The sequence below is a fragment of the Anopheles coluzzii genome, chromosome 3 (genome assembly GCF_943734685.1).
Source record: "Anopheles coluzzii chromosome 3, AcolN3, whole genome shotgun sequence".
Classification (NCBI taxonomy): Eukaryota; Metazoa; Arthropoda; class Insecta; order Diptera; family Culicidae; genus Anopheles; species Anopheles coluzzii.
Window position 1 is genome coordinate 86,837,911 of NC_064671.1, and position 136,338 is coordinate 86,974,248.

General features: G+C 45.3%; 21 protein-coding genes across 29 annotated transcripts; 11 read left to right on the top strand and 10 right to left on the bottom strand.

Moving 5' to 3' along the window:
- The first annotated feature begins 1,480 nt into the window (after positions 1 to 1,480).
- LOC120955479 (chymotrypsin-like elastase family member 2A) lies at positions 1,481 to 3,277 on the top strand. The gene is made up of 2 exons (XM_040376378.2): positions 1,481 to 2,583; positions 2,644 to 3,277. Exons 1-2 carry the CDS (start codon positions 1,903 to 1,905, stop codon positions 3,211 to 3,213), a joined length of 1,251 nt encoding a protein of 416 aa, XP_040232312.2. The 5' UTR covers positions 1,481 to 1,902; the 3' UTR covers positions 3,214 to 3,277.
- Positions 3,278 to 3,560: 283 nt separating this feature from the next.
- LOC120955476 (collagen alpha-1(I) chain-like) lies at positions 3,561 to 6,886 on the bottom strand. 2 transcript variants are annotated; one of them, XM_049609156.1, is made up of 6 exons: positions 6,723 to 6,886; positions 6,398 to 6,507; positions 5,280 to 6,210; positions 4,749 to 5,096; positions 4,301 to 4,635; positions 3,561 to 4,225 (listed from the first exon to the last, which is right to left on the bottom strand). In XM_049609156.1, exons 2-6 carry the CDS (start codon positions 6,476 to 6,478, stop codon positions 3,668 to 3,670), a joined length of 2,253 nt encoding a protein of 750 aa, XP_049465113.1. In that variant the 5' UTR covers positions 6,479 to 6,507; positions 6,723 to 6,886; the 3' UTR covers positions 3,561 to 3,667. The 2 variants fall into 2 exon arrangements, with proteins under 2 accessions (XP_049465113.1, XP_040232307.2); XM_040376373.2 differs by having other exon boundaries at positions 4,749 to 6,210.
- Positions 6,887 to 9,798: 2,912 nt separating this feature from the next.
- LOC120959252 (phenoloxidase-activating factor 2-like) lies at positions 9,799 to 17,221 on the bottom strand. Of its 5 annotated transcripts, none has more exons than XM_049609168.1 (5): positions 16,947 to 17,221; positions 16,710 to 16,836; positions 11,016 to 11,322; positions 10,465 to 10,799; positions 9,799 to 10,405 (listed from the first exon to the last, which is right to left on the bottom strand). In XM_049609168.1, exons 2-5 carry the CDS (start codon positions 16,785 to 16,787, stop codon positions 9,842 to 9,844), a joined length of 1,284 nt encoding a protein of 427 aa, XP_049465125.1. In that variant the 5' UTR covers positions 16,788 to 16,836; positions 16,947 to 17,221; the 3' UTR covers positions 9,799 to 9,841. The 5 variants fall into 5 exon arrangements, with proteins under 5 accessions (XP_049465125.1, XP_049465123.1, XP_049465121.1 ...); XM_049609166.1 differs by lacking the exon at positions 11,016 to 11,322 and adding an exon at positions 16,319 to 16,625 and having other exon boundaries at positions 16,947 to 17,205; XM_049609164.1 differs by lacking the exons at positions 10,465 to 10,799; positions 11,016 to 11,322 and adding exons at positions 15,778 to 16,112; positions 16,319 to 16,625 and having other exon boundaries at positions 16,947 to 17,111.
- Positions 17,222 to 19,449: 2,228 nt separating this feature from the next.
- Positions 19,450 to 22,104, top strand: LOC120958301 (uncharacterized). Its single transcript, XM_040381000.2, has 3 exons — positions 19,450 to 19,985; positions 20,068 to 20,615; positions 20,704 to 22,104. The coding sequence occupies exons 1-3, from the start codon at positions 19,802 to 19,804 to the stop codon at positions 21,385 to 21,387; spliced, it is 1,416 nt and encodes a 471-aa protein (XP_040236934.2). The 5' UTR covers positions 19,450 to 19,801; the 3' UTR covers positions 21,388 to 22,104.
- On the bottom strand, positions 21,414 to 26,943 carry LOC120958300 (equilibrative nucleoside transporter 4). Its single transcript, XM_040380999.2, has 6 exons — positions 25,539 to 26,943; positions 25,138 to 25,292; positions 24,856 to 25,059; positions 23,864 to 24,078; positions 23,681 to 23,787; positions 21,414 to 23,319 (listed from the first exon to the last, which is right to left on the bottom strand). Exons 1-6 carry the CDS (start codon positions 25,766 to 25,768, stop codon positions 22,176 to 22,178), a joined length of 2,055 nt encoding a protein of 684 aa, XP_040236933.2. The 5' UTR covers positions 25,769 to 26,943; the 3' UTR covers positions 21,414 to 22,175.
- Positions 26,944 to 27,761: 818 nt separating this feature from the next.
- Positions 27,762 to 31,126, top strand: LOC120954677 (WW domain-binding protein 2). The gene is made up of 4 exons (XM_040374810.2): positions 27,762 to 28,293; positions 28,493 to 29,262; positions 30,815 to 30,900; positions 31,002 to 31,126. The coding sequence occupies exons 1-4, from the start codon at positions 28,238 to 28,240 to the stop codon at positions 31,044 to 31,046; spliced, it is 957 nt and encodes a 318-aa protein (XP_040230744.2). The 5' UTR covers positions 27,762 to 28,237; the 3' UTR covers positions 31,047 to 31,126.
- Positions 31,127 to 31,648: 522 nt separating this feature from the next.
- On the bottom strand, positions 31,649 to 37,957 carry LOC120954675 (probable peroxisomal acyl-coenzyme A oxidase 1). Its single transcript, XM_040374808.2, has 10 exons — positions 37,779 to 37,957; positions 37,095 to 37,641; positions 34,176 to 34,335; positions 33,806 to 34,098; positions 33,309 to 33,714; positions 32,883 to 33,236; positions 32,650 to 32,805; positions 32,321 to 32,579; positions 32,052 to 32,252; positions 31,649 to 31,983 (listed from the first exon to the last, which is right to left on the bottom strand). Exons 2-10 carry the CDS (start codon positions 37,222 to 37,224, stop codon positions 31,924 to 31,926), a joined length of 2,019 nt encoding a protein of 672 aa, XP_040230742.2. The 5' UTR covers positions 37,225 to 37,641; positions 37,779 to 37,957; the 3' UTR covers positions 31,649 to 31,923.
- Positions 37,958 to 38,614: 657 nt separating this feature from the next.
- LOC120954676 (probable peroxisomal acyl-coenzyme A oxidase 1) lies at positions 38,615 to 47,122 on the bottom strand. The gene is made up of 9 exons (XM_040374809.2): positions 46,717 to 47,122; positions 46,115 to 46,277; positions 45,750 to 46,042; positions 40,161 to 40,566; positions 39,738 to 40,091; positions 39,506 to 39,661; positions 39,168 to 39,426; positions 38,895 to 39,095; positions 38,615 to 38,823 (listed from the first exon to the last, which is right to left on the bottom strand). Exons 1-9 carry the CDS (start codon positions 46,838 to 46,840, stop codon positions 38,764 to 38,766), a joined length of 2,016 nt encoding a protein of 671 aa, XP_040230743.2. The 5' UTR covers positions 46,841 to 47,122; the 3' UTR covers positions 38,615 to 38,763.
- LOC125907380 (uncharacterized protein K02A2.6-like) lies at positions 40,633 to 45,743 on the bottom strand. The gene has a single exon (XM_049609137.1). The coding sequence runs from the start codon at positions 45,209 to 45,211 to the stop codon at positions 40,811 to 40,813; it is 4,401 nt and encodes a 1,466-aa protein (XP_049465094.1). The 5' UTR covers positions 45,212 to 45,743; the 3' UTR covers positions 40,633 to 40,810.
- Positions 47,123 to 49,164: 2,042 nt separating the features above from the next.
- On the top strand, positions 49,165 to 49,993 carry LOC120955094 (anaphase-promoting complex subunit 10). Its single transcript, XM_040375609.2, has 2 exons — positions 49,165 to 49,463; positions 49,543 to 49,993. Exons 1-2 carry the CDS (start codon positions 49,355 to 49,357, stop codon positions 49,989 to 49,991), a joined length of 558 nt encoding a protein of 185 aa, XP_040231543.1. The 5' UTR covers positions 49,165 to 49,354; the 3' UTR covers positions 49,992 to 49,993.
- Positions 49,994 to 50,047: 54 nt separating this feature from the next.
- On the bottom strand, positions 50,048 to 52,225 carry LOC120955093 (probable transaldolase). Its single transcript, XM_040375607.2, has 3 exons — positions 51,902 to 52,225; positions 51,051 to 51,174; positions 50,048 to 50,965 (listed from the first exon to the last, which is right to left on the bottom strand). The coding sequence occupies exons 1-3, from the start codon at positions 52,002 to 52,004 to the stop codon at positions 50,191 to 50,193; spliced, it is 1,002 nt and encodes a 333-aa protein (XP_040231541.2). The 5' UTR covers positions 52,005 to 52,225; the 3' UTR covers positions 50,048 to 50,190.
- A 1,398-nt stretch (positions 52,226 to 53,623) lies between these two features.
- LOC120955090 (coiled-coil domain-containing protein 22 homolog) lies at positions 53,624 to 56,821 on the top strand. Of its 4 annotated transcripts, none has more exons than XM_040375604.2 (6): positions 53,624 to 54,201; positions 54,428 to 54,533; positions 54,600 to 54,771; positions 54,848 to 55,154; positions 55,225 to 55,754; positions 55,849 to 56,821. In XM_040375604.2, exons 2-6 carry the CDS (start codon positions 54,484 to 54,486, stop codon positions 56,431 to 56,433), a joined length of 1,644 nt encoding a protein of 547 aa, XP_040231538.2. In that variant the 5' UTR covers positions 53,624 to 54,201; positions 54,428 to 54,483; the 3' UTR covers positions 56,434 to 56,821. The 4 variants fall into 4 exon arrangements, with proteins under 4 accessions (XP_040231538.2, XP_040231539.2, XP_049465118.1 ...); XM_040375605.2 differs by having other exon boundaries at positions 53,624 to 54,163; positions 54,243 to 54,533; XM_049609161.1 differs by having other exon boundaries at positions 53,624 to 54,159; positions 54,243 to 54,533.
- LOC120955095 (60S ribosomal protein L39) lies at positions 56,654 to 57,334 on the bottom strand. The gene is made up of 3 exons (XM_040375610.2): positions 57,235 to 57,334; positions 57,033 to 57,136; positions 56,654 to 56,912 (listed from the first exon to the last, which is right to left on the bottom strand). The coding sequence occupies exons 1-3, from the start codon at positions 57,235 to 57,237 to the stop codon at positions 56,864 to 56,866; spliced, it is 156 nt and encodes a 51-aa protein (XP_040231544.1). The 5' UTR covers positions 57,238 to 57,334; the 3' UTR covers positions 56,654 to 56,863.
- A 77-nt stretch (positions 57,335 to 57,411) lies between these two features.
- Positions 57,412 to 59,008, top strand: LOC120955092 (uncharacterized). Its single transcript, XM_040375606.2, has 2 exons — positions 57,412 to 58,609; positions 58,672 to 59,008. Exons 1-2 carry the CDS (start codon positions 57,512 to 57,514, stop codon positions 58,942 to 58,944), a joined length of 1,371 nt encoding a protein of 456 aa, XP_040231540.2. The 5' UTR covers positions 57,412 to 57,511; the 3' UTR covers positions 58,945 to 59,008.
- A 1,199-nt stretch (positions 59,009 to 60,207) lies between these two features.
- LOC120958559 (eukaryotic translation initiation factor 2D) lies at positions 60,208 to 62,314 on the top strand. Its single transcript, XM_040381448.2, has 2 exons — positions 60,208 to 60,997; positions 61,064 to 62,314. Exons 1-2 carry the CDS (start codon positions 60,314 to 60,316, stop codon positions 62,159 to 62,161), a joined length of 1,782 nt encoding a protein of 593 aa, XP_040237382.2. The 5' UTR covers positions 60,208 to 60,313; the 3' UTR covers positions 62,162 to 62,314.
- A 103-nt stretch (positions 62,315 to 62,417) lies between these two features.
- Positions 62,418 to 63,253, top strand: LOC120959137 (uncharacterized). The gene has a single exon (XM_040382317.2). The coding sequence runs from the start codon at positions 62,487 to 62,489 to the stop codon at positions 63,141 to 63,143; it is 657 nt and encodes a 218-aa protein (XP_040238251.2). The 5' UTR covers positions 62,418 to 62,486; the 3' UTR covers positions 63,144 to 63,253.
- Positions 63,254 to 63,928: 675 nt separating this feature from the next.
- LOC120956653 (ornithine decarboxylase 1-like) lies at positions 63,929 to 68,880 on the bottom strand. Its single transcript, XM_040378313.2, has 5 exons — positions 68,516 to 68,880; positions 65,897 to 66,050; positions 65,221 to 65,818; positions 64,342 to 65,100; positions 63,929 to 64,262 (listed from the first exon to the last, which is right to left on the bottom strand). The coding sequence occupies exons 3-5, from the start codon at positions 65,658 to 65,660 to the stop codon at positions 64,166 to 64,168; spliced, it is 1,296 nt and encodes a 431-aa protein (XP_040234247.1). The 5' UTR covers positions 65,661 to 65,818; positions 65,897 to 66,050; positions 68,516 to 68,880; the 3' UTR covers positions 63,929 to 64,165.
- Positions 68,881 to 74,656: 5,776 nt separating this feature from the next.
- On the top strand, positions 74,657 to 76,561 carry LOC120958185 (ornithine decarboxylase 1-like). Its single transcript, XM_040380811.2, has 2 exons — positions 74,657 to 76,066; positions 76,139 to 76,561. The coding sequence occupies exons 1-2, from the start codon at positions 74,862 to 74,864 to the stop codon at positions 76,269 to 76,271; spliced, it is 1,338 nt and encodes a 445-aa protein (XP_040236745.2). The 5' UTR covers positions 74,657 to 74,861; the 3' UTR covers positions 76,272 to 76,561.
- Positions 76,562 to 85,794: 9,233 nt separating this feature from the next.
- LOC120957554 (ornithine decarboxylase 1-like) lies at positions 85,795 to 87,485 on the top strand. Its single transcript, XM_040379818.2, has 2 exons — positions 85,795 to 87,292; positions 87,361 to 87,485. The coding sequence occupies exons 1-2, from the start codon at positions 86,061 to 86,063 to the stop codon at positions 87,446 to 87,448; spliced, it is 1,320 nt and encodes a 439-aa protein (XP_040235752.2). The 5' UTR covers positions 85,795 to 86,060; the 3' UTR covers positions 87,449 to 87,485.
- A 48-nt stretch (positions 87,486 to 87,533) lies between these two features.
- On the bottom strand, positions 87,534 to 88,838 carry LOC120957556 (ornithine decarboxylase 2-like). The gene has a single exon (XM_040379821.2). The coding sequence runs from the start codon at positions 88,792 to 88,794 to the stop codon at positions 87,580 to 87,582; it is 1,215 nt and encodes a 404-aa protein (XP_040235755.2). The 5' UTR covers positions 88,795 to 88,838; the 3' UTR covers positions 87,534 to 87,579.
- A 338-nt stretch (positions 88,839 to 89,176) lies between these two features.
- On the top strand, positions 89,177 to 90,632 carry LOC120957555 (ornithine decarboxylase 2-like). The gene has a single exon (XM_040379820.2). It carries the CDS (start codon positions 89,244 to 89,246, stop codon positions 90,459 to 90,461), a length of 1,218 nt encoding a protein of 405 aa, XP_040235754.2. The 5' UTR covers positions 89,177 to 89,243; the 3' UTR covers positions 90,462 to 90,632.
- Positions 90,633 to 136,338: the final 45,706 nt, after the last annotated feature.

Below are 136,338 nucleotides of genomic sequence, written 5' to 3' on the forward strand. Positions count from 1 at the left end.
GCCTGTAGGTCCTCTCGGTGGGATTCCCCACTGATCGTGCAGTGTTTGTTTTTTTATAAACTGGTATAAACTCCCAGAGATACGTTTGTTTTCCACGAAAGTGTCAAAAGCCATACAGTGGCTCACTAAATTGATGGTACATAGAATATGTTCGTAGTTCTCGTAGCCAGTTCTCATGTTCGACTTAAATTGTTGATACACATCAATGGAAAATCTTTACATTGATTCACATCCATTCTAGGGAGAAGTTCTGAGCAAAGAATTGGCTTTGGAGTTGGAACGCTATCTTACTTTGTCTCAGTTATATTTAAGACAAATCATACAAAGTCACCTTATTTCGAAGTCAAACAATTGACTTATGGTAATGTGGATGAATATGCCACTTTGGAGTCTATAATTTAATTTGAATGATCGAAAAGGGCCTTTGGTCTCCTCAGGCTATCATTAAATAATGAAAAATGACTATCTTAACATGTTGTCGCTCTATGGCCCGCGGCTTACATGGATGTATCACTTTTCCATTGCCCCATTGCTTTATCTCTCTGGATGATTTTGGCGACTCATCACTCACGGTCGACTCCAACTCCGGATGACTCCAACTCCAGATGACTCCAACTCTGGATGACTTCCGAACTCAGCTTTATCACTCCGGTCGATTCCGACTCCGTATGATTCCAACTCCGGATGACTAAAACTCCGTATGATTCCAACTCCGGATGATTCCAACTCCAGATGACTCCAACTCTAGATGACTCCAACTCTGGATGACTAAAACTCTGGATGACTCCAACTCTGGATGACTTCCGGACTCAGCTCTATCACTTCGGTCGATTCTGACACCTTATGAATCCAACTCTGGATGACTAAAACTCCGTATGATTCCATCTCCGGATGACTCCAACTCCGGATGACTCCAACTCCGGATGACTTAAATTCCGGATGACTTTAATTCCGGATGACTCCAACTCCGGATGACTCCAAATCTGGATAACTTCTGGACTCAGCTTTATCACTCCGGTCGAGTCTGACACCGTATAACTCTAACTCTGGATGACTAAAACTCCGTATAATTCCAACTCCGGATGACTCCAACTCTAGATAAATCCAACTCTAGATGACTCCTACTCTGGATGACTTCAAATTCGAATGACTCCAACTCCGGATGACTTCGTCTCCGGACGACTTTGATTCTGGACGACTCTGACACCGGGCGGGACTAGTGATTGCGAATTTACCGGAGTCGGAACCGCTTCTAATTGTACACATATTTTCAATTGAGTGAATCAATAAATCAATTATCAAATGAACTCACATCACGAAAGTCGCAAAAAAGTAGAAAGCTGTTCAGACAAATAACAGTTTACGGACAGTACAAAATTATCTTAGATTGCAAATCCTATGCAAGCTGTAACATCATTTTCGAAAGCCACTGTATGCATACAGATCTACAAATATACAGCTATCATTTGCATTTTCTTTCTAGTGTGAATCCACGGCTGTTGTACATGTTTCAATGTCTTCCCAATCACTTGCACGTAATCGTCCGTTTGATAAGTATTGACCTTTTCTCGCTGACGGGGTTGGGAATTCCCCCACGCTATCGGCTGCCGCGCTCACAGTGCACACTGGAATATTGCTGCTGTCAATCTACCACTAACCGCGATTAACTTTCAGCCAATCAAGGCAAGGCGGCTGTGTGTGGCGTGCGATCAAAGTCGGCCTGGCACCGCTTGCACACTTGGTTGCGCTTTCCCAAAACTGCCAATGTGACCACAGTGTGTGAGTGCGGCTGTTGCGTACCAAAGCGGGCAGCAGCAAGTATGGCGTACTGAGGAGCAATTCAACGCCGCGGTACTACACGTTCCTGGACATTCGTATCGGTTAGGTTTCCCTCTTTTCTTGATGGCTTTTTCACTCCGAATTGGCATCCGCACCACTGACAGCAAACGATGCTTAGTGTTGTTGGTGCTGGTGGTGCTGCTGACTGTGCTGGCCTGCCTACCACCCTCGGTAGAGGGGAACTTCCCCGTTGGGAAGTTTCGACGCTGCAACAACAATAAGGGCATTTGCGTGTCGCGCGAACAGTGCCTGAACGGGCAGATCAACACAGTGGGCCATACGCAGATCGAGCCACGCCTGCTGAACGACGACGATATTGATGAGTGCGATGTGTACGGTATGCAGTGCTGCAACCTACCGAGCACCAACGTGCCGGCCGACAGTGACGAGGAGGAACAGGAGGAGGACGAAAAGGAGAAGAAGGGAGGCACGGTGACGACCACCACGACAGAAGAGCCGGACGATCCGGACTGGAGTCGACAGTGCGGCCAGCGGACGGACGTCACGGAGCGGGCCGACCAGGACGGTGAGACGAATCGGTTCGAGTTCCCGTGGAGTGTGGCGTTGTTTAGCAAGGCGCAATTTTTTGGCAAAGTGCGCAAAGAGTTCCTGTGCGGTGGGACGCTGATCGACGACTACCTGGTGCTGACGGCGGCCCGGTGCGTTAATCAGAAGGATCGCAACACGCTCGTGGTGCAGCTGGGCCGCTGGAACTTGGATGCCGGGAAGGAGTCACGCATGCAGGTAAGAATGATGATCATGATTCGTTAACGTTCACTTTTTAATGGATGTATTTTGTCGTAGGAAATAGCCGTAGAGGAGCTTATCATCCATCGGGGCTACGTGCTGTCAAGCCATCTGCACAACGTCGCACTGCTCGTACTAGCCAACGGTGCTCAGCTTGGCCGGGCGGCCAATCGGGTCTGCCTGCCCGACCATAGCGTACAGTTCGGGCCGGACACCCTGTGCTACGTTGTTGGCTGGAGCAACTCACCGTCACCGAACACGGCCAACCGACAGCTGAAGCTCCGGTCAATGGTTGCGCCCGTGCAGGAATGTACGGCCACGATCAGGCGTTCCACGGGCGCGTGGGATTTTCGGCTGCTCAGCGAGAACATCTGCACCACCTACCTGGACGATACGGTGCCGTGTGAGCGGGCACCCGGGTCGGGGTTCGTGTGCGAATCGCCCACCCTACCCGGGCAGTACTTTCTGGTGGGCATCGCGTCGTACGCAGTGCGCCAGTGCCACAAGTACCGGGCGCACGATGTGTTTGTGCATGTGCCCGATTACATTGAGTGGGTTGACGGCCATGTGGTGAATCAGAGCCGGCAGACGAGCTTCTATCGGCCCGATCCGATCAGCTTCGATTAGACGTAGGGCCATGCAGGCGAGGATTTAGCGAATAAATGATTCTTAAGGTGCATAATCTTCGTAATGCGTGCTGATTTCTGTAATTTTGGAAGTCCTAGCTCACTATGTGCTAAAATTCTTATTGAGGGTCACTGATAGTCCTTAAGCGTGGTCCTGTGGTACAGTCGTCAACTCGAACAACTCAATAACATGCCCGTTAGGGGTGCAAGCCTAGAATGGACCGTCCTCCCCCTTTAGCAAGGATTGACTATCCTGCTGCATGAAGAATAAGTTTCTAAGCCCATAGAGGTTTAAGAGAGACCTCTAGACTGACCACGAAACACTGCCCACAAACAATAAGACAAGCGTTATTATTCTAGTTAATTTATTGTCTCATCCATATTTCCCATCCCAAAAGCCCATTCCCGATCACGTTCGCTGCCGATCGAGGAACGGGATTTTGCGAGCAGCGCGTCTAAGTGTAGAGGTAGAAGCTGTCAGTAATATTACGCTGCCGCAGATGATCGTCGATCCATCCGCGGAACATTGGCACGTTCACGTACACCCCGGGGATGCCATCCTCGCCACACCCAATGCCCCACGCCACCATACCGGCCTGGTAGTAGTGGTTGACCGAGCCCGGAATTGGGCAGATCAGTGGCGACCCACCGTCGCCCTTGCACGTATCGCGGCCCTTCTCACCGCCGGCGCAGATGAAGCTCGAGTGCAGCTTGAACCGCCGGCCGAGGCGCGTCGTACGCAGCGCCTTCTGGCACTCTTCGTTCGGCATAATGGGCAGCTCGATCTTCTTCAGTATCACCTGGTACGTGCCCTGCTTGCCGAACACATCCTTGCCCCAGCCGCTGGCGAAGCAGCGCGACATGTCGAAGTTGTGGTTCGCCGGCGGCAGACAGATCGTGTTGACCGTCTCCATCAGATCGGCCGGTTTGTCCAGGAACAGCAGGGCAACGTCGTTAAACAGACCACCCTTGTAGAACTCGGCGTGCGAAACGATCTCCACCACGTTACGATCCTGCGCGAAAGAGAAGATCCCTCGTTAGTGAACGGCTGTGAAAGGTGTCCCCCCTTCTGATCGCTCGTAACGTACCTGATAGTCAAACATTTCATTCTTGGTCTGCGTGTCCCACTCGCCCAGTCGCACCTTCACCTCCTCGATCTTTCGGTTCTGCACGCAGTGAGCCGCCGTCAGGACGACCGACGGGTGAATGAGGGAACCGCCACACTGGTACACGTTGATCACTTGGTCCAGCGCTTTCTCCTCCTTCAGGATGGCCACCATCCACGGGAACTCACCGTACTCCGATTCGCCGTCGTTGTCGCCGGTAATGCGGAAGCCCACACCGTCCACATTGCGCAGGCCACACTTTTGCGGCACGCTGACCGTCTTGTCCAGCGGGTTCTGGGTACCGGTTCCGACTTTATCTGTATCAATGGGATGCGTGATTAGTGCTGCTGGAAGGGTGGATTTCCCGTCATTGGTTAATGATTTGCAAGCAAGCAGAGGTTAGTAAGGGGTTAGGGCACAAAAAAGCTACCTGTTTGGGTACCCTTCACACCACCACCTTGGTTATATCCACCACCAGTGCCGGGCTGTTTAGCACCGCCCGGGCCCCCATGATGTTGTCCAGCTCCGCCCGGTTGCTTTCCTGGTGTCGGAGTCGCCTCTTTGCCGGGAGCAGTAAGCCCAATGACATTAGGCTGTCCACCCTGTGTTCCCGGTTGCACTTGAACGGTACCGGCTGGACTGGTAGCACCAGCTCCTCCAGGTGCAGGTTGACCGACTGCTGGACTACCTCCGGCACCACCAGTTCCTCCAGGAATTTGTTGTCCAGGTTTTGGAGCACCTCCAGCACCAGTTCCAGGACCGCCTGCACCACCCGCACCTTGTTGTCCAGGCTTTGGAGTTGGAACGCCTCCTACACCCGATCCAAGACCTCCCACACCTCCAGCGCCTGTTCCAGGACCGCCTGCACCTCCCGCACCTTGTTGTCCAGGCTTTGGAGTTGGAGCGCCTCCTGAACCTGTTCCAGAACCTCCAACACCTCCAGCACCTGCGCCTCCAGCACCTTGTTGTCCAGGCTTTGGAGTTGGAGCGCCTCCTGCACTTCCTACACCACCTCCAAGTCCTCCAGCACCGCCAGGCTTTTGAGTGGATGCACCACTTGCACCAGTTCCAGTGGGTCCAGCTCCTCCAGCACCACCAGGCTTTTGTGTTGGAACGCTTCCAACCCCTGTTCCAGCACCTCCGATACCTCCCGTTCCTTGCTGTCCAGCTCCAGTTCCACTAACTGGTGTGCCAGTGCCTCCTTGCTGCGGTTTACCGGTACCCGGTTGCCCAGCGGTGGGACCAGATCCTAAATCCGAAACAGGGGGACCACCACCCTGCACTTGCGGTACCTGTTCACGATCCTTCACCTGATTCGCGGAAGTACCTCCGAGACCACCTGGAATCAGATCTGCACCGGCCAACACCGTCTGCTCGTCGCTTTCGGAGCCAGACGACGAGCAGGAGCTGTCACCCCGACAGCCTCCATGGCCCTGTCCGTGTCCATGTCCATGGCCCTGACCCTGTCCATGAGGTTTACCAGAACCACCACCAGTGCTACCACCACCCAATCCACCGGCAGGACCACCGGCACCCGCAGGCTTATTACCGGTGCCCAAGTTTCCTGGTCCGCTGGGTGTTGTCGGCACCTGGCCCGTTCCCTGGCCGGGTGGAACGGATCCCGCTCCTCCGGGGCCTGGGTTAGGGACGGTAACAGGAACCGAATCGGGTCCCCCTGGAACCGGCACCGGTACGGGGCTGGGCCCAGGTATGGATGGTGGCGGTGGCACCACATCGTCCTCTTCGCCCTCCGGATATGGGCAGCACTTGAGCAGATAGTCCTCGCACTCATTGTCCGGGTTGAAGCGAATGTCGATGATATTGGCACCGTCCGTGTTCAGCTCGCCGTTCGGGCAAAGGTGAAGCTTCACGCACTCACCGCCAGTACATTTCTAAAAGGAAGAAAGCAGAATGCAATCAAGCGTCTTTAGAACCGGTCGTACATGTACGACGAATGGGGAGATAAGAGAGTTTGTGTCTGTGTGTGTGTTTGTGCGCGCGCGCAAAACGGTGTTGAATCTCGCGGATTCTTTTTTAGGATGTTTATGACTAGCTAGCGAAAGCTGTTGTGCCACTTACGATAACCTCCTCATCTTCGGATCGCACCAGAACCAGGCACACACCGACCAGCAGTAGTAGTAGCCCCTGTCGCCACAGCATCGTGTGATCGAGGCGCGATCAAACGCGATCTAACGGGAATGTACGGGAAGGTGAGAAGAAAACAAAATCACTCTAATTAGAACGTGTTCAGCACGCTAAAAACATCACTGCTAAAAGGAATGGATCACTCGATCGTACGTGTGCGTTGCCTACTACGCCGTCTAATTAATGCGTTTGAATCACATTACATTAGCACGTTTCGCTTTACTTTCACGATTTTTGGGGGATTCACCTTCCTCCTTACCTTGCGAAACCGTACGGTCTTAACGAATCTAATGCGCAAACTTCTCCACCTGCAATTCGCTACAATGTGATTGGGTATTTGTAACAAGTGCTGGCGGTACGCACTTTAGCCTGGACTGAAACTTTCCCCAACCGCTTCCCAGTGCGGTTCGGCTCGAACTGATTCTACCGAGCGCTGGACCATTGCCTCGAAACCGCGACGCAATCGGTTGGCATGAACATCCCAAAAGGTCTACCCCCCTGAAGCCAAAGCAAACCGATCGCGGGTTTGCCCCACCACCCAATCGCGGGACCAGTTCGCGACAATCGGAACCCGAGCGTTGAATCTCTGTGTGTGAGAGTGTGTGTGTGAGCATACAATTTGCTCCCTTCGGATGGCTTGTTTCGCTTGAGGCATGGGGTTCCGAATGCATCATGTGTATAAGTCGCAACTGAAAACAAAACAAGACAACATAAAACGGATAAAAAAAGCTGGAATCTGGATGTAAGGCTTTACGCATACAAAGGTGCGTTCTGATTGATGATATCGTGAAACAAAGAACTGCGATCTGCGTGTCATAACGTTTTTGGCGGTCCGGTAGCATCAAACGAGCATCGATCCGGGTGGAGGAAACTCAATACTCTTTCCTCGAAGGAGCGTAATTCGGTAGAACAGTAGAATTGGGTCTGGAGCTGAGACCTTAATCGAGTTAGGCCTGCTCTAATCTTTGCGTTCTGGCTAGGGGTGGCACTGTGAGCAGATTTCATTGTTTGTTTTCCTTACCACCGACCTTCGCTGATGAACCCAATCAAGAGGTGGAGTGTGTGTGTGTGTGTATGTGTGTTATTTAACATTTCGTGACCGCTTAAACGTTGATAATGTACAACCCAGCTGCTGCGTCCCGGTAAGGTGGAACGATGCTTCAGGGAGTAGCAATGCCACTCTCGTATCTCATCGCACAAGCAACACTCCCTTTGGCCGTTGAGTGAAATCGTGTACCGAGATAGGGCTTGCGGGAAGTTGGCTGGGAAAACCTGGAATAATTATGTTCCAACACAATCCAACCGGAAAGATGCTCCGTACTTTCCCAGCAAAATCGAAATCGAACCCGGGCTAAAATTGGGTTTTCTGTGTTTATGGAGCGGGATTTCATGTTTGAACGCTATTTCCTGGATTTGTTTGCTGGACAAGGATTATTAAGTTGCCCAGCAACATTAGTCAGAGTAGCTGTATGTAATAGATCACATAGATCATGCTTCTTTCACCGTGATCTTGCTTTACTCTGTGCTAGACAAGCTGACTGTTGCTAACATTCGGTATTGGTTAATTGAAGGCTCATCTGAAGGGATCTTATTATGTTGTGGAAACTTCAGCGCTAAAGCCAGAATACTCCCAATTCTTTAAAACTATGAAAATGACTTCAAACTTCTTGATTATTTAATTCATTAATGATCTATCTTCGGCGTCGCATTCGTTGCTTCTATATCCTGAAGACGTGAACGTTTATTACGGAATAAATACATGTAAATAGTGTAAAAGATTGAAGAATGTAGCAAAATTCGCCAAATGTTTTCAGTAATTTGTTTAGTCTGCATAAACGCATTCTAGAATGCTTAACTACCATTCGTGACCTTGGCACCACCCTACTTGATCATAAACTAAATTGCAACGATCACTACTTAGCTGTGATGGACAAGGCCAATCGAACGTTAGGTTTTATTACATTGTCAGACTTTACAGGGTTTCTCTAGGAACCTCAACACTGTAAGCCAGCGTAAGTTTACTAGATTAGCTCTCCGTAACTTACCGTGGTTGGGCCAGTTACCTCAAGCACTGCTTCCTGCTGGGTCGCTGGCATTTAGACGATAAGTTTCACAGGCAACAATTATTGCTAAAATGTAACGAAAATTACGCTCCTTATCTACTCAAAAATTCGAATATATAAAAACCCCTAAAAGATCCCTTCGTGCATGTCACACATTCCGGCTTACCATCTCCAGCAATGTTTATGCCATGCCCCTATAACCGCTATGCGCAAAGTGTTTAATATAAATTTAGCTCCTATCACGACTATCACTTCAACACTTCAATATTTAAAGAAAAAATCCTATTATCAGGTACGACTAAACAATGTGGCGAACTAAATCTAATTTAAAGTGTCAGATATAAGATTTCAATGCCCAGTTAGACATAAGTTCGTTGAATAAATATCAATAATAACGATACTCACTCACTTTCAGGTCTCATTTGATTGTACGTATGTAATGATCTTCCCTAGGGCGGATGTTAGTAGCCCTTACAGTCTGAATTCTCGCAGACACCATCGTTATTAGTGCGCCGAAATTCCACCAATCTTTACAGGTCGGCATCTATATCATCGTAAAGATAACGTAAAGATGAAGACGATGAAGATAAATTGCTCACCTGAAAGAGGTCTTTTACAGTGATATACTTCATCAGCAAGAAACTACTTCTAAATAAGAGATCTGGTGGCAGAAGAGTTTCATTAGCTTTATATGGTCGCAACTTCAACGTTCACGAGGAAACTTGCAATCACAGCGGAGAACGGCGAAAACGGGTGTGTTAAAGTTGATAAACTATAAACCAATGCTCCACATTTTGATAGGCACTTGATGAGTTTATATATGAAACAATTAAAATGCCCTTCCATTCGAGCACGAAACAGACCTTCATGTGGGATATCCCACTGCACCACCGACAAACTGGTTTCTCTTTTTAGACTCACAACGCACTATCTCTCTCCGTTTCTCTGGAAAGCTAGAGAAAACAGGACCGCTTCAAAATGCGGTCCAGTTGGGGCTGATACGAATGATCGCAAAACTCCTCATTCATCGCCGTACGGTTGAAAATTTGTAAGCTCTAGCTTAGCCCCTCTCTCTGCGATCGTACGTTCCTAGCCACACAGTGTTTAGGTGTTTATGTGTCTGTCAAATGAGTCGATTTTGATTAGTTTGCTTCTAAAAGCCACCAAATTTATTCCATATCTATGCTGAGCTTAAGCTTACATCAATATGAGTGCAAATAATATTCTTTGGAAGTATTTTCTTTTTATTCCTGATAATACTCCTATGCTAGGGCCGGATGCTTGGTACTATGCAACCGGACTCTAGCGATCGTACTTATTCCTGACCGTACTGGTAGTAATCAATAGCGAGATTGCGTTTCCTCAGTTGCTCATCGATCCATTCACGGAACAGTGCAACATTCACGTACACCCCGGGTACACCTTCTATGCCACAGTTAATGCCCCACGCCACTATACCGGCCTGATAGTAGCCGTTTGCCACGCCAGGAATGGGGCAGACGAGCGGAGATCCACCGTCACCCTTGCAGGTATCGCGGCCCTTTTCACCACCTGCGCAGAGGAAACTCTCGTGCAGCTTAAACCGCCTTCCGAGGCGCGTCATACGCAACGCCCGCTGACACGCGCCCCGTGGCATCAGGGGCAGCTCGACCTTCTTCAGAATTGCCTGAAACATGCCCTCGTTACCAAACACATCCTTGCCCCAGCCGGATGCGACGCAGCGCACCGGATCGAAGGTGTAGTCCGCCGGCGGCAGGCAGATCGTGTTGACCGTCTCCATCAGTTCGACCGGTTTGTCCAGGAACAGCAATGCCACGTTGTTCAGTGCGGCTGGTGCGAAAAATTCCTCATGGAAAGCGATCTCCACCACCCTACGATCCTGTGGATGAAACGTTAAATTAATGCATTTCTATGACACTTACTTTGTCATAGTCCTACCTGATGCGGGAATGGTTCCTTCCAGCTGCGGGTGTCCCACTCGCCAAGCCGCACTTTGAGCGCGGTGATCGTAATGTTCTGTACGCAGTGTGCCGCCGTAAGGATGACGGACGGATGGATGAGCGATCCACCGCACATGTAGGTGTTTATCATTTGGTCCAGTGCCTTTTGCTCCTCAAGGATGGCCGCCATCCACGGGAACTCACCGTACTCCGATTCACCGTCACTGTCGTCGGTGATGCGAAACTGGACACCGTTCGAATTGCGCACACCGCATGTTTGGGAGCCAGTAGCTGTACCGACCGGGGGCCGGTTCGTTGCAGCTTTGAGATTTGCTGGAAACATTGCAAAACAATATTTAACTGTTTCTTCGCAGATTTGGCGGGTCGGATTTTGGAATCGACTACAGACTAGATTCCAAAATTGGTTTCAGAATCGATTCCGGAAGTGGAATTGGAATTGGCATCGCAATCATATACGGAATCAAAAACCGATGGTACTGATTCTGCACATCCACCACTACACCCTCTAAGATTGGAAGGTTCTCTTACCCGATTTTACGTTGTTTGCCCCACTGGATGACCACAGGTTAGCTCTTTGCGCTGCAACGCTCGGCACTTGCTCAGCAGCCACATTCAGCGCTTCTCCAGCACCGTTGCCTGTTGCTGGCGCCTTTAGCAGATCGCCCAACTCATCCCGCGATTCATCGTCCTCATCCTTTGGGTAAGGGCAGCACGTTTCCAAATAGCTACATTCGTCCTCGGGATTCAACCGTAGACTGATGACGTATGCACCATGGTCTTCAAGCTCGCCGGATTTACACTTTGTCACTGGCACGCACTCTCCACCGTCACATGGCTGTTGGAGATTAAATGAAGGCACGTTTTATTCGTGAAGCAATATTGCAAAAGAACACGATCGAATACGAGGGGTCACTTAGCGCTTGCACCACTTACCTTAGCTTTTTCACTCTCACCATGCGCCAGTAGTAGACAGGAAGCTAGCGTTAGCCCTATACGCCACCAAAGCATCATTATCAGACCGGTTGAGTTCTGTCGCTGGAATAGAGACAGCAATTTTTACAAAAAAAAAACAACAACAACATTTCTATTTCGTTTGAAGCGTAAGCACCTACTAGGCCATCAAACGGAATAGAGCCTCGTAAGTCTGTATAGGAGACAGCAGTACCGCGTAGGTCGTTACACCAAAAAGAAGAAGAAAGCTATGTAGTCCCATGGAATACTACCTGCTAGAGCCATAAAACCGGTAAGGCCGGTCTCGTAGTACAGTCGTCAACTCGTATGACTTAACAACATGCTCGTCATGGGTTCAATCCCCAAATAGACCGCGCCGCCATACGTAGGACTGACTATCCTGCTATGGGGGGGGGGGGGGAATCAATTAGTCACTGAAAGCCAAGCTCACAAGTGGGTACAAGCAGGCCTTGACCGTCATCGGTTGTTGAGCCAAAGAAGAAGAAGAAGAAGAGCCATAAAACTCCCGATTTTTTTTAAATCCACTTTTAAATTTAAAATTCAAATTTTTAAAATCATGGAAAATACCGCTATTACCGAGACCATTCTTGCCTAGAGCGTATCTTACCAGCGTGTTGTGGTGTTAAGTTTTGCTGACACTACACCGTAAGTCGCATTCGTTAAACGAGTTACCATCAAAGCCTGGGGAGCGCTCAAGCGGGGCACTCATCTCAGGATATAAAAGTAAGGTACGTGATGGGTGACGTCCTCTTTGATAAGCTCAATCGCCTATATTTAGAAGTACGAGTGAATAAATAAAATGTTACACGACTAGCATAACACCAGGAAGCGTACGTTAAACGAAACTTCGGCTTCGACTTCGAAGGAAAAGGTCACAATCTTTCCGAGAATCTTCAAGGAAGTGATTGCGTTCTACAAAACGAGTTTTTCGCATTGAAATGTAACGCCGTCGAGCGGATTTAGATTCTGGAATTTCCAAGTAAATGCTGAATGTCTGTGGCTAGATTGATAACCACACAGTAGATAAGTGTGTATCGATGGGCTCGACCAAAACAAGCCCACACATGCAAACGAAATTCTTAAACTAATGTAAAAGCTTCTATTCTCTCAGAAACTTCCTATAAATAAGACTGAATGATCCGTTGTTCAGTAAGGAAATGTCTTATTATTATTATTAATATAATTGAGTTTTAAATATCAACAAGGAGTAGGAAAAATAATCAATCTCGGACGGACTATTAGTTGATTTAATAGTTGGAGATTAGTAAAACAAGTTTTGGCATAAAATATGGGCTTTTATTTAGAAGCTCTGTTGTATATCAAAAATTTGGATTTTTATCGTCCTATTTTTAGTTGGAGTTTCATTTAGAGCAGGTTTCGCTTGCCGCACGAAGGTCAAACACTGATTCCTCGCGCTCGCAGCGTAACGTACGAGTAGAGTAGGTAGCGTAACGTATCCAAAGCACAACGATTGATGTCGTTCAATCTAAGCTAATTTGCTAACTTACCAAACACGGCTCCAAAACATAAAACACGCTCCGAATCAATTACACTAGGATGCTTACGGGGCCAAATTTTCTTTCATTTATAACACGTCTAAACCTTTAAACGAGGTAGATACTAAAGAAAACTCTAGAAAACAAGAACCGCTTCAAAGCACGGTCCTGTTGGAACTGATTCGATCGATCGTCAAACTGCCGTACGGTTGTAAATTAGTAAACTCAAATTCAGCTCCTCTTCGCGAACGTGCGTGATCAACCAGTTGGTGTGTTTTGCTATTCACAGGGTTTACCTAGTCACTTTCATGCTACTCACCGCACGGGTTGTCATTTATCGCACATTGTAATATCCACATGATAAACGATGCATGCTGGAGCACTGTTACACTTAGTCCAGCTTGTGGCTTGTGGAAAATCATGCGATAGAGCTGAATAATTATTGGGATGCAAATTCAACAACTATATTGTAAATACGGTTGGCCAACCCTGTATCATACAGTCTTTTGCCGGTTTTCAAGATAAAACCAATAAGTTTTTTAACGTTTGCCGAAACATTTGGAATTCTAATCGGATCAAGGATTCGTATTAGCAGGTGGTAAACCAGTTTGAAGATCGCTTGGAAGCTTGATATGTGTCTGCTAAACGGAAATGTTACATTTACCCCTTCGAAAGCATGGTCGATCATTCAGTCTTGATTGTACCTCTGCTTCAAGATGTTAGTGCACATTTACGTGCTTTTAAGCGGAAGAGTTTATTTTAAAAACACAAAAATGTAAGAAATATTATCATATAAATTACCTCAAAAAAGGTGTTTCATAATGATGCGAAATTTCAGTATTTTATAGTTTCATCACTAATTTTAAGTATCACTATAGTTTTCATGCGAAATGTGGCATGAAATAACGCAAGTTTAACTAATAGTGATGATCAATAGGGACAGTATTTTAACAGTGTGCAAATCTGCAAATGTGACTTTTTTATGTGGCTAGGCCAGTGTTTTAATGTTCGAGCATCGTTGACTTACCCTTGATGTAATGCTGACGTAAACGGCTGGCAATTACTATTACTGTAAAGTAAGATGCTGTTGGTTGTGTACGTCCAAGCAAAGCTAAAATTGAGTTTTCTCAATATTGATCTATACATCTGTCATGTAGATGTCTCGCAATAGCTACTAAACACACTCAATCATGGTTGCTGAACATAAGTTCAAACGTGACACAGGGGAGCACAGCGTGCTCAATGGCTGGATCAGGTGAAGCAAGACCTGTTGGAGATCAGAAGTTTAGATACATGGGAAGCTGCAGGCAGGGTCCAAGCATCCTGGAGAATACCATGTTGATCGGTCCATGTCATGACGACGTGCTCCGTGTCGTGAACAGGCCAACAAGGGCGAGAGAGAAAAACCTATCCCAAAAACATTTGATTGAGAATTATGCGTTAGTTCGTTTGAAGCAGAGCTAATCAAAGATATTCTATTGACAAAAAATATGCACATTGATCATGATTTCAAATATTGATCAGATCGTTAACATCTGAACAAATCATAATAAAATTGCAAAAAAAAAATGAATTGATCGTAATTTGATCCTTAGATTTTGAGTTTCATCTCAGCAAATCCCACTGTGGCATAGAGTGTCTCCCTAACCTACTTTGGTCCTTACCTTAGGCCACTTTGCACCATCGCTTCACCTCGTTCCATGATCGCAGTGACGATCAATCACTGATATCCAACAGTTCGCTTTGAAGAGTTTTTAGTTTCGCCTACGACGGCAAAGGACCTTCTTTAAATGCGATCAAAAACGCCTGTGCCGTAGGTGGGTCACACATTAATGAGCATTGATGTTTAAAGGATTCGAAGATTATCTACGATCATGTCTTGTCAGCATTTCTCATTTCGATTTCAATAAAACTCATTTTTTTCTCATAATAAAATTACATCAATATGAGAGCAATTTGTACTAGTTGAAAGCATTTTTATATTAATTTCTGATAGTACTAGCCAATGTTAGCCGAATGCCTGGTGTAAGCAGCTATGAGATTGTTAAGTCAGTTCAGCAATAGATGTCAAACATTCAAGTAATATATAATATAACAGAGAAGAATAGCAGCGAAAACCTTACCACCAACTGTCTAGAATGTTAACGAACATATTCAATGAAAAAGGGAAATTAACTACCCTAACGATCGTACTTATTCCTGTCCGCACTGGTAGTAATCAATAGCAAGATTACGTTTCCGCAGTTGTTCGTCGATCCATTCACGGAACAGTGCCACATTCACGTACACACCGGGTATACCTTCTTTGCCACAGTCAATGCCCCACGCCACTATACCGGCCTGATAGTAGCCGTTTGCCACGCCAGGGATCGGACAGACGAGCGGTGACCCACCGTCGCCTTTACACGTGTCGCGGCCCTTTTCACCCCCGGCGCAGACGAAACTTTCGTGCAGCTTAAACTGCCGTCCGAGGTGCGTCGTACGTAACGCCCGCTGACAAGCGCCCCGTGGCACCAGAGGCAGCTCGACCTTCTTCATAATCACCTGCAACATTCCCTCGTTACCAAACACATCCTTGCCCCAGCCGGATGCGACGCAGCGCACCGGATCGAAGATGTAGTCCGCCGGCGGCAGGCAGATCGTGTTGACCGTCTCCATCAAATCGACCGGTTTGTCCAGGAACAGCAATGCCACGTTGTTCAGTGCGGCTGGTGCAAAAAAATTCTCATGGAAAGCGATCTCCACCACGTTACGATCCTGCGAATGAAACCAATCAAAACCAATGCAATGAGGCTATAACGCACTAGTTTTCATATCCTTACCTGATGCGGAAATGGCTCGTTCCTGTTCTGGGTGTCCCAATCGCCAAGCCGCACTTTGAGCGAGGCGGCCGTACTGTTCTGCACGCAGTGTGCCGCCGTAAGGATGACGGACGGATGGATGAGCGATCCTCCACAGTTGTACATGTTCAGCATTTTGCCCAGTGCCTCCCGCGCCTCAAGGATGGCCGCCATCCACGGGAACTCACCGTACTCCGATTCACCGTCATTGTTGTCGGTGATGCGAAACTGGACACCGTTCGAATTGCGCACACCGCATGTTTGGGAGCCAGTAGCTGTACCGACCGGGGGCCGGTTCGTTGCAGCTTTGAGATTTGCTGGCAAATTGAAAAACCATATTTAACTGTTTACTAAATTTTAATAGTTACTTTGTTTGGCGATAAAAGTGGAAAGACCGTTCTGGACAGATAGAGCAATGTATTATAGGGAAAAGTTAAGTTTTGATCGGATTGTGGAGTCTTACGTCTGTTATTATATTCTTCCACGTTCACCACTACAACACTAAGATTGGAAGGTCTATTACCCGATTTTACGTTGTTTGCCCCACCGGATGGCAACAGGTTAGTTCTTTGCGATGCAACGCTCGGCACTTTCTCGGCAGCCACATTGAACGCTTGTCCAGCACCGTTGCCTGTTGCTGGTGCCATTAGCAGTTCGCCCAACTCATCCCGCGATTCATCGTCCTCATCCTTTGGGTAAGGGCAGCACGTTTCCAAATAGCTACATTCGTCCTCGGGATTCAACCGTAGACTGATGACGTATGCGCCATGGTCTTCAAGCTCGCCGGATTTACACTTTGTCACTGGTACGCACTCTCCACCGTCACATGGCTGTGAGAGATTGAATAAAGGTACGTTTTATTCGTGAAGCAACACTGTAAAACGCTTAGGACTTGCACCACATTAGGACAGCACCTTAGCTTCTTCAGTCTCAGCATGCGCCAGTAGTAAGCAGGAAGCTAGCGTTAGCCCTATACGCCACCAAAGCATCATTGACAGACCGGATGAGTTATGTCGCCGCAATGGAGATCACCACACGAATCTAAAAAAAACTCTATCAATCACAGTCTAATTTACACAATGCCTTTTGGTGGGGGATTTCCCAGCCCGATACAAAACCCCCATCAAACCGGCTTCACTGATTAGCATTACCTTACGTGTGAGCTAACTTCCAAAACTTTAACAAGCTAGGTAGGTGGCTGTGGAGCCGATTTTTCTACTGCGAGAGCAATGGCAGTGCCACGGGCTGGTGCTGGAGAAAATTGAGAACCACTCCGCGATGCGGTCCAGTCGAAACTGATTCGAGCGTTTGGCAAACTCTTTGCTCGGAGTCACCCGGTTTTGTTTCGAGAAATTTTTCGAGAACTAAAACTAGCTTCTCAAAGCTGCTGTACTGTACCATTCTAGATTCATCTTTTCACTCGTTTGTGTGTCGCCATACTAGATGAGTAAGTTTTTTTTTTGTAAATTTTATGTTATAAAAGCCACCCCACTAAAACACGTTTGGAGGAATGTGTGCGTACGTTATGCTTCCCAACTTGATTGGTCGACCTTGCTGCAAACCGTCGTTGAATGAACTCCTAATCTTTCTTTTAGGGGCGAGCAAGGAAGGAGGAAAGATACAAAAATATGCTGATGCTTGTTTTATTTCTCTATCAGTTTTAAGTCTTTTGAAGCGGTGGTTCGGTCGTCCAGCTGAGATGGAAGTTTTGTAAGGGCGATCGTCAGTGGTACGAAAGAGTAATTCGATTAGTTGGGCTGGGTCTGAGGTCCCATACTATGTTGCCTGTTACATCAACCGATTAAAAAACCTAAAGTTTAAAAAAAATACCACTTTTAACGATCCAAATCTTTGATGGTACGCTTCCTGCAAGCAAGCGTTTGTCAACAAATTTAGAATTCGTTTTGAAGAAACAGAAAACCAGAATAAAGGAATACTATCTTTCTTGAAGGAAGCGATCGAGCCGTCGATCCAGGGATGTTATATATCGGCGGCTTTTTTATAAACCTACAGAAGATCAGCTGCTGTGCTCTATCATAACGAGTAGGAATATACATCCCTAGAAATCTTCAAAATACAGGGTTTCCCAGGAGTTCTCATAGCGTGTAACACTTTAGTGACTCTTTCTTCAATTGAAAATAAACTTAATGTAATGGGAATTGGACTCCATAGCACCCTTCCAACGAATTTCCGAGGAGCCTGTCCAAAAAGGATGTTCCTCCAATGTCCATCAAATTAAGTTCACTTCCCATAAGATAGAATCAAAGAAGGGTTCCACAACTATGCGAAACCCCGGAAAACTCTGTATTGCAAAAGCTGTCTGAAAGCCTTAAGTAAGATTCTAGCAGTTGGGACTTTAGATTCCGTTATGTAGTAAGGTGATTTACTAGTCTGTTAGGCTCACAAGGCCATCAAATTGTTATCTACCCAAAACAGGTTATTCTCGATACGGAGGTGTGTTCTGCAAAAAGATGCTACATTCTGTTGTAAGACCGGTCATCATGGACATCATGGACTAGCATTATGCAAATTGAAGTAACGCTAGCACCATGCTCATCCCGGATCCATCCTTAAACTACGTTACACTCTTGCGTGTCTCATGAGATACTGTTGTTGGGTGTGGTCAGGGTACAAAATATGGACTCAACGCTGTTTGAGGTTCCGGAACCGGAATGGCTACAGTTTGACCCTTTTGTGGCTAGTATCGAGATCGAAAAACATCCATTACAAAAATGGCGAACTCATGTGAACCTCGAGCGATGAAGTGATTGTATGTCACACACAGTCTAAGATTCTTTTGTAACGTTATTCTTTTTCTTCTTTTTGGTGTTACACACACATTATAATACATTCGAGAATTGTAAGGTACCACGCAGTTCCCGGATGGTTAGTCCTTGCTATGAAGGACGGGAGTCCTGCTTGCTATCATCTAAATGGCGATTTAATCTCAGGGAGTTTTCAGAACCAATTCCAATTTCAATTCCGGAACTGATTCCAAATCCGAAGCCGAATTGGATTCTGGAACTGATTCCTATTCCGGAACTGATTCCTATTCTGGAACTGATTCCAATTCCAGAACTGATTCCAATTCCAGAACTGATTCCAATTCCGGAACTGATCAGCACCGGGATTCAGAACTTGGAGCTGATTTTGATCCTGGAACTGCTTCCGATTCCAAAGCCGATGCTGGAACCGATTCTAGAACTTGATTCCTGACCTACTCTCCTGAATCGATTCCCGAAAAGTTCTGAGCTGGAATCGGTTCTCAGCAAAACTTCAAGTTTCCCATCACCAAGTCGTTCAACAAATTGTGGAAGAAAGTGAGATGAGTTGAAAAATTCGGTAAAAAGTACCTAGGTTACACGCATGTCTTAAACTTCCATGCAAAGTGACTGAAAATATCGGCAGGCTTGGACCACTTTTGTAGGTTTCTCATCCCTGGATTAACCAACAGATGGCAAAAAGCCAAATAAATACAGAAAGCTTTCAATAAATTCTGATCCTGATTTACAGGTGATCTTCTGTATAGAGAATCCGGATCATGTTTTACCTTGGATCCAGATATGATTGTAAAATGCACATGAAACCCCTCTTTTTAAAGGAAATAAATTACTTGGTTGTTTGACAACCTAAAAGGAATAATTGAGTCAAATGAAAAAAAAAACAACCACAAACAACAAGACACAACCGCTCTCTGCTAAATAGCTGTCATCGAACGAGATTTGGCTGCCCAGTGTCTGTAATTGTGTGCTTTTGTGTTACAAAATTCCACCTGCGTGCACCTGTGTTGGTTCATCGATCGCTGCGGTACGTTGCTGGGAACTGATCACCGTTGACAGTTTACTATGCGATGTCGGGCAGATGCGTCGGCTCACAAGTGTTGTACTAGCGTCAACAACGAATGTGTTTGTGTGGGTGTGTGTGAGTGTTTATCTATTTTGCTACCCCGGTGAACCACTAAACAAAAGTACCTACCAGCACCGGTTACCACCGGGTTTGCCCAGCCATGAGTCGCGATCTGTGTGACGAAACGTTCCCCGCCAACCTGCTGATCGAGTTCGACGAGCTGGACGATGAGATACCGATCAGTCCGGAGCTGCCGAAGCGCCACCAGCAGCCGGAAAGCTTTACGGAACATCACCGCCACCTGACGTCCGCGACCAAGCGGATCATTTCCGACAAAAACAACGGTAAGTGATCATGCCGAGAGTCGTTTCGCGTTCGCTCAAAGTGTGATACCAGTACGTACCCTTTCCGATCTTTCCCCACCAGTGGATGATCGCAACGGGTCGCGCATGGTGATATCGGGCTCGTCAAACACCTCCAGCGGCCACTCGTCACTGTCGACCGAGGGCGAGAACCGCAGCAGCTCGGCGAGCGATCGGGACACGAGCCGGGACCTTAGCAAACGCTTGCCATCCCGTCCATCGGATGTCGGAGGCCCCGTACCGGCACTGCTGCTGCTCGGCGAGCAGCGCAACACGGACAAGCTAACGCTTAAGGCGCGCAAAATACGTCAACCGCGCTCGATGGAGAGCTTGCTGCAGAGCAAGGACCAGCGGCTGAAGCTAGCGGCCACCCCGCTCGGCAAGGGCATCGGTGGCGGCAGCACCGGCAACGTGAGTGTGGCCAGCGTTGGCACAACGTTCCAGCAGCAGCACTACCAGCGCCACCGGTCCAAGTACGGGCACGTGCAGAGCAAGGTGAAGCAGATGATCGAGGAGATGAAGCCGCCGCCGGCCAGCGGCCGGGACCGGAAAACGCTCGTGCGCCACAAATCCATGCCCGAAACGTCGTACGATGCCGACTCGAAGGACGAGGTACGTTCGAGCGCCGTGCAGTGGAGTGCTAGAGGAGCGTCTCCGATGTGTTCATGTTGGTGTCGCTGCTTGTCTGCTTTTCTTTCAGGAGGAGGAAGCGATCGAGCAGGAGAACGACGTGGAAACGTTGCGCTCGGTCGTGCGCGAGCTGCGCCTGCACATGAGCAGCCTCGAGCAGCAGCTCACCCTCTGCCGCACGAGCGTGTTCAACGAGCTGGCCGCGCTGCAGTCCAAAAACAGTGCGCTGCGGCTCGAGAACGACCACCTGCTGGAGCAGGAGCGGGCACGCGAGCAGCGCCGGCAGCTGCTGCGCGAGCAGCAAACCACGGCCGGCTCGTGCTACGGCAGCCAGTCCTCGCTGTACAAGGTGCAGCCGCCGGGGCAACCGACCTGCACCATCGCCACCCAGACGAGCCCCACCGACGACTTGCTGTTTGAGTTTTTGCTCGCCAGCCCACCCACCTCGTCCCATCCGGCACCGGGCGCCGCCCTGTCCAGCGGCGACTGTGAGCCGGACGGGGACTTTTCGCCCGACTACGAGCAGCTGCTACCGTCGCTGGCCGGTTCGCCGGCGGCTGGCGGGCGGCCGGAGCTGCGCCGCCGCACACCGTCCGTGCGGTCGCCGCCGGGAGGCGGCCGGTTCGAGACTGGGCAGCAGGCCGAGGAGTGTGCCGCTTGTCACGACTGCCGGCGCCGCAGGAAGAAGCGCAAATCGCGCAAACAAAAGCTGGCCAGCCTGTTCTGCATCCGGCAGCACGATGAGTCACTTTAAAAGAGTGGCAATTGCAGAGACCAACTCGATCCATTCCAGTGATCCGGATTACGCTACGAACTGGCCAATTATCTAGTACATTAATTAGTATCATTTATTTTACATCGTGTTTTATCGGTCACAACGTTTGCGTTTACTCTGAATGTCGGCCACTGTTTTTGAGTGTATCTGTGTGTGTGTGTGTGAGTGTTGTTTGTATGTTTATATGCTTTTGTTTTTTGTTTGCCTACTCCCTAAACCTTTCCAAATTTATACATCGCTCCGGTAGCCGGTATAGTTTAAGTACATTGTGTCTCTTTTCTCTCTTTGGTTTCTAGTCACGTTTCCCCCCAGTATATCGGCTTGTGATTATTAGCGAGCGAGCCTACCCTTGCGTACATCCCAACCTTTCCCACTATAACCCAATCACACACATCTCATCATGACAAAGAAGGAAAATGATAACGAACGAGATTCTGTATGTAAGCGTCCCCCTTCTAGAACGACCCAATGATGCACGCCCTTACGCAGCCCGCTCTTAGAGATATTGGTTTTCCCCCACTCACACTGTACAGCTGCACTCCTTTAGCAAAGGTTAGGGCAATACTGCTATCCACCAAAAAACGATGAGCCGATGCTCAGTCAGTCCAATCAGGCTAGAGTTAAGAAGCGTCGATCGACTGTGGAAGGGTGAAACTGTGAAATAGAGCATTCGGGAGGAGAGATTTCTAAACGCCACGTTGTCGCACTGCGCTATTCTACTGCTGTGTGTCTGGAGGGATGGGGCAAGATGTCACAGAGTTCGCGCTTTAATCCTGCGATGAGCCGGTATCGAGTAGCGAGCTGGTAGCGTTGTAGAGCAGCGTTGCCGCCACCGTTGCCAACTGTTGCGCACCATCCAATGGTGGGGAAGGGGCGCCGGTTGGTGCCATCGTACCAATCCCTTCCATCCCACTCCTCAGTGTGGTGAAGCTGGTGGTCGGCGTAGTCAACGGCGTGATGCCGCCTGGCGTCGGCGTCGCTTCCGGCGCAGCCGTACTGCGCAGAATCGCCACCGTAAGCGTGGTGAGCAGCGTGGTCGCAACGGTCGTGCTGGTGCTGGCGCTACTGATACCCCCGCTGCCCGCCACCGGGTGGCTCCCGTTGATGCCCATCCCGCCCGTCGGCGGTTGGTTCGGCTTCGGTGGCACGAACGGGTACTGCGGGCAGGGGTTCGGTAGCTGCGGCCCGAGCATCGCATCGAACACGTACCCCACGAGCGAACCGGCCGTCAGGCCAATGTTGTACGAGAGCGTCATCATGTTGCCGGTCACTTCGCGCAGCGTCGCCGACACCTTGTCCGGGGCGAGCATCATCGGCAGGCTGCCGGCCAGCCCGTTCGTGATGCCGAGCGCCGCCGTGAAGATGAATGCGGCCGCCTCGCCCGCAATGACGGGCTGTTCGCGCGGCGAGCAGCACAGCAGGATGAGCGGCACGAGCAGGGCGCGCAGGCCCGACATCAGGATGAGCTGGCGGCGGGACCAACCGTACGGTACGGCAGCCAGCAGCTTCCCGACCACGTCGGACGCGTTGAAGGTGAACATCAGCAGCACCGGCATCCAGGTGCCGAGGTTGCACGATATGATCTCCGACTCGATGCCGGGATAGAGCGAAAGCGTCACGCAGTAGGCCATCGCAATGCAGGCCATGTAGGGGTAGATGGCGCGGGCCACCTTCCACCGCGATTCGAGCCCGCTGCGAAAGCTGCCCAGCCGGCCCGAGCTGCAGATGTCCGGCGTCATCACGTGCTCCACCTTGAACGCGACGTTCGGTACGTCCGCGTTCGGGGCGGCCGTTGCTGTTATCGAGCGGGTTGTGGTCGTGGTTCCGCCGGCCGAAGACGTCAGGTTTGTCATGTTGGTTTCTAGCACTGTTTCGCCGGCGGTAGGATTGGACAGGTCGTACACCGGGTTGCTGGAAGGAGTGAATGAGAAATGGCGCTCATTATTGGATATGTCTCAGTTTCTATTAGGAGAAATGTTCTGCTTTATGAATCTTTTCAGCAGAAGGATACATTGAAGTTGGAATAGAATCTTCGGATTCATATATTTTTGAAATATCAAGTATATTTCATTAATCTTTGATGCTTGTATGATGTGTTGTAGGAAAATTACGAAACTTTGAAGATTCAAGTTTTGAAGACTGAAGAATCTTTGAAGTTTCGTGATATTGTGAGATTCCTCAATTATAAGGTATTTAATCTGCATTATGTGAAACTCATGAATTATTATAGGAAATATCCCAAACAATGTTGAAGAAGCTTAGAGGACCTTACCTAAAGCTTAGCGCCGTTGATCCCGGCGGCATGTGTACGGGTGGGCTGGAGTCTAGCGTTAGGACACCGTACCGCGTACTCGATATGTCTCCATCAAGGGTTTCACTCTAATAAAATAAAAAGATACAAAATAGTGAATAATTTTGTAGATCCAAGATTGCGCGACACTCATACATCACCTACCAGCGTGTGATCGTCGTCCGGGCGGAGGACAATTTTGGCACAGGCCTTCATGTAGTACCGCACGAACGGCGAGTGGGTCGTGATTGAGTGCAGCACGTAGCTGAACGCAATGTACACGGTCGAGGTTAGAAAGAAGATGGCCGTCGAGGCGCGGTCACTCTTGATCAGCAGCTTCGTGACGACACGGTTGGAAGATACTAAGAATCCGGCCAAACCTGCAAACGAGGGAAAGAAAAATAAGAAAGAATGCTATGATGTTCTGGTAAGATATCTCTCCAGAGGTACTCAGATATTCGCTGCTAAAATCTTGAGGGGAGAGTTCATTTCTGGAAGATATTTCTCCAGTAGTATTCAATCATTCGAGAGTACTACGGAATTCCTGCCAGATATGTCCATCGAGGGTTCAAGTCTAGAATGGACCATCCTCCAGTAGGATGGATAAACTATCTGGCTGCATATTACGGAATGCCTGCATAGTTCGCGCATGTCCGCGTAGGACGATATGACTAGAAAATATCTTCAGAGAAATATCTTCGTTAGTCCTGCCAGATAGTTCTCCAGAGGTGCTGAGATTGTGAAAACATAGCTTCAGAATAGATACGTCTGTATTCCAGAGGTTTTGCACAAATTCTTCCAAAGATATTCAGATATATTCCAAGTATCTTTATCCCATTATTCCATCCTATTTTCGTTTCCTGTTCCGACCCGGGGGTATTATGATATTCCTCAGACGTATATTCAAAGGAGTACCTTCGATATTCTTGCAACATATTCCTTGAGAGATATTCAGATATTTCGAAATTCAGAGGAACATCTTTGTTATTCCAACCAAGTCTACGTCTACGGGATATTCAGATGTTTCCCAGAAATATATTCAAAGGAGGAGTACCTTGGTGAGTCCCGCCGGACATTCCATCAGTGGTTCTCAGATATTCCCCACACATCTCTTCGATATTTCTATCAATTATACCTACCAATTGGTGCATACTTACTCTCTCCGGCCATTACCGCCTGCGTGTACTGCTTCGGCAGCATGCTCGCGAACCCATAGAAGCTGGACTGCTGGATCGTGCAGCCCATGGCAACGAGCGATACCGCCGCCAGGTTGACCGAGTAGGCCGTTTTGGCGGTGAACATGTGCCAGGCCACCTCGCACAGGGCCACAAACACGAGCGTCGTGAAGGAAACGGCGTAGCCTGTTGCGTCGAAGGGTGCGAACAATGCGAGCGTTAGTTACGTGGTGTTACCGTGTAGGGAGCATGGGCAAAACCTACCGAACGCTACCCGCACCCGGAAGGGTGCCAGCGTGAGAAACACGTTGTTCAGCAGTACCGTCGCCAGTGCGACGATGATGTAAGTCATCGACATGTCGAGCGCAACGGACTGGCCCGGGAACCGTGACTGCCAGTAGTCGGCCGCGATTATAAAGCTAGAAAAAAAATGGAGGGGTTGTGATGAGCGGATGCATAGGTGGATGTGGAAAACTTCAAGTACACGCATACTAGAGGCACTCCGGGGAAGCAGAACGGTGACGATGCCGTAACGCCGTTAGCGAGTGCAGATGTACCGAAGGATTAAATCCAGTTGTATCCTTGCTACCAAAACACTCACACACACATACAGACAAACACGTTCTCGTTCTCTCTCTATCACACACACACATACTTGTACGCACCTGTTATAGGGAAGGACGAACCCGACACCGGCCGTCATGAGGGCGAAGAAGACGAGACGGCGCCGATCCTTGGGCGGCCCACCACCGTCCAGCTCGGGACTGTCGGCGGTGTCGAAGGTACGACGCCCTTCCAGCGGCTCGTAGGAGGAGGTATGCCCGCCCCCATTACTATCACCGCCTCCGCCGCCTCCCCTGCCGTTGCTGCTACCCGTTTCCGTTGCTTCCATCATCCTGCGCGGTGCCCAGGTGTGACCTTCTTTCGACGCAAACCGTTTGAGGGCGATGAAGCTTCCCGTCCCACGCGTGGGCAAGAGAAAGTGGGACCCCTTCCTCCCTCCCTTCTACCGAGCGTGATTTGTACCTTCACACTCACACACACGCGCACACAAACACCTATACAATGGGGAGAGGATGACCAATGCGAGCTGGGCTACTAAACTACTCGGAGGCGTTCCCGGGGCAGCTGGTGACCCCGTCGGGCAGGGGTTGATGCCGCTTCCCTGTGCACACTACACGGCCGTACTCGCACAAACTGTGAAACGCGTTTCGATCGTTTCGATTTTTCACGCTGCTCATCCTTGATGTTCCCTTGACAGCGTCGCGCACGACGCGGCCGTTTAGCGTCGCCTACTGTCTGAAACTAGTGCAAAAACACACACACACACACACTCGTGCACACAGCAAAGAGAAAGAGAGAGCGCGCACAGAGGAAGCAGAAGAAGAAGAACAGGTGAAATTGTTTATCCCCGTACGCACTTTTCAGCCTCCGCAAAGGTCACAGACGGCACACAATCGATAGCATGGTATGCTGCTCGCTTTTTTGCTTCCTCCACTTTGCGTGCCGGAATCACTGGTTGGCACGCGATTGGAACAGATTTTCCACCGCACTGGCCGTCGGCAGCAGCCGGAAGTGGGACGGATGTGAGGGGGCAGCACCGTTACACCGTGCGCTGGGCGGCACGGCTATCCGGTCACACTTTCCGGAGGCCATTTTGGCGGGGGAGGGGGAGTAAGTTTGCCCTGGTGTTCCACAACCTAAATCTGCCACACTCAGCCTAAACAGCACTGCGAAGAGTGTAAAGCCATTTGCTCACTTTCCTACGCGGGTCGGGAAAACGTTTTTGCTTTTGCTCGGAAAACACGGATAAAACACACACAGGTCCCGAGGAGTCGTCCAGACCGCTACCGGGCCACCTTACGGGGTGCAGGGAACGTACAGCTATGACAAGATGGATATATTTATGTTTCTGTTTTTTTTTTCGTGGCCCGCACGCACACGCACCGACGGCAGCTCGCCAAATGCGTCCTGCGCATATGAACGCAGTGGCTCGGCTTTTCCCACTTGCTATCGGTTTGTGTCTCTTTCTCTCTTTCTCTATAGTACGACTGTCGCCTTTGCCCGTTGTCTCGCTCGTGCGGTGTTGCTGGAATGTGCTGGACTGTCAAATAATTTTGAAAATGACCATGCTGCTCCATCGACTTTTCGCCGTGGCATGCTATGGAGGAATTTAGCAAAATAATTATCTAATAAAAACCAGGAATATTATCTGTGATGTGCCGTATTTGTTTTTAAATGCATTTAAACGTTATTAATTATAATAATAGAAATACTATTTTTTGTTAGCGAACAGTTTAGACCATTTTTGTTATATTGTTTGATATATTGTTTGATTAATATTGTTTGATTTTTCATTAATTTGCATCTAGCTCTTGCCATAGGAAAGATAAAGTTTATAAAAGATCACATTGTTTTTGCTTGCATTTTTAATATTTTTTTATACAATACTTTCTGAATTTCTACGTTTTGTAGCGATGTAGCCAGCACTGTCCAGTGCAAGCGTTTGCGGGGAAAACCAGCTCCAGTTCATCGGAATTTAAAGGGATAAAATTCGGCAACCAAAGCAGTTTTCTGCTGAGCCGTTAGAATCTGCCCTGATTCCAGCCGCTTTTCCGGAGTCGCTCAAATAGCCGCCCGTGTTTGACAGTTCTGTCAGCGGCTCTGCACACCGTGATAGAAATTTAAAAAAAAATTGCAACGCGCAACAATTCAGAAAAATTCGCTTTCCTGCTTCCTTATGAAAATTTTGAAGAAAAAAAAACTAAAATGTTATCAAGTTGTGTTGTAAAAATTCCTAGATTTGTTATTTTTCAAAATAAAAAAAAAAGATTTTTGCACGCTGTCATTGGGAAACACCGCAGTAACAGCCCACTGTGCAACTGACGTGTTTTTGTCGTTTATTTTGGGTTGATTCATCTTCGGCCCTACATTCCGCTCGGCTGTAGAAAGTGCGCAGGGAGCTTGAAATTGTTGTTTAGTGCTAAAGTTACCACAAATTTCGTGCCGATTGTTGTAGCAAAACAAGAAGGGTCTGCTCGTGCGACACGTGCAACGAAACGATTGAGAAGATAACCAGCGAAGCAAGTGCAAAAAAAAGCGGTGCAACACACAAAACAAACAAACCCCGACTAATCATCATCATCATCGTCGTCATTTGTGCAAGAATAAAAGGTCGTAGTTATTTGCTGCGACGAGCGTGACTCATCAGTCGAGCTGGACCACCAATCGCGGGGCGATAAGCGTGAAAATTAGCAGCCGAGTTTGGCTGTGTGGCTTTGTGGCTGTAGTTGGTGAGGCTACAACGTTGGGCAATCCTCGTGTGATCTATTGTTTCGAGCGGGAGGGAAAAGCGGTCTAGAAAATGTCGCTAAACACCGCACACGCCAACAATGGCGTACTGATACACGCTGGCGAAGGGTAAGTTGGCCATGTTGTTTCGTTGTCTTACTTTTTCTACCCAAATGTAAACACAACACACACACACATGCGTCATTACCCTAAAACGGTCTGGTAACGTAAGCACCAGTGACAGATACGAGAATTTTCCGGACATTTCCATCCATCACCATTCTTCCATTGTGATTGTTTTCCCTATCGCTTCTTCTCCCTTTTACAGAATACTCATCTTCAGCGATCATGTGACGATTGAGTTCTCGGGCCACAGCAACGGTGCGATGAAGGGTAGCAAGCAGGGCCGCGTCTACCTCACCACGCACCGCGTCATCTACAACGGCAAGAGCGAGACGGACGCGCTGCGCTCCTTCAGCATGCCGTTCGTGTCGATGCGCGAGGTGGAGGTGGAGCAGCCCGTCTTCGGCGCGAACTACATCAAGGGCAAGGTGCAGGCCCAGCAGAACGGCAACTGGGAGGGCGAGGCGAAGTTTAAGATCGTCTTCAAGCACGGCGGTGCGATCGACTTCGGGCAGGCGATGTTGCGGGCGGCCTCGATCGCCCAGCGCAACGCGGGCAACGCTCCGCCACCGCCGTACACGCCGCCGGGCGGTGCGTGGTATGCGGCCCCACCGCCCGCCTACACCCCGAACCCGTACAACTACGGCTGGGTGCCGGGTGCGGCCGTCTTTCCCGAGCAGCCGCAGCCGAACACGATCTACATGCACGACAGTCCGCCGCCGTACCCGGGCATTGTGCCGGGAGCGGCCGGACCGACCGGACCGGCCGGCTACCCGTATCCGCCACAGCAGCAGCAGCAGCAGTTTGCCGGTGGCTATCCGCATCCGCCGGCGTCCGGTGCCGGCTACCCGATGCAGGCCGGATTTGTGGGTGGACCGGGCGCTGGCTACCCGAACGGGAACGTGGCGCAAGGTGGCTACCCGCAGCCGGGACCGTCCAGTGGTGCGATGGGCTTTACTGCGCCTCCACAACCGAGTAAGTGAACAGAAGTTGATGCTGATAAGAGTGGTGGTGACGGATACACTGCTGTAATTCCTGGATTTACGAGATTCTGGTTTGCTTGACAAGTGTGAACCATTTTGTGCTTGTTTGGAATAAGTTTTTCATGTCGACGGTTGGAAACATTTCAACAAAGATTGTACCTCCCATTGTTTAATCAAGGGATGAAGGAAAGTGCCATGTAAGGAAATGCTTTAAGTTTTTTCCGAGTCAATTTCTAATGTCAACAAACACATTTTACATTGCCTGCGAGATGGTTTTTCGACAGCTGTCTAATGTTGTAATTGCATCACAATAATGTTTCAGTTCTTTCGCATGATTTTCAACACGTCTCAAGCTGGATTGAGTTTAACAGTGCTTTGTGATGTGTTGAAAATGATGTGGAAGAATTGAAATTTTAATGTGATGCAAATTTACCATTTGACAGCTGTTGAAAAACATCTTGAAGGGGGTGAATGACGACGTGCACATTGGAAAGTGACTTGGAAAACCTATTAGGAAAACGGTATTAGTAGGAAATTAATGTTTTCTATCAGAAAAATGTCTCGCAAGGTCCATGGAATTATCAAATCCGGTCCGTTACTGGCAAAGATCCCCTTTTTAAGCGAACAGTTATGTTAATCAGTTTTTCCCACTAGCTTAACAAACTGGTTATTAAGTAAAGAGAGTTAACAAATAAGTCAGAGCCTTTGAGTGCTCTCAGTCAATTTGGGGAATTTTTGATGATTGTGGCAGCATTTGCAGCTTTTGTCGCGGAACATATGATTTGCGTGCTATCGTTAAGAAATAACTGCGATAAACTGCTTGAATGCTTCAAAATACTGACATCATATGAACATGAACTGCTTGTGAGAACCGCAGTTTTTATCGTAAACCACAGATTGGTCTTACGTACATTAAGGGAACCATTTCAAGAGAAGTGATAACAGCTTGAACACACTTTCACTGAATTTCAAGCAAAACGTTGTACTGGACTGAAACTGTCCCACTGATGATGAAACTGTCTGATACATATTGTCATCGACCGCTATACTATTTCCTGGATTCAACGGATGATCTACCCTGTCCTTGAAGCATCTCCTATGCTTGGAACGTTGGAACCGCTGAGGAACGTAGAATAGCTTCATTGATCCTTACGCCATGTCGGTAGTATATTCTGATTCAGAACACGTTTGCATTCCAATAGGAAATGCAATATTTTTCCCATTTGGAAATTACATTTTCGATTTAGATAGGAATTGATCGAAATTGGGTAGATTTAATTTTTTAAAAGGATTTGTAATCGATCTTTATCGAATTGTCGTCCTGAGAAAGAACTCCTCACTCACATTAATTGGATTGCATGGACTATGTACAATATTAAATTTCCCTAATTTCTTCCATACTGTTCTACAGGTTCGATTGTCTAATCCAATTAATTAATAGCTCGATTTAACGAAACCTGAAGCTGCAATACTCCTCTATTTTAGCTTTTAATGCACATTTTTCTTACCTCTCAAATGCTTCTTTTTTCCACAATTTTCCACAGACTCGAAGGAAGCCGAAGCGGCCCAAAGCGCGTACTACGATCCCAACAGACCCCAGACGGCTTACGTTCCACCGCCGGCATATTACGTGAGTTTCGCAACGGCATGAAACCCCCCCCCCCCCCCCCCCCCCCCGGAGTCGCAGCCGCTAATTAATGGATTCGCATTTTTCCATATCGCTCGTTTCAGGAACCACCGCCAAGCTACAGTTCGCTCAACAAGAAGGAACAGTAAAAAAGGGGAAAACCCGTCGCATGCATTCGTGCATTCGATTACGTTTTTTCATCAAAATCTGAACCCCGAATCCCCTACTCACGGCCCTCGCAAACAAAAAAACGGGATGTGCCCGGTGGGGGGTTGGTAAGAGTTGTATAATTTGTTTGTTTTCTTTTTTTTTAATGTAATTGTTTAGATTTTATCGCCGTTTTCTATTGCCGTTGTTGCTTCGCTGCATACAATCACAATTTCGGTTGGACATTCTCGGTCGGTCCCTTAAAGGGAAGGGTGACTCCCGATCATGGTTTCGGTGTATGTGCGTGTGGCTGTGCTTATGCAAACACATTTGCCATTTTATTCAACCATTCCCGTATAAAGAGAGGCGAAGGGTCCGTCAGCCCAAAAAGGGGAAAGGGGAACGCGCGCATAACTTTGTCGTTGGTTTAGTACTTCTCCCCCAATCTGCTGCTACGCACTGTTAACCCACAATACGTGTAAAATTGTATTCAAACAATAAATAACCAGTATCTTATACTAAAGCAAACACATCTCAAAACAAGCTCGTGCGTTTAGTGATAGGAATGTCGTTTACGGAAAGAAATAGAAACAATCGGTTTAAATTTCTGTTTTTTACCGTATAGTGTATATATTTAACAACTGCATAGTGTAAAGTGTATGCCAAATGCGCACTGTATTTGTGTGCATTCCTCCAACATTCTGTTTGATAGAAAATTTATCTATAAAAAGGCTTCCATACACCTCTGCCCCGCATAACATAAAATAACATAAACAAAAAATCGCTTAGCAAGTAAACCAAAATGTTCCACTATCACCAGACCGTTGTGCACGCTCGCACACTGCAAACGGGGTTTTGTTTTTGAAAGAAAAAACTCCTCTACAGGCTCGACTTCATGAACGGTTTCAAATACATGTGGAATGATTGATTTACGGGTTCCTGCAACAAAAACAAAATACAAATCAAGACCGTGTAACAACCCGTGTTGACCCTCGCAATAAGCTTACCTGATTGAGGGGGCTCTTCTTCGCCTCCTCGTACAGCCGCTCGTACACGTTGCCATCGTAGGTGCCGAGCGGCGAACCGAGCACATCGTCCGGCAGGTCAAACGAGTCGACAATGCCGACCGCGTTCGGGCGCAGCTCCGTCAGCGCATCCTCCAGCTTCGCCTGCAGCCGGTTGATGTCGCTCTCCGAGATGGTGGTGAACTGCCGAAGAAAGAATATACCCTGTACTGCGGACAAAGCTCATCATTCAGCAGTGTGTGACGGCTTACCCGCAGCAAATCGCCGAGCGACTTGAGCGCCTCATCGTACGCGTACAGATGGTAGATCGTGCGCAGCACCTTGGCCAGCTCGGGCGAAGCCGTGGCGCAGCCCTTCTCGATCATCTCGCACCCGGACTGCACCAGGAAGGCCCGACAGTGGGCGTCGGCCGTGCGGGCCAGCTCGATCGAGGTCTGGTTGGTTGCTTCCTCCAGCGTGGCGCCACGCTTCTGCCGCTGCTCGATATGTTCGGCCGCGAGGCGCAGTTTGCTGCAATGAAAAAGGGGTGAAAGTTTAATACTGTTGGCATATTTTGCTTAATATTTATGCCCAGCCCTACCCAGCAGCAACGGTTTGCAGGGCGCGAACGATACCGCCGATCGAATCGTCCCAATCCATGCGACGGTTTTTGCTGCTGAGGAACCGGGCCAGATACTGGACGGTGGGCACTAGCTCCTGTCCCCGCTGGGCCTGCTGCCACGCTTTCATCAAGTAGCTGCAAGTACAGCGCAATAAAGGATGTTAATAAGGTCCTAAAAAAAAGGTGAAAAAGGTCCCAACAACCATCCCTACCGAGCAGTTTGAAGCAAGAGGACCGTATTTTCGCCCTCGTACGTACAGGCCGCCGTCACCATGCCGTACGTGCCGTAAAAGTTGGAGCACGTCATGTAACCATGGCCACCGCAAGCCATCCGGCACAGCTCCACACCGGCCGCAGCGTCGGCCGTCGTGATCGCCTTCAGACAGCAGGCGATCGCGTGCAGCTCCGGCAGCCGCTCCAGATCGCCCTTGTCCAGCTCGGACGTGACCTGGTTGTACATGTCCCACAGGTTGTCCGACGTCAGCTTGAAGATGATGCTCTTCGCAAGCGCCGGGAACAGTTTGTACTGCTGCGTCAGATGGTCGATCACCTGCACTTCCGGCTGGCTGCAGGAAGCAATCAATCATACGGATTAGCAAAATGAAGAGGAACAACAAACAAACAAAGCTCACACTCACTCCGGATTGATGTGGCTCTGGCGACGGACGGCCGAATAGCGGACGGCGATCGTGACCGCCTTCGACAGGTACGCCGCCATATCGCGGCAGATCACCACGCGCACAAACATCATCGTGCCGTAGGTGAGCGCCTGCGACGGTGGCTTCACGAACGTGCCGTCCTCCAGCAGTTTGGCGTTCTTCATCAGCATGTTCTTGCGCGGGATGCGCACGTGATCGAACCCGAGGAAGCCATTGTTCACCCCGTTCATGCCGAGCTTGTTGCCAATGTCGCCGATCGTGATGCCCTTCATCGGGACGTGCGACTCCTCGTCGCGCAGCTGCACGATGAACGGCTGGATGCCGTGGCACTGTCCCTTGGAGTAGAGCTGCGCCATCACCACGCAGTAGTTGGCCGTTTGTGCCACTGTGACGAGAGACAGAGAGAGAGAGATGGTTAAAAATGTGTGTGTTTGTGTGTGTGGTTGGCTTTCCCTATTGATCCAATCCCATCTTACATCCTCCCGGCCACCACTTGTAAGCGGTCAGCGTTGGGCTGTGCAGCACAAACTCCTTCGTCCGCTCGTCGTACGTGGCGGTCGTTTCCAGCCCGCGCAGGAACGTCCCGTGGCCCAGCTCGGTCTGGGCGTACGTGCCAATAATCTCGCAGTTCCAGGCCCGCCCGAACCATTCGGCCTGCTGTTCCGGCGTGCCGTGCCCGAGGATGGCCGGCAGAAACATGACGTAGTGCACGGTGAGCGGATTGCCCTGCTTCAGGATGCCCGTTCCCAGCAGTCCTCCCAGCAGTGCGCTGCAATGTGTGAAGCATTTGTTTGGGAAATGTTAAGCATGGAAACTCACGGAAATCGGTTTGTTGCAGATACTCACGAGTAGTTGTCCACCCCGTCCTGGCCCATTTCGTTCATCTTGCGCACCTTCCGGAACGCGACCGTCGCCTTGCGGACCGATTCCTCGTACAGCTCCTTGTGGGAGAGGAAGTGCAGCGGCACCTTCTCCTGCAGCTCGGGATCATTTAGGAAGAAGTCCTCTGCAGAAAAAAAGCGAAAAGCCATAAATAAAAACAAAGTAAGCGTGGTACAGCGTTTCTGTTGCAGATCTAGCAATCGTGTGTAGTTTGACAAAATGCAATGGCAGATCGGAGCTCTTTAGGCTATGGGCTCGAGACGAGTAGAAAAAAGGTGGCGGTTCACGGAAAAACGCAGGTTTTTGCAACAGGCTACAACACCTGGAAGATTCGCGTCGAAGTATTTCTGAAAGCCTGGAAGGTATGGGACGCTGTAGTGAACTACGTTGCAGAGACGGCTAATGAAGCGGCAGAGGGCTTCAAGAAATGGACGCAAAGGCCAAGTCATTGCTGGAGAGTATCATCCCGGATGTGTACTTGGGATGTATACAAGGAGAAGACCACGGTGAAAGTAATGTGGAACGTTCTTGAAGATACATTTGACAAGAAGTCCTGGGGAAGGCAGATGGTTATAAGATGGTTATAGATCGCACGCCTTAAGTTGAAGGACAGAGGGACGTCGTTGCGCGTCCATCTTAAACAATTTGAGGATCAGATCCTTTGCGGCAGAAGCTGGATAGAAGCTAGAAGAAAGGGATACCTGCTCTGCCTTACATTGCTTGTGTTCCTGGCGGATGGAAAAGGACGTAAGAACCACGTAAGAACACCAGGAATTCATACTGGATTCAGGAGTCAGTGTCCCTCATGGTTAATTCGGTGTTATTTAGTGGTGGGAGCTCAGAATCGGACCTACCCGATTCTGATTCCGAATGCGGAATCAATTTCGGAGCCGATTCCGATCCTAAAATCGAGTCCAATTCCGTAACCAATTTCAGAGCCGATTCCGGAGCCAATTCCGAAATTGACTCGGGAACCAATTCCGGAGTCGACGCCGGAACTAATTCCGAAAACAATTCCGGAGCCAATTCCGAAGATGGCTCCGGAATCAGAATCGGCTTCTTAATCGAAATCGACCTGGGAATCGCAAATTGCTCTGGTAACGGAATCAGCAATTACTTAAGAATTGGAATTAGCTCTGGAATAAGAATTCGGACACAATTCTGATTGCGGAACCGATTTTGACCCTGGACCTACTATCCGGAATTGATTCCAGAAATCTTCTGAGCTAGCCGGAATCGAAAACTTAGTGTTTGCTATCACTAGTGTTTTTCATCCCTGGAAACTTTGAATCAACCGGTATACATTGACTTAGCAAAGAATGGAGAGTGTCTCGTGTTCTCATGAGCACAGGAAATGTCCTGTATCTGCCTAAACTTCGGAAAAATCTACTGTCCATAACGAAGCTAACGCAGGCTGGCGTGGAAGTGCTTTTCAATGAAAAGAAGGTGATCTTGATGAAGAATTCTTCAATTCAGACGGGTGTGATATGGAAGGATACGCCAATCTCACAGCTAAAAACGAAGATCTGACGTCCAAGAACCCGCAGTACATGATCATGTGCGAGCGTCTGAAGGCACTGAAGGACGACGGAAAAACAGGTAGGAGTTCCTCGTAGGATTTGAATTATCACTACGCGTGTCCGGCCAAGCTAGCGATTGACACGGCGTGTTGTAGATCTAGTTTGAGTTCTAGTAGTCTGTAGTTAACCAAATGCCAAAGGCAGATCGCAGATCGTATAAAACACTACAATGTAAAAGTTAGTCTTATTAAAACCATCAGCTGGAATGGACCACTTTCGTTTCGTTCCTTCCCCCCACCGAGCATTCGCTCTCGCTTTAACGTCATTTGTTTACTACGTGACTTCTTTGGCTTCGCGTACGACAGCAAATCCCTTGACCGGGATTGATAAGCGCGTGATTAGCGCATATTGAAAGATTCGTTCGTTTCGCATTCAAAACCGGCCGGACGATAATCTATGTTCACAACAATCTTCAATGCGCGTTAACACTGGCAGGAGGGCACTCGAACGTGAATCGCGCAAAATAACGATGACTTGCAGGCAGCAAATGCGCGCCCGAGGGGAAGCAAGTAGGCGATCAGTAGGTCCGGCAATTAAAGGTATCTAGGCAGATTTAGCGCGTAAGATAACGAAATTGGAATTGAACTTCACCCTTGACCGGTTGAAGGGTGTTTGTGTACGTGTTATTTGCACTGAGAACAATTTAAAGCAATCAAGCTGAGAATTTTGACCTTAGAATATGATTTGCAATATTAATTTTTGGTAATAATTACCATTAAATCCTCTCAATTAGTTTAGAAATTAAAACAAGACTAAATTTTTGGCTAGTTATCGATTTGTGAGGAAAACTAAGCCACCAAAGTGCCTCACATTGCATTGTTTAGATCGAAAGGTCCAATCGAAAGGTTCAAGTGTAATCATCCCTTCCTTTCCTACTGGCAAACAATCTTAAGTGTGTACCTTTCAGCCCTTTGCGAGCATTTATAGTTGAAATCTCCACTTTTAATTGCTCCTAACGTACCCCTACAATTGCCTTGCCCTCTCTAGAACGATCTCGTTCGCGCTCCCGAGTCTCCCAACGCCATTGGCAGTGGGACGAGCGGGGACCGGCTAAAGCTCGTCACAGCGTCTTGCATCATACGGCCGAGACCGGTTCCCGGAGCCCGTGTCATAAAGACAGTCGGACAGCACAACGGCAGCATTATGCTCGCACAAGCGAGAAGCTGCAAAATCCACAGCGCGCGTGCCACTTTCTGAAGTTGGCCTTCACAGAGGAAGCGAAAAGCCAATGTACATCATCCCCTCCACTATGCCCCCTCTCCATTCTCACTCTCTATGGAGTCCATCCCTCCCAGTCGCTTACCACGGAATCGCTTCTCCTTCAGCTTCGTCTCGCCGCCAACCCACCAGAGGGTGAACTCTTCGTTGTTGAACGTGCACTTGTCCCGCTCCGCCTGCAGGTCTTTGTTGACGGTACCACTGGTCGAAGGCATGGCTGGTGCGTTGCTTTTCTGTTGTTGCGCTTGCTGGCGTAATTGTGCTACGTGCGCCACGTACTTTCTATTTCACTTGCGACGAAGCGCAATCCAATTTTGCCTCCTTAATAGGGCTCTTCCACCGAGCGACTGATGACGGGGTGGGCCCTTGTTCGTCGAATGACTGCGGAATGACCAGTGGAAGCGTGCTGCTTCGTCGATGGGTGGAAGCTCGCGCGCCTTCCTGCGATTAGGGAGCTTGAGATAGCGCGCTCCCCCTTTGTGTTCCTTTGTGCGTTACTCTTCGGGTCGCGTTCGAACACCATACACTGACCTTTGGTGCGCTGTAATTGTGGGGTCCTGCAAACGCAATCACGTATCCGCCCAGCTCCTTCACTGACACGTTGGAATGGGCTTTCAACCTTTAAATTCACCCTAAAATTGTAATCGATGATTATCAGTGCGGTAATACACACACGTATCGGATCTTTCTGTGTGCAGCAGGACTGCTGATAAGCTCTTATCGAAGCGGGGGATTTTGAGCCTCCCGCGAACCGCGAACACCAACCAACCTGCACAGTCCACCGTCCGTACGGGAACAGCGCAACGCAACGCAGCGGAGACGATGCTTACAGCTTTCCAAGCGCTTCACACATACACACATGCGGACGAGCATCCCCCACCCCACTGCGGGGCGACTTAAGTAATGCGTAATCTGGTCGCAACATTACGGGGTTGCTTGCTTTTTTGTTGCTGTTGCTGCTGCTGCTGCCCTTTATGCTGTTGTTTATTTACAATTTCATTCCCCGCTGCGAGAGAAACGTCAAACTGACGGACTGTTTATGCGTTCGGGTTGCGTGCTCCGATTCAAACGAACGACCGTTGCAGCTTGCTTTTTCAAAATTTAGAGTTTGTTTGCATTGTTTTCAATTTTGAAGAGCTTAATAGATAAAAGGCGAAATTTATAGTGAAAATAATCAAAATTTAACACCTGCTAAAGCAAGAATAAACGTAAATTTTCTGGCAGGTAATGGTTAACCGTTGTCGCAATGTTCAATTTACACCTTCATCTCTAACTTTTAACAACTCAACTTTTAAATGGATCTTTTTACTGCTGTTTTATTTAAAATACATAATTACTAATAAAGTAATCGTATAGTGCAGCATTGAAGGCTACAAATGGGAAAACCGATTCCATGTATAAAACAAAATATTTAAAACATAGTAAATGAAACTTTAAACATCCAATTTGGACAACAAACTAAATAAGACCAATGCCTTTATTATTAAACCAAATTGGAAATTTTAATATTAATTACACCATAAGTTAAGAAAGTTTTAAAATAAAAAAGTATCACTTCTCATATTTCAGTTGGAAAATCAAAAATAATTCACGGGCATCCGGTCGTACAGTTTAATCAGTTTTGAATAACGTCGTTTTATTATAGCCCATGTAGATAACAGTTCCCATAACCCCCGATAACATACGATTGGTAGCACCATGTTCGACCCACTCAAGCGTGGGTGTGTTGATTGAGCCCGGCTACAAGCTCCTTTTTACAAGCTCGAGCGCATGAACGGTTTCAAATACAGATGGAATGATTTGTTAACCGGTTCCTGAAACGATCGGGAGGATGCATACTATCAAGATGTGCTCAAGTGAGTGCAATTTTCCATAGAAATCTCACCTTATTGAGTGGACTTTTCTGGGCCTCCTCGTACAGCCGCTCGTAAACGTTGCCATCGTACGCACCGAGCGGCGAGCCGAGCAGCACATCCGGGATGGCAAACCCGTCCACAATGCTTACCGCGTTCGGCCGGATGGCCAGCAGGGCCGATTCCAGCTTGGACTGCAGTCGATTAATGTCACTCTCGCTGATCGTTGTGAACTGAGGGGAGAGAAATAACCAGCAAATAAAATAAGCAACAGCTGGAAAAACCCTCTGCTAAGTCACACTCACCCGAACAAGGCTACCGATCGAGTCGAGCGCCTCGTTGTAAGCGTACAGCTCGCCAACGGTTCGCATCACCTTCGCCAGGGCGGGCGACACCCTCTGGCATAGCTTCTCGATCATCTCGTGCCCGGACTGCACCAGGAAGGCGCGACAGTGCGCTTCGGCCGTTTGGGCCAGCTCGAGCGAGGTCAGATTGACCGCCTCCTCGTGCGTGTAGCCGGCCTTTTTGCGCTGCTCCACGTGCTCGTTCGCTAGGCGCAGCTTGCTGAAGAATGATGATTGAAATGTTGAAGTGAGAAAAGCGCCTTAAAATCGCATTTGTTTTACAATGCCGAGTGCCTTACCCAGCAGCCACCGTTTGCAGTGCCTTCACAATCCCCGGCACGGTATCAATCCACGCATGGCGATTGTTTCGGCTCTGGATGAAGCTGTTCAGGTATTGCACCGTCGGCCCGAGCGGTTGTCCCTTCAGTGCCTGGTTCCACACTTTGATAAGATATCTGTGCAAGCAAACAAGAATATATAATAGATAAGTAACTCAGGTGCAATGACTCCTCCAGTTCCGGTCACCCATACCTGGCCGTCTGCAGCAACAGAACCGTATTCTCCCCCTCATACGTACAGGCGGCTGTCACGAAACCGTACGTGTTGTAGAAGTTAGCGCACGTCATGTAGCCATGCCCACCGCAAGCCATACGCAGCGTCTCCACACTCTTGGCCGCATCGGCCGTAGTGACCGCCTTCAGACAACAGGCGATCGCGTGCAACTCGGGCAGCCGCTCCAAATTACCCTGATCCAGCTCGGACGTCACCTGGTTGTACATCTCCCACAGATTGTCCGACGTCAGCTTGAACACGATACTGCGCGCAATCGAGGGGAACAGTTTGTACTGCTGCGTCAGATGGTCGATCACCTGCACTTCCGGTTGACTGTTGAAGGAAGATAAAACGGGTAATGAAACACATCATAGAACGAGCTCAATCCCGTGCGTTACTCACTCCGGATTGATGTGGCTCTGGCGACGAACGCACGAGTACCGCACGGCGATGGTCGCCACCTTGGCCAGATGGAGCGCCGTATCGCGCACGATTATGACGCGCACAAACATCATCGTACCGTACGTAAGTGCCTGCGACGGTGGCTTCACGAACGTGCCGTCCTCCAGCAGTTTGGCGTTCTTCATCAGCATGTTCTTGCGCGGAATGCGCACCTTTTCAAAGCCCAAATAGCCATTGTTCACCCCGTTCATGCCGAGCTTGTTGCCAATCTCCCCAATCACAATTCCCTTCATGGGCATGTGCGACTCCTCGTCGCGCAGCTGCACGATGAACGGCTGGATGCCGTGGCACTGTCCCTTGGAGAACAGTTGCGCCATCACCACGCAGTAGTTAACCGTGTGCGCCACTGAAATGGTATGTGTTGTGTTCGGATGGCCGAGAGTATACACAGTTTATATTTACACCGAACACGTAATAAACAATACACAATACTTTATTACACGATCAGCCCTTGTGTTCCCGACGGTGTCCCACGAGCGTCTGGCGCTCTCTCGTCTGCTAACCGCTCATCAGTCACTCAGTGGCTGCATACGTTCTTAACGCCGAATAAAGGGAGCCTTCCACTTCGTGACCACAACATCTCCCCCTTTTTAATAGCGTAGGTACGGATCGAACCGACGTGGAGCTCTTCTAGACCGAGAAGAGCGACGTGGTGAACGTTGATGCTGAAGAATGGATCGATGTGGGGGAAGAGATGGCGGCTCAGTTGGAGTCGCCACTGGCGGTGCAAGTTGTGTTGGATAAACATCTGGGAGCACTGATGGTGTAACGGGTATGCTCCAGGAATCCAATAATACATCCAACGGTAATGGATTGAAACGTTCCGTCATGGGACCCGGGCTGCTGAATGGTCCACGCCTTTTCAGTTGATTAATGTGTCTAATGACGCTGCGATGACCAGTCAGTACCTCGTAGGTAACATTTCCACGTTTCCGAATCACTCTTCCTGGAACCCAATGCCAATTGTTCCTACTATACGCCTTAGCATAGACAAGGTCATCACGCTCGAACGATCTTTCATTCCCTTCTCTAAAGTCATGTTGAATTTTCCTTGGGGGACGGAGTAAATCAAAACACGTTCGTATAGGTCGTCCAAACATAACTTCAGCAGGTGTTTTGTTTTGCTCTAACTGAGGGTTTGGCGTGGTTCGATATGTCTGTAGGAATAGGTCCAGTGCTTCCTGCAGCGGTGCTCCTCCTACTCTTATCTTGGTTAACGAGCGCTTAAACGTATCTACGAATCTTTCTGCCTGCCCGTTCGATTGCGGATGAAACGGGGCAGACGTAATGTGATGCACACCATTACTCAAACAGAACTCTGAAAACTCACCGCTGGTGAATTGTGTGCCATTGTCGCTCACCAGTGTCGTTGGCATACCGAAACGCGCGAACAACCCTCTCAAGATGCTAACGGTTATACGGGCTGTGATACTAGCCGTCCGGATGATCTCTGGCCACTTAGTATGCGCATCGACTACTACCAAAAAATAGTCTCCATCTATTGGGCCCGCGTAGTCCACATGGACACGCTCCCATGGCGTTGTTGTCTTCGGCCACGGCAAAGGATCAGCATGAGCAGGAGATTTTGCTGCCAGAGCACATGAATGGCAATTACTGACGAGATCAATGATGTCTTCATTTAACGACGGCCAAAACACATAGCTACGCGCAATCGCCTTCATGCGCTGGATACCAGGATGTCCTCGATGAAGCTGGGACAGACATTGCTTGCGTAGTTTCTCTGGTATTAACACTCTCTCTCCGACCAAAATACATCCTTCCACCGTTGAATAGTCCTCCTTCCTGCTGTGATAACGAGATGAATCTGCGCCAAGGGCAATGTTACGTGGCCAACCGTTTTTTATGTAGTAATGCAACTTCCTTGCTATAGGATCACGATTCGTTTCTCGAGCGACCTCTCTAAAACTCAAGGGAAACGTAACTAAAGCGCTTGTTGCAATAGACTTTACATCCATCTCTAGTGCAACAGAAGCGATTACACAATCCTCATCCGGTTTATCATGCTTGTTAATTAGCCTGGAGAGTACATCGGCATTTCCGAATGATTCGGTGCGTACATATTCAATGCCGAAATCGTATGACAATAGCGTGAGCGCAAAACGCTGCAAGCGGTTGGCAGTGTAGACTGGGATCCCTTTTTTCGACCCAAAGATCCGCAGTAGTGGACGATGATCTGTCTGAAGCTGGAAACGCCTTCCAAATATCATCTTGTGGAATTTCGTTACCGCGAAGATGATTGCCAGTCCTTCACGATCTATTTGACTATATCCTTCTTCTGTTTTTGTAAGTGCTCTAGAGGCATGTTGAACCACACGTATGGTACCATTGGGAAACATGTGGCTAATAGTGGCACCAATACCTATTGATGATGCATCTGCCGATACTATTATTTTATGCCTTGGATCATAATGCGTTAACAACAAGTTCGATGATAGCAGGGATTTAAATCTTTCAAACGCTCTTTTACAATCGGCGGTCCATCGAAACTGTGCATTTGTTTTCAATAAGTTATCCAGTGGATATCGCAACTCTCTCATGTTTGGGACAAATCTGGCATAATAATTTATGGCTCCTAGAAAGGATCGGACGCCGCTCACATCTGTTGGTTCAGGAAGCCTTTTTATGACATCGATCTTCGCTGGATCGGGGCGCAATCCGTGGGTGTCGATGATGTAACCCAAATATCTTAGTTGCTGAACCTTAAAAGCGCATTTTTCCGATCGAATGCTGAATCCATACTCTTGAATTCTTTTCAAAACTGCCATTAAATTCGCTTCATGCTCTTGTTCAGTGGCTCCTCCGACAATGATGTCGTCCATGTAACATGACACTCCTTTTACACCAGCCAGCATTGTGTCGATAAGCTGCTGGAACGCTGCTGGAGCAATCTTAATACCAGGCGGCAATCTATTGTAGGTGAATAAACCTCGATGCGTATTGATGGTGAGTAAAGATCGGTAGGCAGGGTCGATTTCTACCTGTAAGAAAGCATCGGATAGATCAATTTTGCTAAATATTTTGCATTGCGATAGTCTAGCGAAGATATCTTCAGGTAATGGTAAAGGATACTCATGTTGCTGCAACGCGTCGTTTAGTCCAGTTGAGTAGTCCCCGCAAAGCCGAATGCTGCCGTTTGCCTTGCGGACGACGACGATAGGTGCTGCCCATTCAGAGTAATCCGTTGGAGATATTATGCTCATCTGCTCTAGTCGATCGAGTTCCTTGTCGACTAACTCCTGTACTGCATAAGCTACCGGTCGCTTTGGGCAAAATACTGGACGAACGTTTTCCTTCAGCTGCAGTTTTACACTAGCCTTTGTGCACAGACCCATGCCGTTGAAGACCTCTTGAAATCTCCGCTCAACCGTCTTAGAGTAATCCTCAGATGAAATATGCCTACAAAAAGCATCCATGGGGGTAGAACCAAGTGCGAACAGGTCTATTAAGTCTGTTCCGAGCAATAGTATGTCTGCCTGTGCTACTCTTAAAGTAGCCACATGAGTTACGCTTCCGATGGTAACATTCGCTTCAAACTCTCCTAACAGAAAGAGTCCGCTTCCTGATGCTGTTCTTGCGCTAACTGTTCGTTTTAGTTCAGGCTTTCCAAGACGTTGCCATACGTTTCGATTAATGATCGTTATATCAGATCCTGTGTCGAACTGCAATCGAGCGCTTACATTATTTATAAAAATATTGATATATTTTCGCCTTTGCTGAACATTAGTTGTATTCACCGAAACCACTCGTGATGAAAACTTGTTTCTGTATGTTGGGCTATCTGAATAACGTTTCGGTTTTGGACAGTAACCGTCTCTATGACCCTTTTTCTTACAGACACGACACACATTCGACTTAAAAGGACAATCACGCGCCCAATGATTTTTTCCACAAAGCCAGCAATTTCTTCCAGGTAGGGTTTGAGGACGCTTATATTCGTGCTTTCTGCTCTGGAAATTTTGGCGCTCAGAAAACTTTGGTTCGTCAGTTTTCTTTTGCACAGCGAAAACTTGTTCGGTTGCTGCTTTCTCGATCATAGCACTGTCTTTTTTTAAGTTCAAAATACGCTGGCAGTCTGCTGTTAAACTTTCCAGTGTTGTGTCGTTTCGGTCGTCGATCTTTCCAAGTAGACGTGTTCGAATCTCGACGTCTTCTTCGTCCCGCAGTCCGCATACGTATATCAGACACTTGAACTGTTCTTCAGTTAATTTTCCAATTTCAAAATCTACACAGGCTCGATTCACACGACAAGAATATGCCAGATAATCTTCGCTACGTCGTTTCATTAGGTTCAAGCATTTATAACGCCTATGCAACAATGACTCTTTCACTCCGAATAACGATGACAGCTTTTTTATCGTTTCGCTGAACGAAAAATCACGACAACTCTTTGGCAATATAAAATTGGCATATCTTTCATATTCTGCTGCGCCCAGTTTTCTTATGAGGAGCCGCACTTTTGCGCTATCATCCAGCCTTGAAGCATCTCGTTCAAACAAATCCTCATATCGAGCAAACCACGAAGCAAAGGTCATTTTTGCTTCCTCCTCGTAGTGGAACTCCTTTATGTGGTGCGATAAAGAATCGAGTACTTGCTCTGCAAAAGGTGCGGAAGTTAATACATTTTCTGGGGGCTTGGCAGTTGCCGAATTATTTTGCATTAATGTGAGTTGGCTTATCTGTTTCTGCATTAAAATGATCAGTTGCATCATTTGCTCCGATGACGCTGCTTGGTGCGATGACGTTGCTTGGTGCGATGACGCTGCTTGGTGCGATGACCCTTCAACAAAATTCTGCGATGGCGCTGGATTCTGGTATGCTGAGGGCATTGCACTTTGTAGATTTGGTGGCACTGCTACTAATGATGGCTGCTGCGGCTGCTGCGGCATACTTGCTGCACCGGGAACGCTGTACCAATTTTGCGATGCTCGACGCTGCTCTTCCGATGGGGGCTGATCTCCTGGGCTGTTCATTCTTCTCCGCTTCCGTAACGAAGGAATTGTTGCAGTACGCACAGAACACCCGATAAAACAAATTAAATACGACCCGAGACGCGGTACGATCACGCGACGCACATACACACGCGCGACGCTAGCACGAGAGTTATAGCAATGACTGACACACGCATAACACGTAAACTTTACTCGAAAAAACTCCCAAAAGTCTATTTTGTTTTCCTCGTCGCCACTGTTGTGTTCGGATGGCCGAGAGTATACACAGTTTATATTTACACCGAACACGTAATAAACAATACACAATACTTTATTACACGATCAGCCCTTGTGTTCCCGACGGTGTCCCACGAGCGTCTGGCGCTCTCTCGTCTGCTAACCGCTCATCAGTCACTCAGTGGCTGCATACGTTCTTAACGCCGAATAAAGGGAGCCTTCCACTTCGTGACCACAACAGTATGCAATGAGAATTTGTAAATAATCATTGATCGAAGTAAGCCTTGATTTAGAAATAGCCTGCAATAAAACAGAAGAAGTTCAACCGCATCTTGCCACTTACATCCTCCGGGCCACCATTTGTACGAGCTGAGCGTAGGACTTTCCAGCACAAATTCCTCCGTCCGCTCGTCGTACGTGGCGGTCGTTTCGAGCCCGCGCAGAAACGTCCCATGACCCAGCTCGGTCTGTGCGTACGTCCCAAGCAGCTGACACTTCAACGCACGGGGCAACCATTCCGCCTGCTGTTCCGGCGATCCATGCCCGAGCAGGGCCGGCACAAACATGGCAAAGTGGATGCCGAGTGGATTGCCCTGCCGGATGATACCGTTGCCGAGCAGACCGCCCAGAATTTGCCTAAAATCATGCACGGAGAAATTATTGACTTTTAATCAACAAAAAAAGAAAGGGAAGAAGCACAACTCTCACATGTAGTTGGACGGATCGCCATTGCCTCGTTCTTCGTGGAATTTGCGCACCTTGCGGAAGATGGCCGTCGCCTGGCGGATCGTTTCCTCGTACAGCTCCTTGTGGGACAGGAAGTGGATCGGCGTTTCGTTGTGGAAGTCGGGATCGTTGGCCAAAAAGGTTTCTAAAAAAAAAAAGGGGGGGGGGACAAAAAATCATATTCCACAAAGGTAATTAATCATGTTTTAAGAAGAACTGTGAGCTTCTGTGTACGCAAAGATGAAGAATTGCGCTTGTAATTTAGATGACCTTCACCGTTGATGGGGTAGGGTGGTGTATGTTTTTGCGCGTTTTATCTGTCCCCCCCAGTGACTCGTCAAATTTTGAGATGAAATCAAGAGGTCCACCATTAAGCCGGCCCGCCGTAAGGCGGTGCGCAATGGTACAGGCCCCCTGTCAGCCGATAACATTATTTGAAACTGTCTATCTTGCCCAGTGCAATCGCGGTGTGGTGCACCCCTTGGGGCAAGATAAGCCAAAACAACAGGCCAAATCATTCCAAAAAAGCCAGAACAGTCTCGAGCCACTAATTCTATTCCCTTTTTATTCGGTTGCATATTTACCTAGATCCTGCTTTTCCTTCAGCTTTTCCTTGCCGCCGACCCACCAGAGGGTGAACTCGTTCCTATCGAAGCTACCCTTATCCCGCTCCGCCTGCAGATCCTTGTTCACCGTGGATGCCGGCATTTTGTGCACGGGGGTTGGTCACACTTCTAGAAACGATCGAGGAATAATTTTATACGGCAGCTCGTCTACGCACTCGGTTCGATTCGATGTAGCCGTCCGTTTGATCGCGCTAACCCTTAAAGCCAATGACCTTTCCCCCAAAGCTCTTCGCGCACAATAGCAAGCAGTGCTAGTAGGAAGCAAGCAGTGCTAGTAGATGCGTACGATCCCTCACTTTTGCGTCTGCGCTAGTTGACGCGCTTCCGTAAACTAACCGCTTGCGCGACTGGTTTTATTGGCGAACAACCCCGCGCACACTGGAGCGCAATGCTATCGCTCGCTTTCCCGCGACGACAACCAACCCATCCCCCCCCCCCCCCCCCCCTGCCTAACATACCTTTCTCCCTTTATCAGATAACGGGAGAGGGCGCGCGCGAGCTCTCGCACATACACCCAACCGAGAGACATGCGACAGACGATGGTGGAAATACGGGGACTTTGCCCTGCGTACTGCTACCGGACTGTAGAGTTTGCAGTTTGCACCGAATGCACCGAAGATAAACGATCTCTGGTTGCTTAGTTACGGATGCGTGGTGTGTGTGTGAGTGTGTGCGTTTTTTAATTAAACTAATAAGGGCTCTTCCACTGCTTCGTCTACTTTCGCACTGCAATTGCAACGAGTTGGATCAAATGCACTTATGCTTGCGGTTATGCAAAACAACAAAACACATATGATCGTGTATGGGCGCATAACTTGTTCCCTAATTTGTATGCTTACCAGTTTTATTTTCTTAGATAATAATCCCCAACACAACAGCTTTGAGATAACGTTAAGCAAAACTACACCTTCTTCACATTTTCACGGATGATTTTCCACGGATTTGCAGGGTGGAATGTTTTCCCCCTTGCACTTACCAACGAACACGATCGTTCGGGACTTCGAGCCAATCAATGCACCCTTCAGCGCTTCTCAACTACCGCTGGCTGCGGTTCTAACCATTGACAGCAATGCTGGCTGCGTACTGCATTCCCGACAAGCAAAAAGCAGTTGTGGAGATTTTGAATAGAATGCTGAGGAGCGGTTGATTCAATTTGTTAAGCCGAGGCCAGACAGACACAAAAAAAGTCGTATCGAAAGGACAGTAAGCCCATGTATTCTACAAATACATGCGCATTGTTCACCAGAATTAAGCCAATTTTTTCTAAAATTTATGTTAAGTTGTTGGTTTGCGCTGTAGAACAAAGAAATCACCCAACTCGTTAGAATTTCTCCGTACCAATCGGACGAATCGGTTAGCCGGTCTCGAGGTACAGTCGTCAACTCGTACGACTTAACAACACGCCCGTCATGGGTTTCAGGTCCTAAATGAACCGTGCCGCCATACGTAGGACTCACTATTCTGCTCTGGGGGGTAATCCATGAGTAACAGAAAGCCAAGCCCACAAGTAATGGTACAGACAGGTCTTGACCAACAACGGCGAAAAGAACAAGAATCAAAGGAACAAGCTTAATCGATGGAAAAAAGGAAGCGTTACGAAACGTTACGGAGTGTTACTAATTGTTACTAAGCGTTACTTTTCATCTGTATTTTTTTCGTTACGTGAGAAACTTTCTACGTGAGAAAGCATAATAACAGCAATTTTGTTAGGATTTCGATCGCCAACAGATCGACCGAAATCCATCGACCAAAAAAAGTAGGCGTTACGAAACGTTACGAAGTGTTACGAAGCGTTATATTTGATCTGTTTTACGTTAGAGCGTTTCTACATACACCGAGACTGCATCTGAGAGATGGCTGTGAGCAAATTGACAACCGGTTTCTCACGCCGGTATGTGTAGAAGCTCCGGAAAGCGCCGAGATGAGACATTTAAAATGATGTTGAAAAAATCCATTTGAATCGCTAAAATGAAGTCAAAAAAGTTTATTTTACTAATAATATAATATTTCTATGATTATTAGACGGCAAAAATGCAAACTGTAATTGATCGTTTGTCATAAACTGCCAATTCAAATTTTTCTCAGCTCCATCGTGCTTTGCATGCCGAGGAGATTTCTCTCACCGAAAATGCTGTCAGTCGCTGTCAAATCATGCTGTCAGTTTTTTTTCAGCTGCTTTCTCGGTGTATGTAGAAACGCTCTTACGGTGTTTTTTGTGTGTCTGACTGCTGCCTAACGATTAACGATAGAAAGTAAGTTAATGGGACAAGGTTAACGTTGAAACCATTCCAATTTACCTGCACGCGTACAGACTCTACCCAGGAAACAGTAATGAGCAAGCTTTCTTTCGCTCTTTCTGGTATGCTTGCCTATGAGGCAGAACGAGAAAGTACGTTGATTTTGTTCCCTTGACTGCAATCACTATCCGCAACAGCACGTTGTTCAACGGGTTGCTGCCTTCGACAGCTGACAGCTTCGTGAGCCGCGCGGCTCTGTCAACAAAACCGGTCAACAAACAAAGCAGCCGCTATTTTCAAACAACGGTCAAACTTTCGTGGCCAATGATTGCGGCTTCCGTTCGCCTGTGCACCGCAAAATGAGCGTCAAAATGGGAGCGAACGTGTGCCCGATCACCGAGGAACGGTCGGGCACGGTGCGCGAGGTCGGCGGGCAGGCGGTATGGAGTCTTTCGTCGTGCAAACCGGGTAAGCAATGGGGGGGAAGTGCCGGGAATTGCACGCCAGCCACAATACTCCGACCGTGTCTTGTTGTCCCTTGGCCCAGGCTTCGGTGTCGATCAACTGCGCGACAACTCGATGGAAACGTACTGGCAGTCGGACGGGCAGCTGCCCCATCTGGTCAACATACAGTTTCACCGGAAGACGACGGTGAGCCAGATTTACATCTACTCCGACTACAAGCTGGACGAAAGCTACACCCCAAGCCGGATATCGATCCGCTGCGGCACGCACTTCAACGATCTGCAGGAGGTGGAGGTGGTGGACCTGTGCGAACCGTCCGGCTGGGTCTGCATACCGATCAAGGAGTACGAGGAGATGCTGATGTGCACGTTCATGATACAGATCGCGGTCATCAGCAACCATCAGAACGGGCGCGATACACACATGCGCCAGATCCGGATCCACTCGCCGACGGAGGGTTCGCAGTATCCACTCGAACATCACGGCAAGTTTAGCACGATAGAGTTTTCCCAGTTTAGAACGATACGCTAGGGGGGAGGGGATGGGGGGCGAGGAGAAAGGGGACTTAGTAACGGTAACGCAAAAACTATTTATCAAAATATAAGCACATTTAATTCCAGAAGAAAACAACGACAAAACACAACATAAAGAACCTTTTTCGTTTTAACCTTTGTGAGGCGGATCCGGCACCGGTTTTACCGTGCCGAGCACCCCTCTCCAGAGTCCCTCCTTACTGCAGCAGACCACGCAGCATCGTTTCCAGCTTGCGACCGTCGGCCGCAAACTTGCGAATACCGTCCGACAGCTTGTCCGTCGACATCTGGTCCTCGTTCAGCATCCAGCGGAACGTGGCCTCATCCATCTGCACCTTCTCCAGTGGCACCTCCTTCGCCTTCTCCGCATCCAGATAGCGCTTGACCGGTTCCGCACTCTTCTCCAGCTCGCCGAGCAGCTTCGGGCTGATCGTGAGCAGATCGCACCCGGCCAGCGCCATGATCTCGCCCACGTTGCGGAACGACGCGCCCATCACGACCGTCTTGTAGCCGAACTTCTTGTAGTAGTTGTAGATCTTGGTCACCGACACGACGCCCGGATCCTGCTCCGGCTCGAACGCTTTCTGCTCCGTGTTGGCCACGTACCAGTCGAGAATGCGGCCCACGAACGGTGAGATGAGGGTGACGCCCGCCTCGGCACAGGCCACTGCCTGCGCGAACGAGAACAGCAGCGTCAGGTTGCAGTGGATGTTGTGCTCCTTCTCCAGCACACTGGCCGCCTGGATGCCCTCCCAGGTGGAGGCGAGCTTGATCAGCACCCGGTCCCGCTTGATGCCGCGCTCCTCGTACAGTGCGATCAGCTTGAGGGCTTTCGCCACCGACGCTTCCTTGTTGAAGGACAGCCGGGCATCGATTTCGGTCGACACGCGGCCCGGCACCAGCTTCAGAATTTCGCACCCGAACAGCACGAACAGCATGTCGGCCGCCTCGGACACCTGCTCGTCCAGCGTGCTGCTCAAAATAGGGGGGGGGGGGGGGGGGGGGGGGAAATAGATTAAATACAGAATTTGCAACTTCAGCTGCTATCAAAACTCACGTTCCCGCCTTCTGTCCGTGCTTGATGGCCTTATCGATCAGATGCTGGTACTGCTCCATGCCGGCCGCGGACAGAATCAGCGACGGATTCGTCGTAGCGTCGGTCGGCTTGTACGTTTTCATCGCTGTAAATAAAAAAGCGGGGGAAAGTTGGATAAAACGATCGTAAGGAATCACTAACTTAGTGCATGTCTCCTCCAACGTACGGCCTTCCCTTGGCGGGACGGCACGATCGCGAGCTGTTTTTCTGTCCTTCTCTCACTACCCCCATGTGGTTAGTGCGACTGGTACAAGGCGGGTGAAAGGAAATCACCGTTTGACCTCTACCGAGGCACCGATCGCGCTCATGTGACCCACGTTGGAGCAAAATGGAACAACTAGGACGGTTTATTGAGAGGCATTTAAAAATTCCAATTGGAATTAAACGTGAAAACGCTAAAACAATTTCCCCCGCTTGGGGGGATGTTGTGCCAGCGAAGCGTCAAAGCTATCGCGCGCGCGTGTTTTTTGCCACGGCTACGGAGGAGATAATGGTTGTTTGAGAAGATGACGATTGTGTGTGTCGCAGGCGGCTCCACCGCACGCAAGCAACCAGTGCTGGAGAGAATCACCTTTAAGCGGTCACCTTGATCGACACTTGTACTACACGCATTGCAGCGGAACAAAAAAAACCCCCCATCAGGTCGCCATTGCACCAGCCAAAAACAGTATCGAAAAAGGCGAAAAATTTCCAGCCCGTGTTACTATGACAATCTGGAAAGTTTCCTTCTCGAATTTCCTGTCGCACTCGCCGCCAGCACACCTTTTGCACACACTCTTTCTTGCCCTTCTCCCTCCGTCCCCGTTACTTACCCTCGAAGTCGCCGGTGTCGGCCACGATCGTGGTGAGCTGTTTCAGTTGTTCCAAACTCGAAGCCATTTTCGTTTTCTTCGTCTGCGGTTCAGCGCTGCTCATCGTCGACTGAAATCCAAAATCCGATGGAAGAGCTGAAGAACTGACACACGGGTGCGTGTGTTTGCGGCGGTGGAGGTGGGGTGGTAGAAGGAGAGCTGGCGAACTAGACGCGAGGGGTCACACACGCTAAAGGCTGTGTTCGAGCTGCCGTTTCCTTTCCGTTCCCTTTCGGCAATGAGGCCCGGTGAAGCGTGAAGCGCACGCTGTGCGAGTAGAGCCCCGGCTGTAAAAGGTTGTGTGTAGGGCTGTCTGTGTGTGAGTGTGTGTGTGTGCAAAGGGTGGGGAGGCTTCGTATAGACACTTGCAAACAGGGCGCGCGCGGTGTCGAATCCACCCAGCAGGCTGGAGAATAGGTGGATTTTCGGAATATTTTTTGGGGGATCTTTCCAGGAATTTGTATCGCCCTCAAACCTCATTGGCTCTTGTGAAAATGAGTATTGAGTCGCAGCATTGAAGTAGATTCTATGCATGTTGATGTACCGACATGGGTTTGGAACCAGTTCCGGCTAACTAGGAAAAGTTCTATATCATCTACAAGACTGCAACTGTCTTTGAATAACTTTTTGCAACTGGAATAGGCGCGAGATTAGCGCTAACAACGAAATTCATCCATCTATAAAGCCATCAAAATCGTGGTCACTTACATGACATCTTTTCAGTATCACCTGCAGGACTTGAACTGGTATGCAATTAGTTTTAGTTAAGAGATTGGTGTAGTGTCAGTTGCTAAGCAGGAAACGTGCTGGAAATAGTGCCACAACCGGAAAAAAGTTCCGTATCAGTTCCAGCATCTTGATAGGCTTATGATAGGTTCTTGGAACGGGTTTCGAGATTCGAGGCCAGTTCCAGAATGTTAACGGCTCGATATCAGTTCCAGAACCCGGTTCCAATCCGGAGTTCCAGTGGGAATATCCTTCACTGAGAGTGCTTCTTACTCCACTGATATAATGGGATAGGTTATCCCATTATCTGACAGACATATCTGATACAGACATAGATTTTGGACCAGTTACAGGACCGAGGCGTATCTGGGACGAAAACCAGAATAAGTAAGAATTAAATTCCAGTGAGAGTAACTTCTACTAGTTTTAGATTCTTCTTCTTCTTCTTCTTCTTCTTCTTCTTCTTCTTCTTCTTTGGCACAACATCCATTGTCGGTCAAGGCCTGCCTGTATCACTAGTGGGCTCGGCACACCGTGACATATTTATTACCATAGCAGGATAGTAGTCCCTCCTAAACGTATGGTGGCACGGTCCATTCGGGGCTTGGACGAGTTGACGACTGTACTACCTGACCGGCTTCTTCTAGATTGCTTTGGGATATTTTCAACGACCAAGACCTGTTTCGAATGCAGCTTCAATGATGATGCAGGTTTGATATGATGATACCAGTTGATCATACAGTTCCAGACTCAGGAGCAGTGTGAATCGTGAATGATGCGTTCTGGAGTTTATGGAGACCGCAGAAATGTGTTACATAAATACACTGTACCAGAGCAGGATTAACCAATTTGAGGAAAGACATCTCACGTAAAAAGAAATAAAACAAATTAATCATGAAAAAATATTGACACTTCTCAATGACTGCATAAGAATGATAACGTGCATACAATTCGGTGCATCGGGCGTACATTGGTGTGAGTTATTTGTTCATTATCGCAGCTTCAAGTATTTTTATGCAAAGCTTCGACAATTCTGGAGTGGGACGTTTGCACCGGATAGGACAAAAAAAAGAGATTCACGATTAGAGTGCATCAAATAATACAACAAGAAAAATATTTCCAACAAGAAACTCTTATAAAAAGAATAACACGTTTAACATAAGCACTTTAAATCTGATAAAACCAAATTTGCCCCGTAATTGTTGCAAATTTTGGGAAGAATTTAAATAATTTTGAATAATGTTCCGCCCATTCATCGCTTGCACTGTCGAGGGCCGGCTGCAATTGCTTGTCAAAGAGAAACGCCTGCTGCGATGACGGGATGTGCGGGCCGTACGTTGGTGTTGGTGTTGATGTTTACAAACCGCCAGCCGTCAAACTGAGGGGACCGTGGAAGGAGGGAGGCCTGCGCTGTCTTTTGTACGACTTCACCAGCAGCGGCAGGGAGTGGAATTAATTTATGGAGCTGTCCTCACTGATACGGCACTTACTTTGTGGGTATGCGTGAGTGAGAGAGGTTTTGTAACTTAAAAAAAGTGAGTTTTTGTTATATGTCGTGCTGTCCCGTGTTCCACAGGATGTGTTCAGTGTAAATACGAAGGATTTAGGAGGGGTGAAGTGACCACCAACACCAGCCCCGTCGTCGCCCTGTCGCGCAGCCGGATGTGGCCGAACATTCGGAACAGAGTTTGATAAGAAGAATTAAGGGCCCTCTCTCTCTGTTTTCTCGCTCGTTTTCGTTGTGGCAATTGCTCGCGATAGCACGCACGGTCCTCTCCACTAGTTCCCAGTCGTTCCGGATGCAATAGATCACCACGATGGATGATATAGACAATATTGTTCTGCACTCGTTGCGTCAAATCGATTGGTAGGTGGTTTGATGTCGACCAACATTAAGCGAAACTGACCAATTGTGTTTGCTTGCCAATTACAGCGATCTGGACGAAGACATACAGGGTTTGGAGCAGTTTACGCCCGCCGTGCTGGTGCGCACCGTTTCGAAATGTTTGCTGCTGATCGATCCGTCCCTGGACCTCCCGCAAACGCTGCCGCCCGGGATGGCGCAACGGTTCACCGTCACTGCCCGGCTAGCGGAAGCCTGCACGGTTGGTGGCTTTTTCGCTTTTCGAATTACTTTCCAACGACTGATTTACTGTTTCTTTCCTTCTTCTTCTTCCGTAGGCCGTCGGTTACCGGCGCGACATCGGCTACCAGACGTTCCTGTACTCGAACGTGGCCGAGGTGCGGCGCGTGTTTATGTTTCTCATCGAGCAGCTGCCCAAAGACTCGACCGATGCGGCCGACCCGGAAGCACCGCTCGATCGGGTGACGGATCTGGAGAACCGGATACTGGACAGTATGCGGCAGCAGCTGCGCGGACGGAAGGATCCGGCCACGCCGCTCGATCTTCGGAACGCGACGCTGGGCTGGGCGGGAAGCCGCTCCCGTGCCAACATTCCGTTTGTAACGCAAAGTGACGTCACGGCTGGTACGGGATTGCGTGGAAGAAAGTGGCTTCAAACGATATTAATTTGTGTTTTTTTCTCGCCTTGGCACAGAAATTAAGCAATACTGGCTACGCCGGAGCGGGTTTTGGGAGGAGGAAAAGGATGAAGTGGATCGGCGGGCGCCGGACGTTGCCGCCAGCACGGACGATTCCATCCTAAAGCTGCAAGCTTACTACGCGCAAAACAAAGCCCAGTGTCCGCTAGCGGAAGAGCTTGAGGAGGCTGCCGAAACGCCCGATCGCTTAGGACAGCTGGATGCGCTCGAGCAAGAAATTGCCGCCATTGAAACGGCCATCTCCGAGTCACGGCGCGAGCAGCGCGAACTTCACGCGAAACGCCGAACAGTGGCGGAAAGCGCGCAAGCGGTGGAAAGTGTGGTTGAAAAGCTAAAGGAGGAGAAAAAGATTAAGGAACGCACGCACATCCTGCTGGAAAACCCGGAGGTGAACGTGGCCAAGCTCGAGTCGATCATTGCCGCGGCCGGCGAGAAGATGAAGAAGCTGCAAAGCCAGTGGGAAGCGCATCGGTCCCCGCTGGTCGCGACGCTGGAGGAACATCAAGCCAAAAATTCGGACCAAGTTGTACGTTGGAAAGCGAACCGCACAAGGACACGTGCGTGTGCGTTTCGGGTTTGAATTGTGACGGTTATAAAACGTTTTTTCCTCTCCATTTTAGAGCAAATCTCAAAAGGTGCTTGATCAGATCGAGTCCGCCCGGCACAAATCGGAGGAGGTGATCGTCGACCTGCAGACGAAGAGCGCCCTGCACGCCCGGCTGGTACAGGAGTACGAGCGGATGGGCCGCACCGTGAGCCGCACGGCGTACACGAGCCGCATCCTGGAGATAATCGGCAACATCCGCAAGCAGAAGACGGACATCGACAAGATACTGCACGATACGCGCAGCCTGCAGAAGGAAATCAACTCCATCACGGGCCAGCTCGACCGGCAGTTTACCGTGACGGATGATTTGATCTTTCGCAATGCGAAGCGCGACGAGTACTGCAAGCGGGCGTACATTCTGCTCGTCGCCCTGCACACCGAGTGCAGCGAGCTGACGGCCCTGGTGCAGGAAACGGGCACGGTGAAGCGTGAGGTGCGTGAGCTGGAAGATCAGATCGAGAACGAGAAGGATCGCAACGTGGTGACGAATCTGGCCCAGATCGGGCAGGATTTGGAGGAGATGCAGCGGGAAAGCCGTCGGCTGGAGGAAGCCATCCAGCAGCTGGAACTGTCCACCGGGCGGAATGGGACGAAGTAAAAAGGGGGGAGAAAGTAGTTGGACAGAAGCAACAAACACGGCTTTTTGATGGCATTGCGCGGGCACGGCAACGTAGGGAAAATAAAATGTGATATATTCCTCGTGACAAATGGACCTAAAACACACACACACAGATTACACCCGAAAACAACAACCGGTCACACGGAACAATTTTCACTTCACAGAACACACCAACGAAAAAACACGCTCATGTGGCAAATTGTTTGGGGGATGTTTGGCGCCAGCTGATGCCTATTTATTCAACATGTTGGTGCACAAACATTGCGGTAGTAATATTGAAAATGCACCAAACTCGTCACAAACAGTCGCGGATGGATGGAAAGGACAATTTTGCCTTTCATTTCCACCGTTCCTGCGCGCGCCCGAATTCGATGGTAAACAATACGCAAACGAGAGGGTGCCCCCGCGCTTACAACTTCAGCTTGGTACGTCTCCAGTGACGGCGCTTGGCGTTGTACCTGGAAATTGGGCAGACAAACAATCACATATTAGCACATTTAGTTGGAGGATTAAGCACGACCGATTGTGGACACTTCCGCTGTGTGTGTGTGTGTGGATGCGGCACAACAAAAACTTACCGGATGGTGTTACCCGTGCGCATACGGATCCATTGCGGAATGGGTCGGTTTTGCTTCAGCTTCTTGGCAAGCTTTTGCTTGATGCGAAACGTTTTGTGGGACGCCTGAAAACGAGAGCGGATACGATTGCGTTCATTATTACACTGCTTATGGGGTACCGCGGGCGATATTTTCCGCGTTTTCCGGCGAATTTCCAACTTACCATTTCGTGCAAGTGTGTCTACTCGGAGACCAATGACGAAAAAGAGACCGATTGGCTGTCGGAAACGCACAAACGCAGCTTCGACTCGACGCTGTAAACGCGCGCTTTGACATGCGTTCCTTGGAAAACGCACACTCCGCCTGTCAGCTGTCAATTCGCTGCGAGCTGTCATAACAATTGTTTCTGGTTTGTTTTTCTCACCTTTTCACAGGCCGGAATTTTGGTTGCCCGTGGTTGGGTAATTGTTCCTTTTTTTTTCGCTTGGCCAGCGCGTAAAATGTTGAAACTGTTCCGCGCGCCCAGCCGGCTCGGGATCGTTGCCCGGGGTTCGCTTTGGGTAAGCCGACGCACCTTCCTGTCGGACGCGTACCAGTGCCGGGAGGCGTGGAATGCCCGGCTCGCCACACCGCTGCTCGAGAAGATCAACCTGGACACGCTGTATTACGATCTGGAGCAGCGGTTCCAGCAGCGGAACAAAATCTCCGCCATCGATATCGACATCTACGCGAACAAGCTGGTGGACGAGTCGCACGTCGAGGAGGTGGCCGATCTGCTGTACAAGTTCCGGCTGACGGAGGAAACGTCCAGCACGCTCGACTCGACGCACCATGCGCTGGTGCGCAACTATCTCGACCACCGTTGCTACGGCCAGCTGATCGAGGTGCTGAACAATCGCATCGGGTACGGTGTGTTTCTGGACGCGTACAGTGCCAACCTGACGCTGGACCAGCTGCTCAAGGGGAAGGAGTTCCGGTATGCGGCGCGAGTCGCCACACTGCTAGCGCTGCAGGAAGACTTTTCCAACCCGATTACCAAAGCGCTCGCGCTGTACAGCTGCTACCGGTACGCGAAGGCGCCCGATGCGGAGCATTTCGACGATTTGGCCCCGGCCGAGCAGGGAGCTGGAGAAGCCGGTGAGGGACAGAAGAAGAAAAAGAAGGAAGAGATCAAGGTGAGGGTAAAGTTCCTGCGCAACGAGTACTTCGACGACCATTTCGATCTGACCGACAGTCAGCTGCTGCTGGGAAAGACGTTCGTGGAGCTTGGACGGGCGTACGGTGGTGCTGGCAGTGTGATTGGCACGAGCTGCGAGCTGCTCGGGCTGACGATGTACAGAAAGTACGAGCAGGCCTGTGAGTTTGTGAAGCAAAACGCGGGGAAGGAGTTGAACGAGGAAGCGCTGCAGATGATCCGCAGCACGCTGGAGAAGGAGCCAAACAAGGAGGATGAACAGTTGGTGGCATTTACGGAGGTGGTTGACAAACTGGAGGCGAGCATGAAGATTGGCAAGGACAGCTTCGAAAAGTTGATCCTCGAGCAGGTGAAGCAGAGTGTGGGAGAGCATGAAAAGCAGCAAATCGAGGCACAGGCAAAGGTGAGTGGCGAAGGGAAACTATCGTAAAGGAACGGTTCAACATGAATTTCCTATTTTTGCAGCTCTACACGGAGTGGTGCAATCTGCGGCAGCAGCGGGTCGACGAGGAGCTGGAGCGGATGCAGCGGGCCAAGCGGCTGCAGGAGATCGAACAGCTGGCGGTGGAGATGGAGAAGGAGGAGCAGAAGCTGTGGTTCTTCGAGAACGAGGACAAGATCGACCTGCAGATCGACAGCAAGCGGGTGTTCTATCCGAAGCGGTGGTTCGGCAAGAAGAAGAAGCCCCGCACGGTCGATGTGGATTACGTGCCGCCGGAAGTACGGCAGAGGAATTAGGCGGCCGTTTTGTGCGATGGTTCCGTGCTTTGCGTAGTGTATGAATATAAATTGATTTTAAATTTATTGTGAAACAATTTTTTTATGGTTTTTTTTTGTAGATTTGGACCCGAAACGATCGAAAATTTGGTAACTAGTTCTAAATGCATTCTCGAATAGGATTGGTGGTCCCAAAGTTATGCAGGTTATAGAACCGACGATGGAACCAACCCGAGCTTAGAATAGTTCTACAACTAATCCCCAAAATTGACTTCGAATTTAAAGGGGCTTCAATACCGTCTCAGGCCAAAAATTGGTTCAGATGACACCTTGGAACTATTCTCGAATCTTTCCTGGTTTTGCTCCTTTCAGTCATTCTATAATCAGGACTCTGAACCTATCTGATTACGGAACTGGTACCAAAACAGTCAGAATAGTATTACTTATCCCAAAATGATTCTTATTCTAGGTACCGAACTAATTCCTCTAATTACCGAAACAGGTCCTAAAATAGAATCATAAACTATGCTGGTACTGGACCTGGTTCTGTAATTCTGTTTTGGAAGTGTTCTTTTTGATAACAATTTTAAAACTGATTCCGAACCTATCACGATGCACGTGATGGGTAATCTGGGGATGGGTAGTCGTGGATCCACTGCGGCTCCGGTTCTGAAAAACATAATCGGACTCTGGATTCGGATTTGTCTCCGCAATACCGAACGAGTTCGGAGGAGTCGCGTCACCCTCTCCGATTAGTAGTAGGGTAGCTTGGAATCGGACCTACCCGATTCCGATTCCATGTTCACAATCAATTCCGGAGCCAATTCCGATCCCGGAGCCGATATCGGAGCCAATTCCGGAGTTGGATCCGAAACGTCTATTCTTACGAGGATGCCGAAACCGACTCCGATTTCAAAACCGATTCTGATTTCCGAACCAATTCCGATTCTGGAGCCCTTCTTCGATTTCGGAACCAATTCCGGATCCAAGTCCGATTCCAGAGTTGATTCCGATTCCAGATCTGATTCCGGAATCGATTCAGGAAATCTGGATTGGAAAAAATGGGAATTACCCATCACTACTTTATACCTGTCCTGAACCTGTTTTAAGCTTTCTTTCTTGAAGTGTTGTTTCATCCGAAGTGTCCAAGTCATGAACCTGACCAAGATCAAAATTAAACGGTTGTAAATTATTAAAAAAAAAAATCCGTGGGATTTCTGTGTTGTAGAAACTTGACATTTGCATTCGGCAGAATTTATTTTTCGCCAACTGTCAAAACGAAACGTAAACAAAAGCTCGCACAGTGGCAATATTTACGCGCTACGTGCGCACTTTTATTTATTGAACCCCGGCTGGCCCCGTTAAAAAGTAAGAAAAAGCGTCTTCCAACATGTTCATCAAACCGTTCAAGATCAAGTCCAACATTCTGGTGACCGGGTCGGAGAAGAAGCGGTTGCGGCAGCGCGTGATGGCACAGTTTAACCGGCCGGACGAGGAAACGGGCACCGCACCGTCGCCACTGGCCGAACTGTTCGGCAATCGGGCGAAGGTGTGCACGGTCAAACTCATCACCTACCACGAGGAACCGGTCACGGTGTACACTAGCGATAAGCGGCCCATCTTCTTCGAGCTCAATGGGAAGCTGCTGCCGACCGTGTACACGCTGTGGAGCTGTCCGGATCTGGTACCGGCCTTCACTACCCACGCCACCGTGCTGCCGAAGCTGGCCAACGGGGCCGATCTGATGATTCCGGGCGTGGTGAAGAAGGGCACAAACCTGGCGTCGTGGGGACGGCACCAGAAGGACGATGTGGTGGCGGTAAACTTGACCTCGAATCGGGCCGCCGTCGGAGTCGGGCTGCTGGCACACTCGAGCAGCGATCTGTACATGTGCGGCGGGCATGGTGTGTGCGTGCGCATGATGCACGTGTTCGGTGATAAGCTGTGGGGCATGGAACCGTCCGTCTGTCAGCAGGTGCCACTGCACGGGTCGGTCGTGTCGGTGCCGACGGAGTCCGATTTCCCACCGCTCGGCAGCGAGAAGTCCAAACCGGTGGAGGAAGCGGTGAAGCAAGTAAGGCGCAAGGTGGGAGAAATGTAAGAGACTTTCCTGTTTTTTACCGCTCCATTAATGTTTTAGGTCACAAAATCGCTGGAAAATGCTGCCCTTACTGCCCAGGAAGAGGAGTCGACCAGTGACGGTGACGCTTCGGACGAGGAACCACAGGAGCCGGAAGAGGCGGAAAAGCCCCCCAATCCCGACGATCTGATCAAGGGAGCGCTGCTGAATGCTCTCAAGCTGCACGGGAAGAAAATAGCGCTTCCCCTACTCACCAGCACCTTCTACCCGCAGTACGTGCAGCCGGAAATCCCCGACGGGATCGAAATGAAGAAAAGCTCCTACAAGAAGGTGGGCACCTTCTTCAAGCGAATGGCCGAGGAGGGCCTGCTCGAGATAAAGGAGGAGAAGAAGGGCATCGAAAAGGTGACCGCCCTCAACCTGGAACACCCGGCCGTGCTGTCGTTCTATCCGTACAAGGCGCAGAAAGCGTCCGCCGATGGGCAGGATGCGCCGGGCGGACCGGCCTCTTCCGGTGCTTCCAACCCGCTGCTCCTCACGCAGATGACGGCCATGTACGCGGTGAGCGAGCGAACGGCCAAGCTGTTCGGCTGCTTCAATGTAGCGCTCGGCAAGACGCTGGACCAGACGCAGGTGCGCAACTACATGCGCGATTACGTCGGGCGCAACAAGCTGATCAATCCGTCCACCAAGCTGGTCACGCTGGACGACACGCTGCGGGATATTTGCGGCTGCCCCCCGGCGCCGGAGGAGCCGGAGGTGCTGGTGGGGCTGGCCGACCTGACCGAAACGGTGCTGAACTGCATGACCAGCACGTTCGAGATGCGCAGCCAGAAGGGAGCGGTCACGAAGGGCGGCAAGCGGGCGATCATACACCTGACGACGGCGACGCGCAGCGGCAACAAGAAGGTGACGCTGATCAGCAACCTGGCGGACTACGGCATCAATGTGAACGATTTCGCGAAGGCGGTGAAGCTGGGCGCCGCCGCCAGCACGACCATGACGGAGGTGCCCGGCTCGAAGGGCGAGCAGCTGATGGTGCAGGGCAACCATATAAAGTTTGTGTTCGAGCTGCTCACCACCACGTACCAGGTGCCGAAGGCGTGCATCACCGGGCTGGAGTTTGCCAAGGAGCAGAAAAAGAAGAAGAAAAAGTAATGCTGGGCGGGGAGGTAAATTGTGTGCTCGTTGGAGCGGAAAAGGACGAGAAAGAGATGTCATTGAAAAGATAACACAAATACAAAAATTCCACACAGCAATAAAACAAAATGTAGCATTGTTTTTTAAAAAATTGTTTGTACCGTTTGAAATATCAAGGTACGTTAACGGTCGTTTTGAAAACTGTCGTGAGCGAAATGAGTTTCGCGCGCCCGTTGAGTTGTGCGTGAAAGAAGCCTCATTTAAATTGTATCCCATCGAGCTGTCACACCTGTGTTTGTTGTTTACCCGTGCCCGCACGTTGTGTGTATCGAACTCGCTCGGGATGAAGACGGACAATAAATCACACTCACACCGTCCGAAAGGTGGTGGCCAACGGAACCGAGGTAATGCCGGCCAAGGCAAACGGAAGGACAAATTCTTCCTCGATGTTCCAAAGTCGGAAAACAAACCGTACCAACAGCAGCGGAACCAAAAGGATGGTAGTGGTGGTGGCGGTGGCAATGGACGACCATTTGGAAAGCGTGGTCCGGGCGTGCAGAAAACGGTAGCGTCCAAGCCCAAGCAGCAGGGACACCGGCAAGGAGGCGACGGTAAAAAGCCATCGTACAACAAAAACAACCCCAACAGCAAACACAACAAGTACAGCAAACCACCGGGAGGCCGACCACCGGGCAACAAAGGCAAACCGGACGGAAGGAAAGGTGGTGGTGCAGCGCAATCATCCAGCGAACCGCCGCACTTTGAAGGCAAACCGGAGAAGGTGAACTACTGTCTGGCGCCGGACCGGCTGGAGGCACAGGCGCGGGCAATTAAGCAGATCGAGCGGCAGGAGCGGGAGGCGGAGTTCGAGCGGAAGAAGCAGGACCGGCAACTGAAGCACAAAAAGATGACGCAGAAGACGCGCAAGGGCCAGCCGGTGATGCAGGGCCGGCTGGAGATGCTGTTCGAGAAGGTGAAGAAGGTGGTCGGTGTGCAGTAGTGAGACGAGTGAGTGATTGAGTGAGCGAGCCTTGGTATGTAATCCCCATCCTTGAGTGTGGCCTTGAGAAGGTGTAATAAACAATGCTTAATTCAATAAGGTAAACAATATACGCACTTAGTGATGTGCTCTTTTAAGCGCATCCATGACTCCGGTCCGACTCCGGCTATTGTTAGTCCGATTCCGACTCCGGTAAAATCCGAACCACTAGTTCCGCCCGGATTCGGAGTCATCCAGAGTCGTCCGGAGTCGTCCGGAGTCGATCGAAGTCGGAGTCATTAGGCATCGTCTAGAGTCGCTCGGAGTCGACTGGAATCGGAATCGGTCGGAGTCAACAGGAGCAGTGCGACTATATGTGCTTGTGATCAGGCATTTAATTTCGTTGAGGTTTTTCGTGTACAAGCCTTTGATTCGTCGGACGACTCCAGACGAATCCGGACGACTCCAAACGACTCCGGATGACTTCGAACGATTCCGGACAACTTCGGACGACTCCAAACGACTCTGGGCGACTCCAAACGACTCTGGGCGACTTCGAACGACTCCGGGAGACAACGGTCGACTCTGGACGACTCCGACTGACTCCGAACAACTTCGGACAACTGCAGACGACTCCGAAGGACTCCGGACAACTCCAGACGATTCGGTTCGTGTACAAGCCTTTGATTTAAAGCCGGCCGACTCCGGGCGACTTTGACTCCCACCGATTTCTTTGACTTGACTTTGACTCCGCATTTTCACCAACTTTACCCATCAATAATACACACACCCAAAACACACCTACGTCCGTTTTTGCTAGGCTGTAAAAAAAGGCTGCCTCTTCGTTTATTGAAGTACGTCTTGGCGTAGTGTGGATAGGCAACGGTGTAAAGAGCGTTAACGAGGATGTTAAATTTGTAGATGGTCCGTTGCATATCTGGATGCGGGTAAAAGCTGGTCCCGATGGAACCGGTGGAATAAGCGGCTGCCGTTCGGAGGGGGCGCACGGCCATGGTACGACCGTTCCATGACCGGGGGTCGCCTCAAGCGCAGGCGACGGGTTCGTAGCTGGCCGGCAGTCGGCTGGCCGCGATCAGCGAGCATTCGTTCTGCAGCGGGAACAGTGTCTCCAGCATTTCCCTATTTGGGGAGGTAACATTAAAGGGGGAAACAGTTAGATTGACGCTTTTTCGGAGTGCTAACGAACTAAAGGACCTACCAGTGCTTCCGGCTGATGTAGCAGTAGACTTTCGGCAGCTCGAACCCATTGAACGGGCTGGCGACGGGAATGGTGTAAGCGCCCATGTTCTCAAACACGACCCAATCGTCGATCTGCAGCTCGGGCAGCGCGATCGTTTCGATCAGCTGATCGAGCGCGTCGCACGTCGGCCCCCAGAGCGTACTCTTGTACTGCTTGCCCGCCTGGCCACCGATCAGCTTCGGTTGCGGCACCTGGTGGTCGTACAGGATGCTGTTGAACGACGCGTACACTCCATCGTTCAGGTAGTACATCATCCGGTCGATCGTGCCGGTGCGCGCGTTCAGACAGACGCGCTTCGACTGCACGTTGGTGACGAGCGTAAAGGCGGATGATACGTAGTACCGGCCCGGCTCGGAGATGACGCGCACCGCCTTGTCCGGGAAGAACGTATCGAGCGCCGCGTTCACGATCATTGCCACCTCGTCGATCGAGGTGCCCGTATCGCCCGGGAAACCGCCGCCAATGTCCAGCAGGCTGAAGCTGTAGCCGAGCTGGGCCGCATAGTCGAACAGGTCGCGCGCGTACGAGATCGCTTTGTAGTAGATCGGGAAATCGGCACACCCGGACCCGACGTGGAAGCTGACGCCGATCACCTCCAGCCCGAGGCTGCGGGCAATCTTGATGAGACGGGGCGCTTCCTCCACCGGATCGCAGCCAAACTTCTTGCCGAGCGGACACTGGGCCTTTTCCGCCTCGCACCGGATGCGGATGACGAGTCTGTAGCAGGGAACAGGAACAGGTGTAAGACAAAACAAGCAAAAGAAGGAAAATTAAACAATTAAATAATGCTCTTCATTTTCTCCGTCTCTCCTTCCCTTTCCAGGCAGTGAAACGTACTTTGCATCCGGACAGTACTGCTTGATCTTGTGCAGCTCGGTATCGCTATCGTAGGTCATCGTTTTGACCGCGTTGCTCGCCGCGTACCGCACATGCGACGCCGGCTTCATCGGGTTCGCGAAGATGATGCGTTCCGGGGCGACGCCAAGCGAAAGAATCTTCGCTATCTCGCCCTTGGACGCACAGTCGAACGACGCACCGAGGGCGGCCAGCGTCGCGCACACCAGATCGGTGTCGTTGCACTTGACCGCGTAGTGCGGCACGACGCGCGGCATCTTTTCGATCCACTGCTGGTGCTTGCGCACGATGTCGCCGATGTCCATTACGTAGAACGGATTGTCGGTCGGCAGCTGCTCCGCCAGCTGGTCGATGATGGCCGGCACCTCCACCTCACCGTCGACGATCTCGATCTTGTCCGACTCATTCTCGAGGAACTTCATCTTGGAACAGGGGGGTTTGCTTCGCACGGTGTGTGGCTTTTTGGAATGTGGTACGCGCTGTTTTAGAGCGTGGTTGTGTTAGATGTTTTTGAGTGACAACCACAAGCAGCAGCGGCAAGCGGTTCCGTCGAATCGAAGCTTAACTTCACTCAAACAAACTGAAGAAATCGAAACCAAAAAAGAAGCCCAACATTAGTGTATGCCCCCAGCGGTCCATTTCAATGCATTTCACTTACGAGGCAGCCTTTAGCAGGGGGAACGGTAACGGAAGCCGTTATGGGGCTGCGACCGTCACCAGGGTGGTTTGCCGTTGGTATCTGTCAGTACCAGGAGGTGTCGATGGTTATGGTCAGTGCCCGACAGCAGGGCCAACTGACCGCTAGTCACGTCCTGCAGAGGAAGAAGAAGAAGAAAAGCCAAAGATTAGCATTAGCACATCATTACGTCAGTGTAAGGGGGGTTCATCATCATCTTTCCCGCAGCAGATGGGGCCACACGATAAGGGCAAAGCGTTTTGTAGGATTTTATAAAGTATGGTCTTGCTTGAATCGTACACGCGTTCGGGTACAAAAGGAAATTTGAAAGCATTGCACTATCTCTTGTTAAATGGCTTTGTGCCACTATCTCTCGTACGCCAGTCGAGGAGGCAGTAGCAGATCTCGAATAGTCCCGAGGAAGTCAATTCTTCTAAATTAGTGATGGGAAAACGAAGTTTTCGTCGGAATCGATTCCGGCTACCTCCAAATTTATCTGGAATAGTAGATCCGGAATCAGTTTCCAGAATCGATTTCGGAATCGGTTCGGGATTGGAGCCGGCTCCGGAATTGGTTCTGAAATCGGAATCGGCTCTGAAATCTGAATTCGCTCCGAAATCAGAATTGGCTTCAGAAACGGAGTCGATTTTGACATAAAACTCCATAAGAACAGGCGTTTGGGTCCAATGATGCTAGGTATTGATAGCCGCAAAGAATCAAAATTTACTTGGAAACCATCCATTCTCATGGAGATTCTCGGACTGAATTCAATTCAAGAACTGATTTTCATTCCGGAGCTCATTTCATTTCTGGAGTCAATCCTAATTCCCAGGAGCATAGTGCGATTCCCAGGACGTCTCTGGAATTCGCTCCGGAGACAACTCTGGAATTGGCTTCGGAGACAACTCAGAATCGGAATCAATTCCAGCATTGGAATCGGCTTCGGAATTGATTCCGAACAAGGAATCTGAATCGGGTAGGTCCGATCCCGGGCTCCCACCACTATTCTGAATCATTCGCACGTTTTTCGTGGGTGAGTGGCAGTAATTTCCGTCTAGATGTTCTTTTTTGTCAGTTCAATTTCACATTCATCAAATTAAGCGCGCTACAAATCATAACCTATACCAATCAAGCGTTATCAACTGGTTGGCCACTACATTGTTCATTAATGAAAAAAACGGCCCTGAGATTAGATTTTTTGCCCCCCTCTCCCCACTCTCCCCCCTTGTATTGAAAGGTTATCGACCGTGTGTCTGTGCGCGGTAAAACATTTGAACCCGAAATGAAACCGATTGTGTCCAATTGGAAACCGCCGATTCCGGTTGCGCGCGCGAGTGTTTGTGTTTCCGGAACTCCGAAGTGGCGGAAAAAAAAATCTGAATAGCGGATGACCTTATCATCTGGTTCTGAGAAGAGTAGGAGTGTTTAACGACTTGATGATAGTCGAATCATGAAAAGAAAGCATGCTCTATCCGCTGCCGGCAGTTCGTGGTTTGGGTGTCCTCTGTCTCCGTGTCCCCAAAAAAGCTAAAACCTTCCCCTTTGTCGCGACTGCTGCATCCGCCTGTACAAAACAGATGACCTAATATTGTGCCTTGCCCCTTCCCCCACGGTACAGTGGCACAGTGGTGGTGTCTACTGTTGCCGGGGCCTAAAATGTATTGATTAGAAATGGGACCGATTTGTATGGGTTTCTCTCTGTGTGTATGTGACGCGGTGAAACAGATGTGAGGAACTAAACACCTCCATTCTAACACGTGGTCGTCCGGTGTTCCGGTGTGTGTGTTCGTGGCCAAGTTGGTGTATGCGCGAAGATGCAAATGCACGATGACGCCCGAATCGATCGATCATGTGAATTGTGTCGCGGAGACGTGTTGGCCAGTTACACAATGCGCATCTACACACAAAACCATCTAGTAGGTTCTCCCTTTAAGCAACACACACACACACACATGAACACTCTGGCATGGTTGCATTGATACAAGGGGAAAAAAAACGCTTGCTACGCGTTTAGTGGAAAGGGCTATTGCTGCCGAGCGGGGCCTACCCAGGATAGAGCTGGTTGTGTCCGGTGACACAATACTAAAAGAAAACAGGGACCATCAGTGTGCGTGTGCGTGTGATTTTTGTTTCCACCTTCATCTCGAAGCATTTGATTTTGGTTGACGGGGTGGGAAAAGAAGATTCAGTTTGAGACGGACGAAAATCGAAGGGAAATACCGTGTGTGTGCCTGTGTGTGTTGTTGCGATGCTGACTTTTGTCTATTTTTAATGTCGCATGTTCTTCGTGGTTTTTTTTGTGTGTTTGCCGCTACGGGGGAATTCACCTCCAACGCCTCTAGACACTTTTTTTTCGATTGTTGTGTGTTTGAGCCATTTTAATTTTTGGTACCGTTTTTTTGCTCTACTCTCACTAGCTGTGTACGTGTGTTTGTGTACCTTTGCAACAGTGTCGACGACCCACCCGCGCGGCACCCGATGGCATTGGAACGGAACTGGTCGTCTCGGCGGCCAAATGGCGTTGCAGAGCAATGGCAGTCGCAAGGGTGCATGCTTTTTTTTGTTTGTTCACTGGCTACACTGGCTGGCTACGGCACTTACCTGTTGTGAAATTCTCGAAATTTTCCAACAAAAGGGAAAAATAAGGGCACCGGGTTGTGTGTTGGGTTGCACGTCTTGTTACACGACTTCCATGCAGTGCGGGGATTTATTACACTTTAGGAGACGGTTCGAAATCCGCCTACTTCGCCTAACTATACAATCGAACAAATCGATCGATTGAGCACAAACAGCCGAATACACGCGCGTGGGAAAATCCTACGATTTTGTGATGAGTCACCAACAAACTGCACTTCCTCTGGGCTACGAGCAGGACACAGGCACACACATTCGCTTCTGGGGATGCGGCAACGGCGGGACCAAACCGTACGGTTTCACTGGTGTTTCGGCAAGTTAGGCTGCAAAGAGCGCAGGGCCATCGGTTTATATACCTTCTCGCCTTCGGATGGCCACTCGCGGGAGAGCCGCTGATAATGGTCCGCAGAGGGAGAGATAGAGAGAGAAGGAGAGTGAGAGAGGACACAGAGGACACAGACGCTCGGCAGCAAACAAAAAGAGGGAGAGAAAGTTGCTCTCCTCTTGTTCCGATGTGAGTTGGCGCGCAGTGCGAGAGAAGGCAAACGTGTTTGAAGAAAGAAAAGAAAATATCGAAACGATTTGTGGTATGCCCTTTTACTCGGTTTGGTATTCTAAGCAAAGGTTTATTAAAAGGCTGTTAAATTATATTTTTTAATTCTATTTTCTTTTTTGTTCTTTTTTAGATTTTTTCATCATATTCAAAACAAACTGCAAACATGGGTGACGGGGCGCATCGGAAAGATTGCCAATCACGTTACCGAAACGTGATAATTTCACATTCGGTAATGTTATCTACGTACGCAAGATGAATGCACCCGATAATGTTAGATCTGTGCCCCGAGCACAATGATTGACGAGCCAGTTTTTCAAGCGTTATTGTTTCTTTTCGGACACAAGGCAGCGGCAACCTATTTGCTGTCCCAGGCCTCTCGGAACAGGATCAAACTAGAAACGGCATGGAAACGATGCGCTTCTTCTTAGGTACCGCTACATCATCGGCAAGACAGTGCAAAAGCCCCTGTCACTCTCTCTCTCTCTCTCTCTCTTTCTCTCTCTTCTTGTAAAGGGAGAACAACATTCAAATGCTCTTTCAAAACTGGCACACCGGATAGAGCGAACGCTCTCTCTCAAAACATAAAAGCACGTGTGGTGCGCTCTTTCTCGCCCTCTCCCGTCTCCCGTGGTTACAGCGCAGCGCACTGTGTTTACATTTATGCGCGTGTTTATGCTCCCGGGGACCACCTGATACACAGCCAGCTGGTTTGCTGGTAGCAAGGCTCGGTGACCCGGCCGTACCGAGCCAAACGTAGCGGCGCGCGCGCGCACACACACATACACTGCTGCGGCACTGTCGACGAACTGGCAAAGTCCCACCGGGTGTTTGTATGCTCTCGTGGATATGTTGTGGCATTGGTGATCACACTTTTGCTCATGTCTTTTGTGTTACATTAGAAAAACGGCGTTGATGATGGAATCTATTCTCTACGCTTTAGTCTTAATTATTTTGCTTCGTTTTTACACTTTTATTTTTAGGTATTAAAATTGGTAGCTAAAGCTTTAATATTTGCGTAAAAAATGTTGTTTATTGCATGGTGTCAGCAAGAAATGGTACTGTCGCTGTTATGTTTTGTTTATTTCTTTATCGATTGAACGTAACCCACAGGTGGCAGATTGAACAATTGAACTCCTCCAGGCTGCTTGGTAAATGCCGAATTCGGCTGTTGCAGTGAATGATTCATTTGTTTTGAATGCTTTTTTCAGGGTCAGCAGCTTAACCGTGTCGTCGCAGGTTAATAACTCTTATATCAATATTGATCGTACTGCTTCGAACCTACAAATATTTCGTTTCAACCAATTTAAGTTTGTTCCGTCCTAAAGTGGCTGAGAAATATGTACATTTTTTTAATACGAAAGTGCATAAATGCGTTGTTCCCACTGCGGAGTGCATGTCAAGCAGCAAACCGGTTGCATCGTGCGAAGCATTCGATCGGTTTTCAAAATCCTAGTTCAATCCCGCAAAAAGACTTCATTATGAATCAAGCGTAAGTTGTAACATTCAACTTATTTTCTGTATTTCTTAAAAGGTTCTCGTATGCACACTTATTTTAGTATTTTATCGTATGAAAGGAATTCCTTTTCATAAAAAAAAACAATTTCAAGTTTCTACACGTGTAATAGTTCAGTTACTCAAACATTTCATTCCAATTACATTCCTTTACAATGAGCTTTTTCACAGCACCACCAGCAATTCTTAATAAGATTAGGTATTCTTGTTTGGAATGGCAATCTTATTGGAATTCTGAAAATGCAAGAGTTCTGATTTGAACTCAAGGTAAACATATTTACCGTGTGATGCAGGGTTTCTTAAGATGTTGATCGTTTTGATCGCTATTTTTAAAGAGACTTTTAGCCGATTGGTCTTATTCGCCTCTTTGATTTAACAATTGAAATCTATAATACCATTCTTCTTTGCGTGCCCTTTGCGACTTAAAATTTGCTTACATTTGCTATAAGTCAACATGTATCGAAAGTTTCTGAAAAATTGTTTTTAGATTTTTTAACAATGGAACAATCTCTCATGATATATTTCCTTCATGTGTAGCATTGAATAATTCTGTTCTGGGTACACCAATAGCTACGCTCATTAGTGGCATATTGCAGGACCTGACCGACTACGCTTATTGTGCAATAGTTACCAATAATAAAATTTAAAACAAATATGTTGCCAACAACAAGAAGATTCTACTATAAAAACATGCTTAGTTATTGCATTCACACTGAGCTGTGCAGCGAAGATATGAAGATGTTGGATGAATTGATTATTTGAAATAATTACAATGCAGATGATTTAAATAAATCTATAAATAAGCATATGACATCATGTTCAACTGATGAAGTACTGATTGTAAAAACAAATAAATACTTATAGTTTATAGTTAGCTTAGCGCTTATAGTTAGCGCTCCTAGTTAGTAGTGGACTGCTACTGGGCGCTGGTACAACCATTATATGGAAGCGTGTCCCGAACCATTTCCATGATGAGCAACTTCAAATTTTAGTGCGATAAATAATCTTATCGCAACGGTTATATCTGCCCAGCCGGATGGTTCATGATGGTTCGCGAGTGCTTTTTGGCTGCTGCAGGACCGGCGGGGAACGGCTGAATGGTTTTCGATTGCATCAGATATATTGCTCGAACGTAACCTTGTGTGTCGTACGATCAGATCAGAGTCTCAAACGAGGCAGACTAAACAACGCAATTAATTAATGTCCCAGTTCCGCTCGCGCTCTGTTGTCAACTGGGGATGTGCCTTCCATTTCCACACAATTTTCACCCACTTTGGTGGCACATGGTCAAGTAATGGGCATCGATGATGCTGCAATCATTATCGAAATGGACCACCGAAAACGTTCCCAGCAACCCGAACGTTCTAAACCATGTGGCAGGCACACGCGGCGATCACGAAAATGGGCTGAAGGCTCGCCGTGCCGCATGAGTCAGCGGTTTGTTTCTGTTTTTTTGTCGCTTAGCATCGATGCACACGCTCTCCCGTGAGCGATAACCGGCAGCTGCTAGTGCAAGGAAGTGCTGTGCTATCTGTCAAACGGTGTCATCAGCCGGGGGGAAAAACGAGTCGAATTGTTCAAGTAAATCACAAGCTACTTCACGGCCGCGGCATGATGCGGCTGAAGCAATGCAGTGCTCGCTGAACAGTCGGCCCGGAACCGCGATTACGTCAGTTGTTTAGAGCGAGCTCTAATTAGTCTAGTCTACCGTGTTGGTCAGGATTTCGTGTACTGGGCTGGTGGCAACAAACATCCGGCAGAAAATCCCTCACGCGTCTGATGAACTGAATCTTACGGGGTAGATGGCGTGGGAAGCTTCGTGTGCGCGACGACGGTAAGTCTTTGAATGCTGGTACTATGTGCTGCGTGTGTGTGGTAGGTGGCACTTGATGTGTGAACCACACTATTTTGTAGTTTTACGATATGACCACTTGAGACGTAAGAAGCAGTAGTCGTCCATTCATTCAACTTATGGCCATTGATTGCTCGCTGGAGTCATAATCACATGACTTGATTGATAGGGATTTGGGATTACACATGGAACTCTGTATCACATGGCAGTATTTGAATGTGGGAGATTGCTCATGCTTACCGTTAATAACCGTTGACGAGATATAGTACGCCGATAGGTTGGGTGCGTTGGGATCAGATAAGAAACCACCACCATCCTTTCTCGTTCTGTTTTGCGGTGTGAAGCTAGTTGCATACACGCAGGCGGATAGCGACTGTTGTTTGGTTTGAATCTTTGATCACGCTGAGGCGCTACGCTCTTGGTATAATTTTCTGTTTGTTTTCTTTGGTTACATTTATTTGTTTTATCTTATCTGTTTCTGTTACATTAAATGATTTCTTAAATGTTTTATTAGTTTTCCAACAATGGTTATATGTTTTTAATTATTGGTTATCCTTTTGATGATATTTCTCTGTTTTAAAGATATATTGTTTATATTTTTTGTATTCTTAATTATTTCTTTTGGCCAATTGGCATTGTCTAGTTGCAGTTTTACTTAAAAAAAGACAAAAAAGTTACAAAAAGGGTCCTATGATAAAGTCGATCAATGCACAATTTAACATGATGTCTGCATTGTGGTTAAATCGCGTAAGGGACTGATAAAATGAAAAATTTAGGACACAAAAGTGCTTAAAACGACCGTCGAAACCTCTATCATAGTCTATTGCGCCAAACTGAAGGAGAAAAATAAACTATTTATTGTTTTTGTTTAATAGCTTGAATTTTCTAAAACAAATAAGATATTTAACTTATTTAGAATGTAAGGAGCTTTTACGAGCTTACTTAAAATTATCGTGTTTAATAGGTTACTTAGTTTATATGTGTAGTAATAGGTTTCAACGCCTTGTTTTATTGTTATTTGATATAAGTATATATACTTTTTTTTATTAATTATCGTATAATCTCCAAAACAATATTTCACATTTAAATGAATTGTTAAAAACAGTAAAAATAAACTCTAAATTAAGCAAAAAGCAGCATTTTCGGTACGGTTTTATTTCCTCTTTATCTGTTCGTCACTTTCTTCCAATCAATAACAGCTCGATACTATTTATGAATGTAAAGAAAAACAAATCAATGACCCCCTCTCCACTGCTGTTGCTTCCATCGAACAAACCATCCATCACGCACCGAACGCACGGAGAAGATAAACATTATCATCTGTTAAATACCTTCGAAATGTATTTCCTATTCCAGAAGAAATTCGCCTATCGCATCGGCTATCTCGCTCGGCTTCTGCTATCAGTTCGGAATAAAGTCCGTTAGTTCGTGGAAGCTGTCGAACGAGCGAGGACACCTTCAACCAACCCTTCCTTCACCAAACAGCACAATACGCACTGGGCGACTCCATCGAAATGGTTCCACCATTCGTCCCCGTATCCCATCGAACCATCGAACGGGCGCAGATCCGGGAAAGTTCACATATCACTTCCAAAATAAAGCAAAAGATGCTGACTAATGATGATGATGATGATGATGATGTTGGAGAATTTGCGTGTGGGAGCAGCCAGATAATTTCATTCCACGGTCGCCGTTATCGCGGGGCGCATTGTTTTCTCCTGCGGGAGTAGGAGGGAATACGAAGAAAATGCGAAAAAGGGGGTGCCAAAATGCTCTCAAAATGGGGAAAATTATCTCCGCCCCTCGGCGTGGTTTTTGTTCTAGAAGCGATAAGCAGATGCAATCAGTGGCCAGAGATCAGGCAATCAGGCACCCCAGCAGTGGCAGCTTATGTGCCACTCAGCTCCCCTATCGTAACCTTTGTACCGGTACGTTTGGTATTCCGATACGCAAATTATTCGCACGAAGGAGAAAGTGTGACCGTGTGACGATCATCGTAAGTGTTGAAATTCCCAGCGCACCAAGAGATACCGTTGGGCAGCGGCGGCGACGGCGGCTCCGACTGGACAGTATCATGATCGATTGACGGGCATCACGGCACGGTGGTGTGCAACGGGAATCAATCATCGGCCTTGCTGCACATGGGCTGCGAGCGCGCGATTACGAGTGGACGGGTATAAGAACCCTTTACCAAACATTTCCGTTTATCAGTGTCGTGCAGCCCAGCATCGGCGTACAGCTTTACTCTCGCGCATTCATCGCGTTCGCTCGCTTTGCCGTGTCCAGTGCCGCGGCCTTAGATCGTATCGCAAACAGCAACCAGGAACGAAAATTCGGTAGCACAGGACCCCCCGGCCAGCTGTCTCGTTAGCCCACCACGCAAGGAACCAAAAATGAGTGTGCTAGAGTGCCCGTCCGATCTGACGCTCATCAGCGATGACATGTCCATCGGCGACGTGATCCGGGATGTGGTGCGCATGGGCCCGCACGAGGAGCCGCTCCACGTGCTCGATCTGGACGATGTGGTGCGCAAGCACTACGGCTGGTGCGCCCAGATGCCGCGCGTGAAGCCGTACTACGCGGTGAAGTGCAACGACGATCCGCGCATCCTGCAGACGCTGATGACGCTCGGGACGGGCTTTGACTGTGCGTCGAAGGGCGAGATGGAGCGTATGCTCGGGTACGGGGTGAAGCCGGAGAGCATCATCTTTGCGCAGCCGGCCAAATCGATCCCGTCGCTGCTGTACGCCCGCTCCAAGCAGGTGTCGGTGATGACGTTCGACGGTGCGGTGGAGCTGGAGAAGATTCATCAGTACTATCCGGAGGCGCGGCTGGTGCTGCGCATGCGCCACGACTCACTGAAGGTACGGTGCTCACTGGGCAAGAAGTTCGGGTGTGATCCGATCGCGGAAGCGCCCGAGCTGCTGCGCTATGCCGCCACCCTGCGGATGAATGTGATCGGGATAAGCTTCCACGTCGGGTCGGACTGCGACGAGCACGAGGTGTACTATGAGGCGGTGAAGATAGCGAAGGGTTTGTTCGAGTACGCCAAGACGATTGGGTACGAGTTTACTCTGCTGGACATTGGGGGCGGCTTTCCGGGCGATAATGATAAGCCGATCGATAGGTACGCACAAGCCGTGAACGTGGCAATCGATCAATTCTTCCCCGCGGAGTCGGACATTCGCATCATTGCCGAGCCGGGCCGGTACTATGTGTCGTCGGCGGTGACGCTGGTTTCGTTCGTGGACTCGAAGCGCGTGATGAAGGAAAAGCAGCCGGATGGTACGGAGAAAACGCGAATGTATTACTATCTGAACGATGGCATCTTCGGGACGTTCTACTGCACTGCCCACGAGGCACAGCCAGCGATACCGATCGTGGAGCGCAAGACCGGTGCGAAAGACTTCCCCACGTCGGTTTGGGGCCCAACGTGCGACGTGATGGATCTGATCCTGCCCGACGTGATGCTGCCCGAGCTGGACGTGGGCGATAGTGTGGTGTTTGAAAACTGTGGCGCGTACGGGCAGGTGCTCGCCTGCCGCTTCAACGGATTCCCCCTGCCCAAGGTGATTGCCTACCTGCGCGAAGGTACCTGGTAAGTAAAGGTGTTTTGTTTTTCGGTCCAAGCAACACAGATTAACGGTATTTCATTTTTTTTTTCCTACAGGAAAATACTGCAAGACTTGACCGCAGCTTCCTCAGCTATCTCGGCCCGCTCCCTCGATAGCTCGGATGGCAAGCTGCTTGTCACGCACGAGAGCAGCTACACTCCCATCGTTGAGGCACCGTACTTGGTTTGATGGGATGTGCATTGGAGCACTTGAGCTACGTACCAATGGCAGTTAAGTTTGCATTATGTTACCTGGTCCGCAACTCTTGTTCGGGTTGTACTACTGTTTTTTGTTCCTAGCTTTAGGTTTAGCGATTAGATTGCTTTCAAAATGCGAAAATAAGGTCGCTCAGGGCATTATTACGAGGTGTATTGGTCTTTATGGCACAGCAATATATTAGTAATACTCTCGACTAAAATACTAACCAATTTAATGAAAATAAAAAACAAAAAAAACTAATAAATCAACTATTAACTAAATTACTGCGCTTTTAAAGAAACCTTACCACTTATTTTCAAGGAGATATCACAGTGGATTCTACAAGTTCCTCCTATAAGGATATACTGTCAATCTCGATATACTATCTTGAGGAAGAATTATCAATTAAACGACCGCCGCGGTTTGAAATCTCTTCCATGAGTCCTATGGGTATAGCTTCGCAAGTATTCAGGCCCATAAAAGCTTAAGATAGGCTAATGAAATCAACCACGGATGTCAAATAACGGCGCCAGACGAAGGAGAAGAAAACAGTCTATAAAGCTTGAAAATGAAATTCACTTAGAAGAATGTAGACAATTGCTTATGAAGCTAGCTCTTGAAGAAAACGCCTGAATTGTCGTCTTGTCAGATAGACAGAGTCAATGGGTGTGTCACAAGTGTTAGGCGTCATACTGACAGTAATTCACAATGGCATGTAGACTGTAATTAGTCAAGCTACATTCTAAGATCCCAAATATCCGTGGAACAATGCATGGTTACCAAGACATCAAGGTAAACCCCACGCTGAGATCCTCGATGACGTTTCATGTCCAAGCGTGTTACGCTGTCATATGCATTGACTAATAGTGACTCACTAGAGTTGGGTTCTAACTTCAAGTGATCCTATGCATGACACAATCGTCTCATTGTGGACAAGCCTAGACCGTGTGAGTGGTTGTTATGCCAGTCCCGCTGCATGAGCGTACTTGTTCCTAGACACTCAACCAACCAACTTCACCCACTTGACGGTCTTGCTAAACAGTGAGAGTTTCCGAGTCTACGCAAACGATCGAGCGCCAAAGTACAGCAGTGAATTCCCAGCCCTTCATAGGTGGTGAAGTGCTTGTGATGCGACCCAATTAAGCTAATCCTAGCGCAGGCAAGTGCACTATTCTACAGTGTTGGGTGCCTCAAAACATCCCTCCACTAAACACCAAACACAGTAGAGATAATAAAGGAATTCGGGCAACCGTACACAGTAACCTACAAGCTTGAACGTAATCTTTCCTTCTCAACACGGGAAGTAACAGACAGATACCCTTGAACATGTATTTCCTATCCATTCGCGTTATTATTGACAGGGGCGTGTTAAGCAGTACGCAAACTACATTCGTGTGACCGCGTAGGGGCTCCACTCGTGTTAATCTACCACTGATTACTGGTATTAATTTGTTGGGACTACCAAATGAGACAAACATGCAGCAATTACGATCTACACGATTACTATCAGACTAGCTGGTAGCAAATGGAAATGCAACTGTGGGGAACACCACATGGAATCTGAAGTATTCCGTTTAAGATAACTTCTTGATATTATATTACGTTACTTTCTTAGATCGTTCTACTCCTTGGGAGACTCTAAAAGACCACGGAGGGGTAGATGATTCATTTCATTGTAGCTTTTACGGTCAGTTCATTGGGTTTAAGCAGCTATTAATCAACGCTCCTCGAACGAAGAGGATCACCTATTATCGGATCAATTGTTCTGAGAAGAGATGGCGTACGAGTCATCTACCGGCATGCAACTCACCGTGCGCCAAGACACACTAAGACAATATCACACTGTGAAGAGGGAATTAATAGCCAATATAAACATTTCTGATACTTTTCACGCCTAAATGTATGTATGTGTATGTGTGACATTCATTGAAATGTTAAATGTTTCCCGCGCTCCCACATTCGCCATGAATCTGATGATTTTTGTATGGACTGTGTTTGGTACGGAACCCTACGTTGTGTTTTGTTTTTTTTTTTTTTTTTTTTTTTAAGATGTTCTTAATAAAGAATCGGTGGCTCTGAAAAGAGCCGATTGTGTGCTTTTTGTTGTACCAAGCTGGGTGGTTTTGCTTGAGGTTCTGTGCCACTTGTGTGTGCCAAGGAGTTGCTGTTGAGATGAGCGAAGCGTGTTGCTTGCTAGAGGAGTTTTGAATGACAAGAGAAGAATTTGGCTTTTGCCGCTTTATTTATAATGCATTTTTTAATGGTGTGCGTGATGACGAAACGATCGATGACCCGTCGAACAATTTTTAGCGATCCGCGAAAGTAGTGATGTGCTACAATCGGGACAATGGTAGTGATGTGCTACAATCGGGAACGAACATACCGGCCACCTTTTGGGAATAATTCCCAAAACTTAGTCCTCGTTGTGGCACTCTAAGGCACATATCTTGGAGACTGGTCTTTTCATGATTCCAGAAGCGGTCCGAAGGGTAGCTACTCGTGCCACAGCATCAGGTCCTAAATGCAATGATACAATGCGTGCCAAAGGCCACTTCAATGGAGGTAGTTGATCGTCTTTCATGATTACCAAGTCGCCTATGGAAAGTTTATGTTGTTTACGGCTGATGTTACGTTGATTATGCAATGATGTTAAATACTCCTTGGTCCATCTAAGCCAAAAGTTTTGAGATAACTTCTGTATCAATTGATAGTGGGATAGTCGGTTAGTTGGTATATGCTGTAAATCGGATTCAGGCAATGCCTGGGGATCTCTGAGTAATAAAAAGTGTGCTGGTGTTAAAGGTGATAAATCATTTGGATCTTGTGAGAGTGGTAATAGTGGTCTTGAATTCATACATCCTTCAATTTTTGTTAATAGAGTACACATGGATTCGTATGAAAGTTGAGCTGTGCCAAGCTGCCGAACTAGATGAGTTTTTGCTACCTTAACTGCGGCTTCCCAAAGTCCACCGAAATTAGGAGCGCGTGGTGGTATTAGATGCCAATGAATGTTTTCGTTAGACAAGTGATTAGTTATTTTATTATTATCTTTATGAAGGAATTGATAAATTTCATGTAATGCATTCTTTGCACCAATAAAATTGGTACCATTATCTGAGAATATGTTTTTCGGTTTTCCTCGTCGTGATACGAATCGATCCAAGGCCATCAAAAAGGTGGTGGTACTCAAGTCACCTGCGAGTTCTAAATGTACAGCCTTGGTGCTCATACAAACAAATACGCATACATATGCTTTTGGAGATGCAGCCTTGCGATGAGATGGACGCAAATAAAGTGGACCACAATAATCCACACCAACGCAGGAGAAAACTTCATTTATTGTTACACGTGATATTGGTAATTGACCAATAGGTTGGATTATTGGGGTGGGATTAGCTCTTACACAATTAAAACAAGTTCGAGTTACACTTCTAACGGCTCTCATACCGTTCAATGGCCACATTTCTTCACGAATAGATGATAATGTCATGCTCACTCCGCCGTGCATCGTTTTCAGATGATGATCCATGATTAGAAGGCGAGTGAAAGGATGGAAAGCTGGCATGAGGATGGGATGCTTAGCATCGTGGCTCAGATCAGAATGGCGCAACCGGCCACCAACGCGTATTAATCCATTGTTGCCAATAAATGGATTAAGAAGTCGAATAGAAGAAACCTTAGCTAACCCTTCATTTCTTTTTAAGGCTTGTAGTTCAACAGAAAATTCAGTAGCTTGTACCATTTTGCATAGGGCTCGTTTAGCATGTTGTATCTCCTTTACCAGTAGAACATTTAGCGATATTCTTTTATTTGATTTGCGAGTGTTGTTGATGAATCGCAAACAGAAACCAATAATACGAAGTAATGGTTGTAGTGTAGAAAAACGTTGAAATATTGGATTTATTTCAGTCATTTGAGTTGTTAGGACAGATACCTTTCGTTCGTCCTCTACGGTGATGTTGTTATCCGGGGTTTGCAAGGGCCAAGAGTCTTTGGGTTCACGAAGCCAGGAGGGACCATGCCGCCATAGATCACTACTGAGGAATTCATTCACCGCCACTCCTCTAGATATCATATCAGCTGGGTTTTCCTTGCCAGAAACATGTTGCCATTGGAAGCCATGAGTTAGTTCTTGTATTTCAGCTACTCGATTAGCTACGAAAGTTTTCCAAGTTCTAGGAGTAGCTTTTAGCCAACCAAGAGTAACAGTAGAGTCTGACCAGAAATAGCATGTGTCAAGTGGAATATTTAATGCATGTTGTACCTTTTGGAATAGTCTAGCGCCAAGTAATGCAGCAGATAATTCCAATCGTGGAATAGTTAAAGGTTTCAATGGAGCAACTCGCGATTTTGAAGTTAGTAAATTTACGCGTGCGGAACCGTGTTTGTCTTCTGTGCGTACATACACACACGCACCGTAAGCACTTTCAGAAGCGTCGGAAAAACAATGGATTTCAATTTGTTCATAGTGTGGTTGAAAAGCAAAACGGTCAATTCGAAAGTTAGTAAGTGTAGGGATTTGCTCGAGAAATTCTGCCCATGAATTTTGTAATGATGGGGAAATTGTTGAATCCCAATCCAAGTTCAATAGCCACAATTGTTGCATTAATATTTTAGCTCGTATAGTTATAGGGGTAATCAATCCAAGTGGATCATATAGTTGTGCTATGGTTGATAGAACCTTTCGTTTGGTATAAGGGCTCTTGATTATATTAATGTTTATGTTGATACGAAATTTGTCTGACATAGGCTCCCAGCATATGCCCAAGGTTTTGATACTTTCATCTGGATCAAAATTGACGGAAGAATGGGTGGCAACAAGTTCAGGTGGTAGGTCAGCTAATACTGCTGGAGCGTTGGAACACCATTTGCGAAGGAGAAAGCCACCCTTCTGTAGCAAAGCATTCAGCTGATTGCGTAGTTCAATTGTTTCTGGGATGTTATTTGCTCCTGCTAGCAAATCATCTACGTATACGTTTTCTTTAATCACGGAACGAGCTTTAAGATACTTATCACCTTCGTCATTGGCAAGTTGAATTAGAGTACGCGTTGCCAAGAAGGCTGAAGGAGCTAGGCCGTAGGTTACGGTTCCTAACTCATAAGTTCGAATGGGCTGAGAGTTGTCAAATCTCCACAAAATTCTCTGTAGGTGTCGATCAGTTGGATTCATAGTAACCTGCCGATACATCTTTTCGATGTCAGCTATGAGTGCTATTTCATATTTTCGAAATCTGATAATTAATGTCAATAATTCTTCCTGTACCACCGGCCCAACTAGTAAGGCATCGTTCAGTGATTTACCGGTACTGGTTTTGGCAGAGCCGTCAAACACAACTCTGACCTTGGTGGTAGAGCTAGAATCCTTCAGCACAGGATGGTGGGGAAGATAAAATGCTCCTGAACAATCTTCCCGTTCTCTTGGGACTAGAGTCATGTGCCCCAAAGTTATATATTCATGTATAAACTTGTGATATTGAGCCTTGAGATGTGTATCGCTTTCTAATCTTTTTTCAAGTAGTTGAAATCTGCGCATAGCTGTGTTTTTAGAATCACCAAGCATTTGAGTGATATCAGGATGTTTTGGCATTTCAACTATATATCGACCATTGTGGTCGCGGGAGACTGTTTCTTTGAAATGGTTTTCGCATTCTCTTTCGTTGGGACTATAACTTGAATTGTGAAGTTCGTCTATCTTCCAAAATCGTTCTATTTGTTCTTCAATGGTGGGATGCATGGTTACTACGTGACATGTAACTTCGTTTTGATTTTTGGATGGAATGTTGCCGGTCATAATCCATCCAAACACAGTTTCAACAAGTTGGTTGTTGTTTGGTAATTTTTGTCTTCCTGGACCTAGCAATGAATAAAAATGTCCTGCCCCAATGATCATGTCAATGCGCCCTGGTGTGCTGAAGTGAGGATCAGCAAGTTGATATGAAGCAGGTACATTCCAAAAATGAGCTGGTACTGGTGTAATTGGTGTGTCACTAGCAACCTTTTTCAAAACTAGAAAGTTCATTGTTGTTGCGAAATTATTTATTCGCGATTGTACTTCCGCTTGTATTTGATACCTTGCGCTTGTTTTTGTACCATCAACTCCGACAATGGAAACATTAACATTTTTTCGAGTTAAATGTAACTGCTGACACAATCTTTCACTAATTGCGTTTGGCTGTGAACCATTGTCCAATAAGGCTCGTGCAAAATGTTTTTGGCCATATTTGTCGACCACTTGTAGCAGTACAGTTGCGAGAAGCACGTTTTGGGGACTGTGCTCAGAACTGATTGTATGCAAAGTTGCCATGATATTTGATTCAGATGTGGTGCTTTCTAATTCAGGGTTATTATTTGTTTGCGTTTCATAGTGTAAAATAGAATGATGCTTCCTTTTACAAATTCGGCAAGAGTACTTAGAAGGGCATTGTTGAAAGAAATGTCCACTTCTCAAGCAATTGATACAGAGTTTGTTTTGTGATACAAACGCTTGACGCGCCTTACATGGCATAGCGATGAAGGATTGACACTGATGCAACGTGTGACCATCTTTTTTGCATGCAGGACAAGTGTGTGTGTTGTCCTGTTTCACACTAATTGTGTTAGTGCTCATTTTCTTGGAAAATTTATGGTTAGGTATACCCATTTTCGAATGAGATGTGGTTGGGCGATTGCCTGTCTGCAACGCTAATGCTTCAATTGTTTGAGCTCTTTTCAACAAGAAGTTTGTCATATTTGGATGAGTTGGCTGGATGTCTTGGGAATTGTGTTCTTCCCATGCTTGTAATGTTGCTTTATCCAATTTGGTAGCAAGAAGTTCCACATAAATTGTGCTGTTGTCAGGAATGCTCTCCTCTAATTGTTTTAAGATATCGATGTGTAGCTGAAATTGGTTAGCCAATTGTCGCAAGTCTGGGGCGTGACTATTGGTTAGCTTTGGAAGCTCGAACAATGCACGTGTGTGCATTTTACGAAGATGTACTTTATTGGAATATCGATTCAAAAGAGCTTTCCAAGCCACCTGATAGTTTTCTGCTGTTATAGGAATTGGTTGTATTATTCCGGCAGCTTCCCCTTTGAGGGACGCACGCAAGTAATGAAATTTTTGGATGTTGGAAATTTCTTCAGAATTATGAACAAGTGAAACAAAGGTGTCATAAAAGGATAGCCACTCTGTGAGCTCACCACAAAATTCAGGTAATGAAATGATAGGTAGTTTAACACTTACGTTTGCTGGGCGGGTAACCTCTTCTTTTACCTGATCTGTTGTTTCCGGAATGTAGCTTGTTAACGCGGCCTTTGTTTCGAAGTAAAGCTCCTCTGCTTGTGACAATAACGCTTCGTTTTCGCTGGTAGCATTCTCGGAATCGTCCCATTCCTCGCAGTCTTCCTGCACCATTTGGAAACATTCCCAAATTTTCGACAACCGATCAAGTCGGTCGGGTATTTGCTGTTGTTGTTGAGGAGTATAGTCTTTTGCAAACTGCGCAAGCCGCTGCATAGACACAATGAGGCTTTGCCGTTTGGCTTGCCTTGACTTAAGCTTGTCTGCTTTTGTCATTTTTAATGTTCACTGAGCAAACACGGTTGCTTGAGAGAAAAAAAAATCACTTTACTTTGTTAGTACAACGCGCACTGCACGGTTAGTAAGAATTGTTGAAAACACAGGCTTTGATGCGAAGTTTCGTAGAATTGTATGCGATGCAAATGGCATGCACTAAACAATGTGCCTTGAACACCCAGGTTGTGAGGCACCTTTTGTACTCGGAGGAGGTACACAAAATTTTGCGAAATGCACAGACAATTATTGATTGTCTTGCGAAGAATATGCGCCGCGAGATAGCGCACCAAGGATAATGCGCATGGATCACACGAATTGTGAAGCGCCTTTTGTACACTGAGTGGTACACAATTATTCGCGAGCGCACACATACACACTATGTGTCGCTTTGAGAAGCGCTACGCGCCGCGAATAATCTTGAGAATAACGCGCACAGATCACACACTTTGTGGTACGCGTTTTGTACCGTGGGTGGTACACGAGTATTCGCGAGCGCACACATACACACTATGTGCCGTTTGTGAAACGCTACGCGCCGCGAATGAACTTAAACGACCGCGAATGAAACAAACCGGTGTACAACTTTACACTTGGAACACACACGGTGGCCACAGAACGCACATAATTTTTTAGGATATCTAATCCTGGTTTGTCGGCACCAAAATGTTTGGTACGGAACCCTACGTTGTGTTTTGTTTTTTTTTTTTTTTTTTTTAAGATGTTCTTAATAAAGAATCGGTGGCTCTGAAAAGAGCCGATTGTGTGCTTTTTGTTGTACCAAGCTGGGTGGTTTTGCTTGAGGTTCTGTGCCACTTGTGTGTGCCAAGGAGTTGCTGTTGAGATGAGCGAAGCGTGTTGCTTGCTAGAGGAGTTTTGAATGACAAGAGAAGAATTTGGCTTTTGCCGCTTTATTTATAATGCATTTTTTAATGGTGTGCGTGATGACGAAACGATCGATGACCCGTCGAACAATTTTTAGCGATCCGCGAAAGTAGTGATGTGCTACAATCGGGACAATGGTAGTGATGTGCTACAATCGGGAACGAACAGACTGCTTATCGAATATCATCGAATGTCATCGACTTAAACTTCACATGTTATGGCGCAAAGCTATATGGCGGTATGTCTGGATGCTCGGTCAGATGGGAATAACACACAACCTCAGGTCGACAAAACTTATCAAGAAAAGCGTCAAACTATATTTTGTTTTTATGAACTAGAAAGTCTGTATTCTAAGAAATTTTATCATTATGGAATTATGAAGAGTACAGTATCTTGACTGAATTTTTGAAAAGTCGACATAAACCGGCGTATATGTATGTTTGTATATTACTTAAGCGAATCGGTAGATTACTTAAGATGTACTAGATTTCATACACCAAATATAATGAATGATTTCTTGCCATGGAGTTACGGCTATTAATTGTGGCTTATGTATATAGTATAGTAATCATCAATATCAATTTAATAACATTTATCTTTTCTGACTTGACATGATTTGCCAATTTTGCCAAGATCATCTTTTGTAGGTTATAGGGCCAAACTGGGATTCAGGGATACCTACGCAAGCGAGAATTTCCCATCATTCATCCTACTAACATTGTACAATAAAAATAATGGTAACTGATAACCGTTAAATGACGCTAATCGTAGAATCGAAACTCTAAGAAACCGTTACCGGTTCCGGTGAATCATGACTGTGATGTTACAGTTATCTCAATGATAAGCATTCTCTTAAACGTTGTGATGAGTGTGCCCGTTTCGGAAGAAGATTGATTGAGGATCGATTTTAAATCTGATTAAAATGGGACAGCGAAAATAACTTTTATTCCTATCTGTAATGAACACTATTGCAAGATACTCAAGGTCTTTCACGGCTGCCATGCTGATGGAGTGATAAATTCACCGCAAAGGCAGAGGATGTTGGCCAATGAATAAGACGTAGATCACCAGTAAAGTGGTATTTATTCAGCTAGTGTGATGCTAAAAATAGTGTCGTTGATCATAAAAAATGTGACAGACACAAACAAATCAAACAAATTCCAATGAGTTATGACGAATTCCTTCTCTAAAATGTTCAGTTTCTGGAATGGAATCTATTACTCTGAAATTTATACATGAATTGTTGTTTCTAGTCTAAAATTAACTCTGTAGTATAAAGCTAGCTAAAAACACGTCGCTCATTCCTGTTTTAACCTCGATCGCGATTGCTCCAAACGTTAACGATGAGTTCCAAAGAGTTATCAGTGTGTTCCAGTACTACTAATATCACCTCATTACCCGATCTGACGCTCCTCGCTGATGAAGCGTCCATTGGCGACGTGATCCAGGATGTGGTGCGCATGGGCCCGCACGAGGAGCCGCTTCACGTGCTCGATCTGGACGATGTGGTGCGCAAGCACTACGGCTGGTGCGCCCAGATGCCGCGCGTGAAGCCGTACTACGCGGTGAAGTGCAACGACGATCCGCGCATCCTGCAGACGCTGATGACGCTCGGGACGGGCTTTGACTGTGCGTCGAAGGGCGAGATGGAGCGCATGCTCGGGTACGGGGTGAAGCCGGAGAGCATCATCTTTGCGCAGCCGGCCAAATCGATCCCGTCGCTGCTGTACGCCCGCTCCAAGCAGGTGTCGGTGATGACGTTCGACGGTGCGGTGGAGCTGGAGAAGATTCATCAGTACTATCCGGAGGCGCGGCTGGTACTGCGCATGCGCCACGACTCACTGAAGGTACGGTGCTCGCTGGGCAAGAAGTTCGGGTGTGATCCGATCGCGGAAGCGCCCGAGCTGCTGCGCTATGCCGCCACCCTGCGGATGAATGTGATCGGGATAAGCTTCCACGTTGGGTCGGACTGCGACGAGCACAAGGTGTACTATGAGGCGGTGAAGATAGCGAAGGGTTTGTTCGAGTACGCCAAGACGATTGGGTACGAGTTTAGTCTGTTGGACATGGGGGGCGGCTTTCCGGGCGATAATGATAAACCGATCGATCGGTACGCGCAGGCGGTGAACGTGGCAATCGATCAATTCTTCCCCGCGGAGTCGGACATTCGCATCATTGCCGAGCCGGGCCGGTACTATGTGTCGTCGGCGGTGACGCTGGTATCGTTCGTGGACTCGAAGCGCGTGATGAAGGAGAAGCAGCCGGATGGTACGGAGAAAACGCGAATGTATTACTATCTGAACGATGGCATCTTCGGGACGTTCTACTGTACGGCTTTGGAAGGTCAGCAAGTTGTTCCGATCGTAAGGAGCAAGCTCACCAAACAGTATGACACAACTCTGTGGGGCCCAACGTGTCATGTGGTAGATAAAATCGCTGAAGCTAGGCTGCCCGAGCTGGACGTGGGCGATAGTGTGGTGTTTGAAAATGTCGGAGCATACGGGATGGTTCTAGCAAATCAATTCAATGGGTTCCCATTGCCCAAAGTTAGGGCGTATCTTCGCGAAGGAACGTGGTAAGTTGTGAAGACATCTGTTTTAGAACATGAGGTGTTATATTGGTACATGTTATACAATGTTTCAGGAGAATACTACAAGATCTTGGAATGAGCTCCAGCAAGATCATGCCAATCACTGAATTCTGCAAAAGTGATCAGCGATCCACAATGTAAAGTGATGATGAACATTATTAGGTTAAACTACACAACAATAAACAGGAACGCAAAGCCCAACGAACCAAAAACACTTCAACGATGGTTTCAATATCTGTAGCCAATCTTGCCTATTTATTCCACAACTCCAACTAGCTTAACCACCGAGTACCGGTGCTTTCGATAAGCGCCTTCGTCGTGCTCTGCCCCGCACAGACAACCGTTTCCGGGATGGGAAACCCATTGAAACGCGACGCAAGCGTTACCCCGTACGCTCCCATCCCCGAAAACACCAGATAGTCACCGATCTCCAGCTCCGGCAGCTCGATCCGTTCGCAGATAATGTCAGCCGAATCGCACGACTGTCCCCACAGTGAGGAAGGGTACGTCAGCTCCGCGTGCAGCACTGTTCCGTCTGACCGGATTACCGCTGGGCGCTTATCAACCGCATTCCACCACTCGAACGACCCGTACCGGCCGTCATTGATGAAGTACATTATCTCCAGCACCGGGCCGTCTGTTCCCCCTAGTCGGATCACCCTTTTCGACTGAACGGAAGCGAGTAGCGTTACGGCTGACTCGACCAGCTGCCGATCAGTTTCGATGATGATGCGCAAGGTAGGGTCGCGGTTAAAGGCGGTAGGTATCTGCTGCAGCTCTGCCGGTGGCACGTTGTCCATACCGGAGAGTATAAGCTCCGGTATGTCTGGACAGCCAAGAGCGTGCGCTAGATTAAACACATCCTGAGCGATGTGGATAGCTTTTTGCAATGTTTCACCCAGCAGGGAGGGTGCACTGGGTGTCTGCAGCAAAGCAATATGAATACCCTCAATGGTGACCGTTTGGGCCGCCTTGATGTAGTGCAAGATCTCCTCCACGTCATTGTATGGACAGCAGCCAAACTTTTGCGTGACACACATCCGCAGGCGTAGAATGATCTTCGCCGTCGGGTAGAGACGCTGGACCTTCGTGATCTCCTGCACACTGTCGCACACGATGCGCTGGATGTCTTGCTGCTTGGCGTACAGTATCGTGTCGGGTGATTTGACCGGATGTGCAAGAATGATGCGCTGCGGAGGTACGCCAGTACCCAGCACGGCTCCCATTTCCGCGATCGAGGCGCAGCTAAACCCGAGACCGAGTTTGCTGAGGATTGTTAACGCGGCGGGATGATTGTTAACGCCGGGCGGGTAGTAAGGGGTCGCAAACGATCCAAAGCGTGCCATGGCTCGGTGGTGGCTGTGTACGATCTCGTCCAGATCGAGGATGTTGAGCGACGTTTCGGTGTGGCCTTGGGCGACGAAACGTTTCAACAGCAGTGCCTTCGTGGTGGCAAACACACTGAGCGGTTCCGGGGGCGACTCCATTCGTAGCGGACACTGCACACTAGACTAAGCCCGCGGCCTCACTGCTGACTGCTATTTATACAGTGTTGGTGCAGGTGTAGCGGGAGATGATGAATGGAAGCCAGAATGCAAGCAAGTTCTAGCGATCAGATCGATCGATTAGATGTGAGAAGTGATGTACGGCTGGAACTCCTCCGAAAAGCCCGAGCCTGGTAACAACGGGGAAACCTAGAGTGCAGGCAATTGAGGTTGTTAACCGTCAGGTACTTCAGCGATGGGATTCAGCGATGCCGCACGGGCCGTGTGAACATACGGGCGGGATCATACTAATGTTTTAAGCTGGCCTGTCGAGCACTGGGCTCTCACGGAGGCCTCTCCCCGTCGAGCAGCTAATGGGTTGTAAACAAATGCCGGCCGGGCTGGGCAGTAGGCATCGATCGTTCCTGCGCACCGGTTCACTTTGACTGACGATGGATCCCGGCTACATACTGATCGACGAGCACAGCTCGGTGGACGAGCTGATCCGGCTGATTGCGAAGCGTGTGACGACCGTCGGCGAGCCACTGAACGTGCTCAACCTGGACGACATCGTAGCGAAGCACCGGAACTGGCAGGCGAAGCTGCCCACCGTCGCCCCGTTCTACGCGGTCAAGTGCAACAGCCATCCGACGATTCTGCGCCTGCTGGCGGCCCTCGGCTGCGGGTTCGACTGTGCGTCCCGGGCCGAGCTGGACAGTGTGCTGGGGCTGGGCGTAACGCCCGATCGGATCGTGTACGCTCATCCGAACAAATCGATCGGCTCGATTGCGCACGCGAAAAAGCTCGGCGTCAAGCGCATGACGTTCGATGGTTCGGATGAGCTGGAAAAGCTGGCCCGTCACTATCCGGAGGCTGAGCTTATACTGCGCGTGCGGCACGATGCAGCGGCAGCGCAGCTATCCCTGGGGCGAAAGTTTGGCTGTGATCAGGTGCGCGATGCACGCCCGCTGCTAGAGCGTGCCAGGGAGCTCGGGCTGAGTGTGATCGGTGTCAGCTTCCACGTCGGTTCGGGCAGTATGGATGCGGAGTGCTTTTACGGTGGCATACGGAAGGCGATCGAGATCTTCCGCGTGGGCAGCACGCTCGGGATGAAGATGGAGCTGCTGGACGTGGGCGGCGGCTATCCCGGGGCCAATGGTGCGCTGTTCGATCGGTGCGCGTACTACATCAATAAAGCGGTGAAGGAGTTGGTCCCCACCCCCGTGACGGTTATAGCCGAACCGGGGAAGTATTACGTCGAGTCGGCAGTGACGGCACTGGTCAATGTGGTATCGAAGTCGTACGAAAAGGATGTGGATGGAGCCGTGGTACGCGTGCGGTACTACGTGGACGACGGGCTGTACGATACGTTCGATTGGTGCGACGATCAGGGCAGTGGTCCGTTGCTGCAGGAGGACAAACGGGGGGCACCGTGCGTACGGTCGGTGATCTACGGCCGCACCATGTGCGAGCATGATGTAATACGGGAGGAAATTTCCCTGCCCGAGCATGAGATCGGCGATTGTCTAGTGTTTCCCAACCGGGGCGCGTACGCGAAGCTGCTGGGCCGGGGGCACAATGGCTTTCGTCCAACCGGGACGAAGGTGTGCCTAACACGTGCGACGCTCAATTACATGTGTGCGGAGGCGGTCAAAGCAGTGCGTGGATGAAAGGGCGGGCTTTTTTGTTCTGTTTAAGTTAAGATTTCGCTAGAGTGACAGGTTGAAGTGGAGCGTGTTTCATTTTTGTTGAACAACTAGAATTAAAGTATGGTTAAGTGATGCAATACGGTGCTAAAATAAAGTCAGTCTCCAAAGCTAGAGAGTGTGCAAACAAACAAAGTGAGCTTCATTGTGTGTTTGAATTTATTACAACGAATGGGGGAAAGTGTGTTTGGCGCCCGGCAACTGCACGTACTTCACGCATGTACTGTCACGTGCCACTTAATTGCTGTTGCGAGGGAAAACTATTTGCATGCCTTTAGCTCATCCATCTGTGTGTGGGCGAGGAATGTTATGAATGGAATGATGCGCATGTCCGAAACATCATTTTTCCCATTATCAGCGCATCAGTGACGGTTCGCGGGGTGTTGGGTGAGTGGGTTTACTGGTCGTATGCCGCGTTGATTGATTGTTGATCGTGACCAGAGCGTCAGAGCATGTTTTCTTTCATAGATCCTACATGTTTTCATTGTCCCTTTTTTTAAAACTGATGGATTCTGTAATGGGTGTGAATTAAATTCACTGTTTTTTTGGTATAATATGTAGGCAATACATTTTTTTAAAATCGTTAGCTAAACTACCATAATTAAAAAAAATCGGGATAAGATCGTATCTTTCGTAACGTTTTTAGTTTTTTTTCTTCCTTTCAGCATTTAGCTCTGTAATGTTCGGTTCATCTTACAACACTGTGTACTATTGTTTGAAGTTTAAGGCAAGACATGGCAAATGACTAACCAAGAAAAAATGAAATAATTTGTGTTATTGCGTTTCTAATTTTTGTCCTTATTTCCTACACTATTCTAAAGGTTAATATACTATGTTACTAATAACAAAAGTAGCTCGTTAAGCCCGTGTGGCGGACGAGTGTTGATAGTAAAATAATAAAAATAATTATAAAATAATAATAATATTAAGTAAAAGGTTTATTGGCGTTACAAATTATAGGACAACAAAATTATGGAATTATTCAAAAAATGAGTGAACGGTTCAAAGATTCTTGAGAAACTGGCTGAGAAAATAGATGTTAGGGAATATCCTCCAAAACCGGTACAATATCTCGATGCGACAAATAATATGATGCAGCTATACTTTATTTGCAAGATCTATTTTTAGTGTAGGAATCACTGTTGTAAATAATATCCAATTATAGAAGGGGCAGTCTCTTAGAATAGTCGTCAACTTGCACGATACCCCACGTGGGTTCAAGCCTAGACATAGACCTAGTGCTTAGATAGATACCGTTCCCTCGTAGTAAGAACTAACCAGCCCGGAACTGCGTAGTATATAACAAGTCTCAAAAGCATTGTACAGGCCGTCATGGTAGCGTAGGTCATTACGCCAATAGGCACCATTCACTCATTGCATTTCCCAAGTCGTTTAAGACTTTTCTGAATTTTTGTTTCAATTTTATGGATATCAAAATATTTCAACACTTATTTGCCATCTTTTGAGCACTACTGAAAAATGCTTTAGATTAGATTTCTTCATCTTTTAGTTGCTTGTAACAATTGTGGTAACGAGTACAGTATACTAGGAAGACAAAATACAAACAGCAACATTATTTCATTAAAAGACTTAAGAGATGCACGAGGCACTGAACCTTCGATAAAGTTACAATAAATTCACTAGAAGTATTTTTTTATATTTTACTTTGATGTTTTCTCCTAATGACTGAATAAAGACCTTAAGATGCACCTACGCTATCTTTACTTTAAATTACGTGAAGTTTTATGAATGAAATTTTAGCTTGTCTAACGTGTCTAACTCACTGCCTTACATTCCATTCACGCACTCTAAGTACCACGCAGTCTACGCCTGTTACAAAGGTATCCCGAACTGTTCACACCTACCACTAGAACCATCGTTTGTCTTAATCCAGGATTTGATGGCAAACGCGTCCACGCCCTCTACTTACTCAATAATGGGTTACATACCACGCGCCCGCTTGTTTGTCTGGCCACTCAAAACCGAGCTTCATGCGCTGGGTCGTCCGGAACCGTATGGGGTCAAAATCCATACAGGATAGTCATCGGCTGTTTTCTAGCAACAGAAACCAAGGAAAACAACAGCAGATTAAACAACCTTTACTACCTTGTTTTGCGAAACAGGCAAGCTCCTCGATAGAGCAGCGTTGAGTGCGGAAAACCCATTTGATTGGGTTTACCCGAGTGGTGTCTGAACATAGAGTGTGTTTGTAAAAATAAAGTAGCGCTGTAAAGTGTGCCAAATGATTTAGCTTAGGTAAGGCTAATAATTAGCAATAGTTTAAATGATGCAGATTTAAATAAGAGATGTTAAATGAAAAAAATAAATAAAATAAAACATATTTCACAAAGTTCTACTGCAAACATGTAAACTGGATGCATTAAACCTAATAAACTGGAATGGATTAGACAAGGGAAAAGAGCCAAAGCAAAGTATATAGAATGATGATAAACAGTTTAAGAAGGTAATTGTTTTTTTTTTATTATTTTAAGCCACAAAAATGCGATCACATTCGGAAAGAGATGTATTTTCGTGTTTGCATTGTTTCTTTTTTTTAACTTGTGTTTGGTAAGTTTACTTGTGTGTTTTGGTGAGTTATTACAAAAAGTGCGACTTAGATCTTATGTTTCTACATTTGGAAAACAAATGAAAATGAAAAGGTATTGAAAATATAAAGTTCCAGTACTCGAACGGTCGTTGACCACTGTGCCAATCGTGAACTCACGCATGCTCAGACTGAATATTCATTCAATGTTCATTTCGCTATGAGCACGCTTTCTACAATGCTAGCGTACTAAAGTGTTGTTGTTCATAAGGAGGATTTGAAATAACCTGTTGCACATACACTTTTCTATTTTTGTTGAAATGCAATCGCGATAAATAACATTCAATAACACCAATAACATAAATATCTAGTTTCAGTCTGTCATTGCAATTCATTGGTTTTTAGAATTCATTTCCAATGCTCAATATCATACAAATTAAATCCTTGCAAATCGGGCGTACCATTTGATACACATTTCATAAAAGCATAAAGTTCCATTGAAAATGTGAGACACGTAAAGACACTTTTATTTCTGATGATGCCTGCTGTGCGATGTTTTTTTCCCAGGAGAACTAAAAATAGAAGTCAGTTGTAACGTTCTACGCTATAGTTGGCGGCAAATGGATTACGAAAAGCATATAGGTCGAAGCAAATGTAATTGAATTTGTAGAATCGATCAATTTGATCGATGCAGGTACACATTCAGGAAAACAAAATATTTTTCTAACGATTACAATGAATTTATGTTTTTTAAAACATTTTGAGACGTATTAAAAGTTTTTGATAATGTTATCAAAGTTCTTCAATGTCTGAAAAACCAACCAATTAATCTCCCTTGGAAAGCTTTATCCTTTCTCCAACCAATATTCCAATCAGGTTCGTAATGCTAATTGCAAAATGTTGTCATCATCGGAATGAACAAAACAACAAAAAAGCGGCACAGGAAATGCTAACCTTTAAAATATGGAAATTAGTAGCCGAGAGCTGTGCCGAGAGTGAATCGGTCGATAGTCTTACGCTTTAACTTAAAGGCCCGCAAGTACCGTCCAGCAAAATTAATTGGCTGGGATTGGGAAATGGATCAATAATGGCATAATCCCAGTGGCAGCATGGGGCAGGTTGTCTCTTTAATTCTACGCACGTTTCCAATTCCCGACGGTCCATACGGTCTGTTTGATTAGGGGGAACGTTAAAGCGCAACAAAACAAAATGGCCCATGGATATAGTCGATTGATGGATCATTTGTATTATTGGCTAGATTAATTTCCCAAGTCAATGGAATGAAGTTAAACTTTGCCCCCCCCCCTTGGCGAGAGGGAAAGGCGCATTGGCTTGAACTTTTTTTCCCGCAGCTCTTCCAGCTTTCTCCAAGGAAAAGTTAATGTGATGGAATGGTGCTAATTAAATATCCTTTGAAGCCTCCCCCATGCGAACCGCTCCGAGATCGGGAGCGAACGGGTCATCATTATTCACGACCACCTCGGGATAACAGTTGGATTGTACCAGCTGCTTCCGGGAAGTGTCTTCATTACACTCCAAAGTACGAACCGAACGGAGGCCCAGGGATTGATTGATTCAATTACCGGCTTATCGTACCGTGAGCGATTCATCAATTCTGTGTGTTTAGCATAAATGTTACTAATTTTCAAAGTCACCGCTGGAAGCAGCAGCCACTGTGTGCTGCTGTGAGGCTCGCGTGAGCCGTGAGAAGGTATTGTTCGTAGAATTCGAAACATGCCCTTGCTTGATTCCTGGAACTGACGGGAAGCATAATCAACGGGAGCATCGGGCCCAGTTGTCTCAAGAGTTGTTACACACTCTCGTAGATGTGCTAACAGTTCAAGCCATGAGCAATTTTGTATTAACAATTTTCATGAGTTCGTATCTTTGTAACTATGGCAAACAAGTTTATAAATAAAATGCATTTAGTTCTCAACAATTTAGCCTTATTTATAACAATAAAGAGTACGAGTTGACATTTTGACAGTTGCGTCATTTTGTAAAAATTTTAACTAGAAAAGCGTGACTTGAGCTTGAGTTAATGAACGATTCACTCTTCGGCTACAATGACAACTTACTCAGTGAGTGAATCGTTAGTCAACACGAAGATCAAGAGTGATGCTGGTGTGGTTAGTTGTAAGGAATGCATTCGAATCTTGTTAGCCAATTTTCTACTACTTCTCTACTTATCGTAATACTTACTCTACTTATCACTCTCAAAAGTAAGATTTGTAATGTTCACTCTATTAATTAGTTATGGAATTGAAGTCAGAAAATGAATAAACTTAGAGCAACCTATAAATACACTATGCTTTACGTATTAACGTATTCTGTATTATGTTTAAATAATATGAGTTGTTTATCAGTTGTTACAGTAATCATATGCGTGTATAATGCTTAGTTTCCTCTTTACAGTATACAACAAGGTCTACTACCAAATATGTACACTACAAGTACAAAAACCTTCATTGCATACATTCAGGCGTATTGAAAGGCGGTGAGCGGAATGCTGTTAAGCTTTGTTCAAAACCTAACACAAAAAACATAATGTTCAAGCAGTAATCAACTGTGAAATCGGGATGTGCTTGTAATCAACACATTCATGTTGACCTTTCGATACAAAGTAAATAAGGCAGCAGATAAACGATTGGCTGTGATGCAAATCTAATGAACTACATCGTTGCACTATACGTTGTATGTTAGTGGCTGAAAGAATGGAACACAAAAAACTGACATTTATAAAGTGTTGCAGCATAAACTGAACAGTATTGAAAAGAGTTTTTGCAGCAATAAAAAACGAAACTCAAGTCAATTTGTGGTGCAGCAATTGTGAGTGTGTGAGCAAATAGAGTTGAAGTGAGTTTGTTTTTTTTGGAGCGTGCAGTGTGATTTAGTTCAACAGTGTGATTGTTTTTGTATGCACCCTTTACCGGGTTTTATTTTTCAAACGCTCAAACCAAATCCATCCAATACATAGCGATCGGTTGCGCTCTGTGAGCGTTTTTGGTTTCAAATGTTTTTTTTGTTTCAAATGAATGTTCAATCGCCAATTCCGTACACTATACTTGGTATTTGTTTCACAGCTTAGAATGTTTTTTCCTCTCGCTTGAGATAGGATAAAAACGGTTGAAAATATTTCTGATTATAAATATGCAAAACATAAAATAACAACGGTGCAGCGCATGCCGATGAAAATATATTAGTATCGAGCACCATAAAAAAGCGAACTAAAATGTTGGCTCTGTTGCAATATTTCCCGAAAGGGACTTGCTGTAGCAAGTAAATAATTGATTTGTAACACGTTTTAAATTTTTCAAAAGGTTCTCTAGCGTTGGTTTTTGTGGAGAGTAGTAATACCGCTGTGCTTGTTTGTTACTCGAATAGGATGGAAAATTCGATTGTAAAATATTGCTTACGTAGGTGACATTGGTACGGAATTGCGAGCAAACAAAAACAGACCACCACAGTGCGGTAGACTTTGCAGGAAAAAAAAATTAGAATTGTTTAGCTGTTCGGATAGTGATACAACATGTTATTTGTGTTTGCATTTGAAGAAATGCGGGGGAGCTGTTTCATCTACGCATACACACTACCGGTTTGAGAAAATTGCAGATTGATTTGAAGATTTGACTAGAGAACGAACAAAACAATGATTATAGAAATGTGAGAATTTCAGCTAATGATGATTATTACCAAAAAATAATTTAAATATTTTTAAACTATTTTAATTTGTTTAAGCAAATGAAGTATGCGAAGAACATGTCTTCAAAGCTTGTTTAAAAAAAGGACTTATATTGGCAACAATGTTCAACTCACGTGCCGGTTCGGTTATTCTTTTATTTGACGTAACGGCGTACCAGCATTGGTTCAAGGTTTGTCAAATAAAAAAACACCTCGTGACGATGACAATTCTGCTACACTTGTATTTACACCGAGCACCTTTTTCCTTATTTACCGATCGACACGCGATTTCAAGGCCACTCTCTGGCGCCTTCTCGATACCAAATCTTGCAAAATCAGAATCATATATAACTAAACGCGAAAGCAAGGTATCTTCAGTTTAGTTCGAAGACTTCTAACAAAACAATCAAAATGAAACTGATGTACTTTTTCTTCATCATTGCAGGAATCCTGCTCCTGTTGGTAAGTGTATTATTTCGAACCTTCCTACAGTAGTGCCTATAAAAATGCACCTTTTTTAATCTAATTTGCAGAACGTTGCTGACGCAGCTCGCGGAAACCGTGGAAACAACGGTAACCGTAGCCCAGGTCGTCCTGAGGGTCAAAAGCCACGACCAAGCAAGCCATGGGTTAAGAAGAACAAGAAAACGACCGCAAGTGCTGCTCCTACTGTTGCGCCTAATAGCGGTTAAAGGGTCGTCGTGATATACAAAAGCAGTTGAATTGGGACAACTGATAATGGCTATGGAATTCAGATCAATTCTATAAAATACACATACTTTTTACATATACTGTTCGATACATTTCTACTGTCTCTATTATGAGGTTTTCTGCCCGGAAGATTTTATATGAATCCTTTTCGATTGTAATCTACAGCGATCATAATATCGTTGCAATTTGGCGATTTTGTACTATCCGTAGAATCCGTAGAAAAGCTTAAAAAGAGCCCTTATATAATCTTCTTTTACTATCCTTCTATTTTTATATTATTCAATAATCAAGGGTTATAGTACACTATTTGGCCATGAAAGCATAAAAATTCGTAGATCAACTGATTGCTTGGATTTCGTTGTAAAATTGTGTAATTATTTATTTCTTTTCTTTGCATTGTTCGCCCAGAACGTTCTGGTTGTTGCTGGCGGACATGGTAGGCCGAGGAGCCGTGGGGCTTTCTCAAGCTGAGAAAACATTCTCAAGCACTCATCATAGTTTCTCAAGCTCTCATAACATATTCTCAAACGCGAGTCCATGGCTGTCGTCAGTTTTTCTCACTCTGAGAAATTGATGTAGCCACTCAAACTTTATTTAGTCCTTTAAATAGAAAATAAGTTTTTCATAGCATAACAATTTCTCATATAACTTTTCGCTCGACACATCAGAAAGGCCCACATTAGTGTGACCTAGGGCTTAGGGCCTCCACACGTGTTAATTCGCCACTGATTCTGACAAATATTTGCTGCTGGCTATATTTGTCGTTACGTTAAACCTTGAAGAGTTGCAAAAATAAAATAAAAGTGTTTTGGATATCTATCCGCATTCTTCGTGTCTTTGAACCCTTTACCATATTGAGAGGATGAAGAAAAATTCGGACTTAGGTTATGGAAGCATTTCAGCTTAAAATGGAAACAATTGAGTAAATTTATTCAGGCTTTTTCCAACCCACTTTTATACGCACGTAGTTCTTTAACTGTTTGCCCTCGTACACGGACCGTTTCCATTGAAATTGTCTCGTTGTGGTTTAGCACATGTGTTCCCTCAGCATATGGTTTTTTTGTTTATCTTGAATGGACAATCACTAGTATGTAAGGCTCGCATTGCTCGATATCCAAAAAGCGGAATCGTATATAATCACTTCGGCAAACTAGGTAGCTTCAGTTTAGTTCGAAGACTTTCAGCAAAACAATCAGAATGAAACTGTCGTACTTCTTTCTCATCGTCGCAGCTATTGTGCTGATGCTGGTAAGTGTGTCTTGGTTTTACATCATTGAGGACTGCCTTTTTTACTTTGGTTTTTTTTTCAACTTGCAGAACGTCGCTGACGCAGCTCGCGGAAACAATGGCAACAAGGGTACCCGTACACCAGGACGTCCCGCAACCTTCAAGCCGCGCCCAGGCGCTGCATCGGCGAAGCGCACCAACCGCCCGAAGGTGAAAACGACTGCTGCCCCTGCTGCTGCTCCTGCTGCTGCCGCTGCTGCTGCTGCCTACTGATCACATTAAATGTTTGGACCCTTCGGAACATCTGCAAAATGGAATAGAACCAAGACTGTTCAAATAAAACTGTTCTGATTATTTTGTATATATTATATATTAGAAATTCCTAACATCCCAAGCTAGAATGATGCTGCCTAAAAGATGTGTGATGAGTGTCGACCATTTCTTCAGTTTTATAAGTAAGCTGCCTCCCTCCACTATCAGTAAAGAGTTTATCTATAATATTGTGCAAAGCATTCTGAAGGTACCATCGAACAACAAATAGAGTTATTTGTAGATTCACATATATACAATCTTTAACAAACTAGTTGGATTTCATCACTGTAGCTCGATGTCCACTTATCGAAGCGCAGAACTTACGCTAACTGTCATATACTTTGTCAATTTCTGTACAGTACATTCAACTTTCAAATTTCAAATTCAATACAACGATCGGGTGTCAGACCACCCATCGAATGGAGTCTTGTTTGTTTGTCTGACTAACAAAAGCGTCTTGTCTTAGTTTTGACAGTCTTACTTAGCCTGATAGTCTTACTTCGCTTTGATAATCTATGTCACTTTTTTATTTGTCAAAGATTTTAATTTTTATCTGAATTGATCGAAACTAAAACTTTGTACTAATGACATGACTATTTGATGTAACAACCTACGTGGTCATGCCGGCCTGTACAGGCTATCGAAGCTTATTAAATATCACGTAGCCTAGTCCTTGATAGTCAGTTTTTGCTACGGAGAAACATACTTGCTTGAACCCATGACCCATGTGGATGAGTTTTTTTAATGATCAGCCTGTGTGATAAAGCTACATGTGGAAGAATTGTTGTCAATTATGAGACCAAAACGTGTTGATTCGATTCAATTCGATTGGAATGGTTTGAATGTTATGGTACTGTTTTAATTTGGATTTTTCGGTTCGTTTTGGAGTATTTGGCAGATGTTGTGCTTTTGCGGTGCATAATTATTAGAAGAGTCGTTTGACTCAAATTCTTTACCATCAGACAAATCAACCAAACAGAAGAAGTATAAACACTCTTTATAAAGCGTAGCTAACGCTATTCCGTTAAAAAGTGCCAAAGTGTGACCAGCTGTTATTGTTAAAGTCGAGCTGCAGAATTTTTAGATCTTGTTGTTGAAGGTCAACTTCCCTAGCATAACACAAACATGGCTAAGATGACTTAGGTTTGGGTTAGGATTCCACAACTTAAACTTATTTACACATATTTTAAATAAAACGCTACCATATCAATACGCTTGAAAATTATATGTTGAAATAAATAAACAATTTGACAGCTGTTGAAAAACAACTTGGATGCGGTGAATAACAATGTTTACATTCGAAACTGACTTGGAAAACCCTGTATATCAATTAGATAACTCTTGCACGGGACTCCCTGTGATTTCTTCGCTCGTCAATTGCCATGAACAGGAGGGGTTCTAAAACTTCGACCACAAAACTATGTAAAGAATAAGTTATTCAAGTATTTTATTTAATTATATTGGTTCCATTTCCAAATCTTCTAGTCGATCCGGTTTGAGTGATCTTTAGGCTACTACAGGACGAGCAGCACGAACAGCAGGCGCAGCAGTTGTGGTCACTTTCGGGGCTTCGGTGCTCTTGGGCGTACGGCTTGGGCGGGGGCTACCGGAAAGGCCTGGTGGAGTAGGGTTTCCATTGTTTTCACGGTTTCCGTTGTTGCCATTGTTTCCGCGAGCTGCATCAGCAACGCCCTGAAAATGCACGAAAAATACATTAAACCATAATTTCTGATCCTTTTTTGTCACCAGACCCGTAACTGGGTTGAACGCTAGTCACTTAGAATGCGTATTGGTTCTAGAAAAGCGTCGTTTGAAATACGATCGGCCTTCGTAAGAATCGACGACTCTTCGTATGCAACCCCTCCACTGCACTTACCAGCATCAGCAGAATTCCTGCAAAGACGAAGAAGATGCTCAACAGTTTCATGTTGGTTGGTTGCTGGTTGTTTCGATGGCTAGAAGTCTTCGAGTTGAAGTGATTCTAGTAGAGCTCGCGCAGTGGTTATATACCATTTTGTCATTCAAAATTGAAACACTTTCGTAATGGATATAGCTATGAGTAATATTCCATTCCAGGTAAAAAGGGTGAAAAATGGTAGAATAAACTCCAGTACTGGTAGAAACAACGGTGTAATTATTCAAGTCTAATTCAAACGGCACGTGAACGATAGCAAACAGTAAATAACAGTGCGCCTTGAAATATAAGTAGAAGAAACAATTGATTGCGTTTACTCATATTAAATCTATTTAATCAACCAAAACCGGATTTCGAATGAATGAACGTTATTGATCATTATGTTCATCAATTTTACTTCAGTGTCGCTATTCCACGAAAGTTTCTCAGTTCTGGGAAATGTTGTGGGAAATACATTATCAGCTGTATGGTTGTGGTATGTGATGTCTTAAGAAAACCATATAAACATTTTCTATTTTATGGATTAAAAAATTCAAAAAGCTATAAATTTTTTTTAAAGATATATTTAAATAGTCATCTTTACACTTTGTCCGGTGACACCACAATGCGCAGAGTAAACTATTAGGGGCATTAGCATTGTGGTGCGCAGCGCAAACATTCGCTTCAATGCAATGATCCCTGCAGGAAATCTATTGAGTTCAACGCATGAAGATCGTACATTTTGAGACACATGCGTCTTCCCAGTTCACTGGAAGATATGTAACGAATGGTGACAGCGAAGTAATATCCACCCAAAAATCATGGTTACTAGAAAATAAACTTCAAACCACCTCATTCATTGAGTGTTCGGTTTTGATTGCGCTAGAACTGAGAACTGATCAGCAGCAGCCTACTGAAATTCTGTGAATGCGAGTAAACACAATCAATTATTTCTTTTTTGTTGCAAATGTTCTTCTACAAATATTTCTAGGCACAATGTTTTTTACTGTTTGCTATCGTTCACGTGCCGTTCGAATTACACTGGAATAATTACACCGTTGTTTCTACCAGTAGTGGAGTTTATACTGTCATTTTTCCCCTTTTTACCTAGAATCCAATGTTACTCATATCTCCAACCACTAGAAAATGGTTCGTTTCATTGCCAAACTTCGATTGACAAAATCGTATATAACCACTGCGCGAGCTCTACTAGAATCACTTCAACTCGAAGACTTCTAGCCATCCAGCAACCAACCAACATGAAACTGTTGAGCATCTTCTTCGTCTTTGCAGGAATTCTGCTGATGCTGGTAAGTGCAGTGGAGGGGTTGCATACGAAGAACCGTCGGTTCTTACGTAGGTCGATCGTATTTCAAACGACGCTTTTCCAGAACCAAGAGTCATTCTAAGTGACTAGCGTCCAACCCAGTTACGGGTCTGGTGACAAAAAAGGATCAGAAATTATGGTTTAATGTATTTTTCGTGCATTTTCAGGGCGTTGCTGATGCAGCTCGCGGAAACAATGGCAACAACGGAAACCGTGGAAACAATGGAAACCCTACTCCACCAGGCCTTTCCGGTAGCCCCCGCCCAAGCCGTACGCCCAAGAGCACCGAAGCCCCGAAAGTGACCACAACTGCTGCGCCTGCTGTTCGTGCTGCTCGTCCTGTAGTAGCCTAAAGATCACTCAAACCGGACCGACGCGAAGATATGAAAATTGCAATGGAACCAAGATAATGAAATAAAACGTATACTTGTGTGCTTGAATGTTTAGTAGTTATTTTTATTACAATGATTTTATTTTTGAGAAAACACAAATGATGCGTTTTAGCATGGTGATATTGTGTTAAATAGCTGATTTTTATTGAAAAATTGAGAAAAAATATGCAAGAAGGAAGATGTGCATGAGTTTGTGTTTAGTTGAGCCTGTACTGAATTAAGGCACAGCAGCGTATTGGAATGTCAGCATATAGTAGAACTCCCTTTACGCATTGCTTCTTACAATGTGTGTGCAGAGCAAATCAAACCGACGGTAAGGGCCAGTCTCGTAGTATAGTTGTCAACTCTTACGACTCAACAACATGCCCGTCACGGGTTTGAGCTCCGTATGAACCGTGTCCCCATAGGATTGTTCCGATACGATTGGCGATTGGTTACCATTTAGTGCTCAGCAGTGCGCTAAGCTAGCAGCAATCAGTATCGCTGAAGATGACTTTAGGAAAGAGGGTGTGTCGTTATTAAACTAGAAACGGACGTGTCCGAATAATGATGATCTATTCGCTCAACTTATATTCGCTATCTGAACCTCCAATGTCAGGGATAACACACATACCGCCACATACCTAAGAAGGGATAATCAATGGAGTTTGAATCACCAGATGATCAGATGATATCAAAATAGAAGAGATGAGTATAATTTAAGAAGCATGTTTTTTTCTTCAAACGTCAATCGTACGAACGCATCAACGTTTCGAATTTATTGCATTATCTTGAATTCATCGCAGTGTATCGCTTTCTGGATTGGTAGTTTTTGTGATCAATTATCGTTGGCTACTATGCAAGATTAACCGCTAGCATTGGGAGAGGCATTCGGGTTCTTGGTGTGCTTCTTTTGCGGGTTACCGGTTGGGCGGCCTGGGGTAGGGTTTCCCTTGTTTGGGCGGTCTGCATCAGCGGCACCCTGTTGAGGAATGATAAAAAAAGATGTTGATCAATTTTATAATCTTATCACATATACCAGAAAGCCTGCACTCGCCAGCATCAGCACGATTGCTGCAATGATGAAGAAAATGTACGTAAATTTCATGTTGATTGTTTTGCTAGAAGTCTTCAGGCTCAACTGAATCTTCCTATTCCTCGGAACGATTATATATGATTTGGTCGATCCAAAATAAGTAACAAACTGCAGTACATTGCACCCCAATGGCCATGGACTTACATAAAATTGGATTAAAATGGAAGGAAGTGCGAGTAAACACAAGTGCAAGTACGGATTTGTTATCACCACTACCTGTTGATACAATTTTATTTTGAACGGCACGTGGATAATGGCAAACAGAAATAAACTGAGTAAGCAAGAATGTTTGAGGTTGAAGAGATCGGATGGCATTTACTCATATTTTTGTGTTGCGCTTATCCATCGTATGATGGTTTGAGTGGTTTTTGGGACGGGATGAGTAAGGATATGATGGTATGATAAATAAAACCATTTTTAATATAATGTATATATCTATATGCATAATAATATATATGAGATAATGATTAGGCACACGAACGGACACTGTTTGATGCAAAAAACACTATTTGATGCAAAAAAGAGACATTGGTTAGATGTCGTCGTCAATCTCGAATTTGAATAAGATGTTTGAAAGGCCGGTCTGGTGGTACAGTCGTCAACTCGTACAACAACAACTTAATAACATACCCGTCATGGGTTCAAGCCCCGAATAGACCGTGCCCCCATACGTAGGACTGACTATCCTGCTATGGCAGCAATAAGTCACTGAAAGCCGAGCTCACTTCACTAGTGGGTACAGGCAAGCCTTGACCGACAACGGTTGTTGTGCCAAAGAAGAAGAAGTTTGAAGAGCATGTTGTATTCCTTTTGGGTTACTGATTTAAAATATCAGAGACTAATTAAACCATTATAGGTTACTCGATATACATACGTGTACTTTACGGTACTAAAATTGTGCTTCACTATCCGTATACACGTTGATGTTTATAATGAAAGGTTAGAGCTAGTGGTTATTTAACATATCCACATTTGACACGATTCGCGGATTGCCTACTCATAGGCGCTTATATTCTCGATATAATTTGAACTTGCGTCATCGTAGCTAGGTTAATCAAATGAGAAAACTTGTATTTATTCTGAGAAATTATTTAACATAAAACGCCTAAAATTAATACACTTACTACAACATTAAATTAGTACGGCTACGACCAAAGAAAATTGTGTATAAATATAACCTGATTTTTTCCTCCACAAATTTAGTAGCTTTCCCAGAAAAAATGCTTTCTGTTTGCCGACATCCACGTGCCGCTTAAAAAAATTGTTTCAACAAGTAAGGATGATAACGAAGTCCGGTTTTGCACTTGTGTTAACTCGCATATTTTCCATTTTTATTCTTATTATGTCCTAAATTTCTAGAATTCTTGAACACAGCAGAGACATGCATGGCAAAATTTTGAGCGATAGAATCATATATAATCCTCCAGCGCGTTACCTAGGTTCAGTTGAGCCTGAAGACTTCTAGCAAAACAATCAACATGAAATTTACGTACATTTTCTTCATCATTGCAGCAATCGTGCTCATGTTGGTAAGTATAGGCAAGTTGGTCTTAGATAGTCTTAGATGATAGAGGGGCTTTGGGATTTGTATGGTACAATTGTTTGAAATTCGTTTTCCATTCATCTACAGGGCGCTGCTGATGCAAACAACGGAAACTCTACTCCCGGTCGCCCCAGCACTCAAAAGCCACACCCATCAGGGAGCACGCCAAAGAAGCACACCAAGAACCCGAACGCCTCTCCAAATGCAAGCGCATAATCTTGCAAGGTAGCCAACGACAATTGAACATTCAAATGGACACACCCGGATACCGAGATACTGCAATGGACTGAAGATAATGCAATAAATTCGAAGCGTTGATACGTTAGAAGAAAAAAAGCGATTGAAAATTATATTCTATAAAGTTATTTTATAATTGTTTTGTTAGATATTATAGCTATTGAACTGATAATACGCTGAGTAGATGATGTTGCTGCAGGGAGACTACTAAATGTGTTTCAGGGAATTTTATGTAGATCGACCACATCCAATGTTGGGTTGTATGCATGTGTTAATTTTTGAGCTTGACATTTGACAGTTGATATCATGTCAATGCTTGATACAAAACCACATTCCCTACTCCAGTATTCAGCCTAAATAATTTCAACCTGAAAACACGTAGATAAATACCTATTCGTCGCATGCTCGTTTAAGTGTCAAGGAAGGAAACAAACAGTGTGATAAGATGTTGTTAACACTTGGCAATGCAGTGCAGCCCAGCTGCTTGTCTTGCTATCTCCGTTGCCGAATACGAAGAGACAATCGGCCTTCGTGCACGATCGCAGCATCCCGAACATAGTAGCGCGAATGTGAGAACTGAACGTAGCGTTGCATCTACAACCCAAAAAACAATGTCGCGCGTCCATAACAATTGTATGTTTTACTTTGCTGTAAGAGGAGCTATGGGCATAATTCTTTGTCAAAGAGATAGAAAAATCTGTAGTGCGTTCGATGTATAATTCTGTAAGTTTATTGCATTATCCTGACTGAAGATTCTGCTCTTCTGGTTGCGAATAAAACACTTCACATGTCGTCCGCGTAGCCCAGGAGTTGGATGGAGCGCCAGTAGATGGTACCACGCGTATCGATGTAAGAATCATCTAGATAGGTTTTGATGCATTTATTTTTCTGATGCGCTAAGATTCAAAGCGCTTGTTTTACGTAAAGATTGCTATCGATCGGTTCCAGTACCGATATGGATTCAAGTCCAGTTCTTGAACTAAGTTACAGAAACTAGTTCCAGCATCGATAAGCGGTTAGTCTTAGTTTTAAGACCATTATGGGTTCGTAGGTCAGTTATAGAACTGGTATAGTTTTGGATTATGTTATTGGCTAAACAATTAACGGTTTGTTCCTAATTTGGATTATGGTTGGGAGATGTTTCTTTCAGCTCACATCTAGAAGGTAAGGGGAATCGTACCAAATAAAGAAGTTTGATCCAATGACCACAGTTCAATTGCGTTTTAGAGGGAATCTTAAACAAAAAAGTTCATTCGTTCAAGCTTTACTTTCCAAATTTATAACAAAATCCTTGATGTTGCATTGCACATTGCAAACCGACCATAAAAGGCGGAGGAAAATGGTTTCACTATCGTTACGTCGTGACTGCTAGCAACGAGATATAGATTAAGCAAAACATTCTTTCTTATAGTTGGTTTTCAGATTTCCGAAATAAATATGAAGAAAAAATTATTACATTAATCTATCAAAGCTTCATATTTATTCCATTATCTTCAGTTCATTGCATTGTGATCGAATACCGTTGGTTACCTTGCAAGATTAACCGCTTGCATTTGGAGAGGCTTTCGGGTTCTTGGTGTGCTTCTTTTGTGATCCACCGGTGGGGTGTGGCTTGTGGCTACTGGGACGGCCTGGAGTAGGGTTTCCCTTGCTTGGGCGGTTTCCACTGTTTCCACGATCTGCATCAGCGGCACCCTGTGGATGAATGATAAAAATATGTCGATCAATTTCATCATCTTATTGTATATACAAGCAGCCCTGTACTCACCAGCATCAGCACGATTGCTGCAATAATGAAGAAAATGTACGTAAATTTCATGTTGATTGTTTTGCTAGAAGTCTTCAGGCTCAACTGAATCTTCCTATTTCTCGGCACGATTATATACGATTCGGTCGATTCAAATTCGTGTGTTCGTAGAGCCTTGAGGGAGTCGTTGCTCGTAATTCTGTCCAGTGACCTTGGATTCAAGTATAATTCGAAAAGACGAGAATAATTACGAGTAAAAACACGTGCAAATACGGAACACGCCGTCATCACAATCTGTTGAAACAGTTTTATTTTGAAGGGCACGTGGATCATCGCAAACAGAAATAAACTGAGTAAGCTAAAATATTTTGGGCTGAAGATAACTGGTAGCGTTGACTATTATTTTTCTCTTCCGCAAAACAGCCTTATGAGTCTAGCGTTGGCCTTCGGAGCCAAAAGAGTAAGAATATGGAATATTGTGACGTAAAACATAAGAGTATCTTTAATATGATTATTTCAAATCTTGGTAAAGAGTAAAATATCGTTAGAAACAACCCTTCTTTTAATGTTCCAAATGTCATAGCGTAAGTCGCGTCTATGTATGTAACACATACCGTGATTACATATTCGATTCCCACAATTATGCCTTATTGAAGAAACTCTAAGTTGGTCATGATATTTTACTTGCATGTTCTAGAGATTTAGGTTTACATTACGAGATGTTACAAAAAACATTCAATTGATTTTCGTTGTTCATTTAACGCAAAACCACAGTGAAACGAGCAAATCGTAATTTGACATATCCATGTTTCTTGTGATTCGCGGATTGCCTACTCATAGGCGCTTACATTCTAGATCACGTTAATTTGTACCAAATGTGTACCAAAATTGTACCAAATGCTTAAGTATACTTACTTCGAAGTTGTTGGCCCAAAGGGTTTTACCTTTTCAGATAGTACGTGATTCTATCCCATTCGAGTGTTTTCTTCGTCCGTAAATGTTCCATCTCCTAAGTCTTTAACCCTTCTTCCTTCCATATCGCAAAATGTGCATTTATGTTTATCTGCTGATTAAGGATTTACTTCGGGTTATTTCTTAAACTCATATGTAAACCATACTGGGCTAGAAACCACGATTAGCATGTTGAAAAATGCGCTTCCACGACGCATACGCAAAACAGATTTTCAATATTTTCAAGCTCTCTTCAAAACCGCTACACATTTTCCATAACAGCGAAATTTTTGAAATTCTGGATTCTGGCGATATTCTGGATCACAGAAAAAAAATTGACCAAGCTTAAACTTAAAACGGTTAAAAAAAAGAAAATATAACCGGATTGGTTCCACCGCAAATGTTCCAGCTATGGCAGATTATTTTTGTTTGATATTATCCACGTGCCTTTCCAAATTAAATTTGTTTCAATAAGTATTTTTCGCGACGAAGTCCACCTTTACACTTGTGTTTACTCTCATTTTGTCCCCTTTTTTGAAATTTCATTAGAGTCCATGGTCGATGGAGTGCAATGTACTGCAGTTTGTTGCTTAATTTGGATCGATCGAATCGTATATAATCGTTCCGAGCACTAGGGAGGTTCAGTTGAGCCTGAATACTTCTAGCAAAACAATCAACATGAAATTTACGTACATTTTCTTCATCATTGCAGCAATCGTGCTGATGCTGGTGAGTACAGGGCTGCTTGTATATACAATAAGATGATAAAGTTGATCGACATATTTTATTGCGATTCATCTATAGGGTGCCGCTGATGCAGACCGTGGAAACAGTGGAAACCACACAAACAAGGGAAACCCTACCCCAGGCCGCCCCAGTAGCCACAAGCCACACCCAACCGGTGCCTCGGAAAAGAAGCACACCAAGAACCCGAATGCCTCTCCAAATGCAAGCGGTTAATCTTGCAGCGATAGTCGATCACCGGATCTAGAAATCGAAAATAAAATCAGGCTAAAGCATTGAAATTGAAGCACTGATACGTTGCCGTTAGTGAGAGAGAAAAAAGTCGACAACATCTCCTTGAATAGTTATTGTCAGAAAGCGGAAGTTTCAGCATTTTAATTGAACATTCGGGTTGAAGCCATTTAACAATTGGCTAATTGGAAGATCTTGGATCTGCATTTTAGGTCTTTTAGATAAGGTCTAGTGCGGTGTGGGTTACATTTTCTTATAACAATGCAGTGTAGACCGAAACTTCGCATTGCTGCCTTCGTTGCCGACGAGAAGATCGGTCTTCACGCATGATCGCAGTATCTTAATCACTTAACACTGAGACGTCTGTTTTTTGTCTCTTCTCATCATCGTCAACTCAGAGAACAATGTCGTTCGACGCTATGCACATCCAGAGTCATGGTATAAGAATTCCATACTAACAGGTTGCGTCAAATTCTCGTGGTATTTCATTATAGAAAGCTTAATTAAACTAGAACGGAAGAAATAAGAATGGGACGCATATGTCGTTGAATTTATTGCACCATTTTTATTTCAAATCAACTATAAACTCTGCTGTTTGCGATCGATCATTGATGGCACTATTTTACACAGCTGTAGCTGGTGCAGTAGTCGTTGTGCCTTTTGGGCGCTTAGTCACCGGTGGTCCACTAGGGCGCGTCTTTGGACTGGCAGTGCGATTTTTATTTTTGTTGTGTCCTTTATGTCCACGAGTCGCATCAGCAACATTCTGTAAATGAATTCAATAGCAATTATTGTCGATTAGCGTAAAATACACCAATCATGTCGTACTTACCAGCAGGAGCAGGATGCCTGCAATGATGAAGAAAATATAGGACAGTTTCATGTTGATTGTTTTGGTAGAAGACTTTGAAGTAAACTGAAGTTATCCTTTGCTTTTGGTGTGATTATATACGATTTGACGAGAGGAAATGTTGCAACAAAACACAACACATGTCGATTGCATGACCTTGGATGCGAATGGAAATTCATTCGAGATTAAAAAGTGCAAAACGTGTCTGTAAATACAAGTGCAAGTACGAATATCGTCATCATTATTTCATGTTGATACAACTTGAGTTGAAACGGCACATGTACGATGGTAAACAGCAAAAGAGTTGCTTACGTAGAACGATACGGTGGAGAACATCTGACTGCGTTTACTTGATTTTTTAAAATATCTGTTGCGTTAGGGCTTTCGAATCTCTTGTTTAACTGAATGCGCTTTATTGGGCCACGTAATCGAAAAATTAGACCCTGTGGCGCGGGTTAATCGAGTGATCTACGCCTTGCCTGGTTCGAACATCCGTATAGGAAGTGAAGCTGTTTTTGTTCTCTTAAATTTCGAATGTCACTTTATTCATTCATAACTCTTATTGTCGTGTTGAAACATTGGTAATATTACTGTTAGAAACTGGCGCTCTAATTAAAAAGAGAAAACAAAGTAAAATCATTTTTTTCTTTATTTTCTTACTATGTTCGCTCGCATGTATTTTGATCGCAATAAAACCCGTTACCGCAGTTTTCTACCTTTTCATATACTTGTGCACACAAAAAAAAAAACACTGACTTAGCTGACAGTCTGTCGTCATTACAAAAAATTCTATCAATTACATTGGGAGATATTGGCATCGAGATTTGCCATAATGATTGTTCCGTCAATGCATGTAACGATAAATAAAGTTGAAGTAGCACAGTATGAAATGTCATACTAAAATATCTTCATTAATTTGAATACGAGTAGTTCCCATTTTAAAAAGTCAGGCAAATCTGGATTGAATTTTGCGGCGACCGCTAAGCCATATATAAACAACCCCTCAATAAGTACTCTATAAGTCCCAAAAGCCTGTATAGGCTGGGATGACCGCGTAGCTATTCCAGGAAGAATTTGCTAAACGTATTAGAGTAATTTGTTTAGATTATACTCTGTCGAGATTCGTTCTCAGTTGAGCATATTGTGTTGTTAGATGGAGGTTGCAAAATTTCTTTCCATGAAGCACAACGTTACCGGATGTTTTAGTGTTCTGCAAGTTTAATTCATGTTTTGGACAGCTATTGATGCAGTTAGGTTCTGAATCAGTTTGTTCAGGGCCCTGAGAAAAGGTCTACAATGCATTGCAGGTCTACAATGTGATCGTGCACGATCGCATTATCATGGTCACTTCGCATTGAGAGGTCTGTTTTCTTGTCTTCAACCCAGAGAACAAAGCCGTTCGACCCCATCCACGTCTGTGACAATACAACGTGTTATCATCCTATAAAAAAGCCAAGTTGTAGATATTCCATACTAACTGGTTCCGTCAAATTCTCGTGATATTTAATTATAGAAAGCTTAATAATAAACAAGAATGGAAGAAATAAGAATAGGACGTATATGTCGTTGAATTTATTGCACCATTTTTATTTCAAATCAACTATAAACTCTGCTGTTTGTGATCGATCATTGATGGCACTATTTTACACAGCTGTAGCTGGTGCAGTAGTCGTTGTGCCTTTTGGGCGCTTAGTCACCGGTGGTCCACTAGGGCGCGTCTTTGGACTGGGAGTGCGATTTTTATTTTTGTTGTTTCCTTTATGTCCACGAGTCGCATCAGCAACATTCTGTGAATGAATTCAAATGCAATTATTGTCGATTAGCGTAAAATACACCAATCATGTCGTACTTACCAGCAGGAGCAGGATGCCTGCAATGATGAAGAAAATATAGGACAGTTTCATGTTGATTGTTTTGGTAGAAGACTTTGAAGTAAACTGAAGTTATCCTTTGCTTTTGGTGTGATTATATACGATTTGACGAGAGAAAATGTTGCAACAAAACACAACACATGTCGATTGCATGACCTTGGATGCGAATGGCAATTCATTCGAGATTAAAAAGTGCAAAACGTGTCTGTAAATACAAGTGCAAGTACGAATATCGTCATCATTATTTCATGTTGATACAACTTGAGTTGAAACGGCACATGTACGATGGTAAACAGCAAAAGAGTTGCTTACGTAGAACGATATGGTGGAGAATATCTGATTTGCGTTTACTTGATTTTTTAAAATATCTGTTGCGTTAGGACTTTCGAATCTCTTGTTTAACTGAATGCACTTTATTGGTCCACGTAATCGAAAAATCAGGCCCTGTGGCGGGGGTTGATCGAGAGATCTACGCTTTGCCTGGCTCGAACATCCTTATACTAAATGAAGCTGTTTTATCTTTATTTTCTGGTTATATTTGTATGTGCCGACACGATTGAGCTGAAGTAAGTTAAATCCAGCTTTCATTGTTTAGTGCTTTATACATAGGATCATTAATGAATCAAATTTACCTCAATGAAAGTAGCTAGACTTACGAATTTGCAACAAAAACATGATGCTTCACTGAGCTTTCAGCAATAAAGGTTATCAAACATTATTTTACACAAAACATGTGTTCTATATACCGGTACCAAGGTATGGTTAAAGTACGACGAAAGTTGCTATGAAAATCTGAGTTAGAAAATATAGTAATTTAGGATAAAGTGAAGTAGTAAATTATATACTTTCCGGCACTGCATAACTCCAATTGAAAGTGCCAGCACTCATAAATAATTAAAAACAAATAATCAAGAATGAAAGGAAGAATAGAATATGAATAGGATCGAGGAATGAAATCTGAGTACAATTGACAATGTTTAATTTAATTAAATCAATAAATGTATGAAAAAAATATGTTTGAATAATTTCACCAAAATAACACGGGTGCTTCAGATTTATGTTAGGTTTGAAACAACGAACTACATTCTGTCGTTCCACGAAAACCCCACTGGGAGCAAGGTCGAGAATGTACGGTGAAATGTTCGATAAATAAATGCACAAATATTCCATACCCAGAATGTTCGCTAAGGCCGGTTGGACGGAAGCGAGGATGGAACATAAACAAGACGCGACATCGATGCATCGATGTGAAGTAGAGGCCCTGAGTTCGACACATGACGTTGACATTGTGTCTGCAAATGGAATACAAGAGCCACCGGGACCACTGCGGAGCTGGCGAGAGATAGTTCTAGCTTTTGGTACGGTTTGCTACAAAGCCTGGGTGTCAATTTTGAACTGAACCGTCTGGGTGTATCACACTCCCCCTCCTGTGGTAATCCGTGTGCAATTCGTCCTATACATCATTTTAGTCGCCGACACGTTGTCTCGTCGTAGAAAGGGTCTGCTCGCCTCGGCACGACGCGTTGCCTTGAGTGACATGGGATTTATGCAGTCGTGTGGCAGGGAAGTTGCATATGCAATTCGAGCATTGATGTTTCATGCTATAGAATTGAACCTGAGGACATACGTTCTGTGTTTCAGTCTGGAAGGGACAGCATGGTCGGGGCTCCGCCGGCAGCGAGAGTATGAGTTGTGTTGAGTATGGTTAGAAGATACTGTGGGATGCATGCGGATGTCAACAGACTGTGACCAAAATGCGTCTGCAAGTCTGAAGCAAAGGATGATAACTGCCATGCAAGTGAACATCTTGACGGAAGTTAAATTTTGAAGAATGGCTGGAAGTGGTTGCATATCGCTTCTAAGCCATTCCAGCGCTTAAGGTACGATTCAGCGAAATGAGGGAAGAGTGGAAATCGCTAAGAGGTGGTTGTGGTTGTGCTATTTTGCTTACCTTTCTGCTCATCCGACGATTGTAACGGATTGTTGAAGCTCTTCGCGGGAAGAATTTGACATTCGGTCCCGCGAGTAAAGCCTCACCTTGGTAATGCCATGGCTATCCTATTTCTCGCATTGTTTTCTCGTTTTGCGGCTTGTGTCGTTCGTTCGAAGTCGTCCCGAAACCGATATGTAGCTGTGAGGAAGAATCGTTCGACATGCCATTTTAGTCAAAACCTTTCCCATCACCTACACGCACCCGCATCTGGGGCTCGATGTATCCCTGTATCCCTTCAGACGTCGTGATGGGCGGATAGTCTCGTTATGTGATTCCAGTGACATCCGGGGAGAAGGGTAATTTTCGCACCTGCTGGGAGAGCTCGTACGGTCGTACGTACAGGTGTCGTGGGGGGAGGTCACGGTGTTCCTAGAAATCAAATGGTCGTAATTCCGATTGCCTTTTGACTGTCTGATCCATGTGATACGGTATGTTGCTATCGGTTCTTCCGCCATTCACACCAATCGGGCTGTCGAAAGTGGTGCTCCGATGATCGATGTCGTTTCACTTGGAATGTTAAGCTCGTAACAACATTGGTTTGACATGAGTGTACTGTCAATCTTGGGATCTGGTGGTATGGTAGTAATCTACCAAGATTTAGTTGTTGTAATAGGAGCATTAGATTTTTCACTGGCCCTGAGAAATAATCATTTGCTACAGCATTATGATAAGATGTGGATAAGAAATTATTATTTGAAATCTTTTGTTTTGAATTTACCTCATACATAATTTTAAAGTCTTATCTTATTCAGTTTTTTGTTAAACTGTAAAAGAAATAATAAGCCTTAAAACTAATCATGTTGAAGTATTTGTGGCAAAAGAATTGCATAACTTAAGGTGAATTGTGTTAAAAAATAGCTTTATTAGGAAATTGTTTAGGAACTGTGTGAACAGTTTTGGAGAGAATATAAGGCTATAACGGAGTGTTTCGAATGGTTATATCCTATGTTTCTCAATCAGAGCCATACAGGTAAAAAGATTCAAACATCCGTTGAATGAGTATTTATTATAAGCGTTGACTACGGTTTAAAACTTGCTCATGTGAATTTTACCATCTATAGCAAGATCCTGTTTGATAGAAACTTACATAAATCCTAGCGGAAGTGCAACTCTTGATTCTTGGTCTTGGTTCAGACTATGGACAGTAAGCGAAACACATCCTGGTGGTGTGTGTAACATCTTGAATGAATGAAATGCGAGCCTCATGCAAGAGAAGTGTAAAGTTTTCCGTGAAATACTTTGCGTTCTAACACATTTAAATTCGTTCGGGTGTTTGTTTTCCTCCCAAGAGCCAGAGCCAACATGAAGTGTGAATATTTCTGAAGCGATGCATTCCACGAACGTTTGCCACGATTTCTTCGCCGTGCCGGTGCTTTTTAATGCAGATAACAAATATTTATCCTCGGAGTAAGAGTTTAAAAAAGAAAGTATCATAAATAAATAGAGCAGCGCTTATGACACTAGAATTTACCGTGTTTACCGGCTGGTACTGGTTGCTGGTTAGTTTACGTTTGTACCCGTTTGCGCTCATATTTGCCGACGTGCCGACGTGGCCTAGACAGCAACGTGGCGGACGGAGATGATACTGATGGCTGTTGCAAAGATGATTAAATTACGAAACTTATGAAACTCGGCAACCGTCTGGTTGGCGTTTCGCGACTGTGGTACGTACAACACATTTTTTCTCGTCCAAGTTGGAGGTTCACCGTTCGCAGCAACGGGTACGAACAGAGAGAAAAGGAGAGAGAGATAGAGAGAGAGAGAGAGAGAGAGAGAGAGAGAGAGAGAGAAAGAAAGAGGAAACGCCAAAGCAAACATGCAGCACCAGTACCAGGGACATCCGGTTCCTGTCTGGCAATGCCAGTTAAGGTATTAATTTGTAATTTATCACGACACACACACACACACACACAAACCACCACCTCCGTGTTTACAGCTTCCGGAGCTGTAGGTGTTGCGAGCCAGTGGCGGTGCGCTTATATCCACTTGATACGGCGTTCGGGAAAAGATCGTTTTCCGCGAACGGGCCCCGTTGTTGTGTCGGTGTCAGTGTGGTTAAGTGTGAAGGTAATTGAATTTTACACGCACGAGATGGTAACGATCTAGTTAGGGTCGTTTTGCATACTGCAGGCGCAGCATTAGTTGGCGGATGCAGTTTTGCCTGCCTACGGAGAGTGTTGAATCGCACTCTGGGTTGATGATATTTACGTTTCTCATGACGCCTTTTTTTTTTGGTAAACATGAGGCCTTGGTAGGCATTCCGTGATACGAAAATCGTACCGTCGGTAAAGTATGACACGAATCTAGCAACGACGGTGTTGCGGAAAAATGCAATGACAAAGCAAACTTTTGAACGTGTTTTAAAGATGATTGCTACATTTTTCTCATCACTACACCTCTACATCACTACACACATCACTCTATGTAAAAAGATGTTAAAAATCACTATAGGGAAGATTAAGCTACTTAAAATGGCAAAAAATCAGGTGGTATTTCAACCTTTACATTGCACATTATAAATTGTGAAAGTCGATAGAAAACTATACAATTATTATAACTTTGAATTATTTCTTGTTAATATAATTTACAGCTTTATAAGGAGCTTAAGCCTTTAATTTCCCGCACATCAAAATTAACTAAGAAAACATGGAAAATAGACGTGCTATTCCGCAAATTTGAACTGAAACGTAATACATGTTTTTGTTTTTTCTTCTTTTTCAACACTCACAGAGCGACAACAAGTAAAATGTAGCTCGTTCTTTCTATTTTTGGGATTTAAGCTTCACACTTTCATAACATTTTCATTACACTAATGTCGTGTGTACGTTTGAAGCTTTTGCACTCCTTTTGTTTTGCACCATCCCAAATGGTCCGAATATTGTCCGAAAGATGAAGTAAATTTTATCCGCAAAAAAGAGGTCAAATTGTTGCCAAGCCTTTTGAAAGTATGATATGCCATAGGGGAGAAGTAGGGAAACAAAAACAACCATTTCCAAGATGAAGCATATTCTGTTGGACAATGGACCACGGGAGTGCATTCGTGGCAAGGTGTTTCAATTCACAGCACATTTATTCGACGTGGAAAAGTGTGATTAGAAACTTTATCTCGATCTCTTTCACTCGGCTTCTCTCTTCTTCTCTCTCTATCGCTCTTGTGGCACGACCGTGCTTATCTGCTGAAGGTTGGAATCATTACCACCTTCTTGGTCCGTTCTTGGAAGGTCACAGTCGCGAAAGCGCGTTAGGAAATTTGCATGTTTTGAGCAAGTAATCTTTCCCGCACAGCAACCTTTTGGCGTAAGGGGTTTTCTGCCATTTTTTGTTTGCCAATGTTTGCCAGCGTTGGCAGAGATCATTCCCGAAGGCTTATCATATTTTAACGATGAATAATTTACTACACCTCGTTGACACCTGCAGGACCAATCCCAAGGATTTGGTAGGATTCATTGGCGCCAGCAAAAGGCAATCTCATAATTGGAGCTTTAAAAACATGTGCTAATGACGTACTTTTGTCACATTTAAATTATGAAATGATTTTACATTAGGCATTTGAAGGAGTCGGGAAAGCATTGAACCTGCTTGACGAAATGTGTTCCTGGATATTGAAGGCCTTTTTCCTATTAAACTTATTTAAATGTTCCTTCAATTCAGAAGTAAATACTATTCTAATTAAATCCAGATACAAAACAGAAAATCTTTGTTCAATTTTATCATTCTATAACTGTTATTGATGATAGTATAACTACAAGAATTGAATGTGGTACACTACCATCATTAAGATGTGTTTTTATTACACCGAAATGGAGGACAATAAATGCCGTTGAATTGTGTATTTTTATGCTTTCCAGCAATGTCCCCGGACTAACGCAAAGCGAGGTGTGAAAACAAACACACAACAGCAATCGTTTCAGTTGCAATGCAAAGTGGTATATTTATTTCATACATAAAAAGCACCTTTTCACACACAAATATATATTTTTTTGTGCAGGATTATACTGAAATGAATTTGCATACCAAATCTTTGCATCTTGTTTCATGCTGACACGGACTGGTAGGTACATGCTAACGGTTGCGGTTCATGTTGCGTCCCAAATGCCACGAGCTATTTTCGAAATCAGCTTTTGGAAAACAACCCACCAAGTAAAAAAAAGGAACGTGTAGCAAAAAAGAAAGAACAAACATTGATGTAACATGAAAGCGAAACAGTGTAGCTGTGGCGAGGGAAAGCAGGCGGGAAATGTGTTTGAATTTAATATTGAAATGAAAGCAGGCAGTTTTCGGATGGAATAGAGATACATGTACACACCTTCCCCTGGCAAGTGTGGTGTGGCGTGGTGTGGCAGAAAAGGAAGGAATGAATAAAATGTTCAGAATGACACTGTTACGCACGCGATTCTAAATTTCTTTTTTTGCCAATCTAATCGTAGTAACCATTGTTTATCCTTCCAAGTCAAAATAAGATGTTTCTGGAAACACGAATTATCCCGTCCGAACGGATATTCGGGTAAACTTGGGAGGATAATTTTAGTATAAAAGTAGGCCATATTTTGAATAAAGCAGGATTCAAACGCAGAAGCTCTTGGAGTAAAGAGGTTTAATTCTAAATATCCGAAATAGGACAGAGCCCCTGGATTTCCGAGCCAAACACCCCCTTCCGTCTGCATAGGCTTCCCAACCTTGGATCAGAAGCAACTAGCGGGAAGGACTGGTTAGTAGGCGAAGAATCAAATACTCTGTCCACTCTGCTGCTGTTTGTTTCTCCTCCATTACAACCCTGCAACTCTTGCTGAGGGCCAAACCTTCGCGTGGCCTGCCGGAGAAGCTCGGTTCGTAACATTTGGTGGCTCCAGAGAGGAAGAAGATTTCGCGGAAAATTACGATTTCGAAACTATCGGTTCTTGAAAGACGAAAGAAGATTTAACAGAAAATTTCTTTTTCGAAGCTATCGGTTCCTGTGAGAATTTTCTCTACGAAGCATTCGATCTAGAAGTCTGTTGTGTCGGAGACATAATTTTTTTGCTTGTCGAAAGGGATCTGTGTTTTCTTTGCTGTACAGATATACTAACTTTCAACAATGGCGAGCAGAAGATCATATTTTGTTGAAAATGAGCAAGGTGCTTGTCGCTTGTGCACCAAGCCAGATGACATTGATGATATGGTACGCTGCGATGAATGCGACCGTTGGTTTCACGCTTCATGCGTAAAGGTGATACGATTGCCCGATGAAGATGAAGAATTTGTTTGCGTGAAATGCAGAAACGATAGGGCGGAGTATATGGAAATTTCGCAATCAACAAATCAGGATACAACCCTAAAGGCACTAATTGAAGCGTTGAAAATGAGTGGTTTGACCTCATCAACTCATATCAAGCGCATGACCCTCAATAGTTTGCCAAATTTTAATGGTACTTCAAAAGATTGGCCGAAGTTCAAACGTACCTTTGAAGAAACCACCGAGGAAGGAAGTTTCAGCAATGTAGAAAACTTAAATCGTTTACAACATGCTTTGAAAGGAGAAGCAGAAAGATGTGTTCGTCGATTGTTTCTCGAACCAGACAACGTTCCAATCATTATGAAGAAATTAGAAGAACAGTTCGGGAGACCAGAACAAGTGTATCAAGATTTACTTGGAGAAGTATTGAAGGTTAGAGTCGAGAACCAGATGAAGATACCGGATCTGTCAGATGCTTTGGAAGACATGATCATCAACCTCAAAGCCATTAAAAAAGAGGGATACCTTCAAGACCATCGTTTAGTGGATGAATTAATTTTTAAATTTTCGACCGATAAACAATTGAAATGGATCGAATTTAAGACTAGCCTTGAGAAAAAGAACAAAATACCAACACTTGAACATTTTAGTGAATGGCTTTATCCGATAGCAGAAAATATCAGAAAATTGCCGAAAAGGAATGAAAGATTTCGACAACCTTTAAACTTTCATCGTCCTCAATTTTCGCCAAATCAACAACGTCCAGCGGAAATAAACAACAATCGTCCGATGAATCGTCCACCACAACCTCATAATTCTCACCCGATGAACACACAAACAAGACCATTCAATACACGTGTGCGGAACGTTCAACGATTTTTCCAGCCATGTCCATGTTGTCAGGGTTCTCACGCACTATATCGATGTGAACGTTTTAAGAATATTCCGGTACATGAAAGGCTAGAAATAGTGGTAAACAGCCAGCAGTGTCAAGCATGTTTGACATCGAATAATCATAGCCAGAACAATTGCAATGCGGCTAGAGAATGCGGTATTCAAGGATGCAGAGAAACCCATCATCAGTTACTGCACACTGGAGACACAGTTCGGATGAATTACCATCAAACAATTCAAAATGTCTACTACCAGATTGTTCCAGTGGTGTTGCGAAACAATAATCACACATTAGAAACGTACGCATTTTTAGATGCCGGGTCATCTTTAACACTCATCGAAGAGAATACGGCAAATAAATTGCACTTAAACGGTGTAACCGATCCATTAACCCTAACATGGACACAAAACCTATCCGTGCAGGAAAACTGTAGCAGAAGAGTGAGCTGCATGATCAAAGGAGTGAACGAGAAAAAAGAACATTTACTTAATGGTATACGGACTGTGAAAAATCTACAACTGCCAAGTCAAACGCTATCTGGCAGCATATTAGCAGCACGTTATCCGCATCTTAAAGGCATCAAGCTATCCGACTACCAGAAAGCTCGTCCAACTGTGCTGATTGGATTAAACCACAGTCATCTTTTAATGCCGCTTGGTCGAAAGATGGGACGACCGGAAGAACCAATGGCGATTAAAACCAAACTTGGATGGTTGATTTTTGGCATCGACAAAATATGTCTATCAGAAACAAATCACTTAATGATTCACAAGAGCGAGGATTTGATGACTGAAATGATGCGACGATATTTTTCCACCGAAGAGTTTGGCGTTAAACCGGTGAAAACAGTAAAATCTCAAGCATTAGAGAGAGCGGAGACCATCATCGAGAAAACACTGAAGAAAACGGATGGTAGATACGAAGTAGGCTTGCTATGGAGAGACGATGACGTCATATTGCCGAACAGCTATAGCAACGCGCTCCGTCGCCTAGCAACGCAAGAGAAACAGCTAGCAAAGGACCCTGGTTTGAAAAATTGGCTGTGCAAAACATTTGAAGAGTACCAGCAGAAAGGATACATACGCAAGCTAACGAAAGAAGACCTTAAACGGCAATCACCAAAAATATTTTACATTCCTCACTTTGTGGTAGTAAACAAAAATAAGCCGATACCAAAGCCGAGGTTAGTATTTGACGCAGCAGCAAAAGTCAACGGCGTTTCACTAAATTCACTATTATTAACTGGTCCAGACGAGATGGCATCTTTATTTGGAGTGCTTCTTCGATTCCGTGAAGGACCCATCTGTGTGTGTGGTGACATCAAGGAGATGTTTCACCAAGTGAAAATTCGGAAGGAAGATCAAGATGCGCAGCGAATTTTATGGCGTGACGGCGATAGTACCAGAACACCAGATACTTACGTCATGCAGGTTATGACGTTCGGAGCAACTTGCTCACCGGCATGTGCGCAGGTAGTGAAAAATCGCAATGCGGAAGCGAATAGTGAAATGTACCCGTTAGCACTTGAACCAATTCGAAACCAGCATTACGTGGATGATTACCTCGATAGTTTCTTTTCCATGGAAAAGGCGATCAAAACGGTGACTGAGGTGATTCAGGTTCACGAAAATGGTGGATTCCATATAAGAAACTTCATCTCGAATAAGCGAGAGTTGATGGAAGCTATTCCTCAAGAACGACATCAGGTGAAGGCTATCGTCGATATAAAGGAAAAAGATTCGTGTATCGAGAAGATCCTGGGTGTCCAGTGGAACACACAATTAGATTGCTTCGGGTACAAGGTAGATGTTGGACGGATAAATCTGGAAAAGAAGCCAACCAAAAGAGAAGCTTTGAGCTTCGTAATGAGTGCATATGATCCACTTGGCCTCATTAGTCACATAACCATCCAGGGACGTATTCTAATGCAATCTATCAACGCCGCAACAAATGATTGGGATACGCAGATTCCTGATAGTTTGCATGGAAAATGGATCGAATGGCTTAAAATGATCACCAGCGTTAAAGATTTAGCCATCCCAAGACCAATTGTTGCTTCAATTATGAATCCAGTTGAAATCCACACATTTGTAGACGCTTCACAGGAAGCATTTGCTGCAGCCGTATATGCAAGAAGCAATTTCAATGGTTGCTTTGTCGTACGACTAGTTGCAGCAAAGTCTAGAGTGGCTCCAACGAAGGCTTTGTCAATACCAAAACTCGAGCTACAAGCAGCAGTTTTAGGAGCCAGATTGACTGCTAGTGTAATTAAAGAGCTTCGATTAAAGATTAGTCGTACAATATTCTGGAGTGATTCGAAAACTGTTCTTGCGTGGATTAACAGCGAACATAGAAAGTATGAAGTTTTCGTATCGCATCGTGTAAGTGAAATATTGGACACAACCAGTGCCAACCAGTGGAGATGGGTATCCACAAAGGATAATCCAGCCGATATTGCCACGAAAATCACCAGCAATTCGTGGACATGGTACAATGGCCCACAGTTTTTACAAGAGCATGAACGCGACTGGCCTGGAGTACATGAAGTAGCTGTGGAACAGCACCTCGTTACCGTGCACAAAGAAACAATTGCTCCAGAATACTATTTTTCATCGTGGGACAAATTGCTGAAGCACCAAACAGTTATGAAAAAATACGTCGATTTCTTGAAGAACCGGAGCAATTTTTCTCGAACCATATCGTACAGGGACATGGAAACGGCTAAACTCTCATTACTGCGAAAAGCTCAGTGGGAAGGTTTTCCTGAAGAGATGGAAGCTCTCGAAAAAGGAAAGGAGATTTCGAACAAAAGCAGCATTCGAACACTAGTACCGTTTCTAGATGAAAAAGGAATATTAAGATCAAGAGGCCGTCTAGAAAATGCATCATGCTTGCCATACAGCGCGCGTTTGCCAATTATCTTACCCCAAAGGTCACGTGTTGTGAAACTTCTCGTTCGAGACTACCACGAGAAATATATGCACCAGGCAGATAATGTTGTAATAGGAGTTTTAAGACAAAATTACTGGATTATCAATCTACGAACAGTCTTAAAAAATGTGAAAAGTTGCTGCCAAAGATGTATTTTGAACACCGCTGCTCCTAAAGCACCTCTCATGGCACCGCTTCCAACATATAGAACGCATCCATACAATCCTCCATTTCTACATACAGGAGTAGATTACTTTGGTCCTCTAGATGTGACCGTTAAGCGCTCTACTGAGAAACGGTGGGGAGCGATATTTACCTGTATGAGCACAAGAGCTGTACACCTGGAATTAGCAGAGAAACTGGACACCGATAGTTTCATGGTGTGTTTGAATAACTTCCTTCATCGCCGCGGAAAGATAACACATCTGTACAGTGACAACGGTACAAATTTTGTTGGCGCAGAAAAAGAATTAAAGAAAATTGTCGAAGATATCGATCTAAGAATGGGACGTGAGGCTGCACTAAAATATAAAATAGAATGGAAGTTCAACCCGCCTGCAGCACCGCACTTCGGAGGTTCCTGGGAACGTCTGATTCAAAACATAAAGAAAGCATTGCGACATATGGTTACTGAATGGAAGACGCGGCACCCAACACCAGAAACATTAAGAGCGACTTTAATTCAGATCGAATCCATTTTAAATTCGCGACCTTTAACACATTTGCCGCTAACGTCAGAAGAAGAAGAGGTTCTTACACCATTCCATTTCTTAATTGGTAGAGGTGTAGATTCCTTACCAGCACCTACTGAAACATCGCAAGTGGATCGGCAACAATTTAGATTGGCACAGCACAATGCCAAAACATTCTGGGATCGATGGAAAAAGGAATACCTGCCTACTTTGATCAAACGAAATAAGTGGACGTGCAAGGTAGAACCCATCAAGGTTAATGATATAGTGATCATCACGAATGATAACGCTCCACCTGGACAATGGCTTAAAGGAAGAATAGTAGAGACTGCAACAGCACCAGATGGACAAGTTAGATCAGTGTCGGTCAAAACAGTCCAAGGTGTAATAAAACGACCAGCAGTGAAAGTTGCAGTCATAGACGTGAAGCAGAAAGAGCATTTGCTGTTTGTGAAGAAGCCTCCGCATTCACCAACAAAAAGAAAAGTGCTATCCGAAGAAAATTTGCAGAAAGTCCCGCCAAAGAAACGTATGATAGCTCCATGCAATTGGGCTCCGAAACTTGTACAACAGTTGAAAAACGAAGATGATGTATGAATCGCGGCCAATATAGCATAATCCATTGGGATGAATTATGGTGGGGAGAATGTTACGCACGCGATTCTAAATTTCTTTTTTTGCCAATCTAATCGTAGTAACCATTGTTTATCCTTCCAAGTCAAAATAAGATGTTTCTGGAAACACGAATTATCCCGTCCGAACGGATATTCGGGTAAACTTGGGAGGATAATTTTAGTATAAAAGTAGGCCATATTTTGAATAAAGCAGGATTCAAACGCAGAAGCTCTTGGAGTAAAGAGGTTTAATTCTAAATATCCGAAATAGGACAGAGCCCCTGGATTTCCGAGCCAAACACCCCCTTCCGTCTGCATAGGCTTCCCAACCTTGGATCAGAAGCAACTAGCGGGAAGGACTGGTTAGTAGGCGAAGAATCAAATACTCTGTCCACTCTGCTGCTGTTTGTTTCTCCTCCATTACAACCCTGCAACTCTTGCTGAGGGCCAAACCTTCGCGTGGCCTGCCGGAGAAGCTCGGTTCGTAACAGACACTGTTTACGGGATCGGAAATGGCAGTAAGAACCGCACAGGTAAAGGTGTGGTGTGCTCTCGAACCTTCGTTTTTTCCCCCTCGTAATACTAGAGGCTTTCACATGCGGCTTTCACGTGAAGACGAATGATGGCAATCGAGCTAAGTGGCATGATTGTGGGTAAATTTTGTGGACTTGATTCTTTGCTGAATGACGCAGCGCGCGAGTGTGGCGCTATTTGATATGCCGTTTTGTGTGCCGGCCACCCTTTGTACGTGTGCGTGAGAAGATGGTTCGCTTTGGCATAGGGCAGAGAGGAAGTGTTTGATTTGACGAAATGCAATACGACATCTAGACAGAATATTTTTTAGTCAGAATGGTTCACTTCAAAGGATTGTTGTGAAGGAATAAAGAAACACGATACGATGTAAATAAAATATAAGCATTTTGGAATACGATTTTTCCTGAGCTGTCTCTTTAGAAAAATACTGGAATGGAAAAAGGGGTAGTGAAATATTATTTAGATAAAGCACGGCCCCCGCCCGGTGATGGATTGTAGCGTAAATGGTCCCTTTAAGGTTAGTTGAAACGTTTGCAGTACATTATTCAACATAAAGATCTCTAAGCATGTACACAAGAAGGACAGTAGAATAGAACATGAATGGGAAGCTGATAGGAATGAAAATTTTGCTTATTGATGGAAGAGATATTGCTGATAGGATTTCAGCCAAGCATTGATTTCGTTGTGTATGAAAGATTAATCCTTTTATTGAACGTGGTTTTTCATCAATGAAACGAATATTTGAGTAAGTATTCATGTGTGTGCAGAAGATTTGAAAGGTGATTTACTCTCACAATAGTATTGGTAAAAATTTACATACTATTGCCAGCTAATGTTGAATCTGTGCAGTGAATAAATATTATCATTGTTAGCCTAGTCTCAAATATTATTATTGGTAAACTTTTAGCTTAGTTTTGTATATGTATGAACGAAAATTTGAATATTATTTTAAGATAAATCATATTATACATTTTTCGTTTGCCATATCGATAACCTGCCATTGCCATATCGATAAGCATTTGTAGCATTTTTTACATCAATTTCAGCATTTGTGCTTCCGTATTTTAATTTATTTGTATTTTTGTCGCACACTGGGAGAAGTTAATAGAGATTGTGCATATAGCTTTTTTGTATTTTTTGTAGCATTTTAAGTCGAATAGTTTAATTAAGAAAGATAGCTATTTAAGTCTTATTTAAAAGCTGTCTTCAATTCAACATTTTCGAAGGAAATTATGTTATTATTACTTGTGAAATGATGTTATATCAGTGTTTTGTTATAACAAATAGAATATTTACTTAAGAAAGTTTTAGCCATTGATGAAAACCAGATGTATTACTACAAATAATAAGTAATCATGGCTATTTAGCCATGACATTTGAAGAATACGGTAAGTGAAACATTGAGACCCATTTACCTCCGGACGTGCTCTCGAGCACTTTTTCTAAATTATTTCATATCTAGATCACATTTTTTCAAAATATCATGCTACATTGGAAAACTGGCACAGAACATATGGAACATTTGAACAGAGGTTGCAACGGGTCGCTAGTCAAATCTTACCTTGGTTTATAGTCCTATTTGTTAAGCCTCTTACATAACGGTGATACACTGCTTCGTTCTGCGGAGAGTGCCAACCACAATTTTTACAAGCCATGCATGTTTCATAGAAGTCAAAAGGTTATGAGCTGTGGCATCAAAGGTCACTCGTTTGCACTTTGCATTCAATAGAATTTTGCTTTCCTCTGTTTAGTCGCTAGAATGTATCGTTTGGTGATGCTCGAATGTATAGAATAAAAAGAAACAATAATATTTTATTTGTCTTTGTTCTTCATCTTTATTACCAGAAAAACTAACATGCCTTTTCCTTATTTTCTACCCCTGTGAACATTTCTTAAATACCGACAGTTAAACTTGTTAAAGCAGATTTAGTAAACAAAATATTCGGGAAAGATGTGATCACTTCTTCATGTTTTTTTTCCCTATTTTCAATGTACTCTTTTACCTCCCATATGATCCTTCAATAGTGTCATAACTTTGGAAGCTTATTAGAAGTTTCTTTAATTAGTTTGAGTCACCGTGCAAACCCCTAGAAGCTACACGAGGAGAGGGAAAACTCATTAAAACTGCATCATCGCGACCGAAAGACGTGTTGCGTGACTTATGAGAATGCACACGTGTTGTGCATCGGTTAGGTTATAAATGTTATTCAAATCTCAACCTCAATTTCCAAAGTTTTATTGGTTGATACAAAATAGAAAGACTGTGACAATTGCATAGGATAATTCTGATTCGTCATGTGTATAAGCTAACAACATGAGTTCAAGGGGTCACAGCGATCACATCATGATTTCTCTACTTTTTTATTAAATGTTTAGATGATGTTAGTACGCGAAAATCGACAAGGTCTAATAGACTAATTGTGGCTTTGACATGCTTTTCCAAAACAAAAAAAAAACTTTTCGAACACTTCCCGCAATCAAAACTAACAGCGTCATTGCAAAAGTTGTACATCACCGACAGACACTCGTACCGTTTCTATCTCCGTTTTATGATTGAATTTCCAGCAACGATAATGTTGGTGAGAGGTCCGTTTTAAACCACTGCCCGCAATGGCTCACTGGAGATCAGGAAGTGAGTAATAAGCTCTCCGTAAAATCCCCAACAAACAGTACCGCACCAGGAAGGATGACAGATTGAAGTTCAAACATATTAACCTTCTCGCCCGCACCGGGAAAAAGAGCGATAGGGCTGAAGCGAGATGACAATGTCGACCTTTGCCGGTCGAAAAAAGACACATATGTTCGTTAGATAACGATGAAGCAAGGAGATACGAGCAAACATTCATATCGTCCTAAAGTAGTAGCCACCGTAGGTAGTGGCCAAAAAGGATGGGGCAAGTAAGTGGTAAAGTTTGTAGTGGAACGGAAATGGTAGTTTGTTATTATGAGTTTCTCGAAGCTGACTGTCCGTGTTTCCTGCAGCTCGCACCGCACCACCGTGGACAGCAACAGTTTGTCGGTGTAAGCTGACAGTCGTGCTGGATTGTGTCCTTCCAGGAAGTGTCGTCTAGTAGGGCCATGGCAACGGCAACGCTCTTCGGGCAAGTCGGGGGCGTTGAGTTTGTTTGTCGGTTTTGCTGTGGTTTCCGATTTATCTGGCCTTGTTTTGTTGGGTTGTGTTATGACTTATCGGTGAGGTTTGTGTTTGAGCTGTTGGTTGGCTTCAATACTCTTCCCATGCAGTTGCCGAGCTCAATTGGCGGTGGTAAATCGTTCTTTGATTTTCAGCTGTGTGGCATACACTCGTTTGAACTTGATTGTTCGTAAGAGTTACCATATGGAAATTGGTTGAAGTTAGGTTCTGCTGGCTGGAGTAGAGCAACTTGAGATTAACTTTAATTAAAGAGGAAGCATTTAATTGAGATCATTCCTTGCTGGAAGCATAATAGTCAGTCACACGATGTTTTTTTTTATATTTAGCAAAGCGGAACTAAAACTAGAACGAGACACACTAAAACCAAAACTGTAAAGTAGAAAAGTTAGAAACTCTTGGCGAATGAATCTGAACATACTATTGATACTGTTTTGTGATGTTTGCTGTCGTACGACCTTATAATCGTAACAGCAAATTTTAACTGATTTCAACCGTCCTTTTGATCCATTCGCCTAGTCAAATATCAACAAGATGCTGTGGAGTTTACAGAAAACGATTGTACCACTAGAATGTTTCTACTCATGACAAGTGTAAACACTGAGACAACTCCTCTTTGTGCACAAGTTCATTGTTACTGGTTACGGTTATCGGAAACAGCATCTGCTTGTTAGGCAATTAAATTATTCACTTCAAAATCAAGAACGGACTGACAAGGGCTTCAACTGTACAAGCTTCAGCTTCGTCAGATCGACCATCCCGATCAGGTGCACGAGGGATTTGACATTTATACCATGTTTGTGCAAACAATGCTCTGATTGACCTTTGATCTTCGCTACATGAAGAGCTTTGTGTTGTATTGTTTTAACAAGAACTATCTGTATATGTACGTAAAGTAAGTGCTTTATCGCGAAGACAAAAGGAACATTCTGTTAAACCTTTTTTGACATTTGAACTGTGCTGGTGGGTTGTGTTTCAAGACAATGCTATAGGTTTCGGTGAATTATCGAATTGTTTTGTGCATATATCACTTTGTCTATTGAGCCTCGTGCAGAATGCCAGTTAAATTGGTAAAATAGTAAAAAGTATTATACATAAAATGTGTCTATTACTATTTTATTGGCTTCTATAAACAACGCTTATAGAGTATGTTGCGCCTAATATGCTTTACTTCATGTAACTTGATATCTGTTTTTTTATTGTCTTTGTAGTAAAAATCTCAACTTCTCCATACTTTACTTGTTGCCCGTTAAACAACGCTTCTGCACGACATCATTTTTGAACCTATTAAACAATAATCTCCCATGCATCAATGTCCGTAACGGCTGTCACTAATACACATCAATAGCAGGAGATCATGTGCCAAGATTGCTTTATTGAAAAACACGATTGAGCGGCATCGTCCCCATGTCGGAAATGGTAATTTATGGAGCCGGCAATACAGTAAACAGTAAATAACATCACGATTGAGAGTGGAACACTAGCTAGCAGAGAAAGTCAATTTACGGTGCAATTCTTCTAACCACTTTCGGGGTCATTGTAGTCGAATTTGAAACGGACGATTAGAGGTGATTGAATTGGGTCGTTAGGCTGGCTGTGATGTCTTTAGCTGCTGGTTTGGTAAACTTGTTTGTCGTAGGGCTTTTATTTTTGATGTTGATGTTGATCGATTCGATTTTATTGATTACGTTCGGAAGGCATTGAACTTTGGTTGGGAGCTGTCGAGATGATTATGTGACAATTCAATTAATTTCATGCTGATGGTTCGAAACACAAGGGAACAAAATAACAAGCTTATGTTGTGGGGCAGGTTTAGTGTTTAATATAATTAGACGATGCGAGTTTATTGCCTTTTCAATTTGTTTTATTTATAATAAACTTATCTTACTAATTTACGCTATGTTTCATTAACCAACAAACCTACTTTTGAATGATTTTACAGTTCTCTTTTTTAAAAGAATATATTAAACTTATATGATACTCAGTTATATTTCATTATATTTCATGCTTTTCGTCTTCTTTATTCAATCTACAAATTCATAGAGTGAAATCAATCCTATGACTCATATCATTAAGAACAAATCCTTTAGCAATCAAGCATTGCATCATAAAGTGACAGCCATTTTTAGCTAATATTTGGAGCAGATTTTTACCTTCGCTGTTAACAGTGTGCAGGTCGATTGAATAGTCGAGAAGATACAGGAATGCAGGCATCGATTTTTCGTGACAAACATCTTCACCCTTTGGTATCAATCTCATTAACTCGACAATTAACCTGTTGGTAATGGTGACGTTAGTTTTGTAGAGAATGTATCGGAGCACAGTCACGTTTCCCTCGTGAACTGCTGTTGCAAGAAGTGCTTCTACAATATAATCATCGCGTAGGACATCTTTTGCATCATATTCTGGCAGCGCTAGTTCGGGATTTGTAGCGTTGCATTCGCAACAGATTTTTGGATATAGATTCTTGTCTAGTGGTGGTGTATTATAATGAATTGGCACTTCTAGCTTGTCTTGAATGTCTCCGTCTTCTACCAAAACAATTTCCATTTGAAGGCATAGCTGCTGAAAGAGAACTTTGAACGTCTTAATTTCATTGGATTGTATGGAGTATTTTAGAGCATCAATGAGTCCCGCAGTGTTATTCACTTGTGTGAGAGGTATATTACACACATCGATTAGATAAACAACAAAATCGTGAGCATTATAGTGGAATGCCTGTTCAAGCAAATGGTTGTACAGCTGGTCAGGGAACTTAGAGGAATCGTTTGTTTGTGATACAAATTGCTTGAAAACTCCAACCATATTCCATTTCACGCAATACTCTAGAACTGTGAGGGAATCCAGCTCATCGTTTGGAAGAAAAATATCCAGATGCCTTTCGATGAGCAAATGCTCAACCATTTTAATGTGAAGTTGACAAGCGATTGTTTTGTACGCTTCGTGTGACATCAAACGTTTTCCATGATAACTTAGATAGTTCATTACATTCTGCAAGTTGTTAGAGCATATTTGTTGTAGTATTAAGTCTAGTTTGGCTTCAGCTCCGACTGCCAGGAGCATATTGTACGTTTTAGTAGATTGAAAAGTGTATGAATATTGTAAGGGGCTCCAATGAAATAGGTCATCCCTTGCATTGATAAACTTCAGGGGTAAGGAATCGATTAATAGCCCCGCCACCTCACTGCAGCTATACATAGCTGCGTAGTGAAGCGGTAATCGACCACCAGCATCTGTAACGAAAGCAGCTGAAGGATTTTTCGATAATAAATCACGAACTTGTGATAGAGATTGGTTGATAACAGCCATATGAATTTCGCATCCTGTACTGCCCTTTAAAATGATGCGATTGAACAAATCTCGCATTCGTATTAAATCTCTGTTCCAGTAAAACCATGATTGGAAGAAGCATTCGCTACTCATGCGATGCCTTTGTTCATACATCCACCTTGCCGCAAGATACTCAACAAATATTCGATGTGTAAAAAAAGGAATGTCATTTTTAATACCCTTAAGTATAATGGAGTGTAATTTACCTTCAGCTATATCCTTTGTGCATTGTAGAACTTCATGTTGTTCCTCAGTTGCAAGTAGTTTAGCTATATTTTGTTTATCGAACAAAACAGATAAAGCAAGCAGTGCATATTGATGTTTGGTTAGTTGCATAGAGTTTACTATGATATCATTGTTGACATTACTTTTGCAGGAAGTTTCCGATAGGGTTAGGTTGTTTGAAAATAATATGTTATCTAGCGGTTCAAACCAAATCATGTTACAATGTTTCAATAAATATTCCAAAATTTTATCAGAGCGATCGTCATCCTCACTGAATGCGACATAATGGAACACATTCCAACCATTTCTGGAGTTAACAGCATTTGGATCGAATCCCTTAGCGATCAAGCAATGCATCATGAAGAAACATCCACTTTGAGCTGTAAGATGAAGAAGATTTCGACCTTTGCGGTCGATAGTCCGCAAATCAATTGAATGATCAAGAAGATACCGAAACGCAGGTATCGATTTAGCATGGCAAACATCATCCTCTGTTGAGAGCAGTCCCATGATCATCACTATGAGAGCGTTGCTAACAGTCATGTTTGTTTTACGAAGAATGTATTGGAGCATTTGTATGTTTCCTTCTTGCACTGCTACAGCAAGAAGAGCATCTATAGCATAACTTTCATGCTGAACGTCCGTTGCGTCATATGCTGGCAACGATAGGTGCTCGTTTGTAGTATTGCGCACACAACAGATCTTTGGATAAAGTTGATTGTCTAGTGGAGTCAAATCATACTGAGTGCTAGGCTCCTCGAAGATGTCAGTATTTTCAACCATAGGAATATTCATTACAGTGCACAACTGTTGAAGAAGTATTTGGAAAGGATGCATTTGAGTGTTTTGGATGGTATACTTTACAGCAGCAATAAGTCCCGATACGTTGTTGATGTTAGAAAGCGGCATTTTGAACACTTCGATGGAATAAGCTATAATGTCATAAGCATTGCTTTCAAAAGCCAGCTCTAACAACTGATAAAAGTCTTTAGACAACATTTGTAAGGGATATTGTACGCTCGATACAAGAGTTTGGAATATGTCAAACATATTGTGCTTTGCACAAAACTGAAGGACGGATAGGGAGTCCAAATCATTGATTTGAGTAAAAATGTTAAGTTGTTTTTCGTTTTGTAAATACTTAACTACTTCAATGGTAAGTTCCTTTGTAATTTTTACAGAGCTTTCATGAGTGTGCAAAAATTTACCATATTTATGGGCACTCAGCAATAGTTGTTTCAAACCATTCGACAGTATCTGTTGAAGCAATATGTGTTGATCGATTGTTGCTTTACAGGTTAATATTTTTTTAATTTTTGAAGGGGATCGATATGCAAACGCGTAGTCTAAGGCACTCCATTGCAAGAACTGATCTTTAGCGTTGATAGACTTGTGAGACATTTTGTTGAGCAACAAATTAACAACCTCTACTGACGGGTATGTTACTGCCAAGTGAAGAGGCATGCGACCAAAAGCATCTTGAGCAGTTATAACAGAAGGATTGATGGATAAAATTTCACATATCTGTTGCATTGATTGATTGATAACAGCCACGTGAATATCGCATCCTTCGCTAGCTTTAAAAACTATTCGATTGAACAAGTATCGCAGTCGATGAAAACTTTTGTTCCAAAATTTCCACGATCGGTAAAAGGAATGCTTCGATATGTTATGTCTGTGATCATACATCCACCAAGCGGCCAGGTACTCTAGAAATATGCGATGAGTAAACTGTGGCATGCCATTCTGTACGTCTTTAATGATTTCAGATTTTATATTACCCTTAGCTATATTATCTATGCAGTGCAGAGCTTCCAGTATGTACTGATCAGGTAGTAGAAAAGCTCTGTCCTCTTCCATCAACAAAGCGTAGCATGCTAATAGGGCAAGTTGTCGACAACTGAACTTCCTAGGGGCTGTATCCATGGCGCCATCTGAGCCTAGAAAGCCGTCGAACAGGTCAAACCAAACCATGTTGCAATGTTTTAATAAATATTCTAACATTTTGTCTGAGCGATCATCATCCTCACTGAATGCGACATAATGGAACACATTCCAACCATTTCTGGAGTTAACCTCATTCGGATCGAAACCGCTTGCGATCAAGGAATGCAGCATGAAAAAGCATCCACTTTGAGCTGTCACATGTAGTAGATTTCTTCCCTCATTGTCAGAAGTATGCAGGTCCGTTGAATTATCAAGCAGATACTGAAATTCAAACATCAAACTCTTGTGACAAATATCTTTTCCCTTAGGCAACAACCTCATGATCAGCACAATGAGCTTGTTGGTGATGGTCAAATTTGACCTGTACAGAATGTATCGGAGCACTTGCAAGTTTTTCTCCTGAACTGCTACAGCAAGAAGTGCTTCGACCACATAACCTTCATGTAGGACGTCTTTTGCGTCATATTGGGGCATCGCTAGGTCAGCATTGGTTACGTTATGTACGCAACAAATGATTGGATGAAGATTCTTTTCTGGTGGTGACAGTTGTTGATGCGGCAAAACACAATGCTCATCGGGGTAGTTTGTATCTTCAATCAATGAAATATTGAGCTGAATGCACAGTTGTTGGAAGATGATCTTGAATGAGTGCATACACCTTTTTTGAATAGTATACTTCACAGCAGCAATGAGCCCTGCAGTATCATTGATGTGCGGAAAAGGAAATCTAAAAAAATCAATGCAATACGCAATTATATCATAAGCTTTGGTCTGAAATGCCAGCTCAAGTAAATCAGCATAATTTTGTTCCGATATTTTCGAGGGATCGCAAATTTGTGAAACAAACTGCTGGAACATATCGAGCATATTTTGTTTGACACAGTACTCCACGACGCTTTGTGAATCCAGCTCAGCTAATTGAGCGAATATATCGATACACTTTTCGTTCATTAAATGTTCAACTACTTGTGTGCGTATGTGGTTCGCCATTGACTGAGATCTTTCATGAGACTGCAACCATTGCGTGTAGTGATAAGTGTTGAACAACAATTCTACCAACTTATTAGAATATATCTGTTGCAGCAATACGTGTTGATCGACCTCTGCTCCGGCTGCTAGTAGCTTTCGAGTATTAGCAGGAATACGCATAGCGAATGTGTAGTCCAATGCACTCCACTGCAAGAAATCATCTTTATCGTCAAAGTATGGAAAGGGCATCAACGGAATTAAGAGATCTAGTAAAATCTCTAATGGATACATAGCAGCTAATTGAAGCGGATAGCGTCCTATAGCATCCTTGGTGAGTACCGCTAAAGGATTCTTCATCAATAGCTCAAGAACCTGCTGGGGAGACTGATTTATGATCGCGATGTGGACATCACATCCTTTGCTCTCTCGTAGAATGATACGATTGAACAAATCCCACATACGGTATAAGTACCAAAACGACGATGATCGAAAGTAGCTTTCGTCCTTCAAGCGATGCTTGTTTTCATACATCCATTGAGCAGCAAGGTATTCCACGAACAGTTGATTTGCAAACTGAGGTATGTCATCTTGAGCTTTTGTGATGATTCTGCTTTGTACATTGCCAGCAGATATTTCTCTTATGATTTGGAGAGCTTCCTCTTGATCCTGATCAGTCAGTAGCATAGGTCTTTCCGGTCTTTCCAATAAAACATACCATGCAAGAAGAGCATATTGTCTTTTGCTGAGCTTTTTTGAGCTCGCATAATTTTGATCGATAGCAGTGGAAAGGATTTCATTTTCTGTTGCACCATCCATCTCTATAAATTTGTCGAAAAGATCAAACCAAACCATATTACAATGTTTCAATAAGTATTCCAACGTTTTGTCCGATTGATCATCGTCCGCATTGAATGTGACATAATGGAACACATTCCATCCATTTCTGAAGTTAATAGCATTTGGATCGAATCCTTTTGAGATCAAGCAGTGAAACATAAAAAAGCATCCACTTTGAGCTGTCACATGGAGTAGATTTCTTCCGTCTTCATCAACAGCATGCAGGTCCGTTGAATTATCGATCAGATATTGGAATGCAGGAAACGACTGTTCATGGAAAACATTTCTCCCCTTTGGTAGCAACTCCACAATCGTCACAATCAGCTTGTTGGTGATGGTCAAATTTGTTTTGTGAAGAATGTATAGAAACACTTGTATGTTTTCCTCATGAATAGCTGTAGCTAGAAGAGCTTCGACAATACAACCATTATGTAGTATATGTTCTATATCTTGTTCAGGTCCGGCATGAAGATAGTTTCTGATGTTTCTTTTACAACACTTCTTTGGATATAAATGTTTGTCCAGTGGTGGCATATTGTGGCAGAGTACAGCACCAGATCCATCGGGAATGTTGGCTTCTTCAAGCAAAACAATATTGCTTTGCATGCAAAGTTGTTGGAAGATTAGCTCAAATGGGTGCATCAGCTTGTTTTGTATGGTATATTTCAGAGCAGCAATGAGCTTTTCCCTATTGGTGATATGTGAAAGAGTAACTTTGTGCTCCATGATAAAGTATATGAAAAAGCTGTAAGCATTGTTGTCAAATGCCAAGCTCAGCAAATGTTCAAACTCTTTGCATATTATCTGTGATAAATAATTATTTTGCGATGCTAATTGCTTGAACAAGTCAAGCATGTTTTCCTTAACGCAAAACTCTATTACTGTGAGGGATTCAAGCTCGTCCTTTCCAACAAAGATGTCAAGCTGCATATCGTTCAGTAAATACTCAACCACTTGAATGTGTAAGAGCTGTGCCATATTGGCAGAGGCTTTGTGAGCTTGCAAATACGTTCCATAAAGATGGGCACTGAACAAAAGTTGTTTCAGATCGTTGGAAAGTATTTGTTGAATCAGTGTGTGCAGATTGACTGTGGCTCCAGCTGCTAAGATCGATTTGATTGTTCTATCGTAACGTCCGGCGAATGCATAGTCCAATGCACTCCATTGCAAGAG

Excerpts from the sequence above, each read along its gene's own strand:
- LOC120958300 (XM_040380999.2), bottom strand. The coding sequence starts at position 25,768 with ATGATGGAAGCAACGGAAACGGGTAGCAGCAACGGCAGGGGAGGCGGC. Across the intron at positions 25,293-25,538 it reads TTCGTCCTTCCCTATAACAG|CTTTATAATCGCGGCCGACT; the intron begins GTGCGTACAAGT and ends TTTTTTTTCTAG. Across the intron at positions 24,079-24,855 it reads GGCGGTAATGGCCGGAGAGA|GTTTGGCCGGATTCTTAGTA; the intron begins GTAAGTATGCAC and ends CCTCGTTTGCAG.
- LOC120958559 (XM_040381448.2), top strand. The coding sequence starts at position 60,314 with ATGTTCATCAAACCGTTCAAGATCAAGTCCAACATTCTGGTGACCGGG. Across the intron at positions 60,998-61,063 it reads TGGAGGAAGCGGTGAAGCAA|GTCACAAAATCGCTGGAAAA; the intron begins GTAAGGCGCAAG and ends TTAATGTTTTAG.
- LOC120956653 (XM_040378313.2), bottom strand. The coding sequence starts at position 65,660 with ATGAAGTTCCTCGAGAATGAGTCGGACAAGATCGAGATCGTCGACGGT. Across the intron at positions 65,101-65,220 it reads CAGTACTGTCCGGATGCAAA|ACTCGTCATCCGCATCCGGT; the intron begins GTACGTTTCACT and ends TCCCTGCTACAG. Across the intron at positions 64,263-64,341 it reads TACATCAGCCGGAAGCACTG|GGAAATGCTGGAGACACTGT; the intron begins GTAGGTCCTTTA and ends CTCCCCAAATAG.
- LOC120955479 (XM_040376378.2), top strand. The coding sequence starts at position 1,903 with ATGGCTTTTTCACTCCGAATTGGCATCCGCACCACTGACAGCAAACGA. Across the intron at positions 2,584-2,643 it reads GGAAGGAGTCACGCATGCAG|GAAATAGCCGTAGAGGAGCT; the intron begins GTAAGAATGATG and ends ATTTTGTCGTAG.
- LOC125907380 (XM_049609137.1), bottom strand. The coding sequence starts at position 45,211 with ATGAACAGCCCAGGAGATCAGCCCCCATCGGAAGAGCAGCGTCGAGCA.
- LOC120954675 (XM_040374808.2), bottom strand. The coding sequence starts at position 37,224 with ATGCCTTCGACCAGTGGTACCGTCAACAAAGACCTGCAGGCGGAGCGG. Across the intron at positions 34,099-34,175 it reads GACGGGGTGGACAACTACTC|CGCACTGCTGGGAGGACTGC; the intron begins GTGAGTATCTGC and ends CACACATTGCAG. Across the intron at positions 32,253-32,320 it reads CGCTCGGCGATTTGCTGCGG|TTCACCACCATCTCGGAGAG; the intron begins GTAAGCCGTCAC and ends TTTCTTCGGCAG.
- LOC120955476 (XM_040376373.2), bottom strand. The coding sequence starts at position 6,478 with ATGCTGTGGCGACAGGGGCTACTACTACTGCTGGTCGGTGTGTGCCTG. Across the intron at positions 6,211-6,397 it reads CCGAAGATGAGGAGGTTATC|AAATGTACTGGCGGTGAGTG; the intron begins GTAAGTGGCACA and ends TCTTCCTTTTAG. Across the intron at positions 4,226-4,300 it reads ATGAAATGTTTGACTATCAG|GATCGTAACGTGGTGGAGAT; the intron begins GTACGTTACGAG and ends TCTTTCGCGCAG.
- LOC120957554 (XM_040379818.2), top strand. The coding sequence starts at position 86,061 with ATGAGTTCCAAAGAGTTATCAGTGTGTTCCAGTACTACTAATATCACC. Across the intron at positions 87,293-87,360 it reads TATCTTCGCGAAGGAACGTG|GAGAATACTACAAGATCTTG; the intron begins GTAAGTTGTGAA and ends ACAATGTTTCAG.
- LOC120957556 (XM_040379821.2), bottom strand. The coding sequence starts at position 88,794 with ATGGAGTCGCCCCCGGAACCGCTCAGTGTGTTTGCCACCACGAAGGCA.
- LOC120955092 (XM_040375606.2), top strand. The coding sequence starts at position 57,512 with ATGTTGAAACTGTTCCGCGCGCCCAGCCGGCTCGGGATCGTTGCCCGG. Across the intron at positions 58,610-58,671 it reads AAATCGAGGCACAGGCAAAG|CTCTACACGGAGTGGTGCAA; the intron begins GTGAGTGGCGAA and ends CTATTTTTGCAG.
- LOC120954676 (XM_040374809.2), bottom strand. The coding sequence starts at position 46,840 with ATGCCGGCATCCACGGTGAACAAGGATCTGCAGGCGGAGCGGGATAAG. Across the intron at positions 39,427-39,505 it reads CTGCAAACGGTGGCTGCTGG|CAAGCTGCGCCTAGCGAACG; the intron begins GTAAGGCACTCG and ends ATCATTCTTCAG. Across the intron at positions 39,096-39,167 it reads CGATCGGTAGCCTTGTTCGG|TTCACAACGATCAGCGAGAG; the intron begins GTGAGTGTGACT and ends CTCTCCCCTCAG.
- LOC120959252 (XM_049609168.1), bottom strand. The coding sequence starts at position 16,787 with ATGATGCTTTGGTGGCGTATAGGGCTAACGCTAGCTTCCTGCTTACTA. Across the intron at positions 11,323-16,709 it reads CTGAGACTGAAGAAGCTAAG|CCATGTGACGGTGGAGAGTG; the intron begins GTGCTGTCCTAA and ends AATCTCCAACAG. Across the intron at positions 10,800-11,015 it reads GGCAAACAACGTAAAATCGG|CAAATCTCAAAGCTGCAACG; the intron begins GTAAGAGAACCT and ends CAATGTTTCCAG.
- LOC120955095 (XM_040375610.2), bottom strand. Across the intron at positions 56,913-57,032 it reads CGCACGGGTAACACCATCCG|GTACAACGCCAAGCGCCGTC; the intron begins GTAAGTTTTTGT and ends CCCAATTTCCAG.
- LOC120955093 (XM_040375607.2), bottom strand. The coding sequence starts at position 52,004 with ATGAGCAGCGCTGAACCGCAGACGAAGAAAACGAAAATGGCTTCGAGT. Across the intron at positions 51,175-51,901 it reads CGACACCGGCGACTTCGAGG|CGATGAAAACGTACAAGCCG; the intron begins GTAAGTAACGGG and ends TTTTATTTACAG. Across the intron at positions 50,966-51,050 it reads CACGGACAGAAGGCGGGAAC|CACGCTGGACGAGCAGGTGT; the intron begins GTGAGTTTTGAT and ends TATTTTGAGCAG.
- LOC120957555 (XM_040379820.2), top strand. The coding sequence starts at position 89,244 with ATGGATCCCGGCTACATACTGATCGACGAGCACAGCTCGGTGGACGAG.
- LOC120958301 (XM_040381000.2), top strand. The coding sequence starts at position 19,802 with ATGAGTCGCGATCTGTGTGACGAAACGTTCCCCGCCAACCTGCTGATC. Across the intron at positions 19,986-20,067 it reads CATTTCCGACAAAAACAACG|TGGATGATCGCAACGGGTCG; the intron begins GTAAGTGATCAT and ends TTTCCCCACCAG. Across the intron at positions 20,616-20,703 it reads ATGCCGACTCGAAGGACGAG|GAGGAGGAAGCGATCGAGCA; the intron begins GTACGTTCGAGC and ends CTTTTCTTTCAG.
- LOC120955094 (XM_040375609.2), top strand. The coding sequence starts at position 49,355 with ATGAGCGTCAAAATGGGAGCGAACGTGTGCCCGATCACCGAGGAACGG. Across the intron at positions 49,464-49,542 it reads TCTTTCGTCGTGCAAACCGG|GCTTCGGTGTCGATCAACTG; the intron begins GTAAGCAATGGG and ends CCCTTGGCCCAG.
- LOC120958185 (XM_040380811.2), top strand. The coding sequence starts at position 74,862 with ATGAGTGTGCTAGAGTGCCCGTCCGATCTGACGCTCATCAGCGATGAC. Across the intron at positions 76,067-76,138 it reads TACCTGCGCGAAGGTACCTG|GAAAATACTGCAAGACTTGA; the intron begins GTAAGTAAAGGT and ends TTTTTCCTACAG.
- LOC120954677 (XM_040374810.2), top strand. The coding sequence starts at position 28,238 with ATGTCGCTAAACACCGCACACGCCAACAATGGCGTACTGATACACGCT. Across the intron at positions 28,294-28,492 it reads CTGATACACGCTGGCGAAGG|AATACTCATCTTCAGCGATC; the intron begins GTAAGTTGGCCA and ends TCCCTTTTACAG. Across the intron at positions 30,901-31,001 it reads TTCCACCGCCGGCATATTAC|GAACCACCGCCAAGCTACAG; the intron begins GTGAGTTTCGCA and ends CGCTCGTTTCAG.
- LOC120959137 (XM_040382317.2), top strand. The coding sequence starts at position 62,487 with ATGAAGACGGACAATAAATCACACTCACACCGTCCGAAAGGTGGTGGC.
- LOC120955090 (XM_040375604.2), top strand. The coding sequence starts at position 54,484 with ATGGATGATATAGACAATATTGTTCTGCACTCGTTGCGTCAAATCGAT. Across the intron at positions 54,534-54,599 it reads TCGTTGCGTCAAATCGATTG|CGATCTGGACGAAGACATAC; the intron begins GTAGGTGGTTTG and ends TGCCAATTACAG. Across the intron at positions 55,755-55,848 it reads CCAAAAATTCGGACCAAGTT|AGCAAATCTCAAAAGGTGCT; the intron begins GTACGTTGGAAA and ends TCTCCATTTTAG.